At 38.6% G+C, this 144,179-nt stretch overlaps 1 protein-coding gene across 2 annotated transcripts; it reads left to right on the forward strand.

The window, feature by feature from the left end:
* Positions 1 to 943: 943 nt before the first annotated feature.
* On the forward strand, positions 944 to 99,890 carry LOC145768554 (tubulin monoglutamylase TTLL4-like). 2 transcript variants are annotated; one of them, XM_082580075.1, is made up of 21 exons: positions 944 to 1,917; positions 7,467 to 7,547; positions 13,008 to 13,137; positions 13,263 to 13,407; positions 20,508 to 20,648; positions 21,412 to 21,522; positions 22,487 to 22,563; positions 22,734 to 22,805; positions 23,142 to 23,264; positions 27,859 to 27,941; positions 28,257 to 28,385; positions 36,270 to 36,392; positions 37,153 to 37,251; positions 41,781 to 41,915; positions 52,809 to 52,943; positions 53,224 to 53,341; positions 60,560 to 60,681; positions 80,394 to 80,482; positions 85,688 to 85,823; positions 94,202 to 94,306; positions 97,052 to 99,890. In XM_082580075.1, exons 1-21 carry the CDS (start codon positions 1,337 to 1,339, stop codon positions 97,164 to 97,166), a joined length of 2,850 nt encoding a protein of 949 aa, XP_082436201.1. In that variant the 5' UTR covers positions 944 to 1,336; the 3' UTR covers positions 97,167 to 99,890. The 2 variants fall into 2 exon arrangements, with proteins under 2 accessions (XP_082436201.1, XP_082436202.1); XM_082580076.1 differs by lacking the exons at positions 80,394 to 80,482; positions 85,688 to 85,823; positions 94,202 to 94,306; positions 97,052 to 99,890 and adding an exon at positions 67,181 to 67,300.
* The last annotated feature ends 44,289 nt before the right edge of the window (positions 99,891 to 144,179 follow it).

Consider the following 144,179-nt stretch of genomic DNA (forward strand, 5'->3'; position numbering starts at 1 on the left):
GCTCATCAAGAACACCTTTCTCCTGTATTAAAATATCAGAACAAATCTGTAGTTTCAGCTAGCTCATCTTCCGAGACTAGTTCACCTCTTCATTCAGGAAGGTATCATAGATTTAACATTTCATTAAGTGTTTATTATAATTTTTAAATTGATAATTGCATTTCTGTACAGATGCATGTGCATGAAAATGTGCACTCATAGTCAGCTATTACTTGAATATTTTATATTATAATTTTTCTCTTAATGCACCAGTAGGTAACCTTGTTTTTTGTTAAACAGAATCACTTTTGAAAAAGTGCTGTTTAAAATCCATTCACATAATTACTTACCAAAGTTTCATTTTTACTCTAGGTAACTTTGAAAACTAACTGTAGTGATTTATGCAATAAAATAAGTTACCGGTACTTAATTATATCCAACCAAAAAATTAATTTGTAAATTGTTTAGGTTTGCTCATGTTCCAACAACAAGACTTCAGCAGACAACTGTTTTTGAACTTCCTGCATTAGAAAACGGAGGACACTACAACACTCAGCAATTTTTCCACTTTCACCAACTCCAAAATGATTGTAGTGATAAATTTGAATTAGTTGTGCCTTGTGATTCTTACCATAGCCTGGTGGGTCATAATAACACTTCTCGGTTTGATACAACAACTCATTCAGGAAATACACTTGCAGTTTATAATTATCCTTCACCTAGACTTGGGCTGACTGGCTCTTTGCTAACACCAGCACGATTAAAGCACAGAGTTGATCAGTTTAGAAGCAGCATGCTTTCTGATACTCGATCGAGAGCCAAAAAACTGGAGAAAAACAACGAATTGACCCATTCAAACATATCATCTGAAAATCCACCTAGTTTTACTACAATTCCCCCGTATGCTTCAGCAACTACTTTTCAATATCAGAATTTGCCTAGGTCTGTTGTATCTAAAGCTGAAAGGCTGAGACCCAACAGTGCAAAAAATAGATTAATTGCAAAAAGTGGAAATGCCAAAGTTGCTCATAACGCCAGCTCTCTTTGTAATAAGACTGGTCCATTACTAACTTCATTACGACCTTCAGTGATTACTTCAGGTTCATGCAATAATTCACACTTCTCTTATCGTCCAAACAGTTCAAGTTTACGTCGTAATGTTGCTTCTCATATTGAAGTATCAAGAAGCTGTACCAATGTTAACCCCATTGCTTCCAACAGTTCATCTGCGGAAATATCCAGTGATAAAAAAAAGTCTAGTTCATTTTCTGAAAGTTTTGCTTTAACCAATCAGAATCCCCCAATTATTTATTCAGGAAAGCAAACTGCACCTCCCAACAATGGAAAAGATTTTTCTATGGCATCATCAAAGCTGAACTCAAAACCAACCGAGGAGACGATTCATCTTAATTATAGACAAAGAAAGACTTATGGTACCTCAAACACTTCTCCTTCTCTTGCTGAAAATGCGGTGCACAACAAAAATACTTCTGATAAATTTTTGAAGCATGGATCTGTGGATGACTTGTGTGATATGTTAAAATTTGGTTATAGCTGTAATGCAGAAAGCACCAATAGCTATTGCAACAGTGCATCAACTATTGTTGATGATGTCTGTTGTGACATGAAAGTTGATAAAAATAGTCAAAAATCAAACAAACACTTAGCTTTTGGGAAGGCTAAAGATTTCAAAAGTGCTAAAGTCAGTAAAAAGTTCGTACCGGTAATTGGTCCTTCAAAGTCTTTTTCTGATATCCATGCCATAGAAAAAGTCACCGAGAACGTGCAAGATGCTTCGTTATCATCAGCTGAAACCAAACTTATTAAACCGGCCTATCACAAACAAGATGTTACTGGAAATGAACAAGACAGCATGATTTTGTATCGAAAATACAGTGATGACAGTGGAAATGGAACACTATCTGTCAAGTCAGGAAGGTACAGTAGGTTTATATTTTATGTTGCCCGCGTATCCACATGTTTTAAGATTAATTTTTCAATTAATTAGTAATTTAAGATTACAATTTGGGTAGAGAGGTAACTTTTGTATACCATAAACAGACATAACCCACTAACCCAGTCAGGGTCATTCCATTATATTTCAGGTCATGAAAAAACCAATACTCTTGGAAATGTTTCATACTTTGGCAGTAAGTTCACAATCATTAACTGAGCACACCAAAATTTTTTTTTTTGAAATTGACCAAGTGGTTTAGAAGTTGTGGGGGTTTGAAATTCACCACCTGACAGGGGCATCGTGCCCCCCCCAAAATTCAAGTTTTGCTAATATCTCGTAATTTATAGCTAAAAAAAAACAACCAAAATATGTAGAGTACCATTTTTGGGGGCAAGGAATCTGAATTTCCAGTCAAAATTGGTGAAAAGTTATCATTTATAGATAAAAACAACGTTTCAAAAATTTTGGGGGGGATAACTTTGGGGGGGATAACTTTGGGGGGTTGCTTTGGCCATGTAGCCATGACCAAACTCAAAATTTTTTTTTCTGAAATTATTTACCTGTTCATGTTATGTCTTTATGATGAGTTATTTTAGTTGTTCCATGTGTTTTTTGAGAGGGACTGCAGTTTAAAACTGATACTCAGTTTGGCAAAATTCCAATTTCTTTGACATGAAGTTTTGGCATTTTTGAAACAGCAAATTGCAATGTCTGTCATCTGACAGTGATTTGTTTCAATCCATATGATCAAAAAAGTATAGCTAAATCCCATAGGAACAGCTTAGAAATTATTGAGTGAGCATTAAGTAATAAAAACTACACCAAATTGCACATCAGTCTAGTTAAAAAGTTTTTCAAGTTTGTTCAGTTCTTGCGAGCTAAAAGTGTAACTTCTACCATTGGATGTAGAAGGGTCTGCTACTATTCGGTGAGTCCGATTCGGTGAGTCCGATTCGGTGAGTTCCTAACTTTTAACCCCTAACCTTAGCCCCTAATCTTAGCCCCTAACCCTAAAACGGCAATGATAATTAGGCTACGGTACCCGATAATTTAAATAAAAAAAATTGAAAAAATCCCTCGTTAAGGGATCGGACTCACCGAAACAGGCCATTCCGGATGTAGAAGGTGGAGTTAGTTTCAAAAGTGCAGAAGTGTGTGGCATCCAGCATATATGGTCTTTTCCAAACTAAACTGTTTAACAACTCCTTTCCTGCTGAATAATAAAAACATCATAGCCAGGCAGCTTTCTACTTCAATGAAAAGTTAGTTCAGAAATGATAAGGGTGCAGGTGCTGGTTTGATAAGAAACGGTAGTAAAATCTTGATCAGACTAGCTGTGTGATATCAGCTGATAATAAAACATTGGTAGTTTGACACATAAAACAATTCTTAAAGAAATGGACCATAATATGGCTGAACCCTGCAAATATTATGACAAAGCATCAGTTATATTTCAATTATTTTCATTTTTTGATATGTATGGGTTGATATTTTCTAAGTTGAATAATTATTTTGGTTTATGCAAAACTTACATCAATCAAATTTCGTAAAAATATTATACTACAATTGCTTTGTTTGAAAAATTTTTTTTTTGGGATCTTTTTCTCAACGCTCCAAAATATTCCCCCAAACTTAGCGTATCAAAAATAAATGAATAAAAACTTTAAACCTAAATTACCATTTGAAATGTTCATCTTAGCATATTTTTAATTGCGATTTAAATGAATTCCTTGGATCTTAAATTGGTAAAATGCATGTTTTCAGTGCGAAAATCGTTCAAGGTAAAGAGGTACAATGTCAAAAAATGAAGGCGCAAAATGAAAAAATGGCTGTGCTCAGCTTCCAAAATCCTACTAGTGGCCGAAAATTCAAAGTGCTCTATCTCGGCCCCCAATGAAGATACCGTACTTCAAACATTTTTTTTGCTACTTTCATCATTTTTTAGGATGATATGTACAAAATATGTCAAAATAAGCAAAATCTGTGACTAGTGGTTACAAAATTTGAAAAAATCTGATGATTATGGAATGCCCCACTGTACAATGTTAAAAAAGCATTTAAAATTTGCAAAACTTTAGAAAGAATTTTGACCACCAGTCCAGGCAAGGAACAATATGGAACAGCAAAATTGGAGTGTGTTTATCAAAATATAAGTCCAACTTAACATCCCCCCCAAAAAAATGTTTGTTTTTTCTTTGGCTACATGGGCACATTTCTCCCCAAAATATATACCTCAAAAAATATTTATAATCAAATTACTACAAAACTACATGTTTTTCTTATATTTTGTTTGCAAATTTGGATTCCTCATCCCCCAAAATGGTATTCTGCATATTTTCATCAACTTCCTAGCTTCAGTATAACAGATATTGGGGCATTTTTACTCTTTGGAGCTGAAATACTGCCACCGTGTGGTTACAATTGAAAATGGTGTAACTTTAAAACCCCTCAACCAATTTCGAAATTTGTTTTTGTTTAGCTCAGTGAGTTGCCATCTCTCACATATGTCAAAATCAACCAAATCGGAGAGTGTGGGTGGCATTTCCTCTAATTCTGACCTGAAATATAATGGAACGACCCAGCAACAACACTACATTTAACATCATAAACACAAAAAACAATAATATAGTTTCGGGAGAGAATTTGCTAGTTATACAGCCCTGTATGACTTGCAAAGGGCTGTATGACTAGCCGAAAACGTTAGCTTATTGTTTTTTGTTTTTATAATGTTAAATGTAGTGTTGTTGCTGGGTTATGTCTGTTTATAATTTAAGATTAGTACTGCAATCTCAGGATTAGAGATGTAGCGAAATATCGATATCGGCCATTTTGGAAGAATCGGTATTAACAAAATATGGCCAATTCTGTCGTCGATACTAAAATGTAAAAAAACGTATTTGCTGCGGATTTTTTACAGCAAAGATATAGATTTTTGAAGTACCGCAGTAACTAACATCACACTGATGTAGAATAATAACCTGTTCAAATTTTTGATTCCTCACACTCCCATAACTTCTTGCGCGCGCCTTTTGGCATTGGTTACTTGCAGTGATTCACTCAACGAAAATGTTTTATTTCAGCAGTTTTGCGTTGCTTGATTCTTAAATTGTGAAAGAGACTCAATTTCTCCAATGTTCATCATCTGTGTTTCTTTTTTACTCTCAACGGATCACAAAACTTGTGAAGGTTTTTCCGCCATGCAGCGTCATGAAATTACATCTCAAATTGGCGTAATGACGTAACATCATCTCAACGTTTTATCGAATATATAATGAATTAACAACTTCGATCATCACAAGTGGTTTGGTATTAGAAAAATAATGTTCAATTCGCTTTTTACTTTTCACTAATGTTTTTAATCGAATTAAGAAGAACCGAAACGTTGAAAATACTAAGCTCTAATTGATTGAACGTAAAAAAATATGATTGTTGATTGTTTGAGGATATCTGTCAGCTACTCTTAAAATTAATTTTGATCTAAAAAATTAGCCAAACAATGCAACATTACATCAACTAAACGCAATAAAATTGCTGATCACAGTAATTCCAGATCATATAGCATCGAAATACCAATCAAATACACGCAACTGCTAAACGAAATTATCCAGGATTATCACAGTTTTGAGGGGAAATCTCGAAACTGGTACGGTAGCTGCAATGCCAATCGGCGTGTGTACGCTTGCACAATTTATTTGTTGCACTGCTTGTGCGCAGTCCATCCGTGTTGAATAACGTAATTGTGACGCAAAAAAAATACACATACCGAATCCAATTAAAGATTCGAATTATTCGAATAGTTTAGAATTCTGATTTTGACCTTGGACGCAACTTAGCAACATCACAAGACAACGATGTTTTTTGATTTGTCAGAACCAAGTGGTGATCACTGAGGGAGTTCGTTGCGTAGCCCGTTGCCTACTTATGCTGCCATGATTAAGCTTGATAAGTTTATTACAACAAAAAGGAACCAGTTCATTAAAAACCACCAAACTACATGTTTTTTTAAAGGTCTAGCGACGTAGAAACGATGTAAAATTGCACATTTTTGCTGCCTGGGTAATCTTATCAAGCCTGGCAAAAGCAACAACCAAACAACTAGCGCCCTTAGGTTGAACATTACTTGTCGAATGGTTTTTGTATGACTACACAAAGGACTTGCTTTAAATTTTATATGTTATTTTTAATTATGACTAGCCTATTTGGAGAGTTTGCGTAAACCCTTTATTCATTTTTCAGAAACCGCATTTATGATGTTTGTTTCCTTATGCCCCAGTCCACAATCATGGCGACCTTTTATTACTAAACACTGCTATTATGGCACAACAATGCAGAGAAATTGGATTGATTGAATCTAGGCCTATACAACTAAGTTATGCCAATTCAAAGCTTTTTTTAATAGTTTTATTCAAAAAAGGTCAGACTTAGCATTTTATCTAACTCCTTGTGCAACACTAAAGTATGGAAAAATATCGGTATCGGCCTAAAAAAGTGATACCGGTATCGGCGAAAATTTTGGTATCGGTTAATCTCAAGATAAATTTATTATTTTCATCCAATAGGTTCCACTTGTGCAAATTATTTTAGCCTTGTTTATTTTAGCCACAAGAAATATTGAAAGATTTCTTTACACAATACCGATATCAGCTCTGTTATGAGTTTTGGGAAGCAACATGAAAATACTTCTTTAAATTTACCTGAATTATTTTTTTTGCATTTGAAAGTGGGTTGTCAACAAAAATCTTTGCAGAGTACTGCATGAAGGGCAAAGTTAATGTGGTGCAAAGTTTAGATTGGCCAGGGCACAGTAGCAATTTTCAAAGTAGCCTCGTTTAAAGTTACATTAATATTTTTTTCAGCTTAGTCGATGGATGTTTTGATGTATATTTGGGCAATTTCAAAAAAGTTAAGGTAATTTTTTTGTTTTGTCCCCCAAAATGTTATGGTCTCGTATGGCCATGTGTAGACTAATGATGAAGATTTTGTCTGTTAATTAACTACGTATTTTTTTGTCAAAATGGGCATAGGGTTGATTTGTGGTTGGCCTACATAGCTTTAATATGACTAGGAAAAGGTTTTTCCTTGCTTCCAAAGAACGTTTTTTCGATTCACTTGCAGCAGTAATATTCTTTAAACTCGAATTGCTAAAAGGAATTTGTTTATGGACATACCTTCGTTAGCCTGAAATCGCTCCAGCTTGATCGGCCAAATTTTTCATCTCTTTTTGCTTTGTGTTTCCTTCTTCCTATAAATATTTCACTAAATTTAGGTTGACTTCATTTTTATAGCAAACTTCTGACGAGAGTCAGACAAGCAGTACCACAGCTTTGAGCTATGAAAAACTTTCTTCTCACCGTGCTAAAATAGTAGAAATTATAATTCCAAGTAAAACATTGAAGTCAGCATAAATATATCATGAAATCAGCTTCCGCTTCACGCTGAAGTTAGCATGAGTATCTGCTTCAAAGTGAGTTAGTTTTGATTATCAAACTTTACCAGTACTGGAGATTTGTGACCTTCTTACTTTTGTCAGATGCTGTGGAGACGGTGCTGACGAAAACTCACCTACCCTTCAACACAGCTCAATAAACAACACGTTGGAATCCAAACAGTGGTATGAGACCTTTTTGTCTTTTCCATTGCTGAAATGTGGTAGCCTTATAATGTTGGCGAGCTTGTGATAGGCTATATATAATTTCTGAAAGAAAATGTTTTGCACCACATACAAGCAAAGCAAAACAACACAAGCGGATGGAGCATTACATTAATATGCTATAAATATAGTATATTACTCAAATATAGTTATTACTTTCCCAAACCTCTACAGCCATTTTCTCCCTGAAAGAAGGTCCTTATTGAAATACGATCATTTTGAATAATAATATATTTGATTTGATTGATTTGAATAAGGACCTTCTGATGATCCCCTTTTTAAGGTGAAACAGACATTTTAGAGGTTTTAGAAGGTAATAACTATATTTGATGTAATTTGCTCTGCTTGGCTTTTTCTGCTTGGCATTGAGCACTTTTGTAGTATTAATAGTATTTATTGTTTAGTCTATTACTTATATGTTTACAAATCAGTTAAAACAGCTGAACATTTTCAGCTAACCTCATTAGAAATGTTACAATTTTGGAACAAATATAATAAAATTTAACTTGAACATAGTGTTTCCAACTTGGGTTTACCCAATTCCGAAACCCGGGTTTTTTTGGCTATTTTTTGCTACCCGAAACCCGGGTTTTAAAATCAGGAAACCCTGGTTTTCAGACAGAATGTGAAAAGTACTTTTATCCAAAAGCCGGGAAGATAGACATGTTTCTTTCCGAACTACAAAACCAAGTAAATTGTGAAATTCAGATTCATGTTGCTCAAACAGAAAGTAAAAATTTTGACCGTGTTGCCAGTGAAAACTGTTTCGCTAAGTCTAATACAAACCTTCCTTCCAACTTATCGCGCTGGTCATGTGCCTGAGCGTAAAGCAAACATTGTGATAAATGATGCTTATAATCGTTCTTAGTGTTGTTGTCACTCTTTTCTGCATCAACGTACCTTTGCTTGATGTTTCCCGCAATAGTCGAATGTTTTCTGCTTTGATTTATTTACACATTGTTCCCATAAAAAGTCTCCAAATATGAATCCTTTTTTCACTTTAAACTCGAAAGCAGCGTAAGCGGGAGTACGAACGAAAGAAATGTAGCGGCGCTGACAAAAAAGTAGCCTCACTACAAGAGTAGCGCGCTACTGCCCGCCTCTGGCTGTCAGCTATTGCAGCATACAAAATTGTCACATACTCCCCCCGCAATGCAGAATCACGTTGAACCAAGTTAGGCCGCGCAGTTATAAAGTTTATATCGTATTCTTCTTATTAGCTCCTGAAATTAAGATAATTGTTTCAAAAGTCCGCAAAGCAGTGAAGCTATTCAGAACATACACTGTACGCAATGAAGACAATTTACAACCTCAGAGTATTGTCTCATACGGAAAAAAGAAGGTTTTCTTTCTTGGTTGCAAGACTCAGCGGAATAAATTCTTCAAGAATCAAGGTGATTTGCCGTTTCTACGAGCTACGTAAAGAAATAGCCTAATGGTGGTTATGATAAGACTTGGGCGAAGTTTGAGTTTTCGGAAAATAGATGTGAAACGATCAAAGAGTTTTGTAATGCTGTTAGTGTTATTAAAATAACAGTAGAATACCTTTGCAAAAAGAATATTGAACTTCGTCTGGCTGACAATGTGGTCATGTTCAGTTGTTCACCCTAAATGAGCAGTCAGACTTGGGAACAGAGATTAGCAGGAATCTGCAAGAGAGATTGGAGGATGTGCGCAAGAAAAGGGAAAATGTTGAACTGAATCAAATATTCTAAGTCTCCCACCCACCTGGATTAGCAGATTAATTTGGACACAAAACTCGGAAGTTAAAAATTACTACTTCCGCAAATCTCTTTTGGAAAGATTATCCATAGAGCCCTGACGGTCGTATGGAAGACTGAAAAAGTGTTGAATTACTCATTAGAAAGTCCAAGGTAAGGATTCCGTCTGAGCAATTTTCCATTCCTCCACAGCAAGGAATAATAAAAAAAACAAAACAATGTGTGTTTTCAGCTACGAACAAAAGACCTGAAAATGTTAAAAGAATCGATCTTGCTTAGCTTGTAATCAAGCCTTCTTTGGGGAGGTCGAAAGAGCTTTTTCTTCCATAGGACTAATCGTCACAATACTGAGAAACAGATAAAATGATAAAAGTTTCAACGCTTTGATTTTCGTGCGTTTATATTATAAAAATCGCTTGAAAACAAGGTGTTTTCGCAATAAACATTTAATTGGAGTGTGTTTGTCTTTGTATATTTTAAGTAATACCGTACTGTACTAAATTTAATATTCCATATCCAAAGTAAATGTAAGACAAAGTCCTAGTCCAAATTGTCATGATACATATCGCGATTTCGGATATGTAACCCTCTTCAGTGTAACTTTACAATCAGCATAATAAAATTTACAACAGTCCAATTAATACAGTCACAATTTCACACCGTCACAGTTAGAGATGTAAAAAAACGGTTTTTTTTGTTTTTAAAAAAAACGAGCTCGTTTTTTTTGTTTTTTATCGTTTTTTTTGTTTTTTATTCGTTTTTTTTGTTTTTTTTACTTATTTTTTTATTAAATGTCACAATATGCAGCAATTAGGGTAAACTCATTGCAATAGCGTCTCTTTCAACAAAAAAATAGTCTCATAACTCGTATAACATCTTTCAAATGAGACAATATGTCTCTCAAGTCTCAACACACGAGCCATAAAGGTTTCTCATCGTCTCAAATAGTAACACAGTGTCCTATGGTTGGCACATCTCAAGTATTGTCTGTAATTTGGTTCAGCCAGTTGTTAAATGCAGTACCACACTTGTGTACAGTTTCGAAGCCACCTGGGATTTTGGTTAATGGGCATGTTACGTTAGGACCAGGTGGTCAGGGTCCTGTTTCTCTACTTCACAAAGGCACTTTTCACCAGCACACCACACCATTACCAGTACAACGTCAAGAGATTGTTCCAGTTGATGTGCATTTGGTGCAAACGTGATGAAAATCACACAAGCGGTTCTCGAGTTATAAGTGAAATAACCTTAGCCACTAAGTGGCTTTATAGATAAGGAGCAATAGAAAAACGGCCATATCTCAAGAACCGCTCAACATATTTACATAAGTTTTAGCTCTACCTCCATGTTTTATGGGGTGGGCTATCTGTTTATGAATATTAAAACAAGTTTTGGCTACTACTTTTTGAGCTAAAAAGAAATTGACCCCTTGTCGTTACGCACCAATAAAACCATGGTGCGTAAATTAAAAAAAAAATAATTGGGTAGAAGAAAGATTGATGACAAGTTTGGCAAAAGCAGTGTAGTGCTAAAGTCCCAACTTTTAGCCCAAATCACATTTAAATGTAGTGAAAGATGGAAACGTTTTGATGTTTTTTTATTTTCCCTGAAGAGATTCAATAATCCTTTGTGACGTCATAGTCATGTTTGTTTTCCCTTAATTACATCATTGTGCTGTCATAGACATGTATAAAAGAAGTATGGTTATTGATTGCACTTAATCCATCCAATTTGAACTAGTTTGCAGAACTTTGAGACTTTAGCACTTTTTTTGTTTTTGCCTAACTTTTCGTCAATCTTTCCTCTGCCCAATAAAAAAAATTAAAGTTTGCATCATGGTTTTATTGGTGCGTAACGACAAGAGGTCAATTTCTTTTTATCTCAAAAAACAGTAGGCCTAGTTCTCAAATAAAATAAGTTTTCATCTTTGATGTTTGTTTTGTATCTTTATCCTGCATTGTGGGAATATGGGTAAAACTTTATTCTTGTCAGGAAAAGCATTATAAAGCATTTATTCACTATGTGAACACTGAGCATTGAGCAGTGCTGAAAAACTCCACTTTAAAGGAAAAATTTCTTCATTCAAGGTTGGTAGAATGGTAGTTACTAGCAATAGTCAACATGGGTGGTGGGCATTTGAAAGGAACATTAACCTAAACCTTTTCTGACAAATGCACTAACTTTTGACAGCTAAAAATATCAGTGATAAGGTCTCTTGCATTATATGTCCCAAATAATCTGCAAGAAGCATCAATGACGAAGTGTCCAATCCAAGATCTTACAACACACGAAAAGAATACTTCTGTTTCAACATTTATAAAGCATATACATCGTTGGCAAGCTATCAGTTACAAAACATGTTTAAACAAGCTATTGGCAATAGCTTGCATTAGTAAATTACCACGTCCACAAACAAGGTAAATGTGTGTACTGAATACTGCCACCTTGTTTTGTCAAAATTTCGTCAACCCATTGAGTGTGTACAAGAATAACTAGTACCACAGTATACTAACATCATAGGCTAATTTCCATAAAAGGAAAAAGAAATTAACTCATCTACATTATGTCATGTATCAAGTTTCATTAATTCAATGTTTGTCAGGTCTACTGCCACAAACATGCCAGAGAATGAAGAAGAAAGCGAAACAACGTAGGTCCTCAATAGGACTATGCAAGAGCATATGCTGCCAAACACAAACACTTAGGAATTTCAGCACACCAATAAAACTATTTTTAGTAATTTAATGTTTTTCAAGAGCACTATAATGAAACTAAGCTGTAAATTGCAAAAAAATTGCAACTTTTTCAGAAAAATATGAAAAAAAACAAAAAAAAACAAAAAACGAGTGTTTTTTTTGGCTCAAGTTTTTTTTGAAAAAAAACACGTTTTTTTTTAAAAAAAACGGTTCGTTTTTTTTGCATTTACATCTCTAGACTCACAGTTCAGTTTAGAAGTAAAATTGTTTTGCGGTTGCTTAATGCTTATAGATGCAAATAAATTCAGTCTCCGAGCAATGATATCAACAATTATAATGCAAGTTATGGAGAGAATTAGGTCATACATTTTAAAGCAGTCAGTAACAAACATTAAGGAGAGATTCTGGGAACGACAAGCCATCTTTGCACAATGTGATTCAAAATTGCTCTATAATGTGATCCAAAAACAAAGAATACAGTCACTGTCGATTAATAAAAAAATGAAGTAAGTAGTTTAGCGTATTAACTAATGTATGGCTTAATTCCCTTCATAATTTTCATAAGAATTGTTACTACTACTCGCAAACTAAATTTATTTATTAGCAACCGAAAAACACTATTGTGGTCTCTTTCTAAACTTAACTGCTTTGAACTGAGCTGGCCTACTGAAAATTTTACCTGTTATAAAGTTGTACTGAAAAGGATTTCATATCCGAAATCGCGATATGCAACATGATAACTTGATGTAATTTGGACTCATGGTACATTTTCCTTGAATATTAATTATACTTCTTCAATTCTTTTTTCAGATTCTGATAATGACTTAGGTTAGCCAAAAACGTTCGACTGTTAAAATTATTTGTAAGAATGTGCAATATATCATTGTAATGTTTAATCATAGGCCTATCATGTTGTTGTTTTGCTTGTTCAATTCCTAGGTTAAAATTGTACACAGTGTTTCCATTACTGTTTTCCCATTAAAGATCACTCACGATTTTCTCAGGAAATCCAATCATCAACCAGGAGACAAAGCAGATGAAAATTCATTGTTTGTTTACGATGAGGAGGACTCTGACTACGAGGACTCACTTCTGGAACCCAATGATGGAGAAGTAGGCCAGGAAGAAGATGGGGTAAGAAAATCTTTGTAAACCAAATTTTATTTTCACATTTTTCAGATTATTTTTTTTATTTGTTTTCGTCACTGGCTTAAAAATAACTTTCATTGTGTTTATATTCTTTTTTTTTATGAACCTAGGGTGATGAAATGTCATGCAGTCAAACGAGTAACGCTGGCACTACTGTGGGGGAGTATCTACCGTGTGACGACGACGATGCGTTGGACTGCATTGATTCTGACGTAGCAATGTTTGACGAAGATGACACTGTTTCAGAGAGCGCTGGTTTGTTCGTTGTGTTGTTTCCTGACAGTTTATTAAGGATAATAGTATCTGAGGTAAAAAATAAAAAAGAATTGATGAAAGATTTGTAACCACAAGCATGGTCTAAGACTAAGTAACTCTTTGTTACGCTTGTAGGTAAACGTAAAGGAATTGAAAAGAGGTCTCAACACGAGTAGAGCTAGAATGAACTAAGGACAAATCATTGTGTAGCTACCAAGAAGTCCTGCTGTCGTACTTACAAACTACTCACAGCCACAGGGCGGCACGACGTAATCAAGTGCACGTGACTCGGTGCAATGCGCTAGGCAATGAACACAACGCAAAATAAACGTTACTAACTGTATCATTCCTCCCTTATAAATTAACACTTAGCAGTAGAAATAAAACATTACAGCTAAGGGAGGGTGATACTAACCAAGTATTCACGACTTAACATACACAATATATATAGTGCTTCTAACAGATCACTGCAATAATGGTCATATTACAATTAGGGTCAGAGGCACATACGACTAACAAACGTATTGACTAAGCCTGATAAAAATCAGGTTTGCGTCTGTTTCGTACTGGATAGCGTCTCTGTGGGACAGCTTTACTGCCCAGGGTGTTCATTGGTATCGGTCGGTTCGGAATCTTTTTTTGGACCTGGTGCAACCTTAACTTTACTTGAATCAGAAAAATCACTTTTACTTTCAGTATGAACGTTGTGAAACCTGGGTTGAAGTTGATTTATGTGTCTCTTCCAAACACCTCGTTCCGTTCGTACGTTACGTTATACAGGACACGTCCCCGTCTTTTAATTACCGTACCTGGTAGCCACTTCGAACCAGATGCATAGTTTCGAGCATAAACTAATGAACCTTCTTCATAGCTTCGCTTTTGAGATGCAGGTTCTTGTTTTGAATTACTTTTTTCCTTTGGCGAGAACAAGGATAATAGCGTTTTTCGGCTGGCGCCCATGAAGAACTTCGGCTGGAGTCTTCCAGTCGAAGCATGGGTGAGGTGTGCTTCAAAGCTCACTTCTCCCTTATAGTTTTTTTCCATCGCCCTTTTAAAGGCTTGGACGAAGCGTTCCGCTTCGCCATTTGAAGCAGGGTGGAACACTGGCGAGGTGATGTGATGTATTCCTAACTTGATGCAAAATGTCTTGAACTCTCCGGACGTAAACTGGCTTCCGTTGTCTAAGACAATCGTGTCCGAAGAGCCTTCTATCGCAAAGATTTGTTGAAGTGCGCTGATCGTTGCTTTGAAAGTTGCCTGTCCGATGTTCTGCATAGAAACATAAGGATATTTTGAGTGTGCATCAACGCAAATCAGCCACATCTTTCCTAAGGTCCAACATAGTCGAGATGAATCCGCTGCCACGGCTTTGTAGTTTTCGGCCATGCTTGGTACTCTTTGTCCGGAGGTTTTGCGACAAGCCTGCAAGGTCCGCACGACTTCACCATCTCATTGATGATTTTGTTCAACTCCGGCCACCATACGTATCTGCGTGCCATCTGCTTCGTTCGGGTGATTCCCCAGTGACCTTCATGCAAGAGTTTTACAACTTGTGCCTGCAAACATTGCGGAATTACTGCTCGTGGAAAACCGTCACGTTGTAAAAGTATTACATCGTTTTCTACCCACATCGAGTCTTTATACAAAGCATAGCAGCGCAGCTTATCATTGTCAGGTAATCTTCTAGGCCAACTGTTCTGGATATACGACAGAACTAATTTTAAGACCGGATTGTGAAGCGTTTTTTGTTTTAAGCTCGTTCGAAGTTAAAGGTAAACCGTCCATGGTTGCCTCTACAGAATGAGAAACCTCTGCATTCTCTCTCTCCTCGTTTTCGTCAAACGTTTTGTCTAACTCCATAGGCAATCTAGACAGTCCATCTGCATTACCATGTAGATTAGTTGGTTTGTACTGAATATCATATTGATATGCATTAAGGTAATAGCCCATCGTTGAAGACGCTGAGCTGTTAGGACTGGTAGATTCTTTTTTGGTGAGAACATCGAAACTAGTGGCTTATGATCCGTAATTAAAGTAAACGTCCTACCGTGCAGGTATTGGTGAAACTTCGTTTCTCCATAGATGACAGAGAGCGCTTCTCGTTCAATTTGTGAGTACCTCTTCTGCGTTTCACTCAAAGTTTTTGATGCATGGGCGAGTGGACGTTCCACACCATCGTGCTTCTGCATCAAAACTGCTCCTATTCCGTACTGGGATGCATCGGTGGCTAGTATGAGTGATTTGCTCTCATTGTAGTGACTTAGCGTGGTTGCATTGATCACGTCCTCCTTCAGTTGTTGAAAAGCAAGTTTGCAATGTTGTGTCCACCTGAACACTGCTCCTTTCTTCAACAAAGAATTTAAAGGTTTTGCCTTGTCTGGAAGACCTGCTATAAAACGACCATAATAGTTAATTTTCCCTAAAAAAGCTTGAAGTTCTTGAAGGTTTTGCGGCTGGGGTAATTGTTTTATTGCTTCGACTGATGTGCTCGACGGTCGCTTTGTTGATTACATGACCAAGAATCCAAGATATTCAACCGAATCCTTGAAAAATTCACATTTTTGTGCTTTAACACAAAACCCATACTCGCTTAAACGATCCATAAACTTATTTAAGTTATTCCAATGATCTTTTTCTGTCGGTCCCGTAACTAAGATATCATCTAGATATGCTGCTACACCAGGGATGGATCCAGCCTCTAATTTTTGGGGGGGTGCCGCTGAAATCTATTTTTATTCACGGAAGTCCATCAGTGTGGCACTGTCAAAATGTGTCTCTGCTGTATTTGGCATACTGATAAGCGGATGTAACCTACTTCATACCATGAACAATTCGTACCGTCAGTTCGTACCGTGAAAAGATCGAGAAAAAAAATTAAAAAAGCCAAAGTCGCTGATTGCAGTTTCCGCAAACATTTTAAAATCTTCCGAAAACAAACACAAATTCTTAGGATCATTACCAGAAATTTGTAAATGTTTGTGGAAACTCAGATCAGCCCTAACCCCCAACCTTTTTAAAATGTTTGCGGAAACTGTGATCAGCGACTTTGGCAAACTCTTAGGATCATTACCAGAAATTTTTAAATGTTTGCGGAAACTGCGGAAAAACGGAAACTGCGATGTTCTATTTTTTTTCTCTTGATCTTACCTAACCGATACTCCGATACCCTAACCCTTTTAAAATGTTTGTGGAAACTGGGATCAGCGACTTCGGCTTTTTTTAATTTTTTCTCTTGATCTTTTCAAGGTACGAACTGACGGTACGAATTGTTCATGGTACGAATTAGGTTGCACCCCTGATAAGCATTCATGTTGTTAATACAGATGTTTTTGTTTAATATTAATAAAGACCTGAAAACGGAGAGAGTGTGCATGAAAAATCAAGTCTTAAAAACAAGCATGAATAAAAAAAAACTTATGGTATAACAAAATTCAAGAACGTGATGAAATTGTGGGAAATATTCTAAAGTTTAAAAACATGAGCAGTACAAAACACATGATTATTTCCATTGGTATGATACACATTCCATAATCTACTCAGCATCAATTCGTTACATGCTGAAAGCTGATATAAAATGCTGTGATCTATCAAAATATAAAGTCATACTAGTAGATCTTAATACCATTAGTTTATTAAAATAATAGCAGTTTGAAATTTTTTGGGGGTGTGCGCACCCCCCGCACCCCCTCCCCCCCTTGGATCCATCCATGTGCTACACCAGGGATTCCCGAAATCATTTTATCCATGCAACGTTGAAATTGGGCTGGGCTTGACGCCACACCGAAACACATACGATTGTATTGGAAAAAACCAAAAGGTGTGTTTATGACACAAAGTTTTTTTGCTTCGTCATCAAGCTCTAATTGCAAGTAAGCATCCGACAAGTCAATTTTAGAAAAGTACTGACCTTTTCCCAGCGATTCCAGCAACGTGTCCAACGTCGGCAACGGATGTTGATCCACTTGTATTTGCTGGTTCAGTCCCTTGAAATCGCCGCAAATTCGTATACTTCCATTCGCTTTCGACACCGCTACTATCGGAGCTGCCCAGTCGCTATAATTTATTGGCTGCAAAACGTTGCGCTCCACAAGTCTGTCCAATTCTTCTTTGATAGCTTGCTTTTTGGAAAATGGAATTGGTCTTGGTTTGGAAAAAACAGGCTTTGCTTCCGGTTTTAAGTGTATAGAAACTTTTGTCGTAACACATTTCCCAAGATCAGACGAAAAAACTCTGGAAAATTTGCAAGTTTAAGCTGAAACTTGCCTTTCCCTCTGCATTAGTAAGGATTCTTCTGTCTGCTGAACTTGTGAAAATACGAGATGTTTTTTCTTGTCTGAAACTTGATCTAACACCGAAATACCCTGACTGGTCAAGCCAAAACTGTCACTCCAGTCTAGACCCATTAGGTTTGTGCCTTTGTTTTCATTTAGTACGATTAACTTCATCCTTGACTTTAGTTGACAACCTATTTTAACATTTACGAATCATTGACCTTTAACATGCAAAGGCCTACCACCATAAGCATGTAGTGAGGTTTCTGATGGATAGCACGTGGGAGAACCTAACTCGTGGTATCCATCTAATCCAACCATGGAACATGTTGAGCCAGTGTCCCACTGGCACGTGAACGGTTTGCCATTAACTTCGGCACGGATCCAAATTTGCTTTCCGATGCGTTGGTAAGCTTTTGAGTTCCGCTTTTCCTTCCATGGAGGTGTCTTTCGAATTTGGTTGCAACTGCTTACATGGCCTATAGCTTCTACTCAGTCTTTCTGCTGGCGTTGCAACCCCTTTTCCGGATGGAGGCGTGGGTTCGAATCCCACTTCTGACACCACTGTTACGCTTCTAGGTAAACGTAAAGGAATTGAAAAGAGGTCTCAACACGAGTAGAGCTAGAATGAACTAAGGACAAATCATTATGTACCTACCAAGAAGTCCTGCTGCCGTACTTACAAACTACTCACAGCCACAGGGAGTCACGACGTAATCAAGTGCACGTGACTCGGTGCAATGCACTAGGCAATGACCATAACGCAAAATAAACGTTACTAACTGTATCACTCTTGTAGAAGGTATATACTTTCAGTAGGACTTCTACCTCAAATCAGATATGTTTGGTGTGATCCTGTAGTGATTCAATGTTGTTTGAAATTTTAAAGATGCTGTCTTGATCCTGCCAATTTTCAATGATCCTGTAAGCATCTCTGCTTCCTGGCAACCATAACACACAGTCCGTAATCATTTGGAAAAAAACTGACTGACTTTTAAATATCATACCAATGTTATTTAGAACTCGGGTGCACACTGCACACCGAAGCTATAGCTCACTTCATGTCATGTATAGGCCACATCATCATCATAATCCAAATTCGGTTTTGTCCCCACTAGTGGGAGTGACCGATTCTTTCCTTGCAGCGATTGCCTTCATTCCTGTTCTCTATCTCCTTTTGTCCATTTGTCACAGTACTCTCTGTACACAGTACTCTAAGAGATAGAGAGTAACCCTACATCTCTATCTCTTATACGTCAAAAGACTTTGGAAACATTGATGATATAGTTTATTGGGATATCAAAGGTTAAACAGTCAATTAAATGTCGAATAGTTTTACTTTTAAGATTTTAGATTGCTTCTAGAAATCCTTGAAAAACTAAACAAATGGTTCAGCATTGCTAACAGATAAACAAATCAAATTTTGAACAACTGGCTTCTTCGTCGACTTCAAAATAAATATACGCTACTAGTACTACTTGCAACGACAACTGTACAATCGATAATTACTTCAACTTTTACAAACTATTCAATATCAACTAAAACTCTACAATCGTCTTCAACATACTTTTCATTACGACTTTTTTTCTAACCCCCATAATGCAAAACTCTCAAAATCATACTCAATCACGCGGCTATTTATAACAGGTTTGCTTTGACCAGAAGCTTTCAGACACTACGGTAATTACATCACCAGAACTCATTCTTCTGGTTATCAAGTGAAAGACGTTTCGAGAATCGCACGAACTCAAAATCTTCTAGAAGCAAGTTTTGCAATAAAATATTATTATAATTAAGGACTACTTTAGGACAATAACACCTCGCAAGAATTACACAATCAAAATAGCATACTTGTTCAAGAAGATATAACGTAGCCTGCCAAATGCTATACCTATTGATAGTGAAACTATCGCATCTTCTTCCTTTAGTCCGACTTTGTCTTTCTCATTCTTTACCTGTTCTTCCCATGTTGTTTTGGACGTTCCCGTTTCCTCTTCCCATCTTCCTTCAAAGTCAATGCCTTTCGAAGAAAACTTCCTTCCTCCCTCCTTAGTCCAGTTGTCCATACCATCTTACTCCGTTTACTCTGGTAAGTTGTTCAATATTTTTCCTCATCTCTAGCATACCCATGACCCACCAGTTTTTCAGTTTTTTTCTCCCTTCTGGTTTTTAGTTCACATATTGCTCTCATCATTGCTATTTTAGTTTTCTCAGAATAGCCAACTCACTCTCTCTTAGTATCCATGTTTTGCTACCGTACAATATTGCAGGCTGCAAACAACTCCTATAGCTTTCCCTTTCATTTTTACCGAAAACTTTTTTTCGAATAACATTTCCCTACATTCTCTGAACTTTGCCCAATCCAGCCATGCCACATGTAAAGAATATAATATTGTAAGTTCGTGAATAATCATATACGATGTTGTCAATCTTTATTCTGCTACAAAAAGTTTTGAGTCCTGTCCTAACCCTGGTTTTGCGCAAAAATCAAGATTCGATCCTCACCCTGCCAATTTAAAATGATCCTGCAGAATCTGGATTCTGATCATGTGAACATCTCTACCTCAAATGTGGTGGGGGAACTTGCCTCAGTGATCTAAGATCTCTACTGACGAGAGCAAACTGCTTCTAGAAAGCTCATCATGGCCAGATTGGATAAAAAGTAAAGGCCACACAAAGCACAATTCAAAATACCCGTCTCAGAGGCAGCACAGGTGGATAATTTTACTCAGCTAAATTTCAACAACTGTGAAGATGGTAGAACAATGCAGAATGCCACCACCTTTGATGGCACCTCAAGGGATTCAAAATTTGCAGATTGTGTTTCAGAATCGGAGTTCTCAGCGCTTGGATCGCTTTACAAGCAACAACAGAATGAAGAGACTGCGGTGGAAAGGAAGGATGCAATTATCAAAAGTATATTCAGCAACTGTCCGCCAGTCATCAACTTCACAACTCGCTCTGAGCTAGGTATCAGCTTATGTTATTCTGTTGGCTGTTCTTTACAAAAACAAAAAAACAAGTGAGATATTTTTGATCAATGTTATGATAACTGCATTGCTTTGATTACGTCAAAGTTGGCATTTTCAGTATCCGTACAATACATGTTCTTCATGCAAAATCAAGTGATGTACAATTTCTGTTTACTTTTGTGGCAATTCGCCTTTTCGTTTCAGAAAAGAACTAATTTAAAAAGCACTCTTTTTAGAAGTAGTATAAGATGTTCGTCTATCAATGTTGCTTGTTTGATTTTAGAAATCCTAGATCGTAATCCTTATTTTCATGACACTAAGCAATTTTCATCATGATTATTATTATCAGCACAGATGCATGCAATAATTGTTTAAGGGCGGTAGGATTTATATATCTGTCATAAAATCACCTATACACTCTAAAAGAGATGGCTTTAAATAAGGCCAACATTTTTTCAGTTTTTTTTTATATTTTCCAAAACTCCGTGACTTTGTTCAACCGTTATTTCACTTTGTTTTGTATATACCTAATCGTTTACTTATACTGTAGTGTACTACATACTGGTACACACCTTACCCAAACACGACGTCTGCTGATAACACGCGAAGAACTGCTCTCAAAGCCCATAAACATATCCCAAAACGACAGAAATACAAAACTCATTAACTTTTACTTTATTTTTTTATTTTACTGTAGTTCGTGCGATGTTTGTCTACTGCGCATCACATAACAATTATATTGGTTTTATCCGTTGTTTCAGTTGAGCCTCTTCCACAAAGTGTCCGCAAATTACTAAAGTGGAAGATGAGCACCATCACTCCTATCGTCGTCCGCAACACTGTCATGAGGTCAGGTTTCAAGGCTTCCAAAAGTAAGATTTATTCCTCAGTTTCACCGAGTTACCATTAATGGCATGCTTTTAAGACAACTACACTCTCCAGGGAGATTAATGCTAAGTCTGTGATATAGCCATCATTACTAACATTTACCTGAGGCAGAAAAATGTTTCCGTATAATTTCTTCTTGATAAACTACCCCTCCGTCCCCAGACAGCTGCCCATCTACGAGCAACTTTGTAAAGCATTGAATGTATACTAGAGTTGTAAAAAACCCGTTTTTTAAAAATAAAACTCAGCCCACCCAGGTTTTTATGGGTATTATGGGTAATGATGGGTGTTATCACATAAAATTAGCCGAAAAAATATTGTTTATTAATATTAGTTTAAGAATAAGTTGACTCTTATTTATGCAATTTGCATTCATGTGAAAAGTCATATGTCTAGGAGTAAGTTGCTAGTTGCTAAGCCTACAGCCTACTAAATGCCATAAGAATTTGATTAGTTTTTTCTTTAACAATAGTTGCAACAAAACTAATGTTAGAAAAGATAACAATCCCGATGAACACCCACTTTGCAGTATTTATTTGATTAGCTGTTAAAAATAACACTTTTGAAAGTTTTGAGAAACAGCTTTTTTCTGTCACGGGTATTGCCATAAGTTTTTTCCTTAAACAACTTTAAAGCATTCTCAAATTGGAGTAGAATTCCTCATCTGGCAACAGTTGTTTTGTAGATCTAGGCACGTTCTTTAAAAAACCGGATTTTTATATACAATCCAGCCCACCCGGGAAGCTATCCACTATAACTCTGGTTGCATAGACAATGAAATTTGTTATAGTTACTTTACAACATTGCTACCGAAATGCTTTTCCTTTACTGCTGTGCAATAGAGGCAATACCACGTTTGAAAATAGTTTTTCTCAATGGAAATACACTGTATTTGCGTGAAACGCATTTACGAATTCACCTCCCTTCATTTGGTTTTCTTTATTTTAGAGAACCACGACTGGCTCGGTTACTTCGGCAAGCATATGAAGTCGAATGGTTTCCGATCCCTTAGAGATTATCAAAAGGTAGTAGCAACATCAACTGTGCTTTGTTCACGTTTTAGAATGAGTTATGGAATGTTTTATACCATTTAGAATTGCCACCATACTACCGTGTTTGAAACTTCAAGTACATCCATGTCTTGCGACGTTTACTTGATGTTGCGGTTACATATTTAAAATATACCATATTTCAGATCAATCACTTTCCTGGTTCATTTCAGCTTGGACGAAAGGATCGTTTATGGCGAAACATTTCACGAATGCAGGTGATGCTTCAGGTTTAAAGAGACCTACGCACTAAAGTATTGGCACATGCATGTCCTGACCAGACACATCTTTTGTTCTCAACATCTAAGGAGGTTGTGAGATAGAGAGTGTAATTTAACTCTTTCGCACCCAGCATCATTTTAAAATTATTTGCGGTTTAATGTGAAACGCCCAGCATCATGTATAATGATTTGGTAGTTCGATGATATGTTCTGGTTTTTCAATGTCATCAACTCATCATGAATGTATCAATGTATCAGGGTATACTGTATTTGTGGAAAGTCCACAAGAGATGTTATTATTATCGTTTATATTTTCTGTTGCCTTTTCTGCAGACTCGATTCGGCAAAAAAGAGTTTGGATTTGTTCCACAATCTTTCGTGCTGCCCTGGGATAAAAAATTATTGAAAAACGCCTGGGACGAAGGCAGCTCTAAACAGAAATACATTCTCAAGCCAGTACGACTTCAGATAGCTGTTTTGATAAGTTTTTAAACATTTGTTGAAACTTCAAGAAAATGTGGCTTCGTTTCAAAGGCACAACATTTTTTGTACCTGCTCTCAGCTTTCGATTTGTACGTAATCAGAACTACCAGTATAAACTGCAATTTAATGTCAGATTTGACTGCAAAGCAGACGCTTTGCGTGCACAGAAAGTGGCTGTCAACAAGCGATGCTATTGATGTTTTGTGATTGAGCTGTAATTGAACAAGTGCTCTGATGCCGAAAGCTTGTTCCTGAAGCCGACGTGTTGATTCACCGTTCACTGTTGGTGAAATTGTATTTCTGTTCGCAGTTTTAGTTTGTGCAAGTTGGAGTGAAGGGTGTTGATTTAGCTGGTCTGCTGTTAACTTGAGTTGTGTTATAGAATGCTTATTTATTTTGCAGATTCGAGTTTTAAGTTTAATAAAGCCAAATAACGGTTACAACAATTTATTAAACTTAAAACTCGAATCTGCAAAATAAATAATCATTCTATAACACAACTCAAGTTAACAGCAGACCAGCTAAATCAACACCCTTCACTCCAACTTGCACAAACTAAAACTGCGAACAGAAATACAATTTCACCAACAGTGAACGGTGAATCAACACGTCGGCTTCAGGAACAAGCTTCCGGCATCAGAGCACTTGTTCAATTACAGCTCATTCCCCCCCATGTAAAATTGAACAACACCAAAAGTTGAAAAAAACAAAGAGAACAATTGGAACTTAAAATTGCAATTGAAGGTACACCGTTATTACAACATTTAATGTTTACATGTGCCATAGCATGAAGTTGAACACAAATTGTATCAAACGTAAGGCAAAGCACCGTAGTAATCGACAGGTTTGCGTCTCCTTTCAGAGCGGCGCAGCTTTGGAGTGACAACGCTATTCTCATTAGTTTCGCTTGGTCCATCATCAGGCTGCATCGTTTCTGAAGACGACGGCTTGGAAGTGTTACTTTCTCGAGGTACGATGGACAAGAATTCTGGAGTAGTAGCATCAGGTTCGGCGAAAGATTCGTTTTCAGAATTACACATCGACTTTCCAGTCAGCAAGAACCGCAGTGCGCCGAACCAGAGCTTCTTCAGGCAGCTTATGCTAAGCAACTGTGTTATTTCTGCGGAGAAGCTCGCCACCCCAGAAGGGAATGCCCAGCAAGAGATTCAGTTTGTCACTACTGTTCCAAAATCGGACATTTTTCGAGAGTCTTTCAACAACGTTCTGTTCGTACTAAATCTAAACAATCAAAGCGCACCAAATTGAACACTATCCGAAGCTCAGTACTATCTACAGCTAATCTTTAAACAACGCAAAACAATAACAACGTTTTTTGTGATGTTTTAATTGACGGTTTTACTGCAAAATCATTGATGGACACGGGGTCATCAGATTGCTACGTTACTAAAAGATTTGTCGATCAACATTCCTTAAAAGTTCATGAAACATTGGGCGAAGTAATTTTAGCCGAAACATCTGTTCGTTTGCCAATCTTAGGGCAATGCTTTGCTACCTTGATCGTAAACAAAAATGAGTATTCGAATGTTTCCTTCAACATTTTAGACAATTTGGCCACGGATGCAATAATCGGAGAGAAAATCTTTAAAGAACACGAAAGCGTTGTATTTAAATTCAATGGACATCGTCCTGTGCTGACTCTTTACGCCTTACCAAAAATGAATTCGCTTCACCCTAAGCCCTTCGACCATTTAACACAAGATTGCCATCCTATTGCTGATAAGGCCAGACGATACTCCAAACAAGACAGAGATTATATTCATGAAGAAACACAACGCTTGCTACAAGACGGCATGATTGAACCCAGCAATTCTCCGTGGAGGGCTCAGGTTTTGGTTGTCAAAAACGAGCAATCAGGGAAAAGGCGCATGGTCATGGATTACAGCAGAACTTTTAACCGTTTCACTCAGCTTGGTGCATATCCATTACCACTAATCGAAGACATTGTGACCGAACTTTCTAAAAATAAAGTATTTACCACTGTCGACCTAGAGTCCGCTTACCACCAGATCGAACTTGATCCGAAGGATAAAGAATACACCGCTTTCCAGGCGGGCTCTGGCTTGTATCAATGGCGACGGTTGCCGTTCGGTTTAACCAATGCCGTTCCCGAGTTTCAACGAGTCATTGACTGGTTCATCAAAAGCAACAATTTAAAGGGCTGCTTTCCTTACCTCGATGACATTACGATTGCTGGGAAGAACCAAGCTGATCACGATCGGAACTTGGAAGAATTTTTTAAAGCCGCGTCAAAAGCCAACTTAACTATAAACGAGAAGAAGACACAGCACTCTCAATTAAAGATTTCTTTATTAGGATATCAAATCGAACATCAGTCAATCAAACCAGATCCAGACAGAGTGCAACCACTTCTCGATTTACCAGTACCCAAAATGCACAAAGAGCTCCAGCGCCTGGTTGGACTATTTGCTTATTATGCACGCTGGATTCCTAACTATTCGGACAGAATACATCCGCTTATCAAAGCTTCATTGCCTCTACCAGAAAGCGCCAATCAAGCCATTCAAGAAATCAAGTCAGTGTTGGCTACAGCTTTGTTGCATCTTATCGACAACTCCCTACCCTTGGCCGTGGAAACTGACGCTTCCAATTTTGCTATTGCTGCGATTCTTAATCAAGATGGACGCCCAGTTGCCTTTCACTCACGAACCTTGTCGACGGGTGAACAGCGTCATTCTGCTGTGGAGAAGGAGGCATATGCTATCGTGGAGGATTTGCGCAAATGGAGACACCTATTAATCGGACGTCACTTCACATTAATCACAGACCAAAAGAGCGTATCGTATATGTTCGACGTCAAACACGCAAGTAAATTAAAAAACGAAAAGATAACTAGATGGCGAATTGAACTCTCTCAATTTAGTTACACGGTCTTACACAGACCAGGAAAGGAAAATGTAGGTCCCGATGCACTTACACGTGCATTCTGTGGTGCAATTAGTAAAGACAATTTGCGTGAGCTTCATGTTGCTCTGTGTCATCCCGGCATTAATGACTCACTTCGTGCGAAACAAGAATCTTCCTTATTCCGTAGCAGAAATACATGGTTTCCAAGTGCTCCGTATGTGCTGAAGTCAAACCACGCTTTGTCAGATCGGACCAATCTCAATTAATAAAGGCTACCCAAGTTTTCGAACGACTCAGCTTGGATTTTAAAGGACCTCTTCCCAACGCAACGAAAAATACATATATTTTGACCATCGTCGATGAATATTCTCGATTTCCATTTGCTTTCCCATGTGCCGACATGACGCCAACAACAGTAATCAAGTGTTTAACGAAACTTTTTGCTACTTTTGGAATGTGTTCATATATTCACTCCGATCGCTGGTCTTCCTTTCAATCTCAAGAGTTAAAATCTTGGCAGCACTCTCATGGGGTAGCTGCCAGTCGAACGACCAGCTACAATCCTAGAGGAAATGGACAGTGTGAAAGATACAATGGAATTATATGAAAGGCGGTCCAATGTGCGTTAAAATCTCGTCAGTTGCCACCTTCCCATTGGGAAGACGTTTTGTCCGATGCCCTGCATTCAATCCGCTCATTATTATGCACGTCGATCAACTGCACACTTCATCAACGATTCTTCCAGCATGCTCGACGATCCCTCAACGGAATTACTATTCCGTCGTGGCTTAAACCAGGTCCAATTTACGTCAAAAGACACGTGCGTAATAAGAATGATCCTTTAGTGGACGAAGTGGAACTGCTTGAAACAAACCCAGGTTATGCTCACGTTCGTTTAAACAATGGAAATGAAACCACCGTGTCTATTAGAGATCTCTCACCATGCAACAGGTCTGCCGACGACGCTGCTGTAAATCCGGCGTGTAATTCTGAAAACGAATCTTTCGCCGAACCTGATGCTACTACTCCAGAATTCTTGTCCATCGTACCTCGAGAAAGTAACACTTCTGAGCCGTCGTCTTCAGAAATGATGCAGCCTGATGATGGACCAAGCGAGACTAATGAGAATAGCGTTGTCACTCCAAGCTGCGCCGCTCTGAACGGAGACGCAAACCTGTCGATTACTACGGTGCTTTGCCTTACGTTTGATACAATTTGTGTTCAACTTCATGCTATGGCACATGTAAATATTAGATGTTGTAATAACGGTGTACCTTCAATTGCAATTTTAAGTTCAAAGTGTTCTCTTTGTTTTTTTTCAACTTTTGGTGTTCATTTTTATATGGGGGAGAATGAGCTGTAATTGAACAAGTGCTCTGATGCCGGAAGCTTGTTCCTGAAGCCGACGTGTTGATTCACCGTTCACTGTTGGTGAAATTGTATTTCTGTTCGCAGTTTTAGTTTGTGCAAGTTGGAGTGAAGGGTGTTGATTTAGCTGGTCTGCTGTTAACTTAAGTTGTGTTATAGAATGATTATTTAATGTGCAGATTCGAGTTTTAAGTTTAATAAAGCCAAATAACGGTTACAACAGTGATTAATTTTGCCAGCTTATCTGCAAACCGCTATCTGTGGTTTTAAACCTAATTAAGGGTAAAGCTCACCACTGACTTCTACAATACAGCCTGCTTCCGCCCGCGGTATTGGAATTCGAGTTATACATAAATGGAATCAAATCCCGATGAAGAAACCCATCATGGTTCAAAAGTAGGTACAAGTTGCAAACTTTTTGTTTAATCGCAAACATTCACCTTAACTTCACATGTTGTCGATGAAAGCATTCGATATCTGATACACTCATAGTTCAGTGGGGCAACAATTGGGCACATTGTGTTAAGTGTGACTGGATAAAAGAAACTAACTTGTGTATTTGAATTAAACTGTTCGCAATTTTCTAGTATAGCCTAATTATTTTGTTGCAACAATTTTAAACTACCTCATTCGTTATCTCCATTGGGAGTTCGACTTGTTTTCCATACCGTTTCACTTGTGCTATTAACACCGCACCCCACCTCTACGCAGGTACCTGGCCCGACCCTACCTAATTAACGGTAACAAGTTCGATTTGAGGTTATACGTTCACGTCACCTCGTTCGACCCCCTCCGAATATACTTGTTCGAGGATGGACTCGTCAGATTCGCTACGTGCAAGTAATTACTTCACTTGATCGCTAATTTGATTCACAAATACAGTATATCATAATTCCTTCTAGTTCTTACACGTAAAGAGACTTTGGAAAGATTGATGACGTAGTTTATTGGGATATCAAACGTTAAACTGTCAGATAAATGATAGAATAGTTGTACCTGTGAGGGGAGAGATGAAAATTCTTGAACTGACAAATGGTTTACCACTTTCATCATACCTTCTCTATTTTTGACCAATGCAGCCACTCTGTTATCTACTCTATAAGATTACCTACTCTACTGTAGCCTATAAGATTGCCCCCAAACCATAATGCCTGGGGGAGGAGGTTTATCGTTTGGATCATGCAATGGTCTTCATACATAGAACCAAGTAATTTTCTAACGAAACGCTTGCGAGAGGCAAACTGTTGCACACTTGAATCATCAGCAAATAACACTGATTGTCACTAGTTTCTTTCACTTTTCAACTGTTTAATCGAGGTGAGCCTTTGCGAATGCATATCTTTTAGGCTTCATTTAAGGTGTAAGCCTTATTTTTTAGCTGCTTTATAGGTTTTGAGGTCAAAATAATCACTAATACGACATTTTATGGTAGAAGCAACCTTCTTACATTTGCACAACAATATTTGCACAATCTAGTCTTTTTGCTGAAATATATAAGTGAGCACACTATCCTCCTCATCAATATGATCATCTGTTGGACTGGTAACCCTGGTCTACCAGGTCTACCATTGACCCTGGTCTACCATTGACTATTGCCTGATTGATTATTGTCTTGCTGAAATTTATTTTTTGGGATATTTTTCTTTTTGAGTAGACTACCCTTCTTTGTGCAATATCACAAGTTTTTGACCTTTTTACATCTGATAAGCGCCTTTTTGTCAATATTTTTTTGCTATAAACTTTGAAAAAAGTTAATTTTTTTTGTTTCCGAAAGAAATTGTCCATTCCTAATGGTTTGCATAGAAGTATCTGTTACATAATAATATAGTTACACCATAAAATGATATATGACAGGGGTGTCCAAACTTTTTACCATGGGAGGAGGGCAGATTTGATAATGCGAAAGTGCACGCGGGCCAACAGCTTATGACAATCTTGCTTTGCGCAAACAAAGAAGCATATTATATAGTGAGTGGCGTAGTGGATTGTTGAAGTGATGCAAACCTTCAACGACCCGAGTTCAAAGCTCACTGTTGCTTGGAAGCTTGTCTAAAAGTACATTGTACAAATGCTGCTATTTGAATAAGATACTGAAGAACCTGCCTTTACTGTATCGAAAGCTTTATTAATAAATTACACAAGATTCCGAACCTAACTGATTGTGTTTAATCGTTCGGTTGTATCCTTAATGAAAGATCCTTGTACAGATATAGGCCTAACTTTTCATCCTCAATAACATTGAAGAACCAGAACAGAGGTTCAGAGACATTAGCGTTCATGCCATTATGTATTGATTGATATGTTTATTTTGTTGAGAGTATAAATCACACACACTCATAAAGCAAAGTCAAATAAAACCAGCGGTCATGTGTGGATACTGCAACAGAGGCTGCGAAGTGAACTGGAAGGTCTTCTAGTCAAGCAGCCACCCTCAACAATAGAAGAAAAGATAGCAAATTAAACATAAAAGAAGCATATTAGGAGATGTTTTCGCGCTCATTGCGCGACCAGGCAAAAGAACGCGAACAAACTCTAAGTGACGCGAATTTGATAAAAATAAAACATAAGTTTACAGTATAATTGCTTGAATGAACACAATACGTGTCAGCTGAATAGTTTCACTAGAACGACAAGTATGCATGCATAGTACAACATTAAACAATAAGACATCTACATAGGCCTAATGCCACAACATTAGTAATACGACAGTAAAAGATTTTTATAATGATTTTTAAATGAGTTAGGTGAATTTTTTCTCATTTCCAACGGGATTGAGTTCCAAATTTCCACACCTTTATATTTGAAGCTATGTTAAAGTTTTGAAGATGAGTATTGAGGAACATAAAAATTATTCTTGTCAATTGAATTTTTAGTGTTGCAAAAATGAACATTACATTTATTGAGTTCCATTAAGGATAGGGGATCTCCTGACTACGAAGAAGCAGACCAGCGATTCTCCATCAAGTATCAGTTCAGTATTTTTTATTAAACTTTTTTTATTAAAAATACTAAAATGAACATGTTTTGCTTTTTTAAAATAATTAGAGAAAGTACGCGGTAGTGAATTGTTTTCATATTTATACATGAATTTTGCAGTTTCGAGTTTGTACAGATCTTTTAATTTAAGAACATTTAATTGTTTGAAATATGGTGTCGCGTGATCCGACTCATCTATTTTTATTGCTTTGTTAAGTTTGTCGACATGTGTCTTAAAAGTGGAACCCCATATTGTTATTGCCTAGGCTATTGTATATGGGGATGCACGAGCGAGTGATATAACTGAAGTCTGGTTTTCGAAAGAATTAGACGAATTTAGACCAGATGCCGACGGACCAGGCAAGTTTCGATTTCAGAGCATCGATGTGGGGTTTAAACGAAAGTTGATGGTCAATAATAATTCCTCCTAGATATTTAGCATTATCGTCTGTTTCTAATTTGACATCATTGTAGAGAACATGGATTTTATCAAGATTACTGGAGTTTTTTTGTTTTTTTTGGCGGAATTTCTAATAAATTTAATTTGAATAATACGTTCAGCTAGTTTCTAATTGAGCGTGTTTTCTAACAGTTAAGTTTTCGGCTTTGAGGTTGAGAGACATTAGGGTATAGTAATATTGCGTTATTTAATGTAATTTTCATACAACAAAGCAATATGCAAGTTGAAGTATTTTGTTGTACACACATCACGGGATGTGATAAGTTATCTGTTTTTTCCACCGTAAATTAACACGTCCAGAAACTTTGTTAATGTGAAGGGTGAAACTGACGTCTTCATTTGTTGCCCCAGGTCAAGTCTGGTTCGAGGTTAGTAGTAGAGCGTAAGCCGTATAAGGTGTCACGTAGGTTTAAATTCATAACTGAAAACGTCTGCTTCACAAATATATTGAAGCGAACAAGCCCAACATTTTCATTGCAAAATTTCGCATTTCTGGAAACTTATTTTTATCCAGCTGCTGGTAAAAAGGCACGAGAGAAAGATGTAGATGTCGGCTTTTGCATCGCAGAGAAATAAATTACTTGCAAGTGAGCTGGACCCCCTCGAAGTTCAAGTAGAAAGAAGTGGAAGTCCTTTTTAATTGCCGCAGAATCTCAAAAGCGGTGGTTAAATTTGCTAGCAAGAAAATGAATCAATGCTCACGGCATCACTCATTTCCATACTCTTCAAGCAATAATAGTTGATTTTGCAATTATGACCCAACAATGACTTTAACTTTTCTCGTCTGGCTTTTTATCTGAAAAAAGGCAGTCTTGATTATTTTTTTTTTTAAATGCAACTTGAATTGGTATCATTTCTTTGTGTCAGCGGGCCAAAATTAACACATTGTGCAACAACAGGAGCGGGCCCTACAAATAACGTATCGCGGTCCCGATAAACTGACATCCCGCGCTGCGCTACTCAGCGCCTGCCAGGCTCCAGCTGGAGGGCGAGGGCTGACACTTTGCGTATAGCAGCCTTAGCCCTTGTCTACCCTTCAGCAGAGTACTGTGCACTAGGGTGGAGTGAATTTCACTTAATGTTTTGGATTTTGATTTAAGGTGTTGTAATGTTGTCTTTGGGCCTAAAAAACAACCCCGAACATAATTTTGGTTCTCCTACCCCTAAATTGACCCTCCTACCTGAGGTCAAAGGTCACGCAAGGTCAAAATTGCTCTATCTCCACTTTTACTGGTGCTAGAAATCTGTTTAATGGCTTAAAAGATTCAGAAGACCCATGTTTCTATCTGTTCTAAGAGAACTTTTTCTTCTATTGCTAGTAGAATTTGACTAAACAGCAAAAATATAGTTTTTGTGGTATTTTTGCTTATACAACATTATAGTTAACGAACTTCAACAGCCAAAATAGTAAATTTCAGCAATTGGTTGGATTGTTGTTTGAGAAGAAGTGTATTGAACATCGAAATATTGTTATCTGCAGCATTGATGAGGAACTGAAGTTTGAACTAAGTATGAAATTAATGTTTTGATGCATTTAAGATGACATTTCAATGGTTGAAAGGCATGAAAATTATTGAGAGAGAGATACAGTTTTGTCAAGTCACACTACGTACAATAATAATTATTACACAATCAAAATTTAAATTGAGCATGAACTAACCAGCAACAACGGGAAGGCTGCGAAGGGACCACCGACAGGTCTTCAAGTCAAGCAGCACTTAATGAAAATCCCATTGCTTGAAAATGAAAATCCAGTTGCACTTTTAAACACTCAAAAAATGTCACAAAACATTTTACCTCCCTCATATTTAGGTTCCGGTTATGCCCCTGGTAACTATAAACAAGTGGTTATTATGCAATCGTATTCAGCAGTAAAATTGCTTTTTGGTGTTGAAAGAGGACATCAACTTCCGAGATTTGATCTTTTTGCGGATCACACCATCCCAGGCATCTTTCGAACCCAGCCACATGCATGGAAGCTTCTGTTACGAGCTTCACATGACGCTCTACAGCTTGATTGTGGCATGGGTGATCAAGTTCAAGCTTGTTTATTTTGAAATTTTGTATTGCATCATCATTTATGACTTTGGTTGCGGTAGGTTCTGTGACATGAATTTCATCAAAATTTGCCATGTTGTGGTAGAACTCGGCGTTGATATTGATCTCCGGTATGATGAATTTTCGAACAGTTACTGTCCTCTCTGCAAAAGAATTTGCCTTTGCACTTTCATCATCTGGGGTCATTTCAACATATTTGCTTCTGCGTAGCGATAGCACAATATTGACAGCTTGCGATCGAATTGTATCATCATCGTCAGGCGTCAGCCATCTTCGAAAGAAGAATGTGTTTGGGGTGAGCTGAGAAGCCATTACGTATCAAAGTTTTTGGTGCAATGTCTCTTGCTTGCTTCTAGGGAAATTGGTTGATTCGTTTGAGCATGCGAAAATAGTTGACAGCTACTTTATTTATTTAGAGTTAAGCTATTGACATCAAACCAACTTAGGAAGTAGACTTTTAAACAAATTCTACCAGAATTGTAAAATTTTGGCTCGGCTTTGTTTGGGAAGTGTAGTATCTCAAAAGACGACATGCAAGTGTCAACCATCTTGCATGTGACAAGCCACCTACTTCAAACCGTGCTAAGTCATTCTCAAGTTTTCCAGATATGACAGCCAAACAAATTTGGTATGCATAAAATTGATCGGAATTCAAACTTTCCATAACTTCTTTTGGCGTTTGAGGAAATTCAATAAAAGATAATGGCTTAAACTTAACCCCATGCCAATCAGACATTAAACCATTTAGCTCTTTGCCAATTGGGCCTGAAAACGAGTCGGAGTTTAAAGAGACTCCATCCAATTAGTGCTTAAAGACATGCCTGAGAGGTAGTTCGTTGGTATGCAGGACACAGATGACCTATTGCGAAGGTCTTTGCACCAACTCTTCTAATGTGGCAATGCTGCAATGGTGTTTACCTGTCATAATTGCGGTTCCATCTGAGTCTATAATTCACAAATTGTTCTGCAGGTCGGTATTTTCCAGTGCTTTGTGATTCTCAAACAACAATTCAACCACTTGCTGAAATTTACTATTTTGGCTGTTGAAGTTCGTTAACTATAATGTTGTATAAGCAAAAATACCACAAAAACTATATTTTTGCTGTTTAGTCAAATTCTACTAGCAATAGAAGAAAAAGTTCTCTTAGAACAGATAGAAATATGGGTCTTCTGAATCTTTTAAGCCATTAAACAGATTTCTAGCACCAGTAGAAGTGGAGATAGAGCAATTTTGACCTTGCGTGACCTTTGACCTCAGGTAGGAGGGTCAATTTAGGGGTAGGAAAACCAAAATTATGTTCGGGGTTGTTTTTTAGGCCCAAAGACAACATTACAACACCTTAAATCAAAATCCAAAACATTAAGTGAAATTCACTCCACCCTACTGTGCACCTGTTTGGTACCGCAGTGCTCACTGCCATAACATCGACACTGCCACAAACAATCTCACCATTCTTGCTTGCATCCAATCCGCTGAGCTTCGTCGTGAAGAAACCACACTCGGTCGACGGGCACTGGAGCCCAACCATCTTCTCCACCACAAGATCTCTGCTCTTCCAAACAAGCACCCCATCGACTGAAATCAAGACACCCATTCGTGCCAGCCCCTCAACTTCTGATCAACGAAGCTGATGAAAAGACATCTCTGCGGCTACTTGGGCGGAACATAAATGGAATTCTGAATGGAAGTCAAGTACCACCAGACTCCATTCGTTCATTTCCGACGCCAACACACGCCCCATTGGCCTGACACTACAAAGACAGGCATGGGTGCGCCTCAACCGTATTCATACGGGCGTCGGGCTTTTCCGCTCAACCATGCACCAATAGGGAATGGCCTCTTCTTGCTCTTGTGAGTGTGGTGCCGAAGAACAGACCGCAGACCACATCATCAATGACTGTACCATCTTCAAGCCACCTAGTGGAGTGGAAGGTCTGTGCGCCATGGATGATGAAACCAAAGACTGGCTGCTCTTTAGTAGCCTTTAGTAGTCCAGGAACATCGTGAATGTGGGGTGGTAAAAACATAGACCCTCAGCCCCAGATGCTCACACGAAGAAGAAGAAGATCACTTTTTCTTTTTTGACATTCTGGTTTCCTCTCCCTATCTTCGTTTAAAGTCAATGCCTTTCGAAGAAAATTTATTTTCTTACTCCTTAGCACGTGTTCATACCATCTTACTCCATTTTCCCCACAAGTTGGTCTAGTTTCTCTCATCTCTAGCATATCCATCAATTTTTCAGCATTTTTCTCGTATTTGTCGTACACATTGCTCTCACCATTGCCTTTCCGTTCTTCTCAGAATTGCCAGTTCACTCTTTCTTAGCATCCATGTCTCGCTAGCGAACAATATTGCAGGCTACACTCTACTCCGATAGACTTTTTCTGTTTAATTTAATGAAAATATTCTTCCATATAATTCTTCCCCACATTTCTTGAATTTTCAATGAGAATTGAATTCAGATCAAATCATTGCAGCTTAAACTGTCTAGTTTAAATTTGGCTTAGGATTTTAATGAACAAACTCTTCCGTTGTCATCTTCTAAATCGGAAGAGAAATAGCTGAAAATTAACTTTAGTTGTTTTGTGCAGATGAAATTTTTGCGAAATAAAAAAGTACAAACCATTTTTTAAAAATTGAAAAGCGCTCGACTATAAAACTGCAATTAAAATATCTCAAAAAAGATTAGCGATTCATTGCTTCCAATTTTCGTCTAGAGAAATGGACCTGTTGATGATGATGATCATGTCACACTGTCGATGCATAAACGATAGCAATGTAGGCTGAATTTGAGAAAGCACAAACTTTTTGAAAACCGATAACACTGACTAACATGTTAATAATTGCACGATTTTTGGCTCAATCCTCTCCAACATGCCTACTGGACTGATTTTAAGCGTGATTGACTAGTTTACTGTGAAAGACACATTGAGTTATTGGCAAGATATGTTATTTTTGCACATTATTTAGGAAGTGCAGTATATCATGTGTGTGCTAAATAATGTATATCTAGATGTTATCCGCATTGCAAATAATACACACAACTATTGTTAACAACACAAGGGTTGTTACCAAATACCTTAACGGGTTTCTGGTTACAGCGATCTATGTTTAGCTGTCAGGGAAGGTTGTATATGTTCAACACACGACTGCGTTTGCATTGAATTGATAAGCGGTGATATACAGAATAATCACAAGTTCTAAAAATGCTCATCAATGTTCTTTTTAGATATTCAAATTCGATGAAGCACTTGAGTAACAGGTACATGCACCTGACCAACTACAGTATCAACAAGAGGTCGGGCGATTTCGAGCAAAATGACAATGCTAGTATCTGCCAAGGACATAAATGGTGAGTAGAAGTGCCTACCTGATCTACCATAAGTTTATACCGATTGCAACTATTATCTCTTTTGATTGTTACTGCGAATGGTGCTTTGCAAGCTGTGCTGGCAACCTTTTGTCAATGAGTTTCGATGCAATTGAAAATAGGCCATTTTTCCATTTAACCATGGTACTGCTATTTTGCATTCATCAAATGCTGGCATTTGCACAACAATCTAGCCTCTTAGTATTATTTATTAAGTAAGAATCGATTTCGCTATAGTAATAGCATCTTCAGCTTATTCAAATAGAATGTCAAATTTAACCAGTCAGGTCTAGATTTCTAGATCCCACCACTATGAGCTAAACACAACACGAGTTATGTTTTCCCCACCGACTAGCAACATTGTTGATAACGCATCACGGTCGATCAACATAGCAAACGTCTCTCTCGTTTGTTTTTTTTTGATGTAGTTGTTTCGAACAATTTTTTTAATTTCTACACTTTTTTATTTTTCATGGTGTTGTGACCTAGTCAAATCTTTTCTAGGCTAGGCTACTTAGTAGGCATATGCTATATTATGTCTGTCCCGAACACGTGCTAGCGTTTGCATTGCCGCTTCTACCTTTTTCTTGATCCCAACTAAAGTAAAAAATCACTTTCATTGTAAAAAATAAACTAGTCTAAGCTGAATTTCATAATACAATTTCTTTAGAAAATTCCAATGAGTTGCAACCACTGATTTATAAAAACCTTTCACGTTTTTACATTGATTCTTTCTGTTTAGGAGTCTTAAAGCCCTGTGGGGTTACCTCCAGCAAAATGGAATCAATACGGACAAAATTTGGGAACAGATGAAAGACATTGTTATCAAAACCATCATAAGGTGGCGCTTTCTTTTCCACTCTAAGCATTCAACCAATAACTTAATTATTATGACAACGTCTTTAAAACTGACCGACTTTTGCTAGCGAGGACAAACGCCAGTTTACAACAACGAACACGTTTAACAACAACACGTTGCTGTCATATCAACAAATTACAATTAAGTTTGCAGCAAGTTGATGAAGTAACGTTATTCACGTTACCAAGGCATCCCATTGCTTTAAGCTTTCTAAATGTATTATTATATATCTGTACAGTATACGTGTGTACAGTGTTTTCTAAACAGGTTTTGAAAGACTGAACGGTTTCTCAAATTTCTCCAACGGTCTCTCAAAATACAGCCTACTTCTGTAACTACAGCAAAGAATTAACACTTAATCTTTGTAAACGGGTTCTGTAATATATATTATCCCCCTTCTACTTTGGAACGAGGTCGCTGCCCACTTTGATAGTGATAGGCCGTCGAAACTCCTTTTCACAAAAAGTGACTGCACAAAACCAGATCTTTTGCGCAGTGCACTGCTATGCGTATCGCTTAGCACTGGCTTGTACAGACACGATGAAAGAGCTGCAGCACATACAGGATTGCGAACGTGGCTGAGTTCAAACATGGAAGTACTTTTCAATTTTACCACCGAAAACGCTAAAAATGGCATTTTAGGCTTTTAACTAAAATACTGTAATTGTAAGCTGCTGATATTTATACGAAAGTAGGTTAAAGCATGCCGTACTCGTCAGCTATCTCATGGTGAAGCTGAAGCTGTAATTGCAATGAAGGAAAAACTGTTTACTGTGTACACCACACTTCATTATTTTGCTTCAGAAAATAAGTTGCACAGCAGATGGTATTCTTTATTTGAGTTATTCAAAACGCTTTTTTTTCTCCCTTAACCTGCTGAATACTGTTTTGAAGCATCTCGACAAGCTATCGATTCTCTTTTAAAAAGATTAGCTTTAACTTTTCTCACATAAAATCGGCACTTTTATTGTGTCAACAAAAATTTAAGAACATTGCTAGTTCAAATCAGATTATACGGACCTACCTTAAAGGTTAACTGAAAAAAGGTTTCAAAACTTTGCCAAACTCTCTAAATCAATTTCTTAAAGATGATATTAAGTTGATCCGATTCACTGTTCGAACGTATTGTGAGACACTGCTCCGCAGCCTAATCGTGAAGACCAAAGACCTAGCTAGCCTGAGGTAGTAGACCTGTTCAAAATTCAAAAAAATTCATATTTTTTAGCCTCTTGCATTGTTTCCCTTGGTTTTGACCATGAGAAATCGGAAAATGACAACCATTTTGCCCTCAGATGATGGGATATCCTGCCTCAAGAGGCTTAAACATTTCCATTAAAACATTCATTTTTGTCAAAATCAGCCATTTTTAATCTGTTAAGCCATGATGCTGACGGTGGAAGTCTTTGCTTTCTGTGTGTATTTTTGAATGCGGTGGTCTAAAAAAGAATAACATGTTTTTTTATTCACCTAATTACAAAATCTTTTTTATTTTATGTTGGTTCCACGTCTTGAAACTTTGAATCAATATAAAAAGAAAAGATTTCTAACTGGACTGTTCTTGCCATCAGCTCGGGGCAAATTGAGATCAAACCAAACAATGGAAAACTCCACGATACGTCTCTTCCTTGCGCATGTTGATGCACGAAGCAATTATGAGCTTAATGCTTTAAGCTCAATGTAATCGATTTTAAGCTTTGCTAGAATTTGGCAAGAAACAGCAAAAATTTACCAAAAGCTTGAATTTACAATTTTTGTAAATTACAAAAAAAATATACAACTTTGATCATCAAATGTAACATCATCTGATCCGTCTTGCAATTATAGAAAAAGTCAAGAAAAACCAAGTGCATGGCATTACAGTGCTTCTAGTAATCAAAAGAAGTGTTAGAGAGGGCCAAATCTGTCCCCTTCCTGGAGGAGCAAAATGTTAACAGGTTAAATATGGGCGATTTTGGCAAAAATGGAAATGTTTAGTCTTCCTTGAGGCAGGGTATCCCATCATCTGAGAGCAAAATGGTTGTCATTTTCGGATTTCTCCTAGTCAAAATCATGGGAAACAATGCGAAAGTCTGAAAACTTTGAAAATTTTTAATAAATCTCCGTGAGGTAGGCTAGTGTTTTCATTTCGAATATTTGATGTTAGAGATTCCTCTTGATGCCCACCTGCGCCAGTGTTGTAGGAATCGTTATTTCCATCTGCTAATCGGCATAGGTTTGGTGTTCCTTTTGTCAAAAAAAAACTTAATAGTAGGCTACTAAATGAATTATTATCAAAGTTTAAAAGATAGAGCTTTGGTAGAAAGTTTTCTTTGTTGAACCATAGAGAAATAAAACAAAGTAACTTCAGCGGGTTTAACATGATGTATTACATACACAAATATAACATAATTAAAAATGAACTCTAACGTTTTCGACACGTACGTGTGTCTTCATCGGGAATTACATATCTGCAATATACATAAAAAGAAAATTGTAAGGTAAATTTGACTTTGCACTGTAACTGTATACTGACGACACTCCAGACTGAAAAGCACAAACTGAACGAGTGACACAGGAATGATTACAAGTATATCATACGGTGGAAAACAGATCACATGAGGTGTAAACTACAGGCATTTGACAAACAATTAGAGCACACACAAGAGGAACGATGAGCCACAGGCGAATAACTGCCGGTTGAGAGACGGATTATTACGTTTGATTCTTAAGACTTCCATGATCTTAGTCTGAAATTCAGATCTGTCTATCTGGCAACATATCTAAAACGACGACTTGTACGTCACGTAATCATTTGAAACCTCTTTTTCAACGCGATTCAGCAAATCAACAAAAATTTCAAGATTATTTGAATTATTATTTGTTCTTTGATTATATTTGTTTCTTATTAATTAAATCAAATATAGTTATTACTATCTGAATCCTTAACAACCTGTTTCACCTTTAACGGATCATCAGAAGGTCTTATTCAAATAGAATCAACACTTATTAATTATTAAGTTTCTATTTAATTATTAATTTATTTAATTAAATTTGTTACGTTATTTAATTATTAAGTTTCTTGTTAATTGTATTTATTCTGTGAATTATTATCAATGTTTAAAAGATAGAATTGAAATGCCAGAACTTGAGTCCTGCCAAGGTGCCGGTGAACTCTGCAGCAAAATTTCTCGAGATAAAATATTCTAAGAAATATATCCAGAGCTGCTTTGCTGCATTGTATTTTCTATTCTTTTAGCAATCGCTTGGCCAAAGCAAGGATTTTCGACTACGTATCGTTAAAACCAAGCAACGCAATACTTTATCTTTTCTGATTTTCTGCCAGCTCAGCACAACTCTATGACACAGATCTCTGGTTCTAATGTACAAAACACGTTCATGAAACTAACCACTACGATTGTAGGTCTACCGGTATCAGTGATTAGTTCAAAAAGTCTTTTCGTAGCCTAACAAACACGGTGGTACATAGAAGAGATATATATAGCATAAATTGCATGTGGGCGACCAGTAAAAAACACCAATTTTGAATGCGGTAACTAGACGGATGTATGGAGAAGTTTTGAATATTGTCGCAGGTCACACAAAATCTGCACGCAGGCCCCATCTAGCCCGCGAGCCGTGGAATGCCCACCCCTGGTTTAAAATTTGCATCGATAAAACAGTGTTCAAAAATTATTATTTGTGATTTGCACAGCCACCAAACTTACTTGTTAGGAGTTAAAAGTTTAAATGGAGTGGACAAGAACAGTCACTCTCGTGAAAGATAAGAGACAACCTATTGTGATGCTAAAGTTAGAGCGAGTGGTGGTTACAACTGCAAAGAGGTTAACAATAACTAAAACATTCTTAACAAAACAAAATTAGAGGCAGACCTACACCAGTGATCACTTAAAGCAAGCTGACTAAATATAAATAAATTCAAGCCAAATTTGACTTGAGCGAAATTTGTCTACGATATTTGAATTTTTACGATATTTGAATTTTTTTAATTTTTAGTTTGAATAATTACGATCTTTGAATTATTTGTTTACTCAATTTGTTTGTCTACGATCTACGATATTTGAATTTGAGTGAAGTTTGTCTACGAACTAAAACAAAAGTAACTTTAGTAACAAAAAAATCGCCCTAGTCATTATAAAACTCCAAAGCATTCGTAATGTTCACAAGGTGAGTCGGCAGTAGTCAGAAGGCAAACCAACATTAAGACGATGTTGCAGAGGCTTTGTCAAAGAAATAGCAGTAACTTTCCAGTTTAATTGCTGCTTATGTAAAAGATGAGACTAGTTATTTTTACAAGGGTTACGTGTATTTATTGCAGTCTAACCCTAGCCTAATCCATGGGCTACTACTAAATTAATTAAAGCATACATATACTGTTCAGTGCTGACGATCACCGACCGGTCGATCGCTAGTAAGTAAGAAATTTTCTAGTCAATCCCATTCGATAAGAAGCTGGCCACCCTTGATACTGGATCTGATTATTCCAGTATCTATGACTGTTATTTCTCTTCCAGTGTCGAACAGTACACTAACAGCCTAGTAAAATCAAACTGCCGTCGAAGATATTGCTGCCATGAGTTGTTCGGATTCGACATTATGTTGGACGACAAGCTGCGCCCGTGGTTGCTTGAAGTCAATATATCTCCCAGGTGTGTATTTTTAAATACTACGAAAAAGGTTACTCAAAAATTTGAAATCTCTAGTTAAGGAATCTTTTAAATGTTTCGACAAGTTATCTCTGCGTTATCCTAAACCACTACGTAATAGGCTGTACCAATTTTGGATAAATCTCTCAGATCTTTACATAAGTTGGTCAAAAGTTGTAGTTGTGCAAAAAAAGTTGAATCAATAATTGTCGTTTGACGTCTGTAGAAGCGTTTCTGTGGAAACGACCCAAAAAGTAGAATTATACTATCTTGACAACCGATGGAGCTAGAACATTTTTTTTTTAGATGAATCAGAACTATGATATGTCTATATGCATTTAATATATTTTGTTTGCTTATTTTATGTATGTTTTGAGTTTTTTTTAGCAAAAGCTTATTCAACTATTGGAGCAATTGATAAACAAACAAAGCCATGTCATAACATGATTCTATTTGTAATCAAGGCGTATTGAATAAGGGTGATTAATCAAGTGTAATTAAAAATAGTAATTGTGTAAATGATTTTGTGGTTTGCTTAAGTGCTGCTGTCCAACTTTGGTAAGATGTCAACCATTGTGGTTAACTCCACACTATGGTTCATCCACCAGAGGATGAAGCAACTGCAGCATGATGTAATCATAAAGTTGGTGGTGGATTACTATACTCCTGAGGAAATCGAATTGAGCAGAGACTTGGAATATTAAAATTTCCCTGAAGATGCCAGACCAAAGCAACTTCTCAGGAAAAAAATATTCAAAGGGAGTGGTCAACTTGAAAAGGCTGTCAGAGACATTATTGCTATTTTCCATGAAATGTCTGTTTCTGAAAAAATCTCATCCCCCACATTTGTGACAGCTGACACAAACTTCCCTTCTCTGGACATTACCAACATTAATGCTAGTTCTATGGCTAGTGACATTCTGGCACTAAAAAAGGAGATCAATAAAATGAAAGAAGACAAACTTGTTGATGCTGCTGGTATAAAAGGAGTTCAATTGGCTCTTTTTGATATTAAACTGTTTATGTCTAGCAGAGATGCAAAATTAATCCAATCTGATAGTTATTCATTAGAAACAATGTCCTCAATGATAGGAAACAAGGTCATTAAGCCTAATTACTCTGAAGTAGTGGCCTCAAGACCTAGTGATACAGCCTCGATCTCTAACACAGACTGTTCTATAAATATTGAAGGATCAAATGCATCGCATAACCACTCAGGTCCTATGCAAACATCCTCGGTAAGAAAACCGGAACATATATTTAACACCTCTACAGATGTCAACTGGCAGATTGTAAAAAAGCGTCGAAAACCGAGAGTTGGAAAAAGTGACTCTATTGCATTGAAAGCAATCAACCCCTTTCAGAAACCCTGTAAAGTATTCATTTCTCGCCTAAAACTAGAAACTACAGAAGCAGAAGTAACCAGCTTTGTTACATCTCAATTCAAAAATACAAGTATTGTGACATCACAAAAGCTTAATACAAAATACAGTTCCTACTCTTCCTTCTGTGTGACTATAATAGGAATAACTTTTAAGCAATCTGTGCATCTTGAAAACTGCCCTGAAGGTGTTTTGGTTAAGAGATTTTTTTCTCCTGACAACCAAGTAAGTGCAGGTACACCTGAAAGTTCTACAGCTGAAAATTCAAAGAAAATAATTTGAAAACTGTCTCCTTCAATTGTAGAGGCTTAAAATCCTCAATTAGTGAAGTGCAGCAATTGTGTAATATTTTTGCTATTGTCTTTCTGCGGGAAACTTGGTTGGCCAAACAAGAACTTGACTATCTTTCTTCAGTAAGTCCAAATCATTGTGGTACTGGTGTTGCTTCAGTTGATCATGAACAAGGCATTCATATTGGCAGGCCATATGGTGATACTGCAATAGTATGGAAGAAAACTTTCGCTGCTTCCCCATTAAAAAATCATGACGAGTCACTAATTGGATTGAAAATTAACTTAGGATACTCGGATATTCACATCATTAACAGCTTAACATGTCTAAAGTGGGTTGCTATGTAGGGAATGCATTGCTAAATCACATTATGTTTGCTGATGACCTTTGCTGCTTTTGTCCCAGCCTTTTTGGTTTACGTGAATTGATTGAAATCTGCCAAGACTTTGCTAAGCAACATGACATTACGTTTAACTGTAGAAAATCCTTTGAGGTGTTATTTAAGCCCAAGCATTTCGATCTGTCTGCTTCCCCAAGGATTATTGTTGACCAAGAACCGATCGAGTTTGTTGAAAATATTAAGTATTTAGGTGTGCATATCACGTCCTCATTATCAGATGACAAGGACATACTGCGACAAGTTAAATCTCTTTATTGTACTGTAAACAAATTAAAAAATGAATATAGCAAATGTTCACGAAGAGTAAAAAATGTGTTGTTTCGCTCTTATTGTACATCTCTTTATGCTTGTCAACTTTGGCACAATTATCGCCGTTCTTCAATCAATCGGATTAGAATTGCCTATAATGACTCATTTCGAATTCTACACAATATGCCTCTCTTTACTATTGCACGTGAATGTCAAGTTAATGCAAATATTACAACTTTTGATGCTCTATTGCGGAAAACAGTTTATGCCTTTGTGTAACGTTGTTACAAATCTCTCAATTCCCTTATCATAGCATTAATGTCCTCAGACGCTTTCTATAAAACGAAATATTTTAAACACTACAATGATATGTTGCACATGACATCCAAGTGACTCCTTACGTCTTGTCTCTTTGTGTTTTTTTGTGTTTTGGTTTTAATATGGACAACCTTTTGTGCTACAAATAAATAATAATAACGATTAAAAAGCATCAAGAGGCCTCAAAGCATTGGAAGTGAAACACAAAACAATCTCAAGAGACTACAATAGTAAATCCAGATTGTGAAGTTGATGATGAAAGTTGTAACGAAAAGGATAAGTTGTATGTTGAGCCCATTAAACTTCTTCAAATCTTACTAAAAAGATAAGAAAAGATGCACTTAGTTTTCACGTATGCTTGGTGGCTGATAAGTATCAAGTCAGTCATCGGGCTTTAACTGAAAAACTTCATACAGCCACTGAATCATCAGAGTTAGAGCCACCAGTGTCTGAAATGACTTGCAAAAGAGAAAAAAAATTGGTAAGATTACAAGTTAGTGAACAAAGAAATGAGTTGAATAGAAAACGTATTGAGTCTGAAGATCTCTTTATGCTTCAATGTGATGGGAAAGTGTTGAACAGTTTGCAGCATGCTTCTGAAACCAAAAAACATGTTGCAGTCATTCTGCACTCACTAAAGCATCCCAAGGGAGACATAATCTTGTGTTTAACATGGTTAAATTGCATAGCGAGACAGCTAAAAACGAAACCAATTTGATCGCTTCTGAAATGGTAAAATTTGAAAGTCTAACCAAGAAAATCATAGCATTTTGCTTTATACAACTGCTGGTAACATTGGACTTCAAAATGGAAGTGTGGTACAACTCCAAAAGTATAAATGTACTTATCTTTACTTGTCGGCACCACATTTTTGAACTTTGTTGCTGAGCTGTATGCCGGCCTGTATAATATGGAGAAACAGTATCACCTAATGAGAAGATCTTTGATATGCTTCAGACACACTGGAAGTATGTTAAGACAGATGATTTCAGTGTGTTTGATGCGAGTTCATTACCATGATTTTTGACAGGTGGATGTGAATCTGTGTTAAATTTTTGTTTAAGCTTTCTTAGTGCGAACACCAACTCCCAACATTTGTGAAAAAACTACAAGGAGTTCATATGCCTAGCAGTGATTTTTCCTGGTGGAGTTTCGCAATCGATAATTCACTATGCATATATAGCTACAGGTGCAATATCTCATGCAAGGTGGATGACAAAGGTCATTTACTCCATCAAGATTGCCCTTTTCTCATCTTATTTCGAACAACAAAATATCTTAAGCCCTTATACTTAGGAGAACATTCGACTACTGGCACTTTTATTAGTGGTTTATCTGCACAAACCTAGCAAATGCACTAAGCTGTTGGAAATACTCAAAAACATCTCCATGCATTGGAAAACTATGCTACAACTCGTTTTCCATGCTTTGAATAGTAACAATTACTGCTTATCTCAAGAAACTTCATAATCACCTTTGGTTTTAAAAGCCAGTTTGCCAGTTTAAGCTCTCTACTAAAGAACAGAAAGAGTTACGACATATAACCGTCTTTACCATTCATATTTATCTCAAAGCCTGGATGACAGCTCCTCTCGCAGCCTGTGCCCTCAACAATGACCTCACGCTCTTGCAGTCCCTGGTAGATTACAAATACATTAACCCAGCCATTTATAAAGCAGCAGCAGTGAAGATTGTTGGCCACCTGTGGTATTTATCAGAAGAGTTGATTGGACTGGCCTTGTTTGACAAGAATGTGCCAGGTGCCTGCAGCAGTGAAACGAAAAATAGTTCTCGCATTGGAAAACAAGGACATGCAGATCCTCCGAAGCGGATTCATGTGAATCTAGAAAAATTCAAGGAAATTGTTTGGACGACTTTGTCCCACAAATATCCCAAATGCTTTTTGAGAAAATCACAACCTTCATGATGGTTTTCTCAAAACAGATCCAGAGACATGGAAAGTGCGAGAAGATTGTCAAGCGGCGTGTGACATTGTGCATTGTGCAGGCCGTAAAAGTTGTCAACGACCACGCTGAACGAGGAGTAGCTCTAATTCAGAAGTTCAGTGGCCTACTATCACATTATGAGGAACAACTTCAGTATCTGTTACAGGCTGTGCACGAACTCAGAAAAGCTTTGCCTGACAGCTGCAAAAACACACTCACTGGGAAAGTCTGAATGGTTCATGGCTATCAATTGTTTAGCACTTGACTTTGTATGTGCATTGTGGTGTGTACCAATTTTTTTCTGAAATTTCAACGTGTTTCAGCTACCACTAAATGTTTAAAAAAATATTTAAAACTTTACATCAAGTGTTTTGAATTCATTTTGTAAAAAAATTAAAATCGCAATATTCCAAAAGTAGCCTACTTATTTACGATTGTTTGATTTTATCAAGTTATAGTACTCTCCAACCTGATGAAAATGAACCCAAACAAATGTATATTTGCTGTAAACGTTTACGAAATACAGGTATTTAAAGTTTAACCCATTTCGTCAAAGACCCTCAAATTTCGAAAGCCTTGAGCTACCCCTAAACATTAATATTTTTCAAAAATATTTTACACAAGATGTTTTTGTAGTAAATCGAAACTTTTGAAAGGGTGAGACTATAAAATTTCACTTTTTTTGCACCATCCTAGAGTGTGTACCATATTCGATCAGCAATAAACCCCTTTTAACAGGGGTGTGTTCACTGAATAGAGAAAAGGAATTATTTTCTCTGTCAAGTACCAAAGGTGTCTCTTTAATGTCTTCAGAGCACTGGTTTCAATACAGCCATTGATGTTGCTGTAAGTGAACAACTGAACAGCATCTTGTAAAACTTCAAATCATTCCATGGAACATCAGTGGGTGATGAACATGTCAACCACCACTGAGAATACACAAGAGCGACGAAGTTGACCAAGCCTCGTATCTTTGAGGTTTGTTGAGTGGTAGTAACAGTGACAGGTGGAAGCTCTCCAGTGTATTTTTCCAGAAGACATATCTTAATGGAGTAAATCAGCTTTGCCATCCATCTGGCTTTATGCAAAGCTCCAGACTTTTTGAAGGTTATTGGGTCTTGTAGTGAATTTTCCAGAAAAATATGACAGAGTTCAATGAACTCTAAATAATCACTCTTCTGGGAAGTATGCTGATCAGAACAAAGTTCCAGGACTTTCTGCTTTTGCTCTTCTATGAAGTTTTTACATTGCACATTACCACTGGTCATGTTTATACCTGCAAGTGGTTCAGTGATGTTTTTGTGTGGCAAGAGATCAAAATGCTTCTTGTAGCGAAGGAACAGTGTAACATCACGAGACTTGGTAATTTTAAATTTTAGATCATTAAAAATTTGAGACAGAATGACTTCTATATGGTGTCTACAGGCAGACTACAACAAGGGACGCTGCAGACTATCTTGAATCCTGATACATGCTGCTGAACACATCAGCAAGTTTGACTAGGCCTATGGTATACCAAATACATGGAGCAAATCAAACTTGAGTTTCAGCTTGACCTCAAGTTGGATCTTAGAATACTGGCCTTAGTATCCTATCCATGCCCTACTTAAGGAGCGTTAGCTGCTGCTGTGTTACTATTCATGATTCATGTCCCACTTGTGTTGTCGTCCTTGAATTTTTATCATCTAGGACGAAAAAAACATCATTGAAGCACTGTGCATAGGCAATTTTTGCAGCACTCGCTTTGGAGTTGCCTGTAATACACTGTTTCCGGTTATAGGCAAATTGTTCGTAAACAGTTGTTCGTAAAACAATTCTTCGTAAACAGTTGTTCATAAAACAATTGTTCGTAAACAGTTGTTGGTGAAATAAAATCCGTAAAACAATTCTTTGTAAAGCATTTCTTCGTATACATCAAATCTCAATTGCATGCACGAAGAAATGCTTTGGGAAGAATTGTTTTACAAAGAATTAATTTTACGAAGAATTATTTACGAAGAATTGTTTACGAAGAATTGTTTTACGAAGAACTGTTTACGAAGAAAACGTCGGACACCACTGTTTCCAGTGACTTACATTAGTATGATTTGAATTTGGAACTATCCATTACTGGATGAAGGCAATCATTTTGACCTTTCTTGCCCAAGAAAACAGCAACACAGTGGTTCAGTAGCTGGAATTAATGTAAATACTCTTTGGTGCGAAGACCAATGCGCTTAGCACAACACACCACGTTGCTGCCTGCTTTAACGAATGTCCTATTACTTCATGGATGGTTTTTGATAATATTGTGTCATGTGATTAATTTTGGTATTGTTTCAATTGTCATTTATGTTTCGTTGTTCACATCGTATGTTTGGCTATTCAATATTCATGGTAACTGCTTTTCTTATGTTGTTCAAAAATAGAAAAAAATTTTGCTCGGATTGTTATTTTGGCAACATTTTTTAATTAAAGTGTGGTATGCCAAAAAATGTGATACCCCATGTCTATCTAAAGTGTTTTTTGAGTTATGGCGATTGGAGTAGGCAGAAATTCGGTGGGGGTAAACCCGAGGCCATGACATGAAACATTATTGCGAGGTTATTTTTTTTCCAAAATGGAAAAGAATTAACTTAGGGTAGATGAAAATTCAAATAAAGGGAGCAAATGAAACACCCTGCCTTTGGTACTTGTCAGAAACCATATTCTCTATCAGTTTTAGTGACTATGTGCCCCTGTGTGAAAAGCAGGCTATGGCTAAGCCACTCGCATTACCTCAGGCAAAGCAATAAAATTGTCCAGCAGAAGATGTATCTTCTAACTCTAAGTGCTTCACTTGCTTCTTCTTCGTGTGAGCCTCTGGGGCCGAGGGTCCATCCCCCTACCACCCAGACTCACGATGTTCCCAGACTATAGTGGAAGGCTACTAAAGAGCAGCCAGTCTTTGGTTTCATCATCCATGACGTGTAGATCTTCCACTCCATTAGGTGGCTTGAATATGGTACAGTCATTGATGATGTGGTCTGCGGTCTGTTCCTCGGCACCACATTCACAAGAGCAAGAAGAGGCCATTCCCCATTGGTGCATGGTTGAGCGGAAAAGCCCGACGCCCGTATGAATACGGTTGAGGCGCACCCATGCCTGTCTTTGTAGTGTCAGGCCAATGGGGCGTGTGTCGGCGTCGGAAATGAACGAATGGAGTCTGTTGGTACTTGACTTCCATTCAGAATTCCATTTATGTTCCGCCCAAGTAGCCGCAGAGATGTCTTTTCATCAGCTTCGTTGATCAGAAGTTGAGGGGCTGGCACGAATGGGTGTCTTGATTTCAGTCGATGGGGTGCTTGTTTGGAAGAGCAGAGATCTTGTGGTGGAGAAGATGGTTGGGCTCCAGTGCCCGTCGACCGAGTGTGGTTTCTTCACGACGCAGCTCAGCGGGTTGGATGCCAGCGAAAATGGTGAGATTGTCCAATGGTGTGGGACGGGCGCATCCGGTCACTGCGTGTAGGGCGCTATTTATGGCTGTGTCGATGTTATGACAGTGAGCACTGCGCCACCAAACAGGTGCACAATACTCTGCTGAAGAGTAGACAAGGGCTAAGGCTGCTATACGCAAAGTGTCAGCCCTCGCCCTCCCCCCCCCCCAGCTGGAGCCTGGCAGGCGCTTGAGTAGCGCAGCGCGAGATGTCAGTTTCTTGCACAGTGACACCAGATGGTGGCGGTACGTGATCGATCTGTCCAGTGTCACCCCAAGGTACTTTGGTTCGGGCAGAAGGACTGAGATTTTCCGTTGTTCTGGATATGTAGCTGACGATCAGCTTCCCGATTGTGTAGGTGGAAAGCTGCTGCCATAGTTTTGGTTTCGCTGGGTTTCAGTCGCCAGTTCTGGAGATAAGCTGAGAGGGTTTGCATGTCCTGGCTAAAGGTGTCTTATAGCCTTTCCCACCAATTTATGGAGTGGAATATTGCCAGGTCGTCCACATTAGCGTATTTTGCGGAGACCGTGGTTGGCAGGTCGTGGGTGTAGATGTTGAATGAAGTGGAGCCAGGACCGATCCCTGTGGCATGCCGTTTTTCGAGCGTCTCAGTCTGCTTCGCCGTGAGTTGCCGGTGGTGAGGGTGAAGCTTCGATTCCTGACAAGTTCCATAATCATACGGACCATATGTCGGCCAGGAAACAGGCGAAGCAGCTTGCAAGTAAGGCCGCGATGCCATACGGTGTTATAGGCAGCTGTGCGATCTAAAAAGACAGCACCGGCCTTCTTTTTTATTCAAAGCAGTCCTCAATGTCTTGGGTCAAGAGTGTGACCTGATCTACGGTAGATTTTCCGCAGCCGAAAGGCCTAAACCCAGCTTGCTATTTTGGAAGGAGCGTTTCGATGATTGAGTTGACGCGGGCGTAGATCAGCCTTTCGAGGATTTTGAAAGGAACACAGAAGATGGATATCGGACGATAACTCCTTGGATCCTCTGGTGGCTTGTGAAACTTATAGATCGCAACTACTAAAGTTCTTCTCCAGATTTTTGGGATTGTGAGGTGGTGTAGGCAGGAAGAGGGGAATCTACGCTACCAGGACTTGAGGGCAGGGCCAGAATGAAGTACAAGCTCAGGGCAGATCTCATCCGGCCCTGGAGACTTGTGTAGTTTCACTAGGCGAAGGCGGTAGTGAATTCTTCTGGAGTGAAATAAATTCTCCGTTGCTGCTTGTGTTGTTGTAGCCCCAGTCGGTGTGCTGGCAGTTGAAATCTCCAGCGTAGAGACTGGGGGAGGGGAACGTTGGAAGGGTTGGTAGCAACATTCGCGAGGGTGGTGGTTTGTAGATGTTGACGATGTTGTAGTCTGAGATACAAATGCACATCCATTCAATCTGCATCAGTTGGAGGTTGGTCGACAAAGGTTCACTTCAGGCTCTCATGCACAAACGTGGCAATGCCGTGCTTCTTGCTTAAGATAGACCCAGCTAGCGTGTAGTTGGGAATAGCTAGCCTATCTGCAGAGGTGCAGTGGGTCTCTTGGAGGAGGATGACGAGTGTCCGGTTGATATGGGCAAGCTGCTTCACAACTTTAATCTTGCTTGTTGTGTAGCCTTCTATGTTGAGCTGCAAGATGGTGGGGCGTCTGAACTTATCAGTTGCCCTTGCAGCTGTGCCGTTCGGGTGGAGGCTCTTTGTTGGCAAGTTTCGTTTCTCATCTGCTGATGTGCAGATGGTATTCACGGGATGGGACACGAGAAGCCACTTGTCGTCCACCCCACTTGCTGATCACTTGTTTCACTTGCTGATCTTGTTGGAAAAGATAGCTAGACGCTTTTCCTGAGTGTAGGCCAGCGTTTTAAAGGCAGATCCAACGTCTTGGCCACAACGTAGTGGTTATGTACTTTGAACATGTACTTTCAACTTTGCAATTAATGTGTTGTGTCTGTATATATTTATTTAAACCGGCTTATGCGCTGCATTTTGTCACAAACAAGCTTTAAAATGCACTCATTAAGTTACTGCCTGATAATTAATTTGTGGATAATGATGCCTGAAAAAATTATTTTTGTACAGATTCTCTAGTTAAGCACCAAACAAGCACTATAGCTAAATTTTCTGCACAAAATTGGATGAAAATTACCAAAATTGAAAGTTTTTTGAATATCACAAAAATGCATAAAATAAGCAAGTAAAATGTATTAAATGCATATAGAAATATCATAGTTTTGTTCATTCCAAAAAAAAAATTGTTCTAGCTCCGTCGGTTTTCAAGGTACGGTATATTTCTACTTTTCTGATCGTTTCCATGGAAACACTTCTACAGGAGGCGTCAAACCACAATTGATTAAACTTTTTTGTCATTTTCATGAATGATGAACCCAACTACAACTTTTGACCAACTTATGTAATCATCTGAGACATTCGCCCAATATTGGTACAGCTTATCAGGTAACCTTGGTAATTACAACTACGTTTGCGGAGTTGACTGTGAAAAATTTATTGAACTAATGGGATGGCACACGTCCACATGACCTTGTGGACGGCACACGATCACATGACTTTGTAGTGGCACACGATCATAGTCGGGTAGCATTGAACATTAAGTCGTTTCATTGAGCTCGATTCAATCATTCAGCCTGGCATAATACTCAATGCAATTGATTTAGGACATGAGTTACTCGGCTTATGCCCATCAAACAATTATAGCGTGGTGCAAGTTGGTTTAATTTGCTATTGGAAACAGAGTCAAGTGAGTGTGATGGAAGGCAGTTGTACAGTTGAGACAGTTGGTATTTTTTTGGGAATGGTCGTCACAATCACATTTTCTTTTCCACCCATCTCATTTATTTTTCAGCCTGCACTCCAATTCTCCTTTGGATGTTGAGATCAAGGGTCCGATGGTGAAAGACATGTTCAATCTCTGTGGATTTTTACTGCCAGACAAGAAAGCAATATCCTCTAACGCTCCTTCAACCACCACCGGATGCAGGTGTGAGCTTGGTCAAGATTGTTGTGCTCTTGTTATCCCTTTACCAGGTTATTTTTTCAGCCATTCATTACAATACGTGGTCAAGCGCATGAGCCTCTAAGCTTCCAAACACACGATCCGGAAAGCTTTTTGTCGAAGAACGTTGGCTATCCTTTCTCGAAGATAGCAAACTGGTTAGAAATTGGTATCGAAAGACATATGATTTGTCCCTCCATTCTCCAACCCTCACCGTTGCAGTATTAACCTATTCCTACAAAACCGTGTATATTTTCTCTTCCAGTATCCCGAGCGCCGCCGCCAACTTCAGCCAAGAAAAACGAAAACAGAGTAACGAGGTGTCACCAGATACAAAACTGAAACATACCTATTTTGCTCAGCACTATAAACTTATGGATGAGGTAAAGCATTGCCTGTTTTATATAGTACAGTGTGTTTCAAAAAATTTGACATCATTGTACAGACTTGTAACTTTTCCAATTATATCGTTTATACGATCTTAAATTTTAACAGTATGCACAAATACAACATAAAGTTTAATCTTTTAATTTTCAGGTGTTTTTTTTTTTAGATATTACGAAACCAAGGAACTTTTTAGATAATACGAAACCAAGGAAATATTTGATAAAACTACCATTCAACGTTTTATAGGCAGAGAAAACTTTTTCCCGAACCGTAGAAAATTTCATGATCAGATCACCGCTTCAATGCGTGATGGAAATCTACAGATAAGTCTGCATCAGGCATTGCAGAGTGCAAAAACAGTGTTGCAGAACGCGTTTTTCGGTCTGGAATTGCATGCGGGAAGTGATTTTCTAATGTCTCTAGATTTATTAATATTAAATTGAACACTGAGAATATGTCCTTATAATGTTTGTAATGAGTTTAAATTTAACTGTTGTTATTGCGTTCATAAACGTAGTTGCACTGATGAGAATTTAATATTCGAAAACGCGTTCTGCAACACTGTTTTTGCACTCTGCAATGCCTGATGCAGATTTATCTGTAGATTTCCAGGTAGGCACTTTAACATCACCCACTCGTCGAAGAGTGCCTGCTTTTCAATGTGAAATTGCTTTGTGTTTTAGTCACAATTTTCCTTATAAACTCCATTGATTGCAGTCATTAAGATCCTTCTTGCACTCAGTTCAGTTGCAGAAGAAAAAATAGTATTAGCAGAGGGTGGGAATCGAACCCACGAAATCGAAATTACTACTCCTCTGCCTTAACCATTAGGCAACGCTGGTTGTAGCGAAGCATTCAGTTAAATTTCTTTGTATCAAAATTTTTCGATCAGAATATCACATGTCGAGTCACATGACTGAAATCAGCTGAATCGCGAGTACGCTTTTCGACGAGTGGGTAATGTTAAAGTGCCTACCAGATTTCCATCACGCATTGAAGCGGTGATCTGATCATGAAATTTTTTACGGTTCGAGAAAAAGTTTTCTCTGCCTATAAAACGTTGAATGGTAGTTTTATCAAATATTTTCTTTTTAGATGTAGAAATGCCATACAATAGCTTAGAAAAAGCATTTTGTGTACTGTAGTATGCTAGAACACAGTCGAATAAGACTGTGTACAGCGTGCATTTGCGTAACGATTTGGAAGAAAAGGGCCAGATCCTTTTTTGCTCTGTTCAAGCAACCTTCTTGTTCGAACTTTTTATGCCATGTCCAAATCTGCTTTCTATCTGGCCTTTTTCTTCCCAGAGTTGTATCTGTACATACTGTTAAAACTTGAGATCGTATGAACGATGGGCTAATTGGCAAAGTTACAAGACTGCACAATGATGTCAAATTTTTTGAGACACCATGTCTAATACAGTTTAGCAATATTATCATGTTGTACCACAAACAGGCAAGACACAACAAGATTACATGTCTGTGTGACGGAATGCAGTTGTACGGTTTGAAGGGTTAATTAATAGGTACAAAAAGCGATCTTTCTCGAAATAATATTACAGTATTGTTTTGTGGAATTTAGTCACCTTGTTCCAGTCTATTTCACCCCTACTTCATTTACATTTGTAGCTTATGGCATTGTGGGCTCATCATTGTGCTTAATCTGGCGTGAAGTTAGTTGCGTAGCTTTCATTTCACCTAAAACGCAACAACATGGCATTGTACAGCACCTTAAAGCTTAGAATGTTGATTTTGCGTTTTTCTTGCTCTGTGTCATATGGTTAGACAACCAAGAGCTACCTGTTTCTTATTGAAGATGTATTGAAATCCTCAAGTTAACTGTCTCCCAGTGCTAACCGTATATACGGATTGCAAGATTGCTTCACTGTTAAACAAATCAGTGATGCACGAGTAAGGAAGTGTTTTCAAACAAGTTTCAAACTCACGTTTTAAAGTGAATGTCTTCTGAGAGACCGAGACCTAACCCTGGCACGCCGTCAGCAAGAAGCGGTTGACTTGATCACATCGAAAATTTTGTTTGAGAATTATTAAAATAAAAATCAACCAGCCTCATGTTTAAAAAGAATATATATTTCGCTACGTAATGAGCATCTTCAGTTCTGCAAACAAACAAACAAATTACTGCAATGAGTGCTGCATAAAGGGAAACTATGCTGTAAGCCTCTATAATCAAAATTAAAATGATGAGCAAAATTTCTTCAATATTTACACATTAAGAAAATTATTTACGTCATGGGATATAAAAACCAATGTTTAAAGTGAAGAATAAAAACCAAGAATGGATTTGGCAAATCTTCTCTCTTCACTCTAAGAGCTATCAATAGGTAAAGTAAATTGGTATCAAGAAATGCAAATCATTCAAAAACGGCAGTTCAGTTTGTAAAATGAAAAATCAATTGAAATTGTTGATGTGGTTGCCAAGGAACAAATTTGTTTGCGAAAATAGTCTGCGAGCAGTAATAATGAAACATATTTATGCAAATTATAAAGGTAATTAGGTCATACATTATAAAGGCGAAGTGAACATTTGGGAGGGGTTCGGTTTATTCAAAACAAGCGTGAATTACAAGAAATAGTAGTAACAGTGGATAAATTAAAACCGTAGAAAACAGTAACCCTTGAAATTACAGTGAAGCCTATTATCATTTCTAAAAACATTCTATCTGATTTTGGGTAAGAACATTTTTTTAATGTTAATGTTTGCATTTAAAATATGAAACCAAAAGTTTTCTCGGCTATCAAGAATGGAAGGTTTAGGTTCTTCAACGAAAATAACTTCGAAACAATCTGGAAGGGTGGGTTTATTCTTGATAATATTGGGGTGAAATCGGTGAAAATGTTTTAGTAAGGCTGCTTTATCTGAATTGTCCTTGCAATCAAAGCTGTTCCAGTTGTGTCGGTGACCTGTCCATCTTACGGAAAAGGGGTTTTTAGTTTGGCCAACGTACTGATTTTTGCAGATCCTGCAAGTTGCGACGTAAATTCCAAAATTTTTGCAGGTTAAGTTTTGTTTCAGGTTAATTTTTTTTCCAGAGCATGCAGTTAGAAATGTGGTAGAAGGCACCATACTCGTTTGATGATTTTTTCTGTTCCCGCAAAGTGCACATTGTCCACAAGGTTGCGATGTCCCTGTTTCAGGTTTAAGATTTATGCTTAGGGAAATAGATTTATAGTTCGTTAAGTGGTTTGCAAGTGTTGCTGGGCGTTTAAAAACGACTGCTGCATTGGGTTTTAGTTTTGCTTCTTTGGTGGTAACTTTCAAAAGATGTGGAAAAGAAGTGGCCCAAATAATTTTTTTTAAATTTTGATTTCGTTTAGTAATGCTAGGTCCAAGACGCGATTTCCATGTTTTTGCCAAGGTGATCATTTCTTGCGTGATAGTTTTGTTGAAACCCGAGTCTATGCATTTTTTATAGAGTTTTTCCAAACTGGCCAGGTAATAATCTTCACGTTCATTAAGTCGGCGCATGCGAATTGCCTCTCCATAGATGATTGACTTGAAAACATGTGTGGGATGATGAGAACTTCCGTGTAAAAATTTTGAGTTAATTGCAGTAGGTTTCACAAAATTGGTTGTAAAGAATCTTGATGGAGCTTTCTGGTCAATAATATGATGGACATCTAAAAATTCTACTCCTGTGCCATCTTTTTCTGTTGAGACCACCCTGAACTGTAGCTTTAAATCCCAATTTTCAAAGACTTGCCTTAATTTTTCTTGAATGTCGTTTGTCAAATCTGCACCGAATGATATAAACATTATGTCGTCTATAAATCTCTTGAAAATTTCTGCCCGGTTGATAGTGGTAGCGACTGATCTAATAATGTAATGCATACAGATGTTTGCAATTGATACCGAATTGTTGTCACTAGTCACTATTCCTTCTTCTTGTTTGTAAAATTTGTTTTTGAATCGAATGATGACGTTTTCCAAACACAACATGATTAACTGAACGAACGTTTCTTGACTTTTAGATTTCCATGTTGTGTGTTTTTGCAAAGCGTAACTGGTTGCCGTTTGGATGAGATTCCGGCTCACACTGGGATAAAGAGAAACAACATCAGCTGCCACCAAGAACAGATTGTTATTTTTGAATTGATTTTGAAAGTCTTTGTTTTGTTGACATTCAATTAATTTAGAAATATAATATTTGCTGTCTCTACAATATTCGTCTACTTCTGACTGACAAAAATTTATGCTGATTGGCTGTAGGAGTGACTCAAGGAACGCTGTTATTCTGGAGGTAGTAATGTTACCCGCGGATTGGAGCAGTCTAGTAGGTATTTTAAAAACATCAATCTTTTTTAATTCTATTGGATTAATTTTGTGCGTTTTAAACAGGGGATATGCATAACCAACTGTATTATCACAAAAATACTTAGAGCTGGAACCGGTTTTCTTCTGGTAGCCTGTCGGTGTAACTTTTATTCCAGTGGTGTGAAATAATAAATTATCATCTACAACACCATCTGTGTGAAGCTTTTTGACGAGAACTTCCGCTTGTTCCCGAACAGAGTTTAAGTGCTTATCAACGTTGCTAATACTCAAAGTTTCAATCTCTTGAAATTTCTTTAGCTGATTCTCCATGATTTGTTCATAATCCAAAAAATCTAAAATTACAATTTTTCCATCTTTATCAGAACGACAAATAACTAATATTCTGTTGTTAACTAATAATTTCAAATTTTTTAAACTTTCTCGTAGTTCCTTGTTCAAATTATTCCTGTCATAGTAAGACCGTTTGACCACCTCTCCTATATTCCTTAGTTTTGCTGTCACCATTTCTGTGTAAGCGTTAGTTTCCTCATCTAAGTGTTCTTTGTTGGGTCTCAAAGTTTTCGGTATTCTGAGTTTATTAGGTATCATTTCTGCGTGGTGCTCTTCTTGCGAATTTTCTCCATTAAAAACTGCTTCCCATTCAATTCTCCGTATATGTTTTTGCAAATCTAGCCATTCTGCTTCTTCAGTTAATTTAGTCCAATTTGGTGTTGGTGCAAACTTTAAACCAAAAGTTAAAAGGATTTTTTCGTTGTTGCTAAAGGCATAAGATGATTTATTGAGGATCATTTTTTCTGTTGAATCAATAGCAGTTTGTTTACGTTGGTATTTTTTTCGATTGCGGTACCTTTCTGTACTTTTCTTGTTTTTTCGCTGCTGGTAATTTATTTTGGTTGTAATTTTTTCTCTAAAGACGATTTGTTTATTCCAAAGCCACTTAAATTTGTTTATAAACCTGAGTTTTTCAGACAAACGATGTTTTTTCAATTGCATTTTTTCAATCTTGTTTATTGAAGGCCAAATGTTTTTCAAGAATTCTTTGTTTTGCTGTTCCAACATCTGAACCTGGTTTTTAAGTTTCCTTTTCTGTTGCATAAGGAGTAGGTCAAAATCTATGCCTTTTTTATTGTTTGAAGGTAACAGCACATTACACTTTACGCATCTTCTCAGAAAAACAGCTTTTTCTAAAGCAGTAACGTATTTGCTGTTTTCGCGTTCGGCCTGCATGTCCTGGGAGTTCTTCGGTTACTTGTCAAATTGATAAAGTGGATGTCTTCTGAGACACCGAGACCTAACCCTGGCACGCCGTCAGCAAGAAGCGGTTGACTTGATCACATCGAAAATTTTGTTTGAGAATTATTAAAATAAAAATCAACCAGCCTCATGTTTAATGTTTCATGTATATGGAGAGGCAATTCGCATGCGCCGACTTAATGAACGTGAAGATTATTACCTGGCCAGTTTGGAAAAACTCTATAAAAAATGCATAGACTCGGGTTTCAACAAAACTATCACGCAAGAAATGATCACCTTGGCAAAAACATGGAAATCGCGTCTTGGACCTAGCATTACTAAACGAAATCAAAATTAAAAAAAAATTATTTGGGCCACTTCTTTTCCACACCTTTTGAAAGTTACCACCAAAGAAGCAAAACTAAAACCCAATGCAGCAGTCGTTTTTAAACGCCCAGCAACACTTGCAAACCACTTAACGAACTATAAATCTATTTCCCTAAGCATAAATCTTAAACCTGAAACAGGGACATCGCAACCTTGTGGACAATGTGCACTTTGCGGGAACAGAAAAAATCATCAAACGAGTATGGTGCCTTCTACCACATTTCTAACTGCATGCTCTGGAAAAAAAATTAACCTGAAACAAAACTTAACCTGCAAAAATTTTGGAATTTACGTCGCAACTTGCAGGATCTGCAAAAATCAGTACGTTGGCCAAACTAAAAACCCCTTTTCCGTAAGATGGACAGGTCACCGACACAACTGGAACAGCTTTGATTGCAAGGACAATTCAGATAAAGCAGCCTTACTAAAACATTTTCACCGATTTCACCCCAATATTATTAAGAATAAACCCACCCTTCCAGATTGTTTCGAAGTTATTTTCGTTGAAGAACCTAAACCTTCCATTCTTGATAGCCGAGAAAACTTTTGGTTTCATATTTTAAATGCAAACATTAACATTAAAAAAATGTTCTTACCCAAAATCAGATAGAATGTTTTTAGAAATGATAATAGGCTTCACTGTAATTTCAAGGGTTACTGTTTTCTACGGTTTTAATTTATCCACTGTTACTACTATTTCTTGTAATTCACGCTTGTTTTGAATGAACCGAACCCCTCCCAAATGTTCACTTCGCCTTTATAATGTATGACCTAATTACCTTTATAATTTGCATAAATATGTTTCATTATTACTGCTCGCAGACTATTTTCGCAAACAAATTTGTTCCTTGGCAACCACATCAACAATTTCAATTGATTTTTCATTTTACAAACTGAACTGCCGTTTTTGAATGATTTGCATTTCTTGATACCAATTTACTTTACCTATTGATAGCTCTTAGAGTGAACTGCCATTTACCGACTAGAGAAGATTTGCCAAATCCATTCTTGGTTTTTATTCTTCACTTTAAACATTGGTTTTTATATCCCATGACGTAAATAATTTTCTTAATGTGTAAATATTGAAGAAATTTTGCTCATCATTTTAATTTTGATTATAGAGGCTTACAGCATAGTTTCCCTTTATGCAGCACTCATTGCAGTAATTTGTTTGTTTGTTTGCAGAACTGAAGATGCTCATTACGTAGCGAAATATATATTCTTTTTAAACATGAGGCTGGTTGATTTTTATTTTAATAATTCTCAAACAAAACTCACGTTTTATTAATGGTTTTTAGCAAGCGATCCACAACTTCCTGTTAGAAACTCTCACGGTCAACGATATCAGGATACTTGTGGAATCCGAGGGAGAAGCGTCACGTTGTGGTGGCTTTCAAAGAATATTTCCCTCTACTAACAGGTGCAGGAACTCTTCACGTTGTGATTCTTTTTACCTAACCTTGACATTAACGTCGTTTGCATGAATAAATTGATGATCATTATGATAAGATGGTTTGAAGCCATAGTATGCGCAAACTGATCAGTGATCATCATATTTGGCAGAAAGTTGGAAATGGAAAATTATACATTTCATTGTCCCACCGTAGCCATCGAGCAAAAAGGAATCTTTTTTTTTTTTTATGTAAAACCGTCATACAACAAGTAAGAAAAGGAAATTGGATAAAAAAGATGCTGTTTCCAGGAAAGGTAGAAGCTATAGTATTTTTTCTTTGGAAACAACAACAACTGCGTCTGCCTAGTGTGCCATCAGACTATAGCAGTGTGTAAAGAGTACGCTCTAAAAAGATACTATGAGACGAAACATAATTACCCATTTTACAAGTTATCTGTGACCGATTGTGCAGAAACAGTGACGAACTGGAGGATATAGCATAGCCACTCAGCATCTGTACTTTAAACGAGTCAAATGAAAGCATCACTAATAAAGCAAGTTACGATGTGGCTCTGTTTATAGCTAAACGCAATACATCCGTTTCAGAAGGGGAGTTTGTGAAACATTGTGTGATGAAAATTGCAGAATGGATTTGTTAGCGTCACTCAGAACACTGTTGGAACGGAGATTCGGAGCTGTCGTCACATGTTCGAAGACAAGTAGGAGAGAGGTCAATAAACTTTGATTTTTTTTTCTTTTGCCTGCGATAAAAGTACGGACGAATCGGACACTGCTCAAGTGCTCAATTGCTCATTTTTTCCAAAGGTGTTATGGTGACAAAAACATAAGAGAAGAGCTGCTGGACATCAAAAGTCTCACAGCCAAACAAGCGGAGCCGATTCAGTTTTAAACGTTTGTTCAGCAGTTGATGACATAAAATTACCGTGGAGCAAAGGTGCGGAATACTACAACTGGTGCGCCTGCTATGGCTGCTTAACGAAGTAACTTGTCCACATGTATCTATAAAAAAGTCAGTGACGAAGGAGGCAATGCTGTAAACTTCATTACATTATTCAGCAGCAGGGTCTTTGCGCCTGTGCTAAACATCTACCATTTGATCATGTCATGAAACCAGTGGTAAAAGTAATTTATTTCATCACGTTTAAAGCTTTAAACCATACCAAAGACTTTTTAAAAATAGTACTGAATCTAATTCTTGCTTGGCACTGAGCAATAGAGTGGATTGGGTAATAATGTACTCAGTTGCACCTCTATACGGCTGCATTGTCACTGTCTGCTTTGTAAAGCGCTGAGGAGCAACGCATTCTGCGATGGATACAGCGCTATATAAAAACAAACACTATTATCATTAAAACCACCGCCAGTTTCAGCAGCTTCTGCATGACATTGAGGCTAAACATGAAGATCATAACGATGTAAGGTGGGTCAGTAGAGGATCAGCACTACAGCGATTTTTCTCGTTTAAGTGGAAAATTGGACAATGCAGGTTGAATAGGGCACTAATGGCACCAATGCCAGAGCACTAACTACTGTGTCGATAGCAGAAGTGACATTTGGCACAAACAGATCCCTGCGCACCTCATTTTCCAGCTTTGCTGGATGTCACTGTTGGCAGTGGGTGTGTTGAAACAAACTGGTATCCTTTGCTAGAGAATTCAGCGACCGCTTTCGGGATATTGCCGCAATTGAAAAGGACTTTTTGCTATTCACTTTTCCTTTCTGCGTAGAGCCTGATGAGACCCCAGCTCACCTGCAGCTGGAGCTAACATAGCTTCACAGTGACGCCAAAGGCAAGCGACAACAACATCTTTGTCTTGTACCTTTTTTACCCGCAACTAGATAAAATAAATTTCCAGAAATGCGAACGTTTGCAAAGAAAATTTTGAGCTTGCTTGGTTCAACGTTATTTTTGAGCAGACGTTTGTGGTTATGAACTTGACAAAAACCGCTTGAGATCAAAACTGAGCGACTCCCACCTACGTGGTATTTTACGCTTGTCTACCACTAACGTCAAACCAGACTTGACCTGTGTAGATGCAGACGTCAGCTTCATCCTTCACATTAACACAGCTGTGTTTTATGATCTTCATCATAGTTGAACGTGTGTTCCTCATCGTTTGACCCCGGGACGATGAAGGCTTACAGTATAATGCAACTTGGAAGACGATGAACGTGAGAAAGTGTTGAACTAACATGATGAAGATCTCCTACAAGTCGAGTGAACATACGACAGAGGTTGACTATGTAGTGGTAGAAAAGAATGGTCTGCAAAGGATCCGACATGTGAAAATAATATCTGATGAAGAAAGTTTCACACACCACAGACTGTTGGTTATGGATATGAATTCAAAGAACGTTAACACCAGAATGACGGAGAATCAAATAAGTAGAAAGATTAAACTGTGGAGTTTAAAACAAGGAAAGTTAAAAAGAATTAGGTAAAGCACCTGTGCAACTAGTTGAGAACTTCACTTAGTTATTTGAATGCTTTTATATGAAGTAAATTGGGGCTGGTATACTAGTCTACGTCCTTGACAAAAATTTTATGATGTCATAGATTGAAATTGACCAGAAAATACAGGGTAAAGTTTGTGAGTAGCGCCTTTACAACTTTACCTTTGGTTGATTATTTTCAAAACCTAAGCCCTGACGATTAGGGTTTAAGGTGAGAAAGAAGCACAAATGAAGCAGTAAGGCATAAAACAGATTTGGCCTGATTGAATGCTATTCACACACTTCACCCTATACTTCTTGGTCGATTCCAATATATGATGTCAAAGAAATTTTGACCAGGGCCAAGTCTTGTATGTAACATGTACTTCAGCTCTGTAAACTGCGGGTTTAACCTTCACTTTACACTTTATGCAGCATTTTTAAGCGAAATTTTAGAAGCCATTATTGAATGACTGCAACAACTTAAAGTGCCAGCTCACTCCGACTAGTTGTTAAGAAACAGTTGCTTGATCTACTTCTTGCTATGGGTCGAACTTTTTAGGGCGTGACGTCATTGCAGTGGAGATACTCACGTGATCACTGCTTAAGCTAGCGGAACTTCCTTCGAGATTGCAAGTGTGGACGAAACGAGTTTAAAAACCAGCTCAAGCAAGAACACTTTCTCGTGTGGTAACATAATGAAGTAAACAAGAAAGAGCAAGTTTTAAGGCAGAACATGCCTTAAAGCTTTTTTGTTTGATTTGAATTACTCTAATCAGCCAAATTTACGTTTCGTTTTTCCTCTTCCTTCTACCATAAATACTTCACCGCATTCAGTTTATTTTGTGGTCATACTTTTGCTTGGATTGCACCAGGAGAATCTCTGAGATTTGGCACACCCAGGTGTTTTCCTTCATATTTTAGTGTCTCAGACACTGATACTGCCAAAGTTTTTGAAGCCTGACCTGGCTTTCAACCCAATATATCTTCCAAGAGTTTGCCACCCAATGAAGAACACAATGCTTTTGTGTTCGCTCCTCTCGAAATTGGTTCATGTGTGTTTGGCAGAAGTGTTACCTTAAACTGATTCTCTTTCTTCTTGTGGTAAATGTTAAGATTTCAAATTCGTCAAGGTTTGTACCACCAACCTGCAATACAGCTGCGACTCTGGCAATGGGTTTGATTGTCTTCTTCTTGCGTTTGAGGCCGCCACAGATCACGTTGTTACATCCAGGCGCAGCAGCCAATGGATTGTGTGTTCATCGAGCGGATACTTCGGTGGTGTGGGTTTCTTGCAGGAGCAATGCTGTCACGTTATGCACTTGTGTGAGATGTTCCAACATGTTGCATTTGGCTTTGGTAAGGCCTTTAACGTTTAGCTGCAAGATTGTTACTCCGACAGGAGGATGAATTTCTCTCATTGGACACCCGGGCCGAGGGTTTATCCTTTTACCACTCCGGGTGCCCTGTGAGTTGCGGTCTCTGATTGTTGCCGTTCGCTTCATAAATTTGAATTACCAGGACTCACCACGAGGAGGTTGGCAACATGAGTCCCGTTTGCTTGTCTGACACCGAAAGACGATCAACTGTGGTACAAACTTTTTCATTCGTCGTCGTCGTGTAAGCGTCTGGGGCCGAGGGTCTATCCTTTTACCACCCCAGATTTACGATGTTCTCGGACTACACTGGAAGGCTACTAGAGAGCAGCCAGTCTTTGGTTTCATCATCCATGACACACAGACCTTCCACTCCGTTAGGTGGCTTGAAGATGGAGCAGTCATTGATGATGTGGTCTGCGATCTGTTCCTCGGCACCACATTCACAGGAGGAGGAAGAGGCCATTCCCCATTGATGCATGGTTGAGCGGAAAAGCCCGACGCCCGTACGGAGACGGTTGAGGCGCACCCATGCCCGTCTTGGTAGTGTTAGACCGATGGGGCGTGTGTCGGCGTCGGGGATGAACGAATAGAGTCTGGTGGTACTTGACTTCCATTCAGAACTCCATTTATGGTCCGCCCAAGCAGCCGCAGAGATGTCTTGTACATCAGCTTCGTTGATAAAAAGTTGAGCGGCTGGCACGAATGGGTGTCTTGATTTCAGTCGACGGGGGTGCTCGTTTGGGAGAGCAGAGATCTTGTTGTGGAGAAGGTGGTTAGGCCCGTCCAAAGCCCGTCGACCGAGGGACAGAGTGGCTTCTTCGCGACGAAGCTCAGCGGGTTGGATGCCAGCGAGAATGGGAAGATTGTCCAATGGTGTGGGACGCAGGCATCCGGTCACTGTGCGCAGGGCGCTGTTTATAGTCTGGGAGCCTACGACAGAAGATTTCACCCCATAAGGTACAAAAGGTTTGACCCCTTGAAGTTACTGGGGTCAACCATGTCACTCACAAAAAGTATGGAAGATTGACCGCACCGGGTGGATCTGGACCCTAGAGCCCCCTAAAAAGCCCAAAAAGGGGGTTAATTTCACCCCATAAGGTACATGGACCAAACTTGGTGAAAACGAAGTTCTATGTCAGGACATCACAAAAATATCAAATCTAACAATATTTTCGAGTGGAAAGGTGATGTAAGACTCCCCCCAAAGTGACCCCCCAGGGGGTTAATTTCACCCCATAAGGTACATGGACCAAAGTTGGTCAAAACGAAGTCTTATGTCAGGACATCACAAAAATATCAAATCTAACAATATTTTCGGGTGGAAAGGTGATGTAAGATGCCTTCAAAGTGACTTCCCTTAATGTGACCCCCTCGGAAGGTTTATTCCACCCCATAAGGTACATGGACCAAACTTGGTCAAAATGAAGTCTTATGTCAGGACATCACAAAAATATCAAATCTAACAATATTTTCGGGTGGAAAGGTGGTGTAAGATGACTTCAAAGTGACTTTCCTTAATGTGACCCCCTCGGAAGGTGTATTTCACCCCATAAAGTACATGGACCAAACTTGGTCAAAACGAAGTCTTATGTCAGGACATCACAAAAATATCAAATCTAACAATATTTTCGGGTGGAAAGGTGATGTAAGATGTCATCAAAGTGACCCCCAGAGGGTTTATTTCACCATAGAGTACATGGACCAAACGTGGTCAAAACGAAGTCTTCTAGGGCACCACAAAATATCAAATCTAACAATACTCTCAGTTGGAAAGGTGATAAAAGACCTACCCAAAAGTGAATCTCCTCCTATAGTTTAATTTACTTCATCCCTTTCTCGAACCAACCTTGGTGTAACGAAAGTGCTATGCCAGGACAGTACGAATGGATTAAATTTAAAAATATTTTTATATAGGTTTTGATGAAATACATTCACAAGCTGTCCCATGATGCATGAAATGGAACTATAGCCTACTTTACAAAAAGTTTTTGTATAAATCATATTAAGTCAATCGAAAAAAGGCAACAGGACATGACAATACATGGCTTTGTAACACCAAAAACAGAAAGTACACAAGAAGCATATAGGCTACAGTAGCCAGAAAATTGATCCAAGATCTTGATACCACCACTAAATGTGGACTTAATCGAACAGCTGACTATCCAAATCAAAACGTTTCGAAATGAATCATTTGGAACGTTAATTTAGGCAGTAATGAACATTTTCCAGCTGCTACAATAAATAACCTAATAAACCCAATGCAGTAAATTTTTATTTAATGCCATTTGCTTCATGTCTCCAATCAGTTATCGTAACTGTTCATTCATAAACAGAGATTGTTCGTGTAAATGTAAACGGTCGTTTCTTTATTCTTCATTGTCACTGCTGTCGCTTTCACTTTCTTCATCTTATTCTTCAGATTCATACAATTCTCCTGTTATATACAGAGATAAAGCAAGCTGTCTGCGATGTACCAGCCCCAAGCAATGTGGTTATCCGCACGTCTGACACTGACTGTCTTGTAATTGGCTTAGGTTGCTATGGAACTTTTGATCCTTCATTAAAGATATGGATAGAAGCTGGCTTGCAAAGCAATAACACGCAGCGGTACATCAACATCAACCAGCTGCATAGGCCTACCGCACTTGGAGTGACGATTTGCAAGTGTTTACCTGCATATCATGCCTTTACAGATTCTGATTACACCTCGTCATTTAGCAGGAAAGGGAAAGTGCGGCCGCTGAAATTACTCCAAGGAAACCACGAAGCGCAGGCAGCTTTTAGCCAACTCGGACACGACAAAGAAATTAGTGAAGACACTATCATCGCCATAGAGAACTTTGTGTGTAACATGTACAAAAACAAGAAAATTAATTATGTCAACGAAGTCCGTTTACAAATGTTTTTAGACGGCTACAAACCCAAAAAAGAAAATGAAAGGATATCATGCATACCAGAAGCTACTGTAGATAGTAGTACTCTACCACTTTGTTTACGAGTACTTCTCCAGAAGACAAGGCGCACACATCTCATCACAAGATGGTGGTTATCTTCAACTAGAAGTGAACAAGCAGCAACGTTGCTGCTAGAGTATGGCTGGAAAGAAGAAGGAGGTTCTTATAAAGTGGTGTGGTTTGAAGGTAAAGGTATAAAGCATCTTTAGATGTCTCTGCGTGGAATCTGATCTCATCCAGGAAAGTCAAGAAGAAGGTAAACAGCATTGGATGTCGCTTGGGTTACCCTTTATAAATATAAAACTTTCTCCTGGTCTATCAGTCGTTTACTTTCTTACTGTAAACATTAGCCAATAACTGGCTGTAAAGTTTCGTTTTAGGAACCTATAACCAATAGTTTCTGCAATCTTGAGAAAAATGCCTGGGTGCACTAAATAACAAATAAATGTTGAACTTTTTCCAGTTAATAGTAAGTTGCAATGTTGCATTATTCGAAGAAAAATAGACGTCTGTAAAAGATAATAAAATTACTATTGTATGTTACGCATATCTGTAGTGCATAATAGCAATTGTTTCGTACAGTCTTTATTTCTCTGTATATAACAGGAGAATTGTATGAATCTGAAGAATAAGACGAAGAAAGTAAAAGCGACACCAGTGATTGATTGATTGATTGAATCTTTATCCTCGGACTGGGAAAGCTTCTTGCAGAGCTTAATCCTGGCAGTTTCGCATACTTGTAGAGGCTTTGAATCACTGGCGCAGGCCCGGTCACCGAGATTGACAGAGTGAAGTTTCCGATTGTTGAAGGCTTGTTGTCGGGGAATTATTCCATCCATTAGATGCCGCTGAATGGAGAGCAGCCCTTAACGTGCGTTGCTCAAGCGCACACCCCGAGAGTCGAACCAGCGCCGCTATTGATCTTGAAGCTTCTTCGTTCCAGAAGTGACGCGCTAACCAATTGAGTTACCGTTTACATTTACACAAACAATCTCTGTTTATGAATGAACAGTTACAATAACTGATTGGAGACATGAAGCAAATGGCATTAAACAAAAATTTACTACATTGGGTTTATTGGGTTATTTATTGTAGCAGCTGGAAAATGTTCATTACTGCCTAAATTAACGTTCCAAATGATTCATTTCGAAACGTTTTGATTTGGATAGTCAGTTGTTCGATTAAGTCCACATTTAGTGGTGGTATCAAGATCTTGGATCAATTTTCTGGCTACTGTAGCCTATATGCTTCTTACGTACTTTCTGTTTTTGGTGTTACAAAGCCATGTATTGTCATGTCCTGTTGCCTTTTTTCGATTGACTTAATATGATTTATACAAAAACTTTTTGTAAAGTAGGCTATAGTTCCATTTCATGCATCATGGGACAGCTTGTGAATGTATTTCATCAAAACCTATATAAAAATATTTTTAAATTTAATCCATTCGTACTATCCTGGCATAGCACTTTCGTTACACCAAGGTTGGTTCGAGAAAGGGATGAAGTAAATTAAACTATAGGAGGAGATTCACTTTTGGGTAGGTCTTTTATCACCTTTCCAACTGAGAGTATTGTTAGATTTGATATTTTGTGGTGCCCTAGAAGACTTCGTTTTGACCACGTTTGGTCCATGTACTCTATGGTGAAATAAACCCTCTGGGGGTCACTTTGATGACATCTTACATCACCTTTCCACCCGAAAATATTGTTAGATTTGATATTTTTGTGATGTCCTGACATAAGACTTCGTTTTGACCAAGTTTGGTCCATGTACTTTACGGGGTGAAATACACCTTCCGAGGGGGTCACATTAAGGAAAGTCACTTTGAAGTCATCTTACACCACCTTTCCACCCGAAAATATTGTTAGATTTGATATTTTTGTGATGTCCTGACATAAGACTTCATTTTGACCAAGTTTGGTCCATGTACCTTATGGGGTGGAATAAACCTTCCGAGGGGGTCACATTAAGGGAAGTCACTTTGAAGGCATCTTACATCACCTTTCCACCCGAAAATATTGTTAGATTTGATATTTTTGTGATGTCCTGACATAAGACTTCATTTTGACCAAGTTTGGTCCATGTACCTTATGGGGTGGAATAAACCTTCCGAGGGGGTCACATTAAGGGAAGTCACTTTGAAGGCATCTTACATCACCTTTCCACCCGAAAATATTGTTAGATTTGATATTTTTGTGATGTCCTGACATAAGACTTCGTTTTGACCAACTTTGGTCCATGTACCTTATGGGGTGAAATTAACCCCCTGGGGGGTCACTTTGGGGGGAGTCTTACATCACCTTTCCACTCGAAAATATTGTTAGATTTGATATTTTTGTGATGTCCTGACATAGAACTTCGTTTTCACCAAGTTTGGTCCATGTACCTTATGGGGTGAAATTAACCCCCTTTTTGGGCTTTTTAGCGGGCTCTAGGGTCCAGATTCACCCGGTGCGGTCAATCTTCCATACTTTTTGTGAGTGACATGGTTGACCCCAGTAACTTCAAGGGGTCAAACCTTTTGTACCTTATGGGGTGAAATCTTCTGTCGTAGGCTCTCGGTCTATTATGGCAGTGTCGATGTTTTGGCAGTGAGCACTGCGGCACCAAACAGGTGCACAGTACTCTGCTGAAGAGTAGACAAGGGCTAAGGCTGCTATACGCAAAGTGTCAGCCCTCGCCCCCCAGCTAGAGCCTGGCAGGCGCTTGAGTAGCGCAGCGCGGAGTGTGAGTTTCTTGCGCAGTGACACCAAATGGTGGCGGTATGTGAGCGATCTGTCTAGTGTCACCCCAAGATATCTTGGTTCGGGGCAGAAGGACAGAGATTTTCCGTTGTTCTGGACGTGTAGCTCACGATCAGCTTCCCGATTATGGAGGTGGAAAGCTGCTGCCACAGTTTTGGTTTCGCTGAGTTTCAGTCGCCACTTCTGGAGATAAGCTGAGAGAGTTTTCGTGTCCTGGCTAAAGGTGTCTTCTAGATTTTCCCACGACTTTGCGGAGTGGAGAATTGCCAGGTCGTCCTAGGGACGGTACATTACGGGACGCGCAACTCCGTTGTTCCTTCAACATTAGAAGGGTCAATTGCCAATTTGACATTTTTTTTACGCTTTACTGCAGGCTTGCTTTCAACTTAAAGCCTTAAATTACTTTAAAACCAACTTAACTCTTCTTATATAACCCATAAAAAATAAAATATTTTGTAAATTAGAAAAAAACGTAACTCTTCTAGTGTTGCGGATAAGCCAAAAGCGGATGAAGTTTCGCATCCCTATGATCTACAATCCCTAAGGTCGTCTGCATAAGCATATTTTGCGGAGACCGTAATTGGCAGGTCGTGGGTGTAGATGTTGAAAAGAAGTGTAGCCAGGACCGATCCCTGTGGGTCGCCGTTTTTCAAGCGTCTCAGTCTGCTTCGCCGTGAGCTACCGGTGGTGAGGGTGAAGCTTCGATTCCTGACAAGTTCCATAATCATATGAACCATATGTCGGTCAGGAAGCAGGCGAAGCAGCTTGCAAGTAAGGCCGCGATGCCATACGGTGTCATAGGCAGCTGTAAGATCTAGAAAGACAGCGCCGGCCTTCTTTTTTGCCTCAAAGCAATCCTCGATGTTTTGGGTTAAGAGTGTGACCTGATCTACGGTGGATTTTCCGCGCCGAAACCCAGCTTGCTCTTTTGGAAGGAGCGGGTCGATGATTGGGTTGACGCGTGCGTAGATCAGCCTTTCAAGGATCTTGAAAGGAACACAGAAGATGGATATTGGACGATAACTCCTTGGGTCCTCTGGTGGATTGTGCGGCTTAGAGATCGCAACTACTAAAGCTCTTCTCCAGATTTTTGGGATTGTGAGGTGGTGCAGGCAGGAAGAGAGGAATCTACGTAACCAGGACTTTAGGGCATGGCTAGCATGGAGCACAAGCTCAGGGCAGATCTTATCCGACCCTGGAGACTTGTGTGGTTTCACTAGACGGAGAGCTGTGGCGAATTCCTCTGGGGTGAAGTCTCCAGAGATTGCTTCCTCTTGTGGTGTTTCCACTCGCCAAAGGACAGATACTTCCTTGACAACAAGGCGAGATGCCTTGCGGTCCTTTGCAATAGGCTACTTGTTTTTAAGAATGCCAATACAATTGTTTCTGAACTAGTTGATGGCCTGCATTCTATAACATAGTCATCACGACGGTTATCAGTAAAATCTCTGTCTGTTTTGTCTAACAGAGTAATGAGCTAATCTCTTGCTTTTTAATATATCCAATATAGCGCAAGTTTAAAATTTCACAACGACGTTCTCATGACTTTTATGACGCCACATTGACGTCATCATCAAAAACAAATCTGACGTCGGTTTCTATCACACTAGACCCATTGAGAAATTTCAAAAGATGTTTATAGGTTGCCTGAAATACGCGAAATGTATTTTCACCACTAGTGGCGCTGAGTGTTGCTTCTTAATCTTCTTATTTTTCTTCTTATGTTGGTATTTATCACAGTACCAGTAGGTATGGTGTTGTGTTGACCATGGGTGGCAATGCGGAAAACGTTGGGCCGAAAATTAAATCGAAATCTTATACTGTTCTAATACTCTGTTGTTGGTTATTAGCAGTGTATATTAGTGGAAATAGTTGGCAAGCAGCACGAGCCGTTTCCTCAGAATATGAGTTGCAAATTGTCGCCCAAGTTTGAAGGCATAGTAAATGAAATTTTCAAACGGGAATTAAGCATTAAAATGCGTAAACTGAACATTGAAGAATACATTTCAAAAAGAATTACCGAAAAAAAATTGTTTTCAATGGCACTGGCAAGGCCCAAAGTTCAATGTTTCATTTATTTTTATTTTTTTTCAAAATGACCAAAAACTTTTTGGTTTGGTTTTTTGGCAAAAAGTGCAAACACTGCTCGAGAATACGTCACTATGGACAGCAATAACAAAAGCCACGTTAACACTAACATCAGATCTGATGTTTTGAGCAAACTGTCTGTTGTTTTGATGTTGAAACCTGCTGTTTTGATGTACATACATACATAGCCTACAGTTAAATCGCCCGCAGTAACAACCATTGCGCGATCAACTGATTGCTCACCTATAGTGACGTAGACTGTGCAGTCGCACGCTTCGCTGCTCACGCTTATTGTCGTTTTGAAAGCTCTGACAAAATTGGGCGCGAAATGCTGATCAGACCGCAATGGGGCAAAATTTTATTGAAAATCGTTTTATGGTAGCATGTTAAACACAAAGAACGTGGAAAATCGGCAAGTCAGGTTTTTCTTTTACTATCCCTTTCAGTGGCGGCTGGTGGCCTCCTGAATTGGGGGGGCTGCAAGGCAGCATATCCCAGAATTGTTGGAGGGCGATATCAGGCGAACCTTGCGGGCGTGTCGCCGAAGGCGACACCCACGGCGGGGGGTCTGGGGGGCCTCCCCCAGAAAATTTTTTACAATTACATTTAATTTGGTGCATTTTGAGAGCATTTTCAAAAGAAATTTGGGAGTGGAATAACAGTCAAAAATGCTGCTGTAGAGCTTGAAAAATACTAATATTTCAAATTTTTATATTCAAAATCAGTGCTAAATGCAAATCAAACTATGTTCTATGCACTTCGTCGTTTTCTCAATAGTTCGCTCAGTTTGTTGTCTGCAAATATTTATTGTCGATCGCCGGCATCGGACACGATTGTCCACATACGATCCACACAAAAAAATACACAGAAACAAAAGACAAACAGAAGTACATTCACAGGAATGACGCTGAAGTAAGCAATAAATTTATTAATCAATCGTCCATTTCAGATCATGCGATCCATATCACACAAATTAAACATGCGAAACAAAAATCAATATTCAAAATGAAATATCATACTTAATCTGTTCAAACACCCAACTATAAAAAGAAATTTAAACTTTATCAATCGATGAATGTTGATATCACTGCTGTGCCATAGCAGCCATCAAGGCTAGGTAACGGCATAGCCTACATAGTGGTATTATAATGAAGGAGGTAGTTTGAGTTACGATAGCAGTCATACCTTATCAGGGAATCAACAATAGAATTTGACGATGATTCACATTACCCAACAAAAAAAAGGCCCTTTTCCGTTGTAATGCATCAAATGTTATATGACATACAATGTTACACAAGACTTGATGTTCACGTAGCCTACGCTATAATGTTTGGGCAAATGGTGAATAATTCTAAATGCATTATTGAATGCAACACGCAAGCGATTAATTCACGTTGGTGATAATTTTCCCATGGTGACATGCATACATTGGGGTACAATATGAACGGAAGAGAACATTTTTAACTTCACTGGAGCTCTTGTAAAATTTTAATTTATTGGTAAAACAGTATAATGATCGTACTTGTCGGTTTATATCCTTGTCATCACACATTGCCGTGTCAAGAAATACACCCAAGTATCTGACGCTATCTACAGATTTGATTTGACTTCCGTTGAGCCGTGAAATTGGATTTAAATTTAACTTTAAGTGATTAGTTAGAAAATACATAGCAAACGACTTTTTGCAGTTAAAAACGATCTCATTACAAAGTACATAATCTTCGCACACACACAGTATATTGCAGTATACATGTAGTATAACCGTAGCTACATCTTTTTTGGAGCACCCTGCATGTATGCACCCACTGCTCCAGAACTAAAAATGCTTGGAAGTTAACATTTTTTATTCTTTCCTACAAAAATTATCTTTTGCCAGCTGAAGCCAGCTAGCAACCCTGCATGTATCACAATACAGAAGGACAAAGACAAAATTTCAATTCTATCACAAGTATAAATGCCCACTGGATGGCAAGTATAATTCAGTTCAATTCAAATTATTTTTCTTTGACAGAATGCAAAAGAAATGATATCGTAAAAAAGAAATACAGTAACAAAACCAACAAAAGGAAAAGGTGGCAAAACCTTAATGGTTTAAGACGTGCATGAAAGGATCTAATATTGCGGTATATGCATCGATAAATATAGTTAAGCACGGCCACCAAACCTGACACTTTAAAACAAGTAGATGAATTAGCTAAGAATCAGTCGCCTCCTCATTCCAGAAACAATTGGAGCGCCAATTCTTAAAGCAATGAGAACACGACTGAACCTAACATTACAAAAACAAACAAATACACACACACATATTGTAATTATAACCATTGATCTCGCTCAAGCCATAGGTGCCACATTTACTCTTTGCTACACATTACTGAGCATCACATATAAAGGACAGCGGACCTTTATTTATAGATGAATTCCATTCGGCGACTTTTTGCCATGGCAAAATGGTCAATTACCCTCTCGTTGAAATCTTTGGTTTCAGTTATTAAGCGATTTTCTATTGACACCATGGCTAATGCAGAAAGTCTTTCAGTACACATGGTGCTGCGGGAAAAGGTTTTAATCCTTTTCAGTGATGAAAAGCAACGTTCTGGTTCTGCTGTTGACATTGGAGTGGTAAGTAGAATTTTAGCTAGCTTTATTACTTCAGAAAAAGTTGATTGCATTCCTTCCAGGTTTAGCAACGAAAGCAGCTGCACAAGTCCACTCACTGAATGCATGTCATTTCTAGAATAGAGAACAGACAGCTCCGGTTTGAGCTTGTCTTTGATTAACATAGGGTATGCTTCACAACATTTTTCTAAAGCTTTTTCTGGAAACTGTCTTGCATATTGTGAAGCATTTTTCAAATTAAATAAAGTGCTTGCTTCAAGATGATTGGTGAACTTGAACCTTTCTTGACACTGCATTAAGACAACATCACATACTTCTTTAGCATCAATGATTTGGGATTCAGGCATTCTCCGTGTGGGTGAAGGTGACTCATTGTCTGCAGCAATGCCTTCCCTTATTCTTTGTATTGCTGACAGAAAATTATCCAGAGAGCACTGCACTTTGAATGACTCAAGCTCCACAGACTGCAGCTGAGCAAACAGTATGTCAACATGAGGCATGATTTTCGAAAAGAAATCTAACCAAAACACAAATTTTGGATCTATGAGCATTCGTTTTATACCAGCAGCAGCAAAGCCAGTCACCGAAGAGTTGCTTTGTTCCAAAGTTGAGCAGCATTCTATAAGTGCGTCTTTTACCTCCGATACAGCATTCACCGTCCTGCTTTTAAAATTCCATCGTGTTGCTGATGGGCGAGGAATACGCCTTTGAGCAACTTGGTCCAAAGCAGCCATTCTTTGAGGAGATTTGGAGAAAAAACTTGGGATTCCCGAAAGACTGTTAAAAAAGACTCTGACACTGGTATTCTGCGAAGTGGCTTTTTGTATAACCAAGTTTAGCTGGTGTGCATAACAATGGACAAAGTGTGCATTGCTATATACTTGCTTGATTCTTGATTGCACACCATTTCTTGCACCACTCATAGCAGCAGCACCATCATAAGTTTGTGCTACAAGTTTGGATGTATTGCTCCCAAGCAAAACTTTAAGTTCCTGAAATAGGATTGAAGACAGAGCTTCTGCTGTCTGGTTAGCAGGATTAAAAAAAACCCAAAATCTTTCAACAGGCTTCTCATAACTTTCATACCGTAGTACAATCACCATCTGTGTCTTCTCTGAGATGTCAGTAGTTTCATCACACATGATTGCTACAAATTCAGACTGTGATATTTCTTCTTTAATTTTGCTTTTGCAAAGCTCAAGAATCGTTTCCAAAAGCTCATTTTGAATAGTTTTGGATGTACCTTTGAATACCTTTGCAGAATTAAAATGATTTTGGAAGCGTGAGTCAAGATTGGAAGCAAAATCAATTAACCCCATGAACACACCAGGATTTTTTGAGCCTTGACTTTCATCATGTCCCCTTAATGGCAATTCAAATCTGCCACAAAATTTTATACAATCTATAATCTTTGACAATACTGTTCTGTTCTTCGTTACTTCTTCATTATGTTTAGTAATGGAGAGTTGATATCCAGAATCTATAAGTGTAGCAATATTAACTCTGCCAAGCAAAGTATTGTTCATGTGGAAAGTTGATCTACTATGCTTCTCTGTCTTTCTACTGAGATGTTTCAGGTCTTTCACACCTACTTTGGTCCAGGAATGTTCTTGATCTCCACCAAACAGTAAACAGGGAAAGCAAAAGAAAGCATTTTCACTGTTGCAGCCACACAGCCAGTCATGATCATCATACACATTTCTGTTAAACTTCCTTGCATAAGGGTTACCTCTACTGGTGGATGATTGGGAAATGTCAAGGTTTGGAGTGGGTCTTCCTTGTGCTTTGATGCTAAGTTTTTCTTGCAGAGACAACTGGGAAAACCTAATTTTTTTCAATGACATTACAGAATTATCCATTGTATATAAATTGCAAAATGTTCCAATTAAAGTGTAAATTATTATAGCATAAACCTGTTAAGACAAATGAAATCATTGTCAATTTTTTTAAATGAAGGTAGATTCAGAGTCAAAATAAGAGTATCCATATATATATGATATTTTTTTTTTATTTATTTGCATCAGACTCAAGATGAAAGTAGAAACAAAGCAGATACTCAACTCCGAAGATCTGAGTCGTAATGTACCAAATACAAAGATTGAGTGTAACAGTCTGTTCGCATTAGTTCATATATCCATTGGTTGGAAGACAAGTTACAGCGGGTTACAAACTGATATAATTTTTTACAAATGAAAGCTTGAAAAATGGTGATATTGTTATCAACGAATGCAGAGGTGATGCTGCATCGTCTCTGCAGATTAAACAACATTCTGTAACAATTATTGTATCCAACACGTAAGCGATTACTACTGGATAGAAGATAGTTACACCATAGTTGACAGGCATATAAAGGCATACAATAGGAACGAAACAACACATTTTTAACAGCAATCAAACGTTTGGAAAACCTTGCTTTTAACATGTTTTCAGAACAATACAATGACCGTAATTGTCGTTTCATGTCTTTATCATCAGGTAGAAGCGTTAATTATTACTCCAATATATTTCAAGGGTCTCAAAGCAGATACGATTTTTATTTAAATACCGTATTATATATGATCGGATTATAGCCAAATTTCAACATCTAGGCTTTATATAAAACACCAACAGTTTTGTTGCAATTAAATATAATGTCATGAGAAACTACATACATTTGACAAACATTGATGAGTTTCTGGAGTCCCTTGACACTTGATGCAAAACAACACAAGCCTTCAGCATACATTAAATGATTGAAGACAGGAGTTGCCAATGCAGCAGCCAACAGAAAGACCGTTTAATTCAGAAGATAAATCATTCATGTAGATGCACTTCTGCAGCATACCGGTACTAGACCTAGAGGGCAGACACTAGTGAAGCACCTAACTTAACTATCTATCACTCCTGACGGATCACTGAGTGGAAACAATTATCGTTCCTTGCCCTAGAAAATACTATACCAACCCTCAGCAGCATGGAGTCACATGCAAAGATCAAAACTGGGCAAAGATCAAAACCCTAACCTTATTCCTAACTCTAACCCTTACCTTAATTAACCCTACCTAACTTTAATCCTAACTCTGGCAACACCTGATTGTAACTATGGCAACAAGTGTGTAAAAATAGCCACTTTGTAATAACAATAATAGGATGGATAAAGAAAACCGGACATAAAAGAAACCCATCCTCAGGCAAAAGCAGGTTTCGATGTGGCCCAGGAGAGCAGGTGTTGAGCTCTTTTTATGGTCAGACTGCACATCACAGTCACACAGTAGCCTAAGACGATTGAGGTTCGAGATCCAGTGTAAGTTATTGTTTCTTGTCCTAGCACTATTGTTTCTTGTCCTAGCACTGTTGTTTTCTTGCCCTAGTACCGGTACATCCTATAACCTGTTGAATACCCTAATCCTACAGCTATCACATTTACAGTCATGTCTCATCGCTACTCTGCGAAACAAAACTTAACTTTAAAAAGTCTGTAGAATTATTCGGTTAGGGGGGGGGGGGGGGCTGTTTTCCATGCAGCCCCAACAGATTCAAAAATTGCTGTTATGTATTCTGTAAAATACCAAAAGAGGTGGAGCTTCAAGGATATTTTTTAGCCAATCAGAGCACTTGAAATCCAAAATCTGGGGCTGCAAAGAATGTTGTCCCAAAGCCATGTTTCCAAACAAATTTTTAAATATTTTAATTTTCAATCCGCAATCCATAAGTGAAAAAAGTAATCGGGTCGGACAAACACAGAGGAAAACATATCTTCCCTTTTTTCTCTTTCTTTCAGGGGGGGCTGCAGCCCTGCAGCCCCATGGCACGAGCCGCCACTGAATTCCCTTTAACGGTAGCCATCTCCGTCCTGGCTCTGGTCGAGCGCTCTTCATTTATTTAATGCAGGGGTGACGGGCCACTTTGTCAATTACACATGAGTTATCGGGCCGCACAACTTTTTAATCGTAACCTACTATGAAATATTTTAGAAGCGACTCAAGATGTTATTCATGAAAAGTAACAAACGGCAGATGAAAGTAATAAAGCCCACACAGTTGCAATTATTTTACGTTGAATCGAAGCATACAACAGTAAAAAATAAAAACAAATCAACTTGAGCAAAAAGGATGGAGCAACAGTACTTGCTCTGATAATGAAGACAGTTTAATTTTCGAAGCGTTTGCTTTCATGTGAGTATGATTTCTTCTTTTTTTGGCTATCCTTTTTGCTTAAGTTGACTAAATGTTTCGACCATTATGCTCCGAAACAACAAATCAGTTGCTGAAATGGAGGTGATGTTGACATGAGTGAGCTCAACAGACAGCGCTTCGATGTCCTTCAGATTGAGCTTTGATGTTGATTGCACAACCAGTCCTTCTCTGACAAACATGGCGCTGCCATGTTTTTCATGCGGCCTTTCAATGACATTTTTCATGCCGTCCACCTGAGATCTTGGATCGTTTTCCCCTATGGTCTCTGCACAATTTGGAAATCAGAGCTTGCTTGGGTGCGGATACCCCTTCAGCGTTGAAAGATATTATGGTCGCCTCGTGACGTGACGTTGGCCTCTCTTCTTGCATCGTTGGCCTCTCTCCATAGCAAACGCTCCTTGGGCAAAGTGGAAAACATTAAATCGACTCCGAACCGGTGTTGGACGCACTAAGTCTGCATTGGTGGAGTGAGGCTACGGCACGGGCCCCGTTGCATGTATCTGTGGCACCGAGCCCCAAACAGCGGACCACCTTCTTGTTTGCACTCGGCTTGCTACCCGGTGCAGGAGATGGAACCTGTCAGTGTATAACTTCGTTGCGGAAGAATGTGTCAATCTGTGGTGTATCAACAAACTTTAGAAGACTCGATAAAAGAAGAAGTTAATGAAATTTCTTTTTCAAACAACAACAAAAAAGCCCATGCGAATCATACAGCTGAATCTATCTAATGCAGCATTGAAGCATAAAATAACATTGAAGCATTGAATTTTTTTGCTTAGTGGGATTTTAGGAAAGTTTTTTGCTTGACTGAGCGTTCAATATTAGGTCGAACAAACGATGTGATAATTTTCAAAATGCAAGGTAAAGTTGGTGAATATTATAGTGTTTTCTTAACTTTACCTTATAGCTTTCCTATTTTCTTACTTTAACACTGAACGTTAGTGTTTAGGGCAAGAAAACAGCAAAGGAATGGTGTACCAGTGATATCAAACAGCTTTGAGATGTCTTTTGTCTTTCATGCATAAGTGATTGTCAAATTGTTTTGCGTGCCACACAAAATTCTTTGACGGGCCGCATGCGGCCTGCTGGCCGCAGGTTCGTCACCTCTGATTTAATGCATCTCACCGCTCCTTATATTTAGTTAACTGCAACGATATTTTTCTTATGCAATATGTCAAAGCTGCATATTTAGCCATAAACACGAACGTCCTTTCTCCCTTGGCAATACAATATCTCATTTTCAATTGCTTGTTATCGACCATGATACTTCCGCCTCAGTGTGGCATCGTCAAAGTATAAGACGGTGGTTCATGTTGTGTTTATTTCTAGGAAATATCTTCAATTCTTTGAGCAACCGCGCTACTACAATGAACTTTTGAGCGCTTGGAGAGCCAAGTATCATTCCCAGGGGGTGAGGGGTAAGTAATTGGATCATGCTATAACGAACCCAACGAATTTGAATAGTAAATCATCCCAACGTGCACTGTACTGAACGAATGTTGATTAAACGTTATAGTCCAGTCAAAATACGGTTTGACCCAGAACAAATTCCAAGAAAGCGTTTTATGATTTTTTTTTATTACTATTATATGTGGGGAACAACATACTAAAAGTTTACCAAAGATTGATTACCACAAAGGTTCTAACTATGACGTCATAAGACGATGACAGCCATCGCACTAAAAATAACCAATATTTTCTTATTTCAAAGCTGTAGCTGTAGGTTACAGAAAAGTTTGCATTTTTTATACTATATATTTTAATTTAACAATTTTTATACAAAGTTTTATACTAACTACATGGACAGGCGAGGTCATGACGTCATCAATGATGTCATGACATGCATGTACATTTCTAAAAAATATAGAATACACAGTGCATTTTAATGGTCACTATTTTCATCATCAGACACTGCTTCCTCACTCATATTGTCACAATGCCCTTCTTGACATGGTCCGCATACCGTGAACAGATAAGTCCGTGTCTTTTGCAAGTGCACCGAACTGTACTACAATCACGAGAACAATTGCAGTGAATTATTTTCAAAAGTGTTTCTGGCGCAGGTGAAGTATCCATCATCACTGGAACTAGACTGTTGTTCTGCAATTCCCATCCCCATTCAGTAGTGTCCATGGCCTCATCATTGTCCATCCAAAGCATTACTTGGAGGTAACTCCGAAGGGCATGATACTTCGTTGCAGAGGAGGTTGGTGGCAGTCGTTCAGGTGTAACAAAGCTTTTGGCTGAACCAACTTTTTGGCAGAGACTAGAATACCTCATTGCAGACAGATTGTCTCCAGGTTTGCCCCCGAACAATGCCACCATCGCTTTACACCCAACGTCTTCAATCTCAGCTATGTTTTTCTTAGGTGTGGAAAACATCGTAGCACAGCTATTTAAGACAGAGTCTCCCTTCAAAACCTTGTGTAAAGCGAGTTTTTTTGCGATTCCAAAAACCGCGGAAGTGGTATCGCATCCCGTGAATACATGCAGGAACAGAAGACTGCTGCAGACATCGTTTCCAAGCAACTTCTTCATAACCTTAATGTCGTATACTGTTGCAGGACTCCCTTTATCCGAGTAGAAATAAAGCTTGTTGCCATCGCTGGTTGACGCGTGATGAAGTAACAACACTAATAGATCTGTATCTTCGCCAATGAGACTAGTACTTTTGTTGGATGACATTGACACTGCTGCCTTAACAATGTCCACATCTGCATCCTCCTCTGATTGTATTACGTGACAACCTCTGTTCTTCATGCGTTGTGAAATGAGATTGATAAGAGACTGTTTGTTCTCCACATTCGAAAGGAAATCCTCCTTTTTCCCGACAAATTTCGTTCCTTCAGCAATGTTCACTTTGTTACTTGTTCGATTTTTGCGCTGTCTCTGATGGGTAATGTCCTTAGTGTTTGGTCTTCCTATGTAACCATCAAATACTATCGTAGCCTTACCATATTGCTTTACTGTGAATGATGCATAGGCGTCAGCGATTGAACAATATGTTTTTCCTTCTGACCACTTCAGTCGATGGAGAAGAGAACCTCCGTCAAGAACATTATGTTCCACTTCTGGTACATCCTTGAGTACTGCGTCATCTGAACTCTGTTCTTTTATAGCAGCCATCAGTTGTGCTTTGTTTGGTTTGCGTAAAAGATGTTTTGCCTCAAAGAGGGATGGTGGGTATGGTGAAAGTTCATAGGCCATCATCTCATCAAGGGAAAGATGAGCAGTTTGAGACACCACAAGAAACCTTTGGAACAAAAGAGTGGGGTATATTGTTTTGTCCATAGCAACGTTAATTGCCACACTAGATGCCAGGGTCTTGGCTTTCATTGACCGACCGCTTGTACTGAACTGAAAACAGTGATTGACCCTCCATTGTTGCCACTATTTCTCTGCCAATGGTAAACAGGTTATGGACATTCACATCCTTATTTGCATTGACCCCGGTGATAATGTTGCGAAGAGACACTTCATCAGAAAAAGGTGAAAAGGTTTCGAGTTTATCTGCAACTTTCTCCAGGTCTTCACGATCTCTTCTCGTTCTTGACGTTCTTGCCTCCTTGTGTTGTTCACTAGTGACAAAGCTCTGGCGAGTGAAACCCTGTATTGTATCACTGTAGGAAGAGGACACTGGCACAAACAGAGTCCACAAGGCCCTCTGATGTTCGGACATTCCACTTCCTCTGGTGAGTCCTCCTGCAGTTTTTAGGGAGCGCATCAGAGCTTGCTCGATGACTAGGTCGCAACCCAAGCCTGCCCAGTACTGATCAGTACGCCTTACAACATGCAAGCCATTCATAAATCTATGGAACACTGATGACATATCATTTTCCAGAGTGGTCATTGACTGGAGGTAAAGGTAGGCGGACTTCACGTAGTTCCCATGCCCAGCAGCTGCAAAAATGGGCAAACATTCGGCTACAGCATGAAGGTGCATCAGCCAGGATCCTGTACGATCGGCCTCGATAAGCTCCCTTGCAATTCCTACCGTCTGTTGGTAATTCAGCCATACTTTACTGGTGCGAGAGTGAGCGGATAATCCATTTCTTTTGGTGGACAATTTCACTAAGGCAGGTAGAAGTGATGACCGAATTCAATTCACTGTCCCCTGTCAGTGTCCGAGCATACAACTGCTCAAGTTCTTGCAACAGGTCTGCAAAACCGGGATGGTCGCAAAGTACTTTGTCTGTAACTTGCTGTGTAAGACACTGATCAAGGAGGAGATGGCCACGAACTGCACACTGAACTGCCTTTCAGTCATGATGTGTTGCACAGCATTGTCACCGTAAATTGTTCCCAAGATCTCTTTGATTCCACTCCCATCCAACAACGTTCCTATGGCACCAATAAGATTCATCAATGTGTGGAAGCTCCCGAGCATCAGGACAACATCTTGAACCGGGCTGTCTTCAGGCACCTCGTGTTTGATTTTTGACGCTTTCCAGTAGAGTGGCTGATCGAATGTAACAACTGCAGCGGAGCAGTGTTTATCAGCAAGCTTGCATAGATACTCAAGAGTGGAGAAGATGCATTTGTCTCCGGAATACCTGTCAATTATGGCAGGAAGATTACCGAAAACGACCCCGGATGATCACAGTCTTTATGTAGCATGTGCATCATTCCATTCCAGCTCGGTGCAGGCTGTCTGAAGCGGAAAGACATCTCCCGCAATACATCAACCCGATGGTCAATGGCGTCGAGAAATGGCAAGGGCTTGAATGTTATGTTTCGGCGAGTGTGTTTTGCGAAACGGTATTCCCTTACCTCAACTCTGCTTTGTTCAACTATCTCCAAGTCCGCAGTCTTCCGTCTAAGAACAGTGCGACTGACCTTCCTTCCTGGAGTAACAGCAGCTACCATCCCCATGCCGTGGAAAGTCCCCTTCCCATCTAACGTGATGGTATTATGATCGACGTTGTCCGTAGCGAACAGCAGTGCCGTATCCAGTCTGTCTATGGTACCACCGAGTACATCCTTGCCAACAGAAGCGGCAGCGTTTTCCTCGAATCGCTGAACTTCCGAATATGATGAACAATATCCCATGGCTGAGAGACTGTCTACAAGAAATCGAGACCTGAAATGAGGATGTAGCTGGATTGCTAACCCAAGCTGCAATGGAGCTACTACAGCCCTGGGACGTACTGCCTGAACAACTGATTGTCCAATGCTTGCGACCTTCCTGTGAATGTCCTTTCCAACGAAGAGGTTTTCAAGCAAGCAACGCAAACTCAGGGGGAGATAATCTAAGGCAGACTCACATTCAAGCGAAGAAGTCTTCGGATATTCATCGGTTGAAGATGGGATCTTAGACTTGATATCACTCTTGATGAGTTTCGCCGCAGTCTCTATGATGGCTCTCTGCTGGGCTTCTTCATCCTTTTCCTTAATACTGAAATAGTCCTCAGGATTGTTCTTGTCTTTTCACGGAACGTTACATTGTTAGGCAACCCTTCACACTCTGCTATGAATAGCGAATCGCCATACTTCTCCTCCAGCTTATACCTCAGTCATTTATTACTATAGGCAGCACTGTCTCCTACAAGATACTCCGTCATTTTCTTTGCAAAATCTGTGACAGTCAGTTGCTCTTCATCGTTGTCCTCGAAAAAGGCACACATTCTCAAGAACGCTTGCTCTTGGTCCATGTTCATCGGCCTCCTTACCTTCCGCGGTTTCTTTGTAGTAGATCCACCACCATGACGCATAGGAATTCCGTAGTTTGTCCGAAAATTAATGTCACATGAACGATGATACAGACAGTCTGCAGCATGTAAGTCCTTCTCAAAGTACTCGATTATTCCTTGAATAGTGATTGTTCTGTCATCGTTATGCTGTTTGCAATGTGACAAGATGGACTTTACAAATCCATCCGTTTTAACAAAGCTATAGTCATCGAACTTAGCACTAGACCTTGTCTTCACCACTTCATGTCCACAGAAGAAACACTGCGTCGTGCTATCATAGGATCCAGTAGACACCCGTGTACCTCTCTTGGCAGGTGAACGATGAACGGAAGTAGCTTTCTTATCCAAGTCCATTTGCTTCTTGTTTATGTACTTCATACGACATCTCTTGTGCACCACTGCTCCAGCAGCTACCGCAGTGCTAACGCCCCTCTCAATACTGGCTTTATTGATCCCTTCAGCTCCTTTCGCACCAATCACCACTCTTTCTCCGTCATCTTCTGCTTCATGGCTGCATAAGGGGAAAGTTTCTTAACTTTCCATCATTATTATATAAGTTTTCTTATTTACATTTAAGTTATATACATTCTCAGCTCTGTAAGAAAAAAAAATCAATTGTTAGAACTGACAGAAACATTACTGCAATCTATTTATTACAGTCATCAATGAAATCATACACAGAAAACTATACAAAACATGACAGACACTGAAAGGCGAGTCGCCTTTAACGTTTTATAGCTTTGGCGGCCATATTTTTTGACGTCACATTTGGACCCTTTGTGGTAACCCTATTTTGGTAAACCTTTAGTATGTTTTTCCCTACATGTTATACTACCAAAAAAACAATAAAACGCTTTCTTGGAATTTGTTCAGGGTAAAGGTTTTTTTTCGTATTTTGACTGGACTATTAACTAAACAACAATGTACTTGCAGCGGTGTCTATATTAGAGTCATACTGTCGCAAGGGCCTGCATCTCCCACACTACGCCAGTGACCCGACCTTGGTCCCGGCTGACCACGTGTGGAGTGCTGCTGCTATCAGCCCACCCAAAGTATTACCGTCGCCCAGGTAGGTGGTATTCCGACAGTAGATAAAGTGTGGCTTGCTCTCAATGAATACTTGACAGAAAGCGGAAGGATATCATTATTTGATCATCTTTTTCTAGCTTAACGATGAAAGGAGTGAAATTTTCAAAAATTTGAAATGCTCTTTTTCAAGGTTAATTGAGTTGCTTCTGGATAAATGCAAAAGTAGACCCCCGGTTTAACTGAGTTCTGCTTTAATAGACTCGGTTTGACATGCTGTTCTCAAAACTAATCGAAAGATAACTTGAGGAAGGAAATTAAACGTAAACTTGTGAACCTGGCTGCGATGCAGAAACTAGAGCTGATCAAGAAGCTTGAAAAGGGATCAATGTTGTGAATATTCGTGATTAGTACAGGGTTAAAAACAAACAGTGTCGGACGTTAAAAAGAATAAAAAGCTAATGCTATACGCCTGCGCTTATTTCATCGATTCCTCATCTTCCAAGGTTGGTAAAGTGAAGAACAGAAATATATGAAAATGAGGAAGGAAAGACAGTTATGAGGTGGTATATTCAGGAACGGTCCATTGGAGTGAACGTGCGTTGGACTAAATTGTTGGCAGCTGCAGGCAAACTTGCTGCCCATATTGGCATCATGGATTTTAAAGGCAGTGATGGATGACTTTGGTGATTCCGAAGTCGTCACGGATTATTTAACCAAGTAGTTAGGGTGGTCCCGAAAATTCTTTTTAGAATTTTGTTACGACCATTGTCTACAATATGTTACTGCGCAAAATTTGGCTAGGATTGAACAGTGTTTAAAGGTGCCACATAACCATCACTCGACACAATGTAGTTTATCAATTATTTAAAGTCGATACGAACAACGCAGTGTCACCACCTTTCTGAGTTCAAACTTAAAACAGCTATTACTTCGTCGTCGTCGTATGAGCATCTGGGGCCGAAGGTCTGTCCTTTTACCACCCCAGATTTACGATGTTTCCGGACTACACTGGAAGGCTCCTCGAGAGCAGCCAGTTTTTGGTTTTATCATGCAAGACACTTAGTTCTTTCACTTCGTTAGGCGGGCTGAACGTGTTGCAGTAGTTGATAATGTCGTCAGTGGTCTGTTCCTCTGCTCAATATTCACAAAAAGAGAAAGAGGCCGTTTCGCATTGGTGCATGGTTGAGCGGAAATGTCTTGACGCCCGTACAAAGACGGTTGAGGCACGCCCATGCCTGTCTCGACGGCGTCAGACCGGTTGGACGGGTGTCGGCGTGGGGGATGAATGAGTGTAGTCTGGCTGTGCTTGACTTCCATTCTGAATTCCTTTTATTGTCCGCCCAATTAGGGGCAGAGATATTTTCTTCGTCAGCTTCGTTAAGCAGAAGGTGAACGGTGAACGGCTACTAGCTATTACTTGTTTGTGATTATCTAAATTCGTCTGTACTATGTTATAACGTCATATTCTTTATGCGTCAGCTTTAACAAAGTATTTATAGCCAACAAGCTTCTGGAAAGTTATTGCGGTGATCAGACAACGCTTGGAGGCATTGTCTTTGTGCTTCATCTTTTGACTGAAGATGGGTGTACCGCTACTCTTGAATTAAAACCTCTCAGCTGTGTCGCTAAGCGTTCCTAACTGCGCTTCTTACTTTTTTCCTGCATTGTAACCATCATTTGATGGTCTCTGCGACATTGGCAATGACAAGCAATCTGTTGACAACTGAGAGCCTTGAAGAACTACAAAAGATTTCACTGACACAAAGTCCTATCTCACTTGCTTCAATTTCTTCCATCTTCATGTTGGCTTGCAAGGCTTTCCAGGTTTATCGAGATTCCTTTCTTCAGCAATACTTTCATTAAAGAATGCAAATGTTACAACTTCTTCTCTCTGGTACCAAAGATGGTTGAGAAGTTTTGTGCATGCAATACTAAAGACATCGTTGTTGTTAGGGGCATATGTCAGTAATCGGCTTTGAGGCAAAGAAGGCCGGTGCTGTGTTTCTTGTTCTCACAACCGCTTACGGCACCATACGGCACCAAGGCCTCACCCGCAAACTGCCCAGCCTGCTCCCGGACAGGCACATGGTTCGCATGATCATGGAGCCCGTTTACAACAGAAATTTTACCTTCACTATTGGAAGTAAAATTGTAAATTACAGGTGTATAGAAACAGTAGAAAATTTGAGCAAAAAATCCTCTACTTTTTTCTGAGAACCTTTTTTTCAAGCTCTCGTTTTCAGCGACAAAACTAAATCAATTCTTTTCAGCTTTGCTCAGGGAAGGTTCAATATTTGAATTGCCACATTGAATCAGTTTTTGTTTGAAAATATAGCAATTTCTTCAGGTTTTGATAAAAGGTAATATGAAAGTAACGGAAATTAACAGGCGTTGGTTTGAACTAGTTTCAAACATACAAGATTTAAAAATATAAAGTCGTCTTAGCAGTTATTTTTCTTAAACTACATAGTGTCACTATTCTTTCTAGTTCTTACACGTAAAGAGACTTTGAAAAGATTGATGACGTAGTTTATTGGGATATCAAACAACAGCCAAATAGATGTTCGAATAATTCTACTTGTGAGATGATAGATGAAAATTCTTAAGCGGATGAATGGTCCATCACTTTCAGCACATAAACAAATCTAATTGTGAACAGCAAACGACTTCGTTGATTTCAAAATAAATATACACTACTACTTGCAACAGCTACTTTAAACTTGGCAATAACTTCCACTTTTACAGTCTATTCAGTATCGGGTGGAACTCTACAATCTTCTTTAATACACTTTTCATTACACTTCTAATTGCCATAATACACAATTCTCAACACAATTCTCATAACAATATTGTAAACAAATCAGGCGGCTATTGATAACAGGTTTGCTTGGACCAGAAGCTTCCAGAGACTAGGGTAATATTACATCACAATAAAATAATTCATTCCTCTGGTCAACAAGTCTTTTTGGTTAACAAGTCAAAGAAGTTTCCAGAATCCACTACTATAAGGAGTTTCAATGTGTATCCTTGCTAATGGTCCTTGTACTAAAGTATTACCAATTGACATCACATGGCCAACTTTTCCAGTTAATAGACTTGCTTTTACTAAACCCCCCTCACCATTATGCTCGTAAACACAGTATCACGTAAAACTTTAACTTCTTTGTCTCCAAAACTGCTCCGGTCACTACTGGCAGATAACCATCAGGTATTATTTTTCCATACGCACCTTTTATCACTTTCTTTTCCGTTTTATTCTCTAATGAATTATCATTTTCATCCGATATCTCCTCCTCAAACAATGGTTCATGAATTACTATGGTGCATCACTGCATCCTCCTCGATAAGTGTCCGTATCTCTTTCATATCTCCCAGATTAGTGAGTAGCCTACTTTACGGTAACGACTTGTCTCTACGTTCCTTTGCTTCGTGTCGTTGCTTATTGCATTGATTGCACCCGTTCAAGAATTCATTCTATAACAAGAATTCATTCCTCTGGTCAACAAGTCTTTTGGTCAACAATAGGAAGTTTCCAGAATGCCTTGTACACAGAAACTTTTTAGAAGCAGATTTCACAATAACAGATCGCATAGCTAAAGTAAAATAATAATAATAATCATGCTTTTAGGTTACTATCGGTTACTAAGGTTACTTAACGTTACTAAGGTTAAGGTTACTATGGTTACTAAGGTTACTTAAGGTTACTAAGATTACTATAAGGTTACTATCGGTCATTAATCGTCGAAACACCACAACAGAAATACGCAACAAAATAGTTCACCCATTCTAGAACAAAAACGTAGCTTACCGCAGGACTACGCATTTTACTACGCAGAAAAATTAGAATGTAAGTGTTTGCTCAATGAAGACACCATCGTCGTAGATAGATGATAATTCCTCCCATGGAATGTGATCAAAGATTACGTACCTTAAACATTTTATCTTTTGTTTGAAATGCACATGAACACATTTTTAAGCTAACATAGACTTCACAAACTAAATGTGCCTTAGTTAGTGCCTTTAGGCCAGGGGTTTCTACAGGAGCAAAACTTATTTCACAGGTACAGGGGAGTGAAAAGACAATCATATCACTTCTTAAGCTTCGAAATTGTGTAAATCGAGATGAAAATAGCCTTAATTTAAATAGCCTTATTTGGGGAAAAATAGCTGGAAGAAAATGAAGGCCCGCACAAAAAATGGAAAAGGGCCGCACGTTACCCACCCATGCTTTAGGCTAATTGTTTGTTCTCTCAACATGGGGTTAGACGAAAATTTTGTTGAATAGTTTTTCGTCCAATACAATTCTCACAAAGTATCTACAAGTGGATCATTTCAATACAGTTCAATTCAAGAACGACAAAGTAAACACACGATTTGGCAACAACAAAACTACAAGATGGCAAAACCAAAGTAAGATTTAATATATGCATCGATAAAACAGTGCGTCAGGAAAACACTAAATGCGCAGCCTCCAAACCAAGAAAAAAGAGAGAAAAAATAAAACTTTCGTTTCGTCGCTTGCAAAAATAGGCATACAGTTTCAAAAGTAGTTATCTTATAATTGTATAGGTTTCTCTTTTTGCATTGTAAAATATCCAAAACTTAGGCAGTAAAGATCACATAATTTTACAGCCAGAAACTTGGCTGACTAAATAGCCTTAGAGCATGCTGATTGATGTGAGTCTCTGCTTTGCACATCTGCTGTGATATATTTTGTGTTTAATCGTGATGCGAACCATTTTGCGTTTGATACAAAATACCAATTAAAGAACGTTCCGATTTCCGATACTTCCACCGGGCATATTTTTCAATGTATTCACTGAGTGAGACGTATGCAACAGCATGCTTCAAAGGTATCTTCAAATCGTGTTAACACTTGTTCCAAATTTAGTGAGCACTAACCGCTCACATCGACGCTTTTAGATAATAAAAAGACTTACGTAGTTGTGTTGTAAAGACGAAGCGATTGTGACAAGTGACAACTATTCCAGAGAGCAAAATCCGTCATTTTTACTGTGATTTAATGTCTGCAGATGTTGACTCAATGTTAAATTGACGGATTTTGCTCTCTGGGTGATAATACTTAGTGAAGGACATAAAAAATAACAAACGTGGTATTGTGACGTTCTTACGACACAAACAAGTAGTAAAAATAAAACCCGATGTATCCGAATGTATCCTAGCAACTTGACTCCACACAATTTCATTTAGACTTACTTCACTTTTTCAAACTTAACTTGCCGCTACAAAAGTAGTAAAACCGCTCAACACCAGACATCGCGTATGCAAGAAATGAAAGCACTTTTATTTCACATTTCGAGCGATTAGTTTCTAGTTAATGCCATAACAAGGGATGGCAAACTATTTGAGTTTCTTTTAATTTTTTCAAACGTTTCAATCATCAATCAAATAGATAAAATAGATATAGATAAGATAAAATAAAATAGATTTCTGTGTTAGGTAGATCACCCATTTGAGGAAGTGTCATAGTACCAGATCACCTTTTCCAGTTAGTTTTTCTCACTTTCGAATCATCAATCAATCATTTTATTTTTCGTCATTAACTCGTCCGGGACGAAAAAGATACTGACTACAAAAATCGATATAGACCTACCAGCACGTTAATGAACGGGAAAAGGCGGCAAAACCTTGAAATATTGCTTTGTTGCTCAATTTATGATGAAAGCAATAGAGATGTTCAAAGCACTGCTTTATGTTGCTAAACTTCATTTTGATTTCGTTTGGACATCACGAAACCTTGCAACGACATGGAATAACAGTTGCAAAAGAAAGTTTTAAGACAAGCTAAGTGTAAACATACAAGAGAAAGCGGGTAGGAAAAAACATCCTTTCAACATCGTGAGACGTTGAAACCAAAATAACCTAATTCCTCCGTAAAACCACGGAACTGACAATTCTGGTTCTCATCCACAGAGGTCACAGAATTCCACGCTACTTTTTTGCAGGAGATGGTTTTTTAATTTCTTTAAATTCGGTTTTTACATTTCGGGTTTTATTTTAACACGGTCTTCATAAGCGGTAACAGAAGTAGAAGTTGATGTCAGGCAATCTCTGTGTGGACTTCTCGATTATCGTCTAAGACAGTAAACAGCAAACCAGCTTTCATGTGGAGTCATGTGTCAGTAATTAAGCATTGTGCCAACTGCTAAAGCGGACTAATAAAGTTACAATATAAAACTAGCTGAGTCAATCACATGAAAATACTGACTTGACTTGAGGGCATCAAAGATACACGGCTATTGCTTACTTTCAATTTGATTTTTGATTGCTGACGCGAAAATGAAAAGAACGATAAAGTAAACACACGAATTTGGTACCAACAAAAGGAAAGATGGTAAAACCAAAACTTTTAAAATATGCATCGCTAAACAGTTTTGAAATTAATATTTTTAATTTGCACAGCCACCAAACCTACTTATCAGGAATTAAAAGTTAAAATGCAGTTGGCAAACACAGTCATTCCCGTAAAAACAAAACAATAAAAGACAACTTATTATGATGCTAAAGTTAGAGTGAGCGGTCGTTATTACTGCAGAAAAAAAAAACAAGCAACAACAACACAAAACATACTGAACAAAAAAGACTTTGAGGCAGACCTGTCCTACACCAGTGATCACTTAAAGCAAGCTGACTAAATATAAATAAATTCAAGCAAAATTTGACTGAGTGAATCTTGTATACGATATTTGTAGAAGATCACTGGTATAGCCCACAATACCCATTCGAAGTTCGTTAAACACGGCTTCTCCATTAAACGAAGCCTGTATGTATGATATAGATATTACATTGTAAGAATACGTACTAAAATCTGAATAGTTTTGCTTATTTAAATTATTCTACTTAATGACAAGTAAAAATTCAGCACATTTTCATCTGCCTCATCGCCTTTCATCCGCATAAGTGCGTACCATCCCACGGGTTAAAAAGCACTGGCTAAAAGATGAAGACGCGGAGGCTAACTTTCAAGAATTTGAAGCACAAGATTTTTGCAATGTGTTGCGGCGTGATGGGGAGGTATCCACCTCTATTGATGACAGAACTGATTGGCTGGATGAATTCGATCTAGACCCAGGGCATGAGGTTTTAAGTATTGCTGAAATATTTGCGTCTGTGGTGGATGGTGAAAAAGAAACCAGCGATAAGGAAGAGACGATAGCAGTCTCCAAATTGTATCAATGCCCGTCCGCCGAGTGGTGAGAACGCTGGAATGGCAATCGAAAGGACGCAGGTTTGACACCGCTCAAGAGCATGCGGCTATGTCTTTGACAGGACACTTAAAGGCATGCCTGAAAGTGGACACGAAGATTATCTTCCTTGCCTTCCCGTCCACTTAATCTAAATCTTCAACCACCAGGTGTAAGCCTGGATACGACAAACAAACAAAATGCCCTATCATTGATTAATTATTCTTCCTACAGCCAGCCACCAGAAATAAAACACCAGTATGGGTACCTCTTTAATACCAGGGAGCTTGTCGTTAAAGAGCATTATATGGGAGCCCATCAGACCAAGATCAGCAGTTTTTGTCTCTAGTCTCCCTACTCAACCTGGCGCTTCTGGCAATCCATCTCCCTTGAACACCCCTCCTGTCTTTGAGAATTGAAACTGAATAATGCTGCTTTATATCGCAATAATTATAACATCATTTCTGAGAATGATGTCCAGAAGGATGGGAATAATGAAATGGTCATTCATGTCTGACACTAATTAATGGACATTGATCATCTAAGTCATGTTTTACATACTGTAGATATGCTTTGTCGTGCAGGTATACTGTACACTGTACAGCTTGTAAAATGCAGAGCAAACTTTTTCCAGTTAAGTTGTGTTAAATTTTCTTATTAAACACGAATAGTTGCAGTGTATTTATGCACAGTATAACCATGTTTAATACGCAAAAATATAATCACAGTAGTGTTGCGTCACTAGCGTGATGGTAGTTGATATAGCTTAGGTTGACAGTAACAGTTATACAGATTATACAGTACACTGCATAGCTGTGCTAAAGAGTAAGAGCTTATGGTATTTTGGAAGAGCAGACTTATTTCCAGCAACTGACTACCGCCGATCCGCATTTGTCCGTTAAATTGAGGGTTGACTGTAATCTACAAACGTAATGAGAAAGTTAAAACTTGTCAATTTGAAAGCGGGCGATTTAATAAGCGGCACATTTCAAAGATATGCCATGTATAGAACACTAAATAAATGAATAAACTGTATTTTTCGTGGCTCTGTATGTTGATTATAATAAGTATATTATCTGGGGATTTGTTCGGTGAATAGTTCGGTATAATGTAGGAACATTCAGTAGTGAAGTTTGCTATAAACTCTTTTCATGTTCATTTCAATAACAATACTTCCTTCCGTGCTACCACAAATTCTGTTGTGATTTTACAGAACAGACGCCAGAATGCTGCCGTTTGTCGCGAAGCCTCCATCGGCCTTCATGCCCACCCCTCGCTCTCTAACAATCGTCACGTCAGCATTGTCGTCTACACTAAGGTGAATGTCGGGTTTATTTTCATATTATTTGGGTAGTTGCATTTGTGGTTGGCATCTGACTTGGTAAAGGTTTTTCTTAAACATTGTAGAAAGATCTTATAGTGCAGTAAAGTTGGCCCAAAATTTACAAATTCTAAGACGTGGGGTTGGTCGGTCAAAGTTAGCTCGGGAAAACAGAGTACAGAAAGATCGTCGAGAATGGAATTTATTGGGATCTGACCCTTGCGACCGTGAGAAGTGGAGATCCGATGTGAAATTTGCCATGCGTGGCGAGCCAGTCATCTGGAGTGGGGCCTACAAGTGTTGATATTCCCCATAAAACTTGCACGTTGAAAACAAAACTCGACGATGATGATGATCATAACAATTTTACATACTTATTACAGTCTTTGGACTCATACTGTTGACAGTTAAAGTGTACTAAGAGAAAAAGAGCAATACTGATGTTCCAATCGCAGGGAACTGCTTCAGGCAAAACTGATTCTCTTGCTGCTTTCTATCGTGTTGACCACAAAATTTTGCGGCTGGTTGCAGTTTTTAAATTCAGATGGATCATTTATAGTTTAGGACAGGGATGTCCAACCTGCGGGCCGCACTGCGGCCCGCCTGAGATTTTTGTGCGGCCCGCCAATCATTTCCACTCCAAGTAGTATTTTGAACTTGGAATCTTAGCCTGATTAAAATGTATCAGTCAGTTTTTAAGGGCGTAGTAGGCTAATAGTATGGGAGCAACAGGATTATATATAGGCTAAGTCCGATGGCTCAGTAGAGCAGCCACCTTAAAAAGATTTAAAATATTGTTACCCGAAATAAAACAGTTCATGGAGAAAAAGAAATAAAATGTGAACTTGATAGAAAATGAAGAATGGTTGAATCATTTGTCTTTCTTGGTTGACATCACAGAAATGCTAGCTGAGCTCAATTTGCATTTACAAGGGAAAGGTCAGTTGTGTAATGTTCGAGCGAATAAGTAGCTGTACCAGGAAATTAAAACTTTTCATAGCACAACTGAAAGCTGGCACAATTGTATATTTTTATAGTCTATCTGTAAGAGCTCAAGACATCTGTAAACTATGAAAAGTATGCTAAGTTATATGAATTACTGGTTTGCTTGTAGAATCGAAGATTTGCTTGAAGAATTTATAGTCCGATTTTATGACTTCAAAAAGATTGAAATTGAATTAAAATTATTCAGTGACCCATTTTCATATCAGTGTGATAAAGCGCCATCCGAATTCCAACTTGAACTGATTGAAGTGCAAAGTCGAAAAAGTTTGAAAACTTTCCACAGAGAACACACTCTTCCTTTATTTTATAAAGAATTGCATTCATGTAATGAATTTGTAATAATAAATTAGTTAGTTTGTCCAGAAAATTATTGTGCATGTGAGGCAGCACATATTGTTGCGAGCAGTCATTTTCATCCATGAGAAACATAAAAAACTGCAGAAAGAAACAGACTGACGGACAAACACTTAGCAAACATCCTAAGAATCAAGACAACGTCCTTTAATGCAAATGTTGATAACATCTTAGCTGGAAAACAATGTCAAAAACATTGTAGAAATAAATTTTTGTTTCTTTCTATGTGTGTGTTATTTGTTCCTATTTTCAAAGATGAAATTAATTTTAGTTTTAGTTTTTAATTGTTACTTTATGTACCCGTTTTTCTTGAAATTTCTGCGGCCCATTGAATTATTTCAGGTGACAATGCGGCTCACCATAATAAAAGGTTGGACATCCCTGGTTTAGGATAAACAAAACAAAAACGCGAAAATTCATTAGCAACAGTTAAAAAGAAATTATTTTTAGTATTTGTCGGCAATGGTCCTTTAATGTCAATACTCAATCGTCCAAATGACTTGTAGCGGCACAGTCAGTAGTAATCCGCTCATACAGAACTATAGTAAGTACAGCGACATCCGGTGCACGATAGTGGTGGGGATGACCTAAGAACAATATGTATAGCAGTTTGTTGCAGTATGAAGTAGAATTGACACCGTCAGAACAAAAGGGGGATAACTGATCTGACACCCAAAATTAAACCATTAATAGAATGTAGCACAGAACTTCAGATCGCTGATAGAAATCAAACTTAAAAACTGATACCCATACCAATGCATGCTAGTATACTAATATCCTGTTGAACGATCATACTGCCATCTAGATACACTGAAGTATACTCTCTGGTATGTATCGATGCATATTGTTACATATTGAATTATTGTTGTTGTGAAACAAAACGCTGGTCCAAGGTTGCCAGATGATTTCAAAATTTCCCGTCCAATTGCCACTGAAAAGTAACCCAATCGCAACAAGCAATAAAACAAACTCAAAAATAGCCAAAAATATGACGAATGTGTGCAAAGTATAGTCAACATATACAAAAATGGTAAAAATGGAACGAAACCGAACAAAAATAACACGCCTGCCAAAATTTCCCATGACTCCAAAATAAAACTAGCCCGATTCCATGGGAAAACCGCGGAACTGGCAACTCTGCGCTGGTCACTCGAGTTACAGAAACTCGTTTTGATTAAAGACGTGTAGCCGCGACACATTGATTATAAGCAGCACATACCAAAGTAACAACGTGAGCGAACGCAAAACTATGTACAGTATAATGTAACGCAATTGCAAAAATGCGGCCATGCACTCTGTGGAATTTCAATCATAAGGGTTGTGAAAAAAAGCAAGGCGCCGTGAGAAACACAGGAATGAACTATTTGAACTTTTTGTTTTCAGCCGAAATAGATCAGCAAAGACACAGAAAAATGTCCCAGGCATGTACGGTGATTCCCCAACTGCGATAATTGCAAAGCACGTCTCATCCGTTCCTTCCCATGACAATGACATATAAGATGGTTTCTCCACAGGCCACTTGGACTACAAACTAGGCCACTTGGACTACCCAATCACCCTTTGCGGAAACTGATGTCGTACAAACCCTAATGGCGTTTACTTTTCCGTCATAAAATATCTCAGACAACCACTCTTTTTGGTCCATATCTTTACCAGATCGGGTACGGACGTGACCAGATCAAGATCTGGTAAAGTGGCTGTCTGGGATTAATGTCACGAGAGAAGGAGTGCCTTCGTGAAATGCTTGAAAAAAATTTATAAATGGTTTTCATAAAATCCAGATAAAATCCTAATTTTTTTGTACCTGCTTGGTGAAAAGCGTGACAGTATACCTGTCTTGGCCAACCGAGAGATTCACTTGTGCCATTTGTTGTTAGCGTTAGTAACTTGGTTACCCTGTACAGTTCCGTTTTTTTTTAACAGTATAGCAATTTATTGTATTTTATTTGATGCAGAGGACACAGTTGTCTCTACTCTGTGAGTTTTGTGTATATACAATTATACATCTACAACTATGTGTATCTATGACAACTTGTTCTATGAGCAAATGTGCAAAAAGTTTCCAAAACTGTTATTAGTTTGATCATTTTATTGGGAAAAGCAAATGTTATGTTGTTGCTTTTTTCAAGGTTCGTATATCAAAACCAGTTGCGAATTTTGGACACTTTTTTAATAATATATTTCTTTGTTATATCATATCTACAGCGTAATATATTGGCAGCATCCGTTGCATAGAACCAGCTCAGAAAGAAATGTTGACTGAACATGGCATTTCTCATTTCTTTCAAGACAAATAAATTATTTCTAATGATCCATGCCGAACTATCCCTTCTTCAGGTGGGTTGAAAACATGTCGGTCTGAATCAATTCCTTTTCAAAACACTGGACAGACCTTCTAGTAGAGGGGTGCCCAAAGTTTTGTAGCCATGGTCGGCATTTTGCTATGCGCAGGTTTTGCCGACTCGCATTAAATTTTTCTCTCATTTTTGTCCTTGAAATTCGGCCTTAACTTTAAATTGTATACTGTAGGGCAGGAGTATACCTGTGCAACCTTACTGCCGGTCTAATCCGAGTATCCATGTTAGACCGTGAGCCAAACTTGCATTTCTCATAAACTATTCCTACCACGAAAAGAAAGTAATTTGGTTAATTTTAAAACCAACATTAAACTTTTCAAAATCGATTTCATGTGAACTTTGAAGCTGACTTGCATTCCCAATCAGTTTAAGACAAAAGTAGCTGTAGCGCACGCTACCTTTTCATCGACTGGTAGTGTTGGCGCGCTACTTTCAAAGTAGCAGATGCCCACCTCCGTCAACTACTAAATTTTCTTCATCATAATCGATATAACTTAAGTAGGGTATGGGCCCGGACGCGAAATTTTTTTCCTAGGAACTTTCTGTCTCATTTGCATATTTTTGTAAGTTTAGCCATTACTGGTTACTGAGCGGCGCGCGTAACTATTTTTACCGATTTTCGCCCTCACAGCAGCCGATTTTCGCCCTCCAGGTCCAAATTTAAACATTGAACTTGAAAAAGTACGTAGCCTGGAGACACACCTAGTCTAATCAAGTTTAAAAAAGTTGAGAAAAGAAATTGATTGTGGTCACTAGTCTCAAAGTAAGATTTTCCGAATTGATTAAGAATTAACCCTAACCCAGTAGCCCTAACCTTACTTTTTTTGAAAAGGTTTTGTGCACCGCAAAAATGAATGTAGGGCTAAAGAAAAAAAATTGGCTTTGACGAGCGTCCAACCGATGTTCTCACGATTATAAGGCAAAAGACGAAACCACTGCCAAACGAAAAATGTTTGCATTCACACGATATAAATACAAACTCTATGCAAAGTAGCAAAAAGTTCGTGGGAAAAAAATTTCGCGGCCTGGACAGAGGCCGCGGATATAGTTTGCATGTCGCACTTTGGGCACCCCTATTCCAGTAGAATATCTAATTTTTTTTTTTCTGAAATGTATGTCCCTTTATGTGACATTTATTTTCGTTTGTGTACTTTCTATAGTTTTGAGTCAACGATCTGTGCCTTTGTATCACAATACAACACAAAACGCTTGTGTTGAGCAGACATTTTGCTCATTTTGGACATGCAAGGCTTTCATTGGTTTTTGGCATGGACGTCTAACTCTAATATGATGAAGATGTTCAACTTGACTGCCTCCATGCAATTGTTTTTCGTTTCTGCACATTGATATGTATTCTTCATAATTTACAAATTTAGCATTTTTTGTTGTATCCAGGCTTTCACCAGGTGGTTAAAGATTTAAATTAATGAATGGGAAGGGAAGGAATCCAATCTTTATGTCTTTCAGTGTCGTGCCAAAAACACAGTCATATGCTCTTGAGCGTCGTACCAGGGGACTCACCACTCGGCTATGCATCGTTGTATGAACAAGTTATATTATCGTTTTTTGTTATTTTTGTCGATTTTGATCCTTGCAGCCAGGTTTTACCTACGATCTCACTGTGTTTTGACCTGTATTCTTATTTTGAATTTCAGTTTTCCGATTGATGTTTTCTGAAATTATTCTGGCTATGTGCAACATGACAATATTCTTAGGAATTATCAAAGAAAATTACTCTTTAGATGCCAAATCTGATATCAATATTTGTAACTTCGATGAAAATTTTAGTCTGTTTATTGATTTTGTGTTTATTTTTTCTTTCTACAGCTCTATCGTTACCAATAGTAAAATATTTCAATACTAGGCTACTCTAGTGCATTGAAGCAGAGATTGAAGTTTTCTTCTTCCTGACCTTGCAAATGCTCTTTATTTAGTGCCATTTTATGGGCGATGCAGGGACGTAGAATTAAATATTGACGTAAAAGTTAGATTTCTTGATTATTTTGTCTCGTCATTTAGGACACGAAAACCTACCTTCCTAGTGAAAATGTAGCGGATATTGATGATATAATTCTCGCCTTCTCGTCACTTCTAAACGTTGCTTCCGCTTTTTTAGATCAGAACTCCATACAGAGATTTAACCCTGCGCTTAGCTAAGCAGAAATTGTCATTTTTATAATCCAACCACTCCACTATGAAATCTAACTTGTGAAAGTGCCAAATTAAACGAGAATTAGGCATTGCAAGGGCTCGAGATGATTTTTTTCAGTACTTCTACATCCGATGTTATTCGCAAGGGTATGACGTCCAGCGAAAATATGCAACTCCGACTCTGATTTTTCAACTGGCCGACCCTGGCTTCAGTGTTGCCAGAACTTTTACATTTTGTCCTGTTTCACTTTCTTTATATTAATTTCCCTTAAGTTTTCATCGAAATTGAAACTCTATTTTGCTCTATCGCATCAGGGTTTTGAGTTATTTACATTTTGTCATTCCAAATTTATCAAAATTAGTTATAAATAGTCAAATTTTATTTGTCCAAAAAAAACCAAATCGCTGTGATAGCAGTCTAGTTAAGCTAAGCAGATCTTGGTTTCATGATCTCATGCTCAGTCCCGAATTTTTTTTGTGTTTGTTCTTGTTGGCATGTATTTCTGATCCTCAGCTCTATTTCCTATGACGTTTTTTGGCCATGGTTGACCTGTGGACGGTGGGAGGGTCGGTTCGACACTAGCACTTTGAGCTCGTGTAACTCAAAAACTACGCAAGATAAATCAATCAAATTTTCACATGGTGCAGATAATTTATCTGACAACACAGCATCGAAAATCTTTTGCTATTTGTTTAACAATACAACTTGAAAAATCAAATTATTTGATGGTTGGTCATGTTTTTCATTTGATTTGAGAAATCGCTTCTTAAGTTACCTTATGATGGAGTATGACGGGGCAATTCTTTTGTATTCAATTTTAATCTTTTACAAGTGGACGTGGTCCACGCTTCACCCAATGAAATCGTAATTGGCGACCGATTTGCGTTTGCTTGTTATTTTGCCGGAGGTATTGTAAAAATCTTTTGCCTTGTCTCAACATTTGCAGAGAATAAGTTCAAACAACCGCAAAAAACTGTTTCAAGTTATTTTTGGGCTACATTTCATAGTCTACACTTTTTCAAACGTACTGTCATCACTTGATATTAGAACTAAATCAAGCAATGAGCTTTAGTAAACATTTTGTTAAGTGTCAATTGCGTTTAGTTCAGTTTTCTTTTCAAGCGCACACAGTCCAATTTGTTTATATCAAAAAACACTTTGTATTTTGCAGCGCATCCCAGGGAGCTATTCATTCGTTTGTAACATTGTTTCAACATCTAGAGACGTTGAATCGATGTAAAAAGTGTCTGATTTCCAGTCTGGGTAGCGGTTGAATACAGAAAAGTAAGGTAGGCTAATGGTGTCACATGGCATTTGAACAACAACCTATATCCAAAAGTAGTTACTTGCTTCGATAGGAGATCTTCATGCACTCCTAAATCAAAAAGCGTCTAAAATTCCTTACTGAAAGTAATAAACTATGTCACGATGCATTACAAAAGTGATATGTTTCCATACTTACCAACAATGATCACTTTGCTCGGAATGGAATAATTTTGTAAACAGTTTTGTAGGCGAGTAAGAATTGACATAAAAACAGCCAGACCCGGACATTTTTGATCACAACCATTTTTCTTCTTAAAAAGATGGGATTGGGTTACTTGTTTGACACCCCAAATCTAACATTCGGACATGGGGAAAGACCTTTTTGAAGGAGGCAATTATTGATCGGCGCGCCATCTTGCGGAAGAAAAACGTATGTATTTTCCGTCGTGCTAATGCCCGAATTTCAAGTGAAACAAGGATGATTAACATAGTGTCTAGAATTAGCCTTCAGTAGAATTTGCTATTTTACGTTGATTCAACGTCTGGAGACATTGAATCGACGCAAAATAACATATTTTGTATGCTGAGTGCCTCAAGTAACAGAAATTAAGCTCCAATGATAGTGTAAAAAGGTGGTCCCATGCTGATTCAAGTGTTGGGTATGAGAAGATTGTACTTAGCCTTATTGTACTTAGCCTTCGGCACTTAGGAAAGTAGGGTGGCCAGTTCCTTTCTCTCGGTCGCCTTTCCTACAGCAATTATTCCCACACAATTTATTACACCCTGGGTAAAGGTGAGCGGTATTTTCAACAATCAGCTGAAGCCGGGAGTCGAACCAGGTTGGCATCGCTGGAAAGCCAACGCCTTGTTCGTTGCGTCATCCCACAGTGTAGTGGTTGTAAAGTTCAACAAAATGCTATTTAACTAAGATTTCGGAAAATGTCATTTCGTCTGATACAACGTAGGCTATCTGACGAACATGAAAATTACGGGCACATAAAATTTGGTAGGCTAATGTTTTATACCTTGAACTTTCACAAAGAAAAGATTTCAGAAAATGCATAATTGAGGAGTTGAATAACAACTATAACACCACACCAGCCAAGTCATTAAATCGAGTACATCATCGCCAAAGCTACACAAAATAGCCTACTTATCTGAAGAAATAGGTAGACATTCTTACGTCAATGCAACGTCGCCAGACTTTTATTGTCAATTGGCACTTTTATACATCAGGTCACAAGATCGAGAATTCTTTTGGATGTACTATCATCCCTTGGTCTTTTAGCAAATTATGGTCAATAGCGTTTAAACGATCAGCTACTGTAGACCAAGCGAATAGTTATAATACGGATGAGGTAATGGACTCTTACAAGTCATCCCAGCTCTTTCTGTCAGTGGGTAGCAGATAACCTCGATTTTAACGAAGATACTCTGACAGGTCATGAACTAATGATACAACGCATGTAATGGGCATTATAAATTGTAAAAACCAAAAATGGCAACTCAACCACTAGTTATTGAAAAACAACACGTCAGTGCAAATTAACTACGGTACTTGAACAATTAGGCGTAGCCAGGGGGGGGGGCGAAAGGGGCCATGGCCCCCCCCAAATTTTCCTAGTTTGGATTCCGAAGTTGAGCCCTTTGTTGAAAATGTAATAAAATTTGCAGAAATTTATAACGTTTTCCAAGACATCTGGCTATTAACACCCCCAGGACTTGTGTTAGACACACAGAAAGGCATCACTAAATTTTGCAAATCGTAAATCGCGCAAACTATACGCGATTTATGTTTCTTTGAACTAATTTGTGGAAGCAATTCCAGAATGGCTTACTCTCTTGGTTTTTGTGTAGTGTTTGAGTTTTTGGTGTTCTCTAATTTTAGCCGCAGTTTTTGCCCGTTCATGTGTAAGAGCTACCTTTAATAAGTTAATAGCTGTTTATCTGCTAATAAACTTCATACAAATCTTACCCTAAAAGTGTTTGCAAAAAGCGCTATAATCCATTATTTCAGTGCAATTTTTCAAAAATTTTCCGGGGGAGAATGCCCCCGGACCCTCCGAGAATACGCGTGCCTTCAGCACGCTCTAACCCCCACCACTTTCATTGCTTCCCTTGCTCAACCCACTAACATATTCCACTGCACATCAAGTGTCGATGGCTTAAATCAAATACTTGTTTTCTTCAATTCATCAAATATTTGCCCCCCCCCCCAAATTTTTTTTTTCTGGCTACGCCACTGTACTTGAATTAGAGAATTGAGTCACTACATGAGAGACCGGGGAGGGTTGTTACAATTTTCAGTAAATCTAAGATTTCTCTTTCAATATTTGCACAAAGTTGCTGGAAATTTTATGTAATTTTGCCACATAACCAGTTGTTATAAATACAACTTTAAAATTTAAAAAAGTTACGTTTACAGGAAAATATTTGCAAAAATATGTCAATGAGTCAGTTGTAACAAGTCACCCCAGTATCGGGGTGACTTGTTAGCCTACACACTACACGTAGGGTGGCTCTTATTTGGCAAAAAATGAAAAAAAATTGAATTTTGTGTGGGACACCCTTTTAAAAGGTGAGGTTGTAAGAAAAAATAACACCTGTAAAAAATTTTTGAATTTCAAATTGATTTAGAGGTGGCCCTCCCCCCCTAAAGTTTTGCGCCCTCCTCCAAAATACAAAACCTGCATATCTCAAAAACTGCTTGAGCTAGAGATACGGTTTTTGTGTCAAAAGATGCAGAAAACATGGTTTTCTATCTGCTTTCTGAACAGTGATTGCGTCTATCTTGAGTAGAAAAGCAGTTATTTAGAAAAAACCTGTTTTCGGTATTCTAGCACAAAACAGTGCTAAACAAGTATTGTGGCCCAACCTATTCAATTAACAAAATTCATAAACTAACCTGTAAAACTGGTAAAGCAATAAACGAAATAAGTATTCTTTAACTTTTATGCATTTATGCATAGCTAAAATAAACGTTTTTTATCATATTCCTTGGAGAAACTCCTGAGCGTGGAATCCGCTTTCCAGCTTCAGGTGCTATGCATCGCACTTGTTGGATGGCGAAGGCGATTTATGCAAAAAGCTTGATTTGCATTCATGGTATCTGTCCGAAGAAATGGTTGGACTAGCCTTGTTTGACTCTTGATTGTCTGTGGAAAGTAAAAAGCTAATGGTGGCAACCATGTTAGATGAAACAGGAGAACGTCCACCAAGGAGACCAAGCATCAAAGTAGATGCGTTTCTTAGCAATAAGGGTCTAGAACAGTATTACACCTCTAATTCAAAATGGCTTCTTCAGCTGTTGGGTGAAGATGAAGCAATAATTATACTTTCAAAGGATCTTGCTCATTGGACTGAAGATGGTGCATTTATTCAAGCTTTACACATGGCGAAGGGACTTTCAGTAGTGAATGACAGAGCAGAGAGAGGAGTTGCTCTAAGTCTAATCCAGGATTTTAACAAAATCTTAACTGAAGATGAGCCACAACTTCAGTTTCTTTTGCAAGTTGTTACTGAACACAGGAAACTGTTTCCAAATTCCAACAAGAACAATATTGTCGATTCTTCTTCGTTTAAACCTTCTTTGTTACTCCAGGGGTCAAGGGCTCTGTCTTTTACCACTCTTGGGCAGTGGCGATGCGGTTTAGATGCTTGAGCAAGTGTCGAGCAGCAATCCTTTGATTCGTCCATTTATCTATTGATTCGTCATCCAGTTCAAGCAGACCACGCACCCCATTTGGCGCAGTTACAGATGGTGTGGTCTGTGGTTTGTTCCTCTTTGCCACACTCACAGATTGCGGATGGAGCCATCCCCCATTTGTGCATGTTGGAGCGGAATAGTCTGACTCCTGTAGGCTAGCCCAGTACGCAGGCGGTTGAGCCGCACCCAGGCCTTCCTTGGCAAATTATGCATTCCGGTTGGATGGGGGCTGGTGTCGGAGATACAACTTTAGAGTCTTGAGGAGTTCTTCTTCCACTCTGAGCTCCATTTGTTGTCCTCCCAGGTAGTCGCGCTGATGGATTGGTCTTCAGCGGTTTTCATCAGGAGTTGTGCATCACATACAAATGGTTGTCTCGATTTCAGTTGCCGAGGATGCTCGATTGCTCTCTCATAGACTCATAGAGACTTGAGTGGAGCAAGTGGTTGGGGTTCGTAGTGCGGCGAGAAAGAGACAGGATGGCTTCTTCGCGACGAAACTCAGTTGGTTGGTTGCCTGCAAGGACAGGGAAATTGTCCGATGGTGTAGGTCGCAGACATCCTGTCACGATACGCAAGGCAATATGTAAAATATTGTCGATAATATCGCTTCTTTCAGTACTGACCAGAATTACATTTTGAAATGAATATTGTTACCAGTGTTCCCTCTAAGGTGCAAAAATTAAGACAAAAAAACGAAATTTTGTAGACGGTTTCGTGGTCACAAAAAAGGTTGTAAAATCAAGATTTGGTCAAATGCGTTTTTTCTAAATAATTGCTTTTCTACTCAAGGTAGATGCATTCAATGTTCAGAAAGCAGATAGAAAACCATGTTTTCTGCATCTTTTAACACAAAAACTGTATCTCTAGCTGAAGTGGTTTTCGAGATATGCAGATTTGGTATTTTGAGGGAGGGCACAGAACTTTAGGGGGGGAGGGCCACCTCTAAATCAACTTCAAATTTAAAAAAAATTTGCAAGAGTTATTTTTTCTGACAACCTCACCACTTGAAAGGGTGTCCCAAGCAAAATTCAAAAACTCAATTTTAAGAGCCACCCTACTACACAGTATGGGGTGAAATGTTACAATTTCAAATAGGCTGTTCTATTAACTGAATTTTCTTACTGAAATACCTAAAACTGATGGAATACGTTGACACAGCATTCTTGAATTTATTGAACATCCAAATTCAATAGAAAAAATCATGAACAAGCAAATAACATCATTATTGACAATGCATTGTCACCAGGATTGCAAACACTTGATCTCCATCCAACCATTCATGGTATTTGGCCTCAATAAGGCACCCTTTATTAATTTTTGGCACAGATACAGCAACAACAGATATTAGTAGAACTTAAAAATGTAATCAACTATTCTAAAAGTACTTTTTCCAGTTGGGATGAGCAAGCATTAAGCTGTGTAACAACTCACCCCAATAGTAGTTGGCTGAATAAGATCAACATGTGTCATTCAGCTTTAAAATATTTATAATGAATCAAAGCTATTGCACTTCAAGTCTGATTTAACTTTGAAGCCAGTTAAATATCACTCATAGTTTTGTAGCAATAACCAGGGATACCTAGACACTAACGGGATGCGAAACTCAAAATCCGTCCGTCCAACTGAAGGGCTAACCATGTTGCCTACAATGAATTGCACAATGCGGTGTTACCACACGAGAAAATGTTTGTTTTGCACTGGCTGTTTTATTCGTCGTTTTACAAAAGTTGTATCTGTACATTATTGTCAATCTTATGTTGATGACAAAATTATTAATATTGTGAGTTATAACCAATTCATTAGGCTACATGCAGAATCCACAAAAGAAAAAAACGACTAATGGCTTATTGTTCATAAACTTGGCTACTAGGCTATGTACACAAACAAAAATAATACCAATAAATATCACTGGACATTGGACAATCAGATATCATAACTTCACACTGTAACCACAATCAGGCAATGACACAAATTCAAGTATTTGCAGTCTTGCGTGAACCACCACTCGTAAGCTTGCGTACTGTTCGAGCCATCTTCGCGGGTTCCTTGCACCTGGGAGCGTTCAAACGTTTTAGTTCATTTTTGGCAAAACAATTAAACGAAGTTTTTCCAATCAACTCGAAATTGCAATGGCCTTAATTTTGAACAAGCCACATCAGCCTGCAAACCAAATGACGTCTCTGCTGCGTTTTTAACGGCTCGAATAAAAGCAGAGCGTGAGTTTGGTAGAGTGAGCATTTTCTTTTTAGCAGAAGGATTGCTGAGTACGACATCGTAATACTGAACAGCCATTGTCGTTACAGCGAAGCACAACTCTGTTAGCACTGAAGAATGTGCATCAATCCCAAACTGTCATGCAAATACTGAGCAAGTTCGGGCACTGCTGTCATCGTTTGAATGTATGCCAAGAATGTTTGCTCAGTGAGACCAGCATTTCCAGATTGTTGCCACTTCACAAATATATCAACTGCAGCTGCAAGGTAGCACGTGATGGGAGGTTGATCCTCTCCTTCTTTAGGAAATTTCCTTGGCATGCACATGTCATCCTTTTTTGCTACACCTTCAAAACACACAATGCAGTGAGTTAAGTGAGCATTTCACCAACAAAAAATGTCATCAATAACATTGCATTAATATGTAACCGTTTATAAGAGAGTGCGACGCCTGGAAAGTAACATGTCGAACTGCTATCAGTAGCAAATGTTTCCTCATGTAGTCTACAAGTCCTGAATTTGGCTATTAATGTGTTGGAATAGTTGCTGGTGATAGTGATTCTACCACTTGCTCATGATCTAATTTGATTGAAAAAAAAAAAAAAAAATTTCACAAGTAATGTTGTGGACAGGAAGCATAATAAACTTTAGAACAGCTTTAGGGTCGTATGCACCAATAAGATTGATCCAAATCTGCTGGTTCACTGTTTTTAACTTCTTCTACTGACTTCTGTAAACTTTGCAGAAAAGCTGTTGTTGTTGGTTGTACGAAGTCTGCTTTATATATACGTAAAATTTGCGATATCAGTATAGTGACATGACATACCCTTAAATGATGATTTAACGGACATGATTTTCCAAATTTTAGATATGAATTTCACAAATCTTGATGTTTCCAGAAACCCAGCATTGCTTTCAGCATACAACTCCAAGGCATGCGCACTGCGCAGTTGATTCACAGAACACACCTGAAAATAGCAAAGGCCATCGTTGGCTTGCGGCTGGCAAATATAGTCTTATTCAGTATTTTTTATTCTATGACTTTAATTTCGTACACAGTTTCCAGTAATAGTGCTAACCTAAATTACTAGCAAAGTATTACTTCCTTTTGTATTCCTTCCTTTTATATATGTCTTTGTGATGTCATAACCGACCAATTTCAAATGCTATTTTAAAATGTTGTTGTGCTCAATGCTCATATCATCCGGATAAAACCTTTCTGCATACAAGACAGAAACTACACCAGTTGAGCACCATTTATGTGTATGCATTACAAGGCAGTGAGTTCTATATTATATAATACTCAATTCACAGATGGGTCTGTGTCATTAATACCATATTTTACAACTTTACTTACTTAAAGCATGTTGCCAGGTGATGTACGAGCTATGCTGCTGGGATTTAGCGATGCTTTCCTCAGTGCAAATGCAGCCTTCAGAGGCTTGTGTTCCTCAAGAGCATACAAGCGTTTTATATGCTCAAAATGAGCAGTGCATTTTTCACCAAGGATGTGTCTATGATCTCCACCAACAGGAGGAAAGTGCATTCTCTTTCCATTCAGAAAATTATTGAAAATATTTTTAAAATTGTGTGTGAAGTCAAATAATAGGAACAAATGCTTTTCTTCCCTTGTAGGATGCACAATGCAACTTGACAATTTGTTGTTCCCGCACATATCCATGAACATTTTTCTAAATAAAAGAGTATGTACATTGTTAGTTAATTTGAACTATGTGAAGCAAAGCATTACCACCAATAAAATTACACCTTTTGTCCAATAAATTTGTATATACATACATTCAAATTGCATAAAAGTACACCCAACTTACAAGGGTTGACGTCTTTTAGGTGCAGACAGTTAGGCGCCGGTCAAATAGGCGCGCACATGCGCAAACCATTACCGTTTAACGGCACTGGGAACTACCCTAAGTCTAGTGACAAATTAAAGCATGTCAAAAATATCATTACCCAGCTCTCATCACAACCAATTCATGCAGACATAAATACCTGTTCCAAACATGATTGTCAACGGAGACAGCAACAACAAAGAAGATTTCATCTAGTGCATTCATCACTTTTTTCAAATCATTAAACGAGTCTTGAATTGTAAATTGTTTGGTTTGTTGTTAAATCATTTTCCTTTTTCAGTCTTGCAGACGCTGTAGATGTAGAAGTGGATCTTTTAGGTGGCTGTTGCTTTGTCAGATAACCAGGAAATATTCTTGGTACAGCTGACGGCTTTAGGCGAAGCTTTTTCAGTTGCAACAATTCTCTTTTTGCAACTGTTCTTTCTCGGACATCGGTAGTACTTGTTATAAAGTCTGAATCATAAAAATGTTTTGCACAAACTCTACTGGAGGAAGTGACTGCATATTGTTCTCTAGGAATAGTTTTAATCCAAGCTTGAATTGCATCTTGATTGCGAGGAAATCGAAAAAGTGACACTTTTGCTCTATTACTTTGAGATAAACGATAACCAGTATTACAATTAGAAACGCAACAGGTAAACCCCATATCGCTAAACAATTTGAATGACCTATAACATTCAAGCACAAGTACTTAGTTTCAGGTATATGCACAATGAGATATGAAAAAGACTTGGTACTGGTAGCATTATATCATACATTGGCACGAGTAGAAATGATGTGTAATTGTGTATTGTTAGCCTACCTACCAGTGTTGGGTCCACGTCTTTTAGGCGCAGACAGTTAGGCGCCGGTCAAATAGACGCGCACACTGTGGCGTCTGCATTATATATTTAGGTGCGGAGCACTGTGGCGCCCGTTTATTTAGGTGCTATTCCCAGTAAAGTCTGCAGATTGTATCAGCTTGGCAGGTAGGGCAATGCTTTTCTCACAAAATGTTATATTGAACAGAAAAATATGTTGTTTTGCTAATGCGCATGTGGATATGAGGTGTGAGACAACGCTCTACTACTCTTGATTTTAGCTCATCTCCACAGGACATTTGCTTATCATCCTGAACACAGGTTGCAGCCAGATGGACCTTTACTTAATCTGTTATCGTTCGCAATTACTTCTACTCGGATGGATTGGTTGTGTTGCGAGTACGTATGAGACAACGCTCTACTACATGAATGCACTTCTATAGGGCATGTGAACCCTGGTTACAAGTTGCAAGCATAATGGTGCGACTTTGCTCGTTATTACCTAGTCAGGGTTTTGACAGAAAACTAAGTTACTCTTCACTCAAGCCTACCACCCGCTTGAATATAGGCTACGGTATATTTTTTACTGATGTTTAGTGTTGCAATTATTTGACTTAACTAAAAGTGAACTCAGTAATGTTCGGAAACTTGAATAATTTATTGATAAAACTTTCGCCGACGCAAACCTGGACTAACAACAAATAAATGTCGAACACGCGCATTAAAATACAATATATTTTTCTGTTCAATATAACATTTTGTGGGAAAAGCATTGCCGGCATAAGCAGCTTTACTCACGGAAGCCATGACATATTTTTTTGTTCAATATAACATTTTGTGTGAAAAGCATTGCCCTACCTGCCAAGCTGATACAATCTGCAGACTTTACTAGGAATAGCACCTAAATAAACGGGCGCCACAGTGCTCCACACCTAAATATCCAGACGCCACAGTGTGCGCGTCTATTTGACCGGCGCCTAACTGTCTGCGCCTAAAAGTCTTGCTCCCCCAGTGTTAGCCTACTAATCTCATTGGTCATTCGCTGCTTCCAGGTGATTAGTACTAAACTCAAGTATGTTTTTATTATGAATAAACTTGGACCATCAGTTTATAATGAAATTAACTATTTCCCTCCAACATACAAACATACCGTACTGGTACCCTAAGGCCTAGAAAATGACCACTCCAGGCAATAGCAGATTGACACTTCACCCAATCAACAGAATTTTGAAAATTAAAAATCTGCTCGGTCTAGCCTATCTGACAGACTGACACTAGTCACAACTTCGTCTTCCATATTCATAACCTACCAGCACCAAACTAAAAACAAGCACGCCACGATTTAGACATGCCCTTCAGTTGGACGGAATAAATGAAAAAACGGATAAGCTTCGGATCCCCTAAGTCCAATACCCCTACAATAACACTTTCTTTGACAAAGCAAAAATTTACTTTTCATACCCTAAAACCGTTTTTCATCAATAATTTTCTACTGCAGCCTTCAAAATGGCTGAAGCTTCGTTTGCACATGGAAACTAAAATCCTGAAAGAAAAAAACTTAATTCCAGCGGTTGATGTGAACTAAGTTAAAAGGACTGTAACAACCCTCCCCGGTCTTCCCTACAGTAGTTCAATGGACAGGAAGGCACCGCCCAGTATCATAGGTGCAGGACATGTCTATGACGTGACACGAAAGTCATTTTTCTAGATTATCAATCCCTTGCAAAATGATTGAGAGAATAATTGTGGAAATGTTTATGCTCGGATTAACAAAACTTCTTTGAGAGCTAAATCCTGGCAGTTTCACATACTTGTCGAGGCTTTGAATCACTGACGAATGCCGCTCACCGAGCTTGATAGAGCGAAGTTTCTAATTGAAGAGTCCATGTGCATAACGATCAAACCATTACTTGTGATTTTTAAATTTTACCATCTTCCGTTGTGTTAACATCAAAAGTTTTATGTAGCAGCCTTTTTTTTCCGGCAAAACGATCAATATCTCTTAAAATAAGGCTTTAAACTAACAGGGTTCAGCCACATATCGATCAGTCTAAAACTTACTTTTCAGTTTACTCGAAAGTTGCTTTTGCTAGTTTGATCGTTTTGCACCTGGACTCTTCAATTGTTGCTGTCTGTGTAAATTATTCTTTCCACTAGTTGTTCCCAATTTTTAGAAGACCAGTCCTTGAAATGAGTTGCACAGTCGCATACCTTGAGCGTCGAACCAGCGTGCTGATCTTACAGTGCTAAATGATTGCTTTGTGGCTCATACGTATTTTTCAAACATACTTAGAGGGAAGGTGAGGTAAGTTGATCCAGTGGGTAAGTTGAGCCACCCCCCCGTTAACTAGAAAAATAAAAAGCGCATCAACTTGCTACTACCACCTACTTGACCGTTTACCTTATTTGGAGCTGTTCTGTAAAGATTATAGGTCTTTGTCTTGTAGAAAAACAAAATAACAGTTTTGAGTGATTTTGGGTAGTTTTTTGAACTTTTTAATAAAAAAGTTTTTTTTGAGTTGTACAAAATGTCTGTGGCATACACCAGTGTTGATATGTATAACAGTAATCACTAATGTTAGCTTATTCAGAAACTATTAAAGTGAGGTTGCTAGCTCATGTATGTCTGGAGAAATTTCAGTTTAACTTTTAATGGCGGCCTTGTGGTAAATTGAGCCAGTGATGTACAGGTAAGTTGAGCCGGTGGCTCAACTTACCTCACTTCAGCTGCCAGTGTTAAGTGATGATATATGTAGTCATTAAATAGCTAACAAAGTGTATTTTACTCTTTAATAGTCTAACTCTTTGGAAAAATAACTTCTCCATTAGTCTATTGAAGTTTGAATTTATTTGTAACCTGTAGCCTACTAGCAACATGCCTCGCAACCGCAAGCGTGGTCAAACTGATCTAAAAATTATGGAAAATGTTGCAAAGCATGTTCAAGATAACGGAATGTCTATACGTGCAAGTGCAAAAGAATTTGGAATCAATAGAATGACGTTTCAGCGCTACATTGCCAAAAGGAAAGAGAATGCTGGTTCATGTTATGGTTATACCAATGTTTCCGATGCACAACGCGTATTCTCGAAAAGCCATGAAGAAGATTTAGCCAAGCACGCGAAGGATTTAGCCAAACGATTTCATGGTTTATCTTTGGCGAAGTTTCAAAAGCTGGCATATGACTTCGCTGTGGCAAATAATATGGAGATGCCTTGTAGCTGGACAGAAAATAAAGAGGCCGGTGAGTTTTGTGTGCTGTTATGTTGAAAAATTTAATACGTCTACCTGGTCTGCACACCTAGGCCTACAGTGTGATTTCCCATTATCAGAAGCCTCAACTTTCCACCTTAGCCTACATTACTCTAATAAGTTGCTTTATTTTTGATCCAGGAAAAGAATGGATGGTGGCTTTCAACAAACGACATCATCTCTCCAACAGAAGGCCAGAAGCTGTAGCGCACCCAGCATGGGGCTAAGGGGGCTCAAGCCCCCCCCAAACCCGCCACTAAAAATGAAGTTTTTGTATGCTCCTCATTTATACATTTTGCTTACAGGTTAGGTATGAATAAGACACAACAATACAACAGGGCTGAGCATTATAACAATATATTTTACATATTTAACTTACAAATAGTTTTAACAGTTGAACGTTTTCGGTTTAACTTAAGCCCTCATCAGGAATCTGAAAATATTTATAAAAATGCAATATATTCCAACTTTTTAAAGGTAAAATTACATTAGGAAAAGGCAACTACATAAATAACTACGAAAAAATTTGCTCCACAGGGAAGGTGATAGGCCTATCCAGTAAATGTTGATGAGAATGGACTCGCCTCCAGCAAATAATTGTTTGTTTAAATTTGAGTTATAGCGTTTGATTAACAGTGCTTCCTAAATTTTGTGTCAAATTGGAGTTTGTCTTTGCGTAGAATTTTAAATGAGTCGGCAGAGAATTTTCGATCAGAGCAAAAAGAACACTCCATGATATGGTTTGTAATGGCACTTTTCTTTAACTCCCTAAAGTTCAGATACTCCTGTACACTTGTGGTCAAATGTCTGGTGGACATACGTACCGTACATCAATGCCGAATCACACGGACATGTAAAACTGTATATGACGTTTGAGCAGAGAAACGAAGGCATCTGGGACTTTAGTTGAAAATACGAACTAAATTTGAATGTTTTGTAAGTAGAAAAAACGTCCACATCAAATTTATTTTTTACAAAATTAGTGTTTTGTTTTAAATTGTTTTCGTGCTAGTTGTTGTTTTCACACTTATTTGTGTTGGCAAACGGAAAGCTAATTCTATTTTGTCATACATGACGAAAACGTCGAGATCTATTAGAAGATTGCAAGAGTGGACGCAGGGATGAGGAAGCTGGTGGTGCTAGTAAACATTCAAATATCTCAGCCAGGAATTAGCAACGAAAAAACATAGAGACAGCTTTATTTTGGAAAAATGCCGAAGAAAACATGATCTTATCCTTTTGCTATGCCACCGGACAGCACCATTTTACAGGAATATTCATACCCACATTTTTGTTGAAAATGCTCTCAGAATGCACCAAATTCAAAGTAATTTTTCAAAAATTTTTGCGTGAGGCCTCCCAGACCCCTCGCCACTGGATGTCGTTTTAGGCGAACACGCCATAGGGCTTTGCCCGCCGGCCGTCAAACCCCCCTTTCAAAATTACTGGCTACGCCCCTAGCTGTGAGTGCCTTTAAATATTAATCAAAGGGATGGGCATTATTGGCCTATTGTCACTGTCCTTATTGTGGCAAACCACTCGTCCGACATTTCTGAATTAGCCCCCCCCAAACTTTTTTTCTGGGTGCGCTACTGGCCAGAAGCAACTTCATTGGCAGGTGCAACTGCTTTTAATAAGAACACCGTTTCGGAGTTTTTCAAAAATTTGACCAGCGTTCTAGACAGGTAGGTCAATCCATTGATTTTGTCTTTTGCTCATGACTAACAAACTCAATAAAAACATGACATTTGAACTAAGGCATTGCTTATATTTTCAGGTATCAATTTTGTCCATCAGATATTTACAACGTCGACGAAACAGGCGTGACGACGGTCCAAGTGCCACAAAATGTATTGTTCGAAACGGGGCAGAAGCAAGTAGGCTTTGTCCATGGCACCCTCTAGTAGAGGCCAGGTCATCGCGCGTACTTCAAACGTGACTGACGACCTATTCTTAACTTAATCAGTTGGGAGGAAGATGTTTCATCTATAGTCTATTCTTTATGCTAAGGTTCTAGTTTTACTGAACTTATTTTTTATATTTTCCTTAACTTGTTCACTAACTATGCATCTTTGCCAGAAAGTAGAAGTTTAGTTACAACTTACAAACTTTATGAAAAGCTGAAGCAGTTACAGTTATGCAGCTTAGTTTAACAAAATTAGCTATAAGCTACAATGTTTTCGTTTCAAGGAGCTTTTATCTGTTCATGAAGTCATTGGTTACACAGAAAATTCACAACAAACTGCCACTACCAATCTATGTTTTCTTTAATAATAAGTTTCTGCCCAGTTTCCTTGAAGCATGTTGTGGGTAAAGTAGGCAGAAAATTGTATTTCTTCCAGGTTTATTAAAGTTAGCAAATAGAGTAGGCCTATTTAATAAATCTCCATTTATATGTTCAGTTGTATGCAATGTTACTCACTACTGGTAAGTTAGTTTAACAGCTTCATTCAATTTTGAATGTTGATACTAAATGTTTACCTGTACTTTATATTACAAATCTTCATGTACCGTATTTTTTTGCTTGCCAGCAACATGTCTTCTGTCCACTCACCATTTTCTTATAGATAACATATCAATATTCACAAAAAATTACTTCACTGATATTACATTTATTTTCTTAAATACCAGTACCAAAGCTAATCTTTGTAGAATGTAATGTTATTAATTTGTGTGGATTACTTACGGTACTGTATAGATAACTAACAAATCTTAACTAACTTAAATAGTAACTTTCAATAGGCTATACTGGTAGTACAATAATTTTTAATAGATTGACTGCCCAGTTTCAACAACTGTTTAGTTTTGTAGCATCTTCATTTAATACATGCATGATGGGGGATCTTTATTTGTTATGCTTTCATTTATTTCTCGAGATGTTTTGATTTTTGCAATACATACATCTTGAGAATTTATGATCTGCATGTCAGTAGAAAGTAGTTAACATGCATGGTTTGATATTATTTAGATTTACTAATCTGATTAATTTGCATGAAAGATAATTCCTCTATTTTAAAAAATGCCTTTAAAGTGTTGCGTACCAAACTGCAATTCAAATTATAAGTCTACTGGGATTGTTGTGTCCATATATAAGTTACCACAGGATGAGGAAGACAGAAAGAAATAGATAGCCATGATACCGCGTTCAAATTTAGTAGTAACGAAACACACAGCGATTTGTCGCAAACATTGGCCAGATGATTGCAAGATAGTTGCTTGTCGTGGAAAACTGCGCCCCAGTGAACCCCCAAGTGTCTTTCCCAATATTCCAAGAAGCTGTTTGTCCTCACCTCCTCCCAAATGCAGAAAAACAATACAATCTTCTGTCAGTGTTCGAAGTGTTTTGCCAGATGAGATCGCAGAGTTTGAAAAGGCTGATATGCTTACACTGAATGAGGTTGAGAAGAAGTTACATGATTCAGAATTATTTGTATACAGTGATGATAAAAGTAAAATTATTCAGTCAAAAAAATGACGCAAGGTGTACCACATTTCATAATCAAAATAAAAAGTGATTTAACCTATGAATCATTTCACTGTGGATCCTCATGTAGCCTACAGTTAACACACTTTCAGCAAACAGAGTCACTTCTTGCAATCGTTGGTCTACTCTTCATGAAATTATTCGATTTTTAAAACATAAAGAGCAAAACCACAAAACTCAAATCATTTTTGAGCAACTGAGTGCCATGGGAAAAGAGAAAGTTGGGAAAACTATTTATTCACCAGATTCAGTCACTAGAGCATTTGAATATTTCGCATTGTCAAGATCATTATACAACCGATTTCGTGAAGATTACAAGCTCCCGAGTGTTAGTACACTGAAACGTATTACTTCGAAAGTGGATAACATAACTGATTTGGCTTTCTTAAAAAATGTTTTAGATGGTTTACCTGCGCGTCAACGTAACTGTGTTTTGTTGTGGGATGAAGTATATATTAAATCTATGATCACATATCCTGGTGGCACACTATTCGGCAAAGCTGCAGATCATCCAGAATGCTTAGCAAAAACTGTTTTGGGGATGATGGTAAAGTGCTTGTTTGGTGGTCCGGAGTTCCTGGCAAAAGTTCTACCAGTGAGTAATTTGACATCAGATTTTTTAATCAGTCAAAGTGAACCTATTTTGCAATGTATCAATCAGTCTGGTGGAAACATTTTAGCAATTATTGCAGATGGGCATCAAACCAACCAAAAATGTTTTAGGAAACTTAACACGGTTAAGGGGAAAACATGGCTCAAAGATGAAGAAACATTTTTGCTGTATGATTATGTTCATGTTATGAAATGTATTCGAAATAACTGGCTCACTGAAAAGTGTGGCGAGCTGGAATTTGAATTTGATGGTAAGCGTCAGGTTGCAAAGTGGAGTGATCTAAAGCGGTTACATGAAATGGAAACAAATCATCTACTGAAGCTTTCGAAGTTAACAAATGTGGCTGTTTCTCCAAAACCAATTGAGAGGCAAAAGGTGTCAACCTGTCTGAAGGTGTTTTGTGATGAAACTGTCGATCGCCGCTTTACAAACCCATCCCAAACTGAAACATCTTCCTGTTGCAGGTACAGCAAATTTTATCAAAATTTTCATTAAATTATGGAAGATTCTTAATGTCAGAAGACTTGGTACTGATGTGAGATTTAACGATCCAACTAGGGCAGTGATTCGGTCACCCGATGACCCAAGGCTACAGTTTTTGCTAGATGTTGCAAGCATGGCAGAAAAAATGAAGAAAACTGGCTCAGTCAGAATTCGTCAGTTAACGGCAGATACTGCCAACTTCTTGTATCATATATGCCATGGTTTTGTAGATCTAGCAAAGTATTTACTTTCATGTGGAAATGATTTTGTAATCTTTGGCTGGTTTACAACAGACCCATTAGAAAAGTGCTTCAGTAAACTTCGACAAGGGTCTGGAGGTACCTATTTCATTACTGCTCAGTCAGTTTTGGAAAAGGTAAGAATTCAACATGCGAAGCTCTCACTGCAATTAGATTTAAAGTTTGATGTTGTCGAAGGTCATGCTTGTGCCGCTTGTAATCGTGATCTTGTAGAAAGTGAGCTTGAAGTTTTGGATAGCTTATGTGCTTTGGAAGGGAAAGTTTCAGAAGAGGTTTTAATTGCAATGGTTTATATTGCTGGGTATGTTGAGTTGAAGAATGGATGTGCTATTGCAGAAGACACATACTTCTGTTATGAAAGATTTGGTTTATATGTTGATAAATTAAATCGAGGTGGTCTGACACGTCCGAAGGATAGTGTTGTACAGTGGTGTGTACTTTGTTACATCTTTTTTACAAGTGTTGTTGGCGAAATGTGTCGAAAATTTATTTCCTGTAACTTTCTATCCATATCTGAACGACATTGCTTTTTCATGACATTGTCTCATTGTCGCACATTGGCTAATGTATTTTTAAAGAACTATGCCCTGTTGCAGTCTCCCAGATGCTCAAAAGAAAGTGCATTAAAAGTGCTAAAACTTTCATAGAATATAGTCTATACATGCTGATAGCTAAAGGCATAATCTTTCTTTGAATCTTTATTTAGCTGATCTGATGTTATAAAAATGCCTTGTAGTTTATTTGTATATTTTTCCAGGTAAGCTTTTACTTTCCATGCAACTTTTAATGTTTTTAAACAACATTTCTACTGTATTTATTTAGTAAGTATTTTCTACTTCGTTATATGGCTGCATTTATCAGTAGTAATCATTCACCATCTACAATTAACCACTTCTATAGTTCTATTGTAGTAAATCACAATATAATTGTGACTCATTTGACTTTCTCTTCTACTCGTTCATTTTGTAAAATCATTCATTTACTTCCGTCTGCTCCCATATGATGATGGAACTTGTGCAAAACCGCAGTTTTACCCTCACAACCGGTAGCGGTCGTCGAAGCAGACTACGCCGACTTAAAAACGGCGTCCCACAGGGCTCAGTCTTGGCTCCTCTCCTGTTCAACATATACACCTACGACTTGCTCCCCACCATCTCCAGGAAATATGCTTACGCAGACGACCTGGCACTCCTGCACTCAGCAGGAAATTGGCAGTCAGTGGAGAGGAACCTCAGCCAAGACATGCAAACACTATCAGCATACCTCCAGAAATGGAAGCTACAGCTCAGCAAGTCAAAGACAGTGTCGGCGGCCTTCCACCTTAACAACCGGGAGGCACAGCGTGAGATAAACATCAAGATTGATGGGGAACGCCTGCCCTACTGTGCCGAACCTACATACCTCGGCATAACCCTGGACAGGTCACTCACGTACCGCCGACACTTGGAGTCACTGCGCAAAAGACTATCTACACGCGTTGCACTTTTGAGGCGATTGGCGGGTTCCGGCTGGGGAGCTGGTGCTAAAACTCTTCGTACAGCTACCCTAGCCCTTTTTCATTCCACCGCTGAGTACTGCGCGCCGGTCTGGTGTCGTAGTTCTCACACCCACCAGATTGATACCGCCATCAACGATGCACTGCGTACTGTGACTGGATGCCTGCGTCCCACTCCAACAGACTGCCTACCCATCCTAGCAGGCATCCAACCCGCTGAGCTACGTCGTAAAGGAGCCACGATTTCTCTCGCTCGCCGCGCTTTGGACCCGGACCATCCCCTCCATGCAACATTCAAGAGACCACCACCTATAAAGCAGCGGCTGAAATCAAGACGCCCTTTTGTGCCTGCCGCACAACAACTCCTTAAGAACGCAGAAGAACTTGGTTTAAGTGCGGCACACTGGACGAACCACATATGGAACACGGAGTGGCAAAATCACACCTCCACGCTCCGTGATTTCATACCCGACGCCGATCCCCGTCCACCAGGGATGTCCCTCGCAAGGCTTGCGTGGGTCAGGCTTAACCGCCTGCGAACTGGCGTCGGCCGCTTTCGTTCGGACATGCACAAGTGGGGCCTGGCTCCAGGGGCGGCGCAAGCCAAAAATGAGTGGGGTGGACAAAAATATTTCGAGGTAAAATGCTACCGCAAAAAATATGGTCACTTAGATTACCGATTGCGAAGTGATTCACTGCAGCTCGGTTGTGAAATTTATTGAAAAATAAACAAAGGAAATTGAAAGGGGGTAAAAGCTTGTCTTCCATTGAGCGCACTCTAAATTATGAACAAAAGAATAGAATGGGGTCAAACGCTGCACCATACATTTCCTATGCGGTCCATGGAATTTCCGACTACGATCTTGATTTTAGCAAGCTTGTCGTTATTTTATGTCATGGAGCTGCTGCAATGATAGGCGGCCTCATAAAAATTTATTGGGTGGCCCCTTAAACAGAATTTTAAAAAACTTAGCTATTACCTACCCAAAAATACCCATAGCCATAGGTTAAGAATCACTGCACTAAAGTTTTATTTTGCGCTCCCAGGTCAGTTTAAAAAGTTTCACCAATTTTGGAAGATTAGTGTTATCGGCAATGTCTCGCTCACTGCTGGTCTGCACCAGATGTTCAAGTCTTTGTGATGACATGGCAGCTCCCAGATAATTGTTTATTATCTTAACTTTGCTGTGAATACGTTCACAAGACGCCACTGTCATGGGCAAAGTAGCAATAATTTGAAACAAATCGCTGTACAAATGATTTAAGATCGTTTTGTCCACACAATTTCAAAAGTGAAGACAAACACAACCACGCGGTCTTGGTCAATCCACTTTGGTGCTTTTTAAATTCTAGTTTCCACTTGTGACAATTATAACTTAGCTGACCTCAAAAAAAAGAAGATCCTATTGCTGCCCAACCTGATTTTAATCGAAATTATAGAATTTGACTAAATATTCAACTTTAGGCAAATTTGATGGAGACATGTGCGTGAAATAAAATGCAGCTGCATTTGACATTAATTCACATGCTTGTTCCGAGTAACGCTTTTTAAGTTCACTGAGCATTCTGTTAAAGGATAAAGAAAAGTCTCTTCTTAACATTTCTGTAATGGATTCAGATTCACTCCACGGCACAGACTGTTGCAACCTGTCAATAATATCGGACCATCTCGGAAATGGCTTTGTGGGTAGCGGCATCGCTTAGCCGGCGTGGTGGTTTCACTGGTAATTTGATTTCGATCCGCAAACAGCGATGAGTTGAAAACCAATTTGTTAAAATCTTCCTCTGAACGCAGTGAGTCACATGTTCTTGTCAAGTCGTTGATAGCAGCAACCTCAGTGGTGAGATCCATTTCTTCACTTTTTAAATAATCTGAAGCCTGTTTATTTAACGAAAATCATTTATGAGGAATAAGACTAGCAGTAACAAATTCAGTTTGCTTGATGCGGAACAACAAACCATTTGCTACACTATTACCTTCGTTTGACATTTGTTGGAACATTGACAGCAGTGCTGGATATAGGCTACATTAATAACCCCATCCAGATTATCTAAACGTGCAGACCATCTAGTAGCCTATCAGAGAACGAGTGCAATGCAATTTTTCCAGACATGATTCCCTCCTTTTTCAAATGCTTTTTATAACCTACTGTACAAAAAATCTCTTGGGAGAACAGTCCATAAAGTGGTAGATGTTACCAATTGTTTCAAAAATTGTTTTGACTGTCGCTACGTTTTCAACACTGTGCTCAAGTACAAGATTTAATCGTTGTGCAAAACAATAAAAATATACCGACAGTTTGGCACCCGCTGCAACTAGGTGCTGCTGTGCGCCTTCAATCCTTGCCTGACATGTTGGTGGCCCCATCAAAACCTTTGTCTATTAGGTCTTGCAAAGCTTGTGTCTCAGCTGTGATAAAGGCCATCACCTCAAAATGGTAAAATTAGACTACAATCAATCAATACAACAAAGCGATAACAATGAAGATTCTTCATTTCTTCTTATGTCAATGCTGCAAAAGTAACTTATATGTAAGAAGTTGAAATTAATTCATGACGAAGTCACTAGGCCCCCCTAACCCCCTGCATACACCCCCCAAGTTTTCTCATCGGATCTCGACAAATTACAAAATTGACCCTAAATAGGAGTGGGGTGGACATTGGTCACAGCGGTAAACCATAATTTCTTCGTGGGAAAATTGTAACTTAAAGTTCCCGGATCCTTTCGTCTGCATATAATGACCGAAGAAACACACACTTGAACTTCTTTTCAAAAAGTGTATTTCTGTAAAAATTAGCCCACGGCTACCGAAAACGAGGGGGTGCAACGCGTACACCACTGAAAACTGTCACTACAGAACAGATTACTTGGATAAAAGACGGAACCTTTGTCCAGCTAGCAAGCACTAAGCCAACAGTTAAATGTGCGGCCAACTTTCAAACAATCATTTTATGAATGACCAGAATAGATAGCAATATCTCAAATTCACGTATGCAGTACTGTGACGCAATAATGAAAGACAATTATGAAGTCATTCCAACAGGTGTTTAAAGCTAATGTAATATTTCCTGTTTAAACAGGCCCAAACAAGTCCTAACAAGTTTGACACAAGTCTATGAACGATGGTGCAATTTTGGCACATTTTCTAGCAACTTCCATGACGTAATATTCAGTAGACTTGAACGGTTTTATATGACGTTTGATTTGTACAGAGATTGGCCGTAACAGACATGTCCACCCCAGTCCACCCCGTGGCGCCGCTACTGCCTGGCTCCTTCACCAGTATGCGAGTGTGGTGCCACGGAACAGACCACAGACCATGTCATCCACCATTGCTTAACCCACCGGCCTCCACACGGTGCGCATGGTCTGAGAATCCTGGACGACGAGACTGCTGAGTGGCTGAAGATTTCCTGCCCTCCAATCTAGCTTGGAAAGATCGCTCATACGCCATCATCATTTTGTAAAATTACAGCTTTATATTCTGTTTAACCTTATTGTTTTTGCATTTTAGGCAGTCACTCTAGGGCTAGGCAGACTGGCTTCATTGATTAATTTATTGACTGTTGATATTTGAAGAGTTGAGCTTAAAGTTTTGAAGTATAGCTCTGTCTGTCAGATGAATATGAAAACAGAATTTCACCATTTATAAGTGAGTATATGGCAGAAGAACATCGCACTATCAATGGTATGAACTACAGAGACCAACGCCGATCCTGATCAACCAACACCAGGTGCCTCTTCCTCCATCAACTGATGACTCAGAGATAACCATGTATCCGATTCAGAGGGTGAACACTGACTCATTTTGATATGACCAGAACTGCTTACATGCTTATTGTTTTGTGTATATGTCTATTGTCTAAACTCAAAACTATTCTTGGATAAAATTACCAGCAGGCATATTTTTGTTTACTAGTTTCTACTGCTCTAATCTCACTGTATTTTCTGATTGTATAGGAGAGTTGGATGTAATATCTGTCTAGAAGGCCAACACATAAGATCTTTTGCAGCGCGATATAACGAACGGTATAGTTTGAGCAATGTCTGGCTCACCTGCATTATACTGTGAAGGCATGATTCAATTGAAAACTATTGATCAGCACGATTTTGTTTAAATTGCTATTAATGTTGCATGGAAATTAGTTGCAGATATGTATGATGCTCAGTACTTTATTTCTACCATGTTTAAATTTTTCTGTGCGTTTATACTGTTAATGGTTTTATATTTTATGCATCCAGTACTTGAATTTTTTGAATTACAGTACGTACTGTTTAAAGTCAATACGGGAATGCAGAAAACTGATTCGTAGAAATTGTGGTCTATCAACATTATGCAGCCATTCCACTGTCATTTGCTTACCTAAACTACTAAAACTGCTGTTATTACTAAATGCTATTTGTAAGACAGTAAAACATATGACGATCAATTTATATCCATGTGATATTGTTTGTATACTAATTACAATAATTAATAAATTTTGACGAAACATCACCTAACTATTAATAACGTTCCAGGAAAGTGACAAAATCGTGTTTTTTTACACAAAGCATATAGGCCGTCAGTCAGATCTCGTGCGTGCACGATGCGCTGGCCTCTAATAGCTCGCCGTGGCTTTGTCACATCAGCTGAACGCGGTGAACTTGTGACTGTTGTGTGCACTATTAGTGCATCTGGAAGTACTGTTCCACCGGTTTTTATTTTTCCCAGAAAAAACTATCATGATTACTTCCTCGCTGGAGCTCCCACGGGAGCCAAAGGATTATTGTCTCCATCTGGTTGGATTAATGAGGACTTGTTTGCCATATATTTGCAGCATTTTGTTGAAAATATCAGGTGTTCAAGGAAAAAAAAAAGGTTCTTTTAATTTTGGACAACCAATCAATCCCATGTTTCGTTCAAAGCTGTCACCATTGCTCGGGATCATGGAATTGTGATGTTAACGATTCCTCCCCATACTTCCCATCTTCTGCAGCCATTGGACAAGACAGTCTACGGACCATTTAAAGACTTAAATTTTAAGTCCTATTTTAGCAGGTCCTATGTGGGCAGCAGTGGCCAAGTAGTTAGCGCGTTGGGCCCGCAGTCGAGAGCCTGCATGTTCCACTCCAGCCGCCCGTACTTGCTGTTGTTTCTTTGGGCAAGAAACTTTACGATAATTGCCTCTACCCAGTGATCGATTTCGAGTAATGGGTAGTACCATATTTAAGTCATAAGTAGAGTAGACAACCGGAAACAGACATTGCCGTCGGCTGCAGCGTGGGTCAGGTGTACGTCGGAAGGCGTACACCGATGCATAGAGCTCAAGTCCGCTTTCCCGCAATGCAGGATAAAGATATGAAAAACAAACAAAAACAAGCAGGGCAATGAATTGCTGGATGCGAAACCATCCAGCGCAGAGGTCAAAGCACTATAACTTGCCAGCTTTGGTCAACTCGGCATATTTGTCTGCAATGTCCCCAAGCAACATTTTGTCAGGATTTAGGAGCACAGGAATATGCCCTTTAAACATAGACTTATTTGCTGAAGAAGAATTTGATCCCAGTCAGCTGACAGATCGTGCCATGCTTGCTAATTTGGAGGAAGCACATGCATCTTTATCGGCTGCTTCACATGTGGAAGCTAATGCTTTTCCTGCTACCAGGCCTGCCGCAGATTTGAGTGCTCCTGAATCGAGCAACACTAATTCACCCGCCCCTTCGAACAGCCACTCTCTTGCTGCAGCTGCACATAACTGTGACTCGCCTCATGCTTTACAAACACAGGCGCCAAGTTGCTCTTCCAACGCAACTAATTATACACCTCCTGTTGTCTTAATTCCACTTCCAAAAGCACCTCCTCGAAAGGAAAAGCGGAGTCGAAAGCGAGGAAGAACAACCATTTTAACTGACACCCCGGAAAAACGTCTCATAGAACAAAAGTTTAATGAACGGCAAGAAAAATTGCCAAAGCGCAAGCTAACAAGCTAAGGGAGACTTGCTAAGAAGCCTAGAAAAAAAATTTGAACTTCATAAACACTGAAGAAGAAACTGCATTTTCAGTTCAAGATTCAGAAGAGTCTCTTAGTGTGGCAGACGATGAGCCTACAAATCATAATGCAAAAAACACTGCTGAAAATGATGGTAAGGAAATTTACAACAAAAGAGATTTTGTTCTTGTCCAGTTCGAAGGGAAAACTCGACCTGTGCATTACATTGGTCAAATCGAATGCTTCAATGAAGATGGAGAAATTGAGGCCAAGTTGTTAAGAAAAGTGCCTGGAAAGTCCGAGGAAAAGTTGTCCTTTGTCTTTGAAGAAGACGATGAGTGTGCTTTTCTTAAAGAGGATGTCGTGAAAAAGCTTCCTCACCCGACAATAATTGGAGGAACTTTCCGCCGTCAGCAGAAATTCCGGTTTCCATGCTCTCTTGATCAGTGGCATATCGAATAACTTAAGACCTGACAGACAATGGACATTGATTTAGCAAATTCACATTTGGAGGTTTATTTAATCAGGATTGTGCTGTATTAATTCATCGTTTTATTTTCTGTTCAGCAGCTCAGTTAACACAATCTGTTAGTTCTACAATGATTCAACGTCTGTTGAGTGTTGACGTTTAATCAAAGAAAAAGTGGCGGATTTGTAGGCTGGGAAGTGCTCAATTTCACAGTCGAACAGTCACAACAAAATAAATGTATCCTTTCACGTGTTGTTCTGTCTTCCTGATAGCAGCTGTGGTATTAACTGCTACCCAACCTGTCTTTTTCCAAACTTTTGATTCAAGTTCCACTTGTGTTGAGTGAAGTTTATATATTGTCAACAAGAGACGGGTTCAATTGTGATGTGGAATAGTCACTGCACACTCTAATACGGGACGTCCGTCCGATAGATTCGCACATCGTAAAAGGCCGAACAACCTTTTCGCCAACTAGCGAAAGCACGAGTTAGTAAATAGAGAAAAATAATGAGCGATTGTCGCTCAAGCGTGACAGTGCATCGAAATGATGACGTCACCACTGCGTCACAGTCTATGTTACAATTCGGGGACAAATAGCTGGGCGATAATTTTGTGAACACATGTAGCCTATTGCATAGCATTTTATATGTACCATCGCTACAACTTTTGTTATTAAACTTAAACGAGTGGCTCAACTTACCTCACACCCCGGCTCAACTTACTTCGTGGGGTTGGTAAGTTGAGCCAAAATGACATAGTGTTTGAGAGATTTTTTTTTTCAATATTCTTATGAGTTATGAAAAAAAAAAATTTTTTAATTAAGGCCAAAGCATCAGCCATTACGCTGCCACTTTCGCTGTTATTGTAAACCAAGTAGTTTTCTCAGCAGAAGCGTTTAAGTAAAAAATGGCTCAACTTACCTCATCCTCCCCCTAAGCAGCAAATAAAACAAGCAATTTTGGCAACTAAATAAAAATTTATTTATTGAGCTTTCGCCACCGTGAAGGCGGCTTTATCAGAACTCTTATTCAAATAGAAATATAATTGATATATTTGAATAAGAGTAGGCCTACTGATGAAACCGCCTTTACGACGGCGAAAGCACTACAAATAAATTTTATTTAGCCTAGTTGCCAAACCAGCTTGTTTTATTTACTGATTTTATTTGTTTGGTTTCATCCTTAAACATGGATCCTAATACAATTTAAATTTACAATGCTCCTAACATCGGGTAGCCCAAACGGAGGTTTGAGACACCAGAAGCACTTTGTTCTCTTTCGATAAATTAATCAAGTTTCATCAGCTGTGACAGCTTCTATATGCACTCCTTCCTTTTTGTTTTTAGTAGTATTTCCGACATGCTTTTCATTCCGGTAATTTCCTTGATATTGTCAGAATGTTTCATTTTTTGTCGTACTTTTGTTGGTTTGCCTTGTACCATCCCAATCATTATTAAATTTTCCAACGAGCGGCTTCTTGCCATGTGTCCAAATATCTTAATTGTCTGAGGTTTATGTTGTGAATCAGACTCCAGTTATCGTCTATTTGTTGAGTGACAAATTCATTTGTTTTTCTTTCCATCCAGCTGTTTTACTTTATTACTCATACTTAATCACAATTGGTTCTGTCCGGTGGACTGAATTACTGTGATGCAACAATGGTGAGTTTATCACGTGGTGAATCAGAAGTGATATCCATCGAAATGACAGATGATAAAACGTATTAGGCAGAACTACGCATTATTTTGTTTTTGTTATAATTAACTTGTTACTCAGTAGCCTACATAACGCAAACATCTTGAAATTATGACAGAGATATCTTTCAAATAAAATAGATCTAGTGCTGAGTAGGTGTAACTGAAAGAATGTATGTACTGTAGATTTGTAAATCTATTTATTTATTTGTGGGTATTTGCAATAGTTCCGTAGCTACATCAATTATAATTTTAAGTTTAAGTGGTAAGATTGAGGTATCTACAGTACTGTAGGACAGTTGATATGACAAGAGAGTTGCGTAGGTATCGTGAAGAGATGTGCGACAGTTACCTGAAAATCAGAAAAAAGTGGGTGGACCAAATCGATGATAGATTGACTTAGTGGCGACTCTGGAACTCGGGTTACATGAGCTTAGTCCGAAGCAGAAAAATAATAAGAGGTTTCTGGAAGATTGTACAATGGTAAAGTATTAAACTTTGATCATTGCTGCGTCACAATGCCTTGCGTTGCAATGTCAATGGTGTCCATCTCCTGTTTGTAAATAGTCGTAAACATTCGGTGTTTAAACTGTTGTCTGTCATTGTGGTACGAAGCAACGTTTTTACTCTCCTCATGGCGCTAAAACTGCGTTCAGCATTGACCGAGACAAGCGCGATTGTTCGATAAATGCACAAAAGTTTGTGTAGGCTATTTCCGAAAGATAGTCTTTGTTGCCTGTTTAGAACAAGAGTCCACAAATACGTGTTGGCGCGACCCAAAAAACAATCGTTTGAAATCTTCGCGGCCCAAACGTTTCAGAAGCATATAATTTTGCGCAAAATACTTTGCAATTTAATATCAATTTCAATACGGTCGTCCCGGCTTATTAAGCTCACATCGGGACCGGACAATTTTGGGCTTACTGAGCGGGGGGGAATTTTCTACCACTCCCATGTCCTATACCTTTAGTATTTAAGGAATGGACCAAATTGGGCCTAATAAGCAAGTGGACCTACTAACTGTGGGCTACATCGTGTAAGCCTCTGGGGCCGAGAATCTACCCTTTTACCACCTCAGATTCACGATGTTCCAGGACTACACTGGAAGGCTACTAGAGAGCAGCCAGTCTTTGGTTTCATCATCCAAGACGCACAGACCTTCCACTCCGTTCTACAGTTATTGATGATGTGGTCTGCAGTCTGTTCCTCAGCACCATATTCACAGGAGGAGGAGAGGCCATTCACCATTGGTGCATGGTTGAACGGAAAAGCCCGAAGCCCGTAAGAAGACGGTTGAGGCGCACCCATGCCATGAATTACTCCAACTCGCCTAAAAAGATAAAGTATAATAGCTTGAGTAAATGCAGTTTGGTTTTTCCTGTTATTGCATTCATACCATTTTATTCACAGTACTGTAGTAAGTACGTCGCAGCCAGTCAGCATTAGCCTATATGTCGTCAGCAGTGTTGCCAGTTCCGCGGTTTTTCCACGGGATCAACCAAGGGCGTCCGACGTTTTCTTCGTAAACAGTTCTTCGTAAAACAATTTTTCGTAAACAGTTCTTCGTAAAACAATTCTTCATAAACAATTCTTCGTAAAACTAATTCTTTGTAAAACAATTCTTCCCAAAGCATTTCTTCGTGCATGTAGGCTAATTGAGATTTGATGTATACGAAGAAATGCTTTACGAAGAATTGTTTTATGGATTTCATTTCACCAACAACTGTTTACGAACAATTGTTTTACCAACAACTGTTTACGAAGAATTGTTTTACGAACAACAGTTTACGAACAATTTGCCTATAACCCAACCAAGTCTTCGAGGGAAGTTTTTAGAATACAAAAGGAAGCTGATGATAGACTTTTATATGAATTTATCATTAAACCTAGGAGATTGAAATTTATGTATCAAAAAAGCCTAAATTACCAAGCAGCTAGCTTATTTTTGTTTTATTGCAGGTATCTATCGCTTTATTTTTAATTTTCATGGCGCATATAAATTTGCAGCACATATTATGCGATGGTTTATTTATTTTTATGTCATAATACTCATAATTTATTATGAGCCTAAGTAACGATCAAGACCTAGAATAGTAACCCCTGGAATTACTGTATCCACAAGGAAAAACTTGGAGATGATGAAATTGTGAGAAAAAGCTGCCTAGGAGGGTGTGCAGAAATGCAACCAGCTCCGGTAACCTCTTCCAGAATGAGTAAATCTAAAAGAAAAATAGTCAATTGTTCAATCAATTTCAAACATCATACATAATAATGAGTTTTTTTACTATTGTTACTAACATGAGATTATATCTGTAAAATGTAGCCTTTTTAGTTAAACTAATTAAGTGATAGGAAGGGTGAATAATATAAGCTACGGTGTGGTAACATTTATCGTGTAAGGATGGTTTTAGCGGTGGTTTAAAATGTTAATTAGCTGTCTCATGAAATTCTGTCTGTCAAATGGATATTCTAACCAATTTGATTATCTGACTCCATTAACTCTTTGCACACAATTATTAGCTCACTCGAAATGTAATTTTTAGTTATCAGAAGGTTTGTTTGTCCTATCCAGGCTTACACCCGGCAGTTGAAGATTTAGATTAAGTGGACGGGAAGGCAAGGAAGCCAATCTTCGTGTCCACCTTCAGGCATGCCTTTAAGTGTCCTACTACAGACACAGCCGCATGCTCTTGAGCGGTGTCGAACCGGTGCCCTTTCGATTGCCGTTCCAGTGTTCTCACCACTCGGCTATGCAGCCGTCAGAAGGTGTTCATATAGTATTGTAGGTTTATAACAAAATGAATTTAAACATTATACTGTAGAGTAGACTAAAGAAACAAAAAGTTACGAATTTTCACATTTTAACAGTCGTCCAAACTGTGTGAAGAAGGGGTGTTCTTCCCGGCCATCAGCACAAGGCTGATCACTCGCTAGTACAGCGAGCAGCAGTAACGCTTCGCTAACCATAACGGTGTAGCTTCCACGCTAGCCATAAAGACCTCCAATAAACGATAAGTTTCTGGGCAGCCCGTGTAGCATCGAATAGATAGCGATAGACACGTGTTTCGCCCATGAGGCTGGGCTCATCAGTATCGCACCGTATTCTTGCCACTTGGGTAATCGACCGCCTGGTAAAGCGGCTGGTAAAGCGGCGGCCGATTACCCAAGTGGCAAGAATACGGTGCGATACTGATGAGCCCAGCCTCATGGGCGAAACACGTGTCTATCGCTGTCTATTCGATGCTACAATCGGCTGCCCAGAAACTTAGTCGTCCAAACTGTTACTTAATACACAACCTATTTTATGTTTTCTGAACTAAGCTCTCGTGTCGCTGTTCGTCTCGCTCTGTGTCAAAGGGCGAATGTGAACAGTTTTATTTTCTGTTCTCTTTTTTCTATTTAAAGTAGCTTAGATAGAAAAATACAAAATCTTTAGAAGATGACGTATGGGTTAAAATGATTCACTTGTTAGAAAAGAAAACTTATCTGACGCAATAATGGATCGCTACAACGGTACAACAAAAAAGCTTAGTGAAAGATTTAACACAACTTATGTACAACAAATTTAAAACTGCAGTTGGTTTCTCTTGAAGCTGTTGAAAATTTATTAAATTATCTCGTATGGTGTCAGTGGCTTGCAAGTAGCCTAAGGCTTGTCAAAGTTATTGGTAAATCGCTTTGCAACCATTAAATAAACAATAGGCTACAGCACGCCAACTTATTATTTTATTTATTTATGTGCATCCGACACAATTATAAGACCATAGAATTCAAATTTTTAACAGTCATCACACAAAATATCAGAATAAAACAAGACCATTCAAGATACATCAAACAACATCCAAAATACTGTTGTAGTGATTATAAAATGTAGAATTGAAATAGTAATCAGAAGACATGAGATTGCGCAAAATGGATAAATAGAACTTTTGCTGCGTTCTACAAATGCATAATTTTTTCTAAATAGAGCATCAAAAGTTAAAACGTGGTTTTGCACCTGATGCACTCTAGCACTATCGTATCTCGACAAATTGTGAATAATTCTGTACGAGTTGTTGTAAGCAATTCGTATGTGATTTATAGTACAAGTTTTATAATTACACCATAGCTGAGAACCATACATTGGCATACAATATGATTAGTATGATACATTTTTAACTTCGGTAGAGCAATTTCCAAACTTGGACCTATGTTGATTGGCAGCAATATAGAGAGATCGCACTTGCTTTTTAATGTAAGTGTCATCACTGATGATGATGGCTATCCCTCGTCTTCGAGGATGATGGCCTTCACAATAAAATAAAAGCTAACGGTGAGTTCTTAAATGGATAATGAGTCCAATCCTGGCTTTAAAAGTTCGGTTACATTTGGTACATTTAAGATTCTTTGGGAGAGTTGGTTGTGGGTGTGATTGTCGTTCTTTTCTTTGCATTCTTTTTTCTTTTAACCTTTGAGACCTGCTCTTCTCAAACGTGGCAACACCTTCATGAGTGGTAGATCTCCAAAGCAGCCTATCCTCTGCGATTTCCTCCCAGTTTGTGCAATTGATGTTACACATTTTAAGATTACTCTTCAGTGAGTCTTTATACCGCTTCTTTTGTCCACCTACTGAACGCTTACCTTTAGCCAATTCCGACTTCCGAGTAAGCCATTTGCTTAGAGAGACGCTGATCTGGCAGTCGCACTACATGCCCGCACCATCTGAGTTGGTTTTGAATAATGCGCCACTCAATGCTTGTTGTTTCAGCCTCTTTTAGCACGCTCAAATTTATTCTTTTCTCTTCCCAGCTGATATTCAGAATTTTGCGCAGGCAGCGTTGTTGAAATCGAGAGTTGTAATGTGGTATCGGTAGGTGGTCCAGGTTTCATAAGCAAATAGTAGTGTTGTGATAACTACTGCATTGTGGACGGCGAGCTTTGTACTTTTTCGTATGTTATGGTTATCAAATATTTGTGAGCGAAGTTTTCCAAAAGCGGTGCTAGCACAATTTAGCCGATGTTGTATTTCATCCTGAAGGTCAACGCTGTCAAAAATTTCATTTCCGAAGTAGCAGAAGTGTTTCACATTCTTTAGAGGTGTACAATCGAGAAGGATTTCTGGCGAGCACTGGTACGATCTTTAAAAAGAGGTTGAAAGAGGACCTGAGTCTTGTTAATATTGACGCTATAAGTCCAAGCCTCTTGTATGCTTGATGGAAAGCATTCAGAATCTGCTGTAGGTGGTTTTCACTCAGTGCTGCTACACAGTTATCATCGGCATATTGAAATTCCATGATACTCTGTGTTGTAGTCTTTGATTTACTTTTAAGGCGAGCGAGGTTAAAAAGCTTTCCATCCATGCGGTAAGATATGTCAATGCCAGGTGGAAGGTGGTATCATCAATCAGTATTCCTAAATATTTCACTTATCTAACAAATTCAATTTATGTATTGTACAGCCGTATGCATGGAGAAGTCAAACCTTTAAATTTGCTATATTGATGAACCAATCCAACTGCTTTGTTGCAGTTGAAAATAATGTCATGTCTAGAAGCATAGGATTCACAGATATGAATGAGCTTTTGAGTACCTTTAGCACTTGGACTAAATACATACAAGTCATCTTTAAACATTAGGTGATTCAAGTGACATGAACCAGTATTACATCCAACATCTAGCAAATTCAATTCAGTCGATGTCATTTATATACAAAAAAAAGGTAAGGACTTAAAACCCCTCCTGCCTTACTCCATTGGTGACATGGAAGGGGTCATAGAATTGATTACCCTACTTTATTCTCATTATATGTTCTTGAGTACTGCAACAACCTTGAAAAATTATTATAACATGAATGAAAAACATTGATCAGGAGAGTAACACACTAATACTAACGTCATGATTCATATTATTGACAACTGTGCAAAGTGTTTTTCAAGTGTTAAAGCTTTTAGCTGCCTACTTAATATGCTAAGCTTAGCTGGATTAAAACTTGGTTTATGGTTATTAACCATAGCCTACTCAGTATTTAAACTTGAAATGTGTTTAATTCTTTCATAAGGCCGTTCTCTGTTGTTGTTTTTTTCGTATTTGTTTTCTCTATTTCAGCTTGCAGCACTAAAAGCAATAAGCTACTCATTAAGATTATTGATCCAGACTTATGCCATCAAAAATAATTTGTCTATGCCGTAAAACTTCTTCGTTAGCATGAAAGAATTCTACGTTGATTAGCCAAAATTCACATTTTTTTGCTCCTTTCATGTATAAATACTTCAATACATGTAGGGTAGTAAGAGAGCACAAAGTTGTGGAGCAGCTTGCCCATACCAACAGGGCACTCGTCATCCTCTTCCAAGAGACCCACTGCTCCTCTGCAGATAGACTAGCTATTCCCCACTACACGCTAGTCGGGTAGCGTGTACCCTAAGTAGCACTGCCATGTTTGTGCATGAGAGCCTGGTGGGCCCTTGTCGACCAATCTCCAACCGATGTCGAGATTGAGTGGGTGTGCATTTGTATCTCAGACTTCAACATCTACAAACCCCCACCCTCGCGATTGTTGCCACCATCCCTTCCAACGTTCCCCTTCCCCAGTCTCTTTGCTGGCGATTTCAACTGCCAGTACACCGTCTAGGTTGGGCTACAACAACATAAGCAGCGATAGGGACAAACCCTGACTTGGCCTTCGCGAGTGTCGATAGATCTCTTCCAGACAGACGTGTGCTTGAGAAGTTTCCGCGGTCCCAACACCGACCGTCCCTCATCATCGCCCCAAAACGTGTGGCTTTTGTCCCGAGTTCACTGGTGAAGCGATGGAACTTCAAAAAAGTTGATTGGAACCAATACAGCCTCTTTACCAATGAGTCTACAGCAAAGTTACCATCTTTTGAAACATGCAACGCAGACAAGGCTTACCAGGACTTCTTCTATGCCATAATAACTGCGGCAAAGGCCACAATACCACGTGGCCATCGAACCAACTATACGCCATGCTGGGACTCTGAGTGTGATGCTCTCTATCGCTCCTGCCTAAACGCCACACCTGGTACTGTTTCTAACATCGCCGCCACCAGACTACTTGAGCGGCTAGAAGCAAAGAAGCTTGAGCGATGGAACGAAGCCGTCCAAACCATCGACTCTCACACAAGCCACAAAGCATGGAGCATCATCAACAACCTCACTGGAAGCTCAGCAAACTCCCCTCGTCAGTGCCACGTTTCTGCTAACGCCATCGCTTCCCAGCTAGGGCAGAAAAGAGTCTACATGACAAAGGACCACAAGGCATCCCCGCGTTGTCTCCAAGGAAGTATCTGCACTGTGGCGAGTGGAAACGCCACTAGAAGAAACAATCTCTGGAGATTTCACTCCAGAAGAATTCGCCACCGCCCTCCGCCTAGTGAAACCACACAATTCTCCAGGGCCGGATAAGATATGCCCTGGGCCCCTGAGCTTGTTCTCCATGCTGGTTCTTCCCTCAAGTCCTGGTGACGTAGATTCCTTTCTTCCTGCCTGCACCATCTGACAATTCCAAAAATTTGGAGAAGAGCTTTAGTAGATGCGATCCCTGAGCCTCAAAAGCCACCATAAAATCCAAGGAGTTATCGTCCGATATCCCTCCTCTGTGTTTGTTTCCAAATCCTCGAAAGGCTGATCTGTGCTCATGTCAACTCAATCATCGACCTGCTCCTTCCAAAAGAGAAAGCTGGTTTTCTGCTCGGAACATCCACCGTAGATCAATTCACACTCTTGACCCAAGACATTGAGGACTACTTTGTGGCAAAAAAGAAGGCCGGCGCTGTCTTTCTAGATCTCACAGCTGCCTATGACATCGCATGGCATCGCGGCCTTACTTGCAAGCTGCTTCGCCTGCTTCCTGACCGACATATGGTCCGTATGATTATGGAATTTGTCACCATAAGGCACAGGAATTTGAATCAAAGCTTCATCCTCACCACCGGCAACTCAAGGCGAAGCAGACTGAGACGCCTGAAAAACGGCATCCCATAGGGATCGGTCTTGGCTTCACTTCTTTTCAACATCTACACCCACGACCTGCCAGCCACGGTCTCCGCAAAATACGCTTATGTGGACGACCTGGCAATTCTCCACTTCACAAAGTCGTAGGAAAATCTAGAAGACACCTTGAGCCAGGACATAAGAACCCCCTCAGTTTATTCCCAGAACTAGCGACTGAAACTCAGCAAAACCAAAACTGTGCCAGCAGTTTTTCCGCATACACAATCGGGAAGCTGATTGTGAGCTACACGTTCAGAACAATGGAAAACCTTTGTCTTTCTGCCCTGAACCAAGGTACCTTGGGGTGACACTGGACAGATCGATTGCATATCACCACCATTTGGTGTGACTGCGCAAGAAAGTGTCATCCCGCACAAGCGACTGCCAGGCTCCAGCTGGGGGCAAGGGTTGACACTTTGCGTATAGCAGCCTTGGCCATTGTCTACTTTTCAGCATTTGGCAAGTCAAAACTACCTGGCATCAAAACTGGGTAAGGGCTTGCTTTGACTAAATTTCTGTCTGTCACGTCTGACAGCAAACCGTGTTTTTAAGTATTGCAATCCTCAAAGATTTTCAAAGCCTGCTGAACAATAGAAGATAGTGAGGACGCCGCTGGCAGAGTGACTGTGAGCTCTTTAAGAGTTTGCAATGACTCTACTGAGAGGGAAATGAAGCTTGTGACCAATTTTTTACATTTCTTCAAAATTGGAAAAAAATATTCAAAATTTGTCCTGGTTGCAAAAAGGAACATTCTCAATACCTAAAAATTCTCTGGAAGTCTGATTGAGAAAAGTGTATATAGGTTCCTTTGATGTATGGTTGTTTGAACTGCTGAAAGTATAACTTAGGCTATGTTACGAAAAAGTGATACAATCTAAGCACTTAAATTGATATTTTAACTGCCCTCCAGCGTTAGTGATTTCAATAAGTCAGTGCCAGAAACAAAATCCCCACACCATAAAAGGAGCCTATGTCAAATTCTGTTCGAATCGGTAGAGTGGTTGCCAAAAAAACGCCAACTTCATTTTTGTCACTACTGGCAGTAAAGAGTGATGCTTGAGTACTAATATGTCCATATTTATAGACCCAAAGGCCCAATCAGTACAAAGTTTTTGTAAATTGTTTAGAAAAGCAAGGGATTTTTTAATTATGCAAATTTGAAGCAGCGTCCTCAAGTGGCAAAAAGTAGTTTTTATACAAAATAAGTCACAAAACTACCCTGGTGGGTGGGAAAAACATTGATGAATTTTTTTTAAACTTCCGATTTACGTTCAATATTCATTTTCAATGACACAAAATCATTTCATAGGGCTTATGCATGCAATACCCTAAACATACATTTTAGCTTTATTCTGAGGAACCAGCTGAGTGGTCTAGTACAGTGATTCTCAACGTGGTCCAGGTGGACCGCTGGTGGTCCACCTGGAATTTCTATTGGTCCACAGAGAGTTCTATAAATACTTGATAAAACGTTCTTCAAAATTGTATCATTTATTGCAGTAAATTATGTAAGGACTGCACACAGGTGTAAGAAAATTATGTAGCATATATGATTATATGTCAGCGTGACGAAATAATCGTGTTTACTTCGTGATTTTTGATCGATTTTTCTGGAAGTGCTAGATAAGCATAAGCTCAGCAGTTTTTTAAATTATTTTACTAGTTGACGAGTAGCCTAGGCCCTAGGCTATTGAACTGTTCAAAGCATAAGTGAAGTGCTGGCAGGCCTAATCAATAAATCATATTATGTTGCTGTAATTGTAGTGGTGTTGTCGGTGCACGAAGATTGCGCTTCTTCATGGTATAAAGTTTCTTTAGGGAGAGTAGAGTTATTCGCTGTTTCACTGAATGTTAATTAAATTTTTTTATGAATGTCACAATGTCACATGTCACAATATTATTTTTCAGACGCTAAAAGTACTGTAGGCCTATTCTACAGTGCTTTCAAATTAGCAAAATGTTAGAAGCTCCTGTTGCTCAGAAGGCAAGACTGAGACATTACCAGACAATACCTTTCCATTGAAACAATATGTGCATGATGTTTTGTTAGAATAGCTTAAAATTTGAAATTAAAATTATGTGTATTCAAGTAGTTAAGGTTGAGTGTGTTAATTAAGAGAGTTAGCTTAATTAGGTCATTACGTATTATTTTATTAAGGACTAAGATTGAAAACGCCTTTGAGTTTTCTGACCTATGTGCAATACAGTTTCGACTAGTCGCGTTCATGAGGCGTCAACATAGCAAAGTTGTCCATCGGATATATTTTTTTAAAAGTATGGTTCATGGACCAAAAAAGGTTGAGAATCATTGGTCTAGTAGATCTGACATCGATTCCGGGTTGGGTCAAACCGAAAACTTTACAAACGGTAACCTACCGACTGTATTCTTTCTTGCATAATGCAGCGAGAATAGCCTAAGTCAGGGAATAATATGATGACATCGTAAAACCAGATAAAAAATTTAAAATGTGCCCTGCCTCTATAAAACCATGTTCATAGCAGTTGTAGAGTGGCAATAAATAAAACCATACTATTGTTATTCTGAGAAAACAGCTTCGTGACCAAGTGGTCATCGCCTATGGTTGTGATGCTGGTGGAGCTTTTCTTACGTAATGCAGTGAGGATAAGTCGGGTAACAATGTGATGACATCCTAAATATTATACAAAGCTAAAAATGAAATCTAACACTAAAATATCTTAGCAGTTGTTGAGCGACAATAAATAAACACTATTATTATTTATATACCGGTACCATTAAGTTTTTCTACAATTCACTGTGTATGCGACAGCCTGTAGGCTCGTTGGACATTTTTTTTTCATGAAAAAGGTTGGAATCAGGGTAGGGTCGCATCAAGTTTTGACCAAGGGAAAAGATTTACCTTCTACAAATACTAACGGCATTGATGGTTGGTTTGTAGCTGTTTATTTGCTAAAAGTCCAAGTTGCTCACTAGCAATGTTCCAAATTCAAAGTGATAGAACATCGCTAGACGCTCATAGGCAGAGCTGTTGAGAAAACATATTGTCCGCGATACCAACAAAATCCTCGGGCCCCTTAAAAAGATTACGGGCTACTGAAATCATCTCGAGTCCAAAAGCACCCCTGGATCCCCTTGTCAACGCTACTTCCCATACGAACAAAATGTCGATAAAAACAAAATATTATAGTGAGCCTCAACGGTAGCGTTGACAGGAGGTACTTTTGCACTCGGTCCCCATGATGAATTTAGGGGCCCGGGAACTTGAAGAAACTATCTTATATTCGTTTGTTATTTTGCGCTTTGCTTAAAAGAGTCTTAATTTGAGGCCTAAGGATATGATTAATATCGGGCCCAAATTATCCTCTTAACGACCCTGACCATCAAAACAATGCCGTGAGCTCTTTTATAGTTAAAATACAATGACCCTAAATTTGGTGGTGCGTCCGCTGTTGTTTCTTTTTTTGACCACGCTCCAAACATGCAACATTTGTAAAAGTCCTTTTGTCGAGCATTTCTTATTATGTGAAAGTGCACCTTTCGTAAAAGTAACAAGAAAAATGCCCTAAAACTTTTTTAAAAGCTGCAGCCATGATCTTGCAAAGGACCAAGTAAGTTAAGGTGAGTTCCATACTTAAATCCAAGCATTTGGGGATAATAAGACAAGGTCCTCATTATACTAAGCCTTTGACACTAACGAGAGTAGGTTGGCCAGTTTCTTTCTCTCGACCGCTTTTCCTTCAGCAACCACACCCACCCAATATATTACTCCCTCAGTGGAGGTGGGCGGTGGTTTTCAAAAACCAGCTGAAGCTGGGAGTCGAACCAGGATTGCATGATTGGAAAGCAAGCGCCTTCTCCCCTGCGCCATTCAACTTTTACAACAGTTGAAAAAATCATTCCTGCGTCAGAAAGGCATAGATATTCGCTTTGCTTTCCTTCAACTGATTGAAAAAATCATTCCTGCGTCAGAAAGGCATAGATATTCGCTTTGCTTTCCTTCAACTGCAATAACCGTAGTGTAGACAGTTTTTTCTCCTTTCAAACGTTTTCTTTTTGCGACGCTACCACAATTTTTTCTTGTAATGTGAACCGGCCCATAAACGCAAGAAATGTGTAAACGTATCAGTTTTATGAGGTCTATACATCATCATAAATTCGCTCTTGGGGAGCTTGTTCGAGTATGCAGTATAGAGTCAAAGCAGTTTATTTGCAGACCTCAACGATAACCGTCCATCATTCTGATGTAAAAACCATTTAGGTGACTGTTAAATATGTATTGTTTATGTAAAAGCAATCAATGGCAATAACAGAAAAATTGGCGTAGCCTACCCTGACAATCGCCAAGAGGTCTCGTTAATTCAATTGAAGTTTCTGATTATATATTTAACAACCTGCCAAAACTAGCACAAGTAGGTTATCTAATGAACCTACAATACCTAAGCAAAAATAAACCAAAACGTAGATACGAAACCCATGTTGAGCAAGTGTTTCGAAAACTATACTGCATTTATCTTCAGTGCTACAAAAGGCACGTAAACTATTATAGCATATTTAGATATCAGAATTGGTTATCTTTTAATTAGGCTACAGCACAATGATACTTAACTCCCCATGTAATTTGCAGATATTTGTGTCTTAAACTATCAGCAATACCTGTATTGCAATTGAACCTGTGTAATGGATTTAAAAATAGCCGTATTCACTTTTATGTGGATTTGCCTGAGTCACCACATGAAAAGGGCAGCTTCTCAAAACATTGAAACAAGAAGACATATTTCAATTCGCCCATTAAATTCTGGAGGAACTTATGGATTCGGCACAAGTCTGGCGATTCAGAAAACTGGCGGGTGAAAATATTTTGCCAATGTTAGATAGTTAGTTCAAACTGTAAAACAATTGTTGAATAATCATTTTCTAAATTAATTATTAAAAACAATATTTTGTTGAGAAGGAGCGATGTTTTTGGCGTCAGCACTAACTGACTAGCCTACTCGATATATAGCAAGCATTGTGTTTCGCTATCGCTGTCAATTCTTGCTACACTCGACTGCCGAGAAACACAAAAACAACGTTTGATATTTTTATAGAAACACGACCAGCAGGCAAAAGAGGTTCAATTCTTGCTTTTGTCTTTACATTGATTTTGCTGTTTCTATGTAGCCTGCTTTTATTTATTGTGTTAGTTGTTTTATATAAACGTACTTACCCACAGTATAAAGCCATAACTTAGCGAAAATAACTAGCCAACATACTCAATTACTCATGGTACAAATAAGCCTGAAATTTTTCAAAATGGAAAAGTTGTTAATCAAGTAAATACTGAAAACGACCGTAGAATGCTAAGGAGCACTTGGACCTTCAAAACGAAAGAAGGAAGATATTTCGAAAACAAAACATAAGGTTTGCGAATAGATCCTCGTGAGAATTTATCATTTCAGTTGGACTTAAAAACAGTTTCAAGCTTTGGATAATCTACCTTCAGCAAGCAATACAGTAGCCTACAATTGACGATTTAAATAACAACATTAGGCCTACATTCAATTTCACACTAACAACTAAAACCAAAAAATTAATCAAAACTGTCAACTGAAACTCTAAATCTCATGAAGTAGGCCTAGGGCCTATCGCAGAAACCTAGCACAACCAAAATCCACGAGGGAGAAAATCGAAAAAGCAGAACTTGACAAACTCAGAAGAAAAAACAAAGAAAAAATGAAAAAAAATACAACTCTGAGGTCATTGAAGATACAATTCGGCAAGTTCGTTGGTTTAAAATTTAAATCTATCAGAAAGAAGTTTAACAGATAAAAGGATCAGCATAAAAGAACAAGATGACTCTGTCACGAAATGCAGACAGAATATTAATAAAGTAAAAGGCAAGAGAATTGTATCAAAACCTAAATTTTAACAGTCAACTACAAACGGCGACCGGTAATTCCGATGCCAACTTATAGAAAAATTTACAATCCTTCTAAAAGTAAATATTCCACAAATTAAACATGGAATTAATCAAATAAAGCAAGATAACGCACCCAACAAAGCCTAGACTCCCCAGCCTGGCCCCCGCGACCTAAGCTGGAGGCCGGTTCTTTAAAGTCTCTGACCTGGCTATGTTTATTGTGTTCTTCTCGCCGTGTCAATTATTTTGTACTCGTGCGTTGTTGACCAAAATAAAACAGTTCATCACTAGAGATGCAGAGGAAATAACTTTGCCACCTCTTGCTCACCTGCGCATTGAAAGCATTAAAATAATAAAGTCAAATTCCTTCCATCTGGCAAAATCTATCTTCATATTTGTACAGAAAAAAGAAATCAAAAAGACTCAGAAAATTATCGTCCGATTAGCTTCCAATAATTTATAAGCTTTTTCCAGAGTAAAAGAATTAATCAAAAATTTGGACTATCAACAAGCTAAAGAACAAGCTCGTCTTAGAAAAAGGCTTTTAAAATAATGAACCACATGCATACTATCAATTAACTAATCGAGAAAACAAGTGAATACAATAGTCTGTTTGGCCTTGGCTAGTAGATTATAAAAAAGCGTTTTACCATACTGAAACATCATCTGTCATCTCAGCAAACGTAAAGCAAGCAATTGATCGACCATACACCAAGCTTTTAAGAATATCTACATATAAAATCCCGGCTTATGCTGGTTGCTGACAAACACCGCTCTCCTCTACCCAGGGTGTAATAAATTGGGTGGGTGTAGTTTCTGAAGTAAAGGCGGCCGAGAGAAAGGAACTGAACTGGCCACCCTACTCTCGTTAGTGCCGATGGCTTAGTATGATGAGAACCTTATCTTTTCATCCCCCGATGCTTGGATTCAAGTATGGGACTCACCTTTACCTTACATAAAAAACACAACCATAATCCGATTGCATAAAGATTTCGAACCATTTCCAATTCAAGAAGGGGTACACCAAAGTTAAACAATTTCTCCAAAATTATTTATAGCAACCCAAGAAAAAAGGTTCAAACAACTTCATTGGGTAGAAAAAGAAATGAAAATACAGTAAAATACATCAATCATTTACGTTTTGCCGATGGTATAATTCTTATATCTAAACAGCTAAATTAATTACAAGCAATACTAACCGAACTTAACGTAGAAAGCAACAAGGTTGGTCTTCAAATGAACTAAAATTTGTTATCCTTAGTTTTTTTTGCTTTTCAGTACAATGAGTGATGTTTACATTGGAACACCCAATCACGGAACTGAGTCAAATGGAGTGACTCCAGGAGCAATGTTTGTGTGCAGTTTAAATGGAGAAAGTTGGGGTAGCAAGACTTGCTCAAACACAAACATTTTAAATTTTGGTATGCGAAATTGAATTTTGCTTGTTAGGTAATTTGAGGTTTGTTGCAAACTTTAAATAGTTCTTACTTTTTGGTTGGCGTTACAAAAGTATGCCAAATACACACACCATTCTTCGTATAATTTAGTAATATTTTTTTGTAGTTATTGTTTTTCAACCACTGCCTCACATTCCGATATGAAGGCCACATAGAAGGAAAAAAAACATTTCAATATTATAGTGCGTGCACATTTGTCATAGTAGAAGCGTTCACGTCGCGATCCCTGTCAGCACACTACACAGTAGTAGCTGCGAATTCTACTAAAACTTGTCAAGAGAGATTATACTATCTACTGATATGAAGACCCCTAGATGCAAGAAGAGAGGCCAATGTCACAAAGATCGGCTTTTATCAAAGCCGGCGTTGACCATAATATCTCTCAACGTTGAAGGGGTATCCGCACCCAAGCAAGCTCTGATTTCCAAATTGTGCAGAGACCATCACTGTGATGTTCTCTGCCTTCAAGAAACTCACCGATGGGGAAAACGATCCAAGACCTCAGGTGGACGGCATGAAAAATGTCATTTAAAGGCCGCATGAGAAACATGGCAGCGCCATGTTTGTCAGAGAAGGACTGGTTGTGCAATCAACATCAAAGCTCAATCTGAAGGACATCGAAGCGCTGTCTGTTGAGCTCACTCATGTCAACATCACTTCCATTTACAAGCCGCCACCTACTCAATTTGAACTTCTTCTTTTCTTAACTACAGAGAAACCACAAGTTGTGATTGGTGATTTTAGCAGCCATAGCACCCAGTGGGGATACAGTGAAACAAACCTTGATGGTGAAGCTGTAGAATTATGGGTTGAAAATTACCAACTCAGCCTAATACATGACGCTAAACAGCTCCACTCATTCAATAGCAGAAGATGGAAATCTGGTTACAACCCCGATATTGCATTTTCAAGTCATAGAATTGCAGGAATGTGTAAGAAAACAGTCCTGAATACGATCCCAAGAACACAACACCGTCCAATCAGCATATGCATCTCTGCCGTAATTTCACGAACAAGTGTTCCTTTACAACGACGTTTCAAGGCTTTCTCTTTTCTTTACTGTGTCACCTGTGCGCCTGTCTGGTGCCGCGGTGCTCGCCGCCAC

The sequence above is a fragment of the Aplidium turbinatum genome, chromosome 4 (genome assembly GCF_918807975.1).
Source record: "Aplidium turbinatum chromosome 4, kaAplTurb1.1, whole genome shotgun sequence".
Classification (NCBI taxonomy): domain Eukaryota; kingdom Metazoa; phylum Chordata; class Ascidiacea; order Aplousobranchia; family Polyclinidae; genus Aplidium; species Aplidium turbinatum.

Bases quoted from the DNA above. Each gene is read 5' to 3' on its own strand.
- LOC145768554 (XM_082580075.1), top strand. From the start codon at position 1,337: ATGGCATCATCAAAGCTGAACTCAAAACCAACCGAGGAGACGATTCAT. The intron at 13,138-13,262 runs GTAAGAAAATCT...TTATGAACCTAG, and splicing joins TAGGCCAGGAAGAAGATGGG to GGTGATGAAATGTCATGCAG. The intron at 22,806-23,141 runs GTGATGCTTCAG...CCTTTTCTGCAG, and splicing joins GAAACATTTCACGAATGCAG to ACTCGATTCGGCAAAAAAGA.